Raw genomic sequence first — 144,179 nt, 5'->3', positions numbered from 1 at the left:
CTTTTACACTGTTGTGAGCTGCAGAAAAGGGTTCTCTCTCTCCCTTTGTTTAGGCCTTTTTATACTGTTGTGAGCTGCAGAATAGGGTTCTCTCTCCCTTTGTTTAGGCCGTTTTACACTGTTGTGAGCTGCAGAATAGGGTTCTCTCTCTCCCTTTGTTGCCTTTTTATACTGTTGTGAGCTGCAGCAAAGGGTTCTCTCTCCCCTTTGTTTAGGCCTTTTTATACTGTTGTGAGCTGCAGAATAGGGTTCTCTCTCTCCCTTTGTTTAGGCCTTTTATACTGTTGTGAGCTGCAGAATAGGGTTCTCTCTCCTTTGTTTAGGCCTTTTATACTGTTGTGAGCTGCAGAATAGGGTTCTCTCTCCCTTTGTTTAGGCCTTTTTATACTGTTGTGAGCTGCAGAATAGGGTTCTCTTTCCCTTTGTTTAGGCCTTTTTACACTGTTGTGAGCTGCAGAATAGGGTTCTCTCTCCCTTTGTTTAGGCCTTTTTATACTGTTGTGAGCTGCAGAATAGGGTTCTCTCTCTCCCTTTGTTTAGGCCTTTTTACACTGTTGTGAGCTGCAGAATAGGGTTCTCTCTCCCCTTTGTTTAGGCCTTTTATACTGTTGTGAGCTGCAGAATAGGGTTCTCTCCCTCCCTTTGTTTAGGCCTTTTTATACTGTTGTGAGCTGCAGAATAGGGTTCTCTCTCTCCCTTTGTTTAGGCCTTTTTACACTGTTGTGAGCTGCAGAATAGGGTTCTCTCTCTCCCTTTGTTTAGGCCTTTTTACACTGTTGTGAGCTGCAGAATAGGGTTCTCTCTTTCCCTTTGTTTAGGCCGTTTTACACTGTTGTGAGCTGCAGAATAGGGTTCTCTCTCCCTTTGTTTAGGCCGTTTTACACTGTTGTGAGCTGCAGAATAGGGTTCTCTCTCTCACTTTGTTGCCTTTTTATACTGTTGTGAGCTGCAGAAAAGGGTTCTCTCTCCCCCTTTGTTTAGGCCTTTTTATACAGTTGTGAGCTGCAGAATAGGGTTCTCTCTTTCCCTTTGTTTAGGCCTTTTTACACTGTTGTGAGCTGCAGAATAGGGTTCTCTCTCTCCCTTTGTTTAGGCATTTTTACACTGTTGTGAGCTGCAGAATAGGGTTCTCTCTCTCCCTTTGTTTAGGCCTTTTTATACTGTTGTGAGCTGCAGAATAGGGTTCTCTTTCCCTTTGTTTAGGCCTTTTTACACTGTTGTGAGCTGCAGAATAGGGTTCTCTCTCCCTTTGTTTAGGCCTTTTTATACTGTTGTGAGCTGCAGAATAGGGTTCTCTCTCTCCCTTTGTTTAGGCCTTTTTACACTGTTGTGAGCTGCAGAATAGGGTTCTCTCTCTCCCTTTGTTTAGGCCGTTTTACACTGTTGTGAGCTGCAGAATAGGGTTCTCTCTCCCTTTGTTTAGGCCTTTTTATACTGTTGTGAGCTGCAGAATAGGGTTCTCTCTCTCCCTTTGTTTAGGCCTTCTTATACTGTTGTGATCTGCAGAATAGGGTTCTCTCTCTCCATTTGTTTAGGCCTTTTTATACTGTTGTGAGCTGCAGAATAGGGTTCTCTCTCTCCCTTTGTTTAGGCCGTTTTACACTGTTGTGAGCTGCAGAATAGGGTTCTCTCTCTCTTTGTTTAGGCCTTTTTATACTGTTGTGAGCTGCAGAATAGGGTTCTCTCTCTCCTTTGTTTAGGCCTTTTTATACTATTGTGGGCTGCAGAATAGGGTTCTCTCTCCCTTTGTTTAGGCCTTTTTACACTGTTGTGTGCTGCAGAAAAGGGTTCTCTCTCTCCCTTTGTTTAGGCCTTTTTATACTGTTGTGAGCTGCAGAATAGGGTTCTCTCTCCCTTTGTTTAGGCTGTTTTACACTGTTGTGAGCTGCAGAATAGGGTTCTCTCTCTCCCTTTGTTGCCTTTTTATACTGTTGTGAGCTGCAGCAAAGGGTTCTCTCTCCCCTTTGTTTAGGCCTTTTTATACAGTTGTGAGCTGCAGAATAGGGTTCTCTCTTTCCCTTTGTTTAGGCCTTTTACACTGTTGTGAGCTGCAGAATAGGGTTCTCTCTCTCCCTTTGTTTAGGCATTTTTACACTGTTGTGAGCTGCAGAATAGGGTTCTCTCTCCCTTTGTTTAGGCCTTTTTATACTGTTGTGGGCTGCAGAATAGGGTTCTCTCTCCCTTTGTTTTGGCCTTTTTATACTGTTGTGAGCTGCAGAATAGGGTTCTCTCTCTATCCCTTTGTTTTGGCCTTTTTACACTGTTGTGAGCTGCAGAATAGGGTTCTCTCTCTCTCTCCCTTTGTTTAGGCCTTTTTACACTGTTGTGAGCTGCAGAATAGGGTTCTCTCTCCCTTTGTTTAGGCCTTTTTACACTGTTGTGAGCTGCAGAATAGGGTTCTCTCTCTATCCCTTTGTTTTGGCCTTTTTATACTGTTGTGAGCTGCAGAATAGGGTTCTCTCTCTCTCTCCCTTTGTTTAGGCCTTTTTACACTGTTGTGAGCTGCAGAATAGGGTTCTCTCTCCCTTTGTTTAGGCCTTTTTACACTGTTGTGAGCTGCAGAATAGGGTTCTCCCTCTCCCTTTGTTTAGACCTTTTTACACTGTTGTGAGCTGCAGAATAGGGTTCTCTCTCTCCCTTTGTTTAGGCCTTTTTACACTGTTGTGAGCTGCAGAAAAGGGTTCTCTCTCTCCCTTTGTTTAGGCCTTTTTATACTGTTGTGAGCTGCAGAATAGGGTTCTCTCTCCCTTTGTTTAGGCCGTTTTACACTGTTGTGAGCTGCAGAATAGGGTTCTCTCTCTCACTTTGTTGCCTTTTTATACTGTTGTGAGCTGCAGAAAAGGGTTCTCTCTCCCCCTTTGTTTAGGCCTTTTTATACAGTTGTGAGCTGCAGAATAGGGTTCTCTCTTTCCCTTTGTTTAGGCCTTTTTACACTGTTGTGAGCTGCAGAATAGGGTTCTCTCTCCCCTTTGTTTAGGCATTTTTACACTGTTGTGAGCTGCAGAATAGGGTTCTCTCTCTTTGTTTAGGCCTTTTTATACTGTTGTGAGCTGCAGAATAGGGTTCTCTCTCCTTTGTTTAGGCCGTTTTACACTGTTGTGAGCTGCAGAATAGGGTTCTCTCTCTCCCTTTGTTTAGGCCTTTTTATACTGTTGTGAGCTGCAGAATAGGGTTCTCTTTCCCTTTGTTTAGGCCTTTTACACTGTTGTGAGCTGCAAAATAGGGTTCTCTCTCCCTTTGTTTAGGCCTTTTTATACTGTTGTGAGCTGCAGAATAGGGTTCTCTCTCCCTTTGTTTAGGCCTTTTTACACTGTTGTGAGCTGCAGAATAGGGTTCTCTCTCTCCCTTTGTTTAGGCCGTTTTACACTGTTGTGAGCTGCAGAATAGGGTTCTCTCTCCCTTTGTTTAGGCCTTTTTATACTGTTGTGAGCTGCAGAATAGGGTTCTCTCTCTCCCTTTGTTTAGGCCTTTTTATACTGTTGTGATCTGCAGAATAGGGTTCTCTCTCTCCATTTGTTTAGGCCTTTTATACTGTTGTGAGCTGCAGAATAGGGTTCTCTCTCTCCCTTTGTTTAGGCCGTTTTACACTGTTGTGAGCTGCAGAATAGGGTTCTCTCTCTCTTTGTTTAGGCCTTTTTATACTGTTGTGAGCTGCAGAATAGGGTTCTCTCTCCCTTTGTTTAGGCCTTTTTATACTGTTGTGGGCTGCAGAATAGGGTTCTCTCTCCCTTTGTTTAGGCCTTTTTACACTGTTGTGAGCTGCAGAAAAGGGTTCTCTCTCTCCTTTGTTTAGGCCTTTTTATACTGTTGTGAGCTGCAGAATAGGGTTCTCTCTCCCTTTGTTTAGGCCGTTTTACACTGTTGTGAGCTGCAGAATAGGGTTCTCTCTCTCCCTTTGTTGCCTTTTATACTGTTGTGAGCTGCAGCAAAGGGTTCTCTCTCCCCTTTGTTTAGGCCTTTTTATACTGTTGTGAGCTGCAGAATAGGGTTCTCTCTCTCCCTTTGTTTAGGCCTTTTTATACTGTTGTGAGCTGCAGAATAGGGTTCTCTCCCCTTTGTTTAGGCCTTTTTATACTGTTGTGAGCTGCAGAATAGGGTTCTCTCTCCCTTTGTTTAGGCCTTTTTATACTGTTGTGAGCTGCAGAATAGGGTTCTCTCTCCCTTTGTTTAGGCCTTTTTACACTGTTGTGAGCTGCAGAATAGGGTTCTCTCTCCCTTTGTTTAGGCCTTTTTATACTGTTGTGAGCTGCAGAATAGGGTTCTCTCTCCCTTTGTTTAGGCCTTTTTACACTGTTGTGAGCTGCAGAATAGGGTTCTCTCTCTCCCTTTGTTTAGGCCTTTTTATACTGTTGTGAGCTGCAGAATAGGGTTCTCTCTCTCCCTTTGTTTAGGCCTTTTTATACTGTTGTGAGCTGCAGAATAGGGTTCTCTCTCTCCCTTTGTTTAGGCCTTTTTACACTGTTGTGAGCTGCAGAATAGGGTTCTCTCTCTCCCTTTGTTTAGGCCTTTTTACACTGTTGTGAGCTGCAGAATAGGGTTCTCTCTCTCCCTTTGTTTAGGCCTTTTTATATTGTTGTGAGCTGCAGAATAGGGTTCTCTCTCTCCTTTGTTTAGGCCTTTTTACACTGTTGTGAGCTGCAGAATAGGGTTCTCTCTCTCCCTTTGTTTAGGCCGTTTTACACTGTTGTGAGCTGCAGAATAGGGTTCTCTCTCCCTTTGTTTAGGCCGTTTTACACTGTTGTGAGCTGCAGAATAGGGTTCTCTCTCTCACTTTGTTGCCTTTTTATACTGTTGTGAGCTGCAGAAAAGGGTTCTCTCTCCCCTTTGTTTAGGCCTTTTTATACAGTTGTGAGCTGCAGAATAGGGTTCTCTCTTTCCCTTTGTTTAGGCCTTTTACACTGTTGTGAGCTGCAGAATAGGGTTCTCTCTCTCCCTTTGTTTAGGCATTTTTACACTGTTGTGAGCTGCAGAATAGGGTTCTCTCTTTTGTTTAGGCCTTTTTACACTGTTGTGAGCTGCAGAATAGGGTTCTCTCTCTCCCTTTGTTTAGGCCGTTTTACACTGTTGTGAGCTGCAGAATAGGGTTCTCTCCCTTTGTTTAGGCCGTTTTACACTGTTGTGAGCTGCAGAATAGGGTTCTCTCTCTCACTTTGTTGCCTTTTTATACTGTTGTGAGCTGCAGAAAAGGGTTCTCTCTCCCCCTTTGTTTAGGCCTTTTTATACAGTTGTGAGCTGCAGAATAGGGTTCTCTCTTTCCCTTTGTTTAGGCCTTTTTACACTGTTGTGAGCTGCAGAATAGGGTTCTCTCTCTCCCTTTGTTTAGGCATTTTTACACTGTTGTGAGCTGCAGAATAGGGTTCTCTCTCCCCTTTGTTTAGGCCTTTTTATACTGTTGTGAGCTGCAGAATAGGGTTCTCTTTCCCTTTGTTTAGGCCTTTTTACACTGTTGTGAGCTGCAGAATAGGGTTCTCTCTCCCTTTGTTTAGGCCTTTTTATACTGTTGTGAGCTGCAGAATAGGGTTCTCTCTCTCCTTTGTTTAGGCCTTTTTACACTGTTGTGAGCTGCAGAATAGGGTTCTCTCTCTCCCTTTGTTTAGGCCGTTTTACACTGTTGTGAGCTGCAGAATAGGGTTCTCTCTCCCTTTGTTTAGGCCTTTTATACTGTTGTGAGCTGCAGAATAGGGTTCTCTCTCTCCCTTTGTTTAGGCCTTTTTATACTGTTGTGATCTGCAGAATAGGGTTCTCTCTCTCCATTTGTTTAGGCCTTTTTATACTGTTGTGAGCTGCAGAATAGGGTTCTCTCTCTCCCTTTGTTTAGGCCGTTTTACACTGTTGTGAGCTGCAGAATAGGGTTCTCTCTCTCTTTGTTTAGGCCTTTTTATACTGTTGTGAGCTGCAGAATAGGGTTCTCTCTCTCCCTTTGTTTAGGCCTTTTTATACTATTGTGGGCTGCAGAATAGGGTTCTCTCTCCCTTTGTTTAGGCCTTTTTACACTGTTGTGTGCTGCAGAAAAGGGTTCTCTCTCTCCCTTTGTTTAGGCCTTTTTATACTGTTGTGAGCTGCAGAATAGGGTTCTCTCTCCCTTTGTTTAGGCTGTTTTACACTGTTGTGAGCTGCAGAATAGGGTTCTCTCTCTCCCTTTGTTGCCTTTTTATACTGTTGTGAGCTGCAGCAAAGGGTTCTCTCTCCCCTTTGTTTAGGCCTTTTTATACAGTTGTGAGCTGCAGAATAGGGTTCTCTCTTTCCCTTTGTTTAGGCCTTTTTACACTGTTGTGAGCTGAAGAATAGGGTTCTCTCTCCCCTTTGTTTAGGCATTTTTACACTGTTGTGAGCTGCAGAATAGGGTTCTCTCTCCCTTTGTTTAGGCCTTTTTATACTGTTGTGGGCTGCAGAATAGGGTTCTCTCTCCCTTTGTTTTGGCCTTTTTATACTGTTGTGAGCTGCAGAATAGGGTTCTCTCTCTCTCCCTTTGTTTTGGCCTTTTTACACTGTTGTGAGCTGCAGAATAGGGTTCTCTCTCTCTCTCCCTTTGTTTAGGCCTTTTACACTGTTGTGAGCTGCAGAATAGGGTTCTCTCTCCCTTTGTTTAGGCCTTTTTACACTGTTGTGAGCTGCAGAATAGGGTTCTCTCTCTATCCCTTTGTTTTTGCCTTTTTACACTGTTGTGAGCTGCAGAATAGGGTTCTCTCTCTCTCTCCCTTTGTTTAGGCCTTTTTACACTGTTGTGAGCTGCAGAATAGGGTTCTGTCTCCCTTTGTTTAGGCCGTTTTACACTGTTGTGAGCTGCAGAATAGGGTTCTCCCTCTCCCTTTGTTTAGACCTTTTTACACTGTTGTGAGCTGCAGAATAGGGTTCTCTCTCTCCCTTTGTTTAGGCCTTTTTACACTGTTGTGAGCTGCAGAAAAGGGTTCTCTCTCTCCCTTTGTTTAGGCCTTTTTATACTGTTGTGAGCTGCAGAATAGGGTTCTCTCTCCCTTTGTTTAGGCCGTTTTACACTGTTGTGAGCTGCAGAATAGGGTTCTCTCTCTCACTTTGTTGCCTTTTTATACTGTTGTGAGCTGCAGAAAAGGGTTCTCTCTCCCCTTTGTTTAGGCCTTTTTATACAGTTGTGAGCTGCAGAATAGGGTTCTCTCTTTCCCTTTGTTTAGGCCTTTTTACACTGTTGTGAGCTGCAGAATAGGGTTCTCTCTCTCCCTTTGTTTAGGCTTTTTTACACTGTTGTAAGCTGCAGAATAGGGTTCTCTCTCCCTTTGTTTAGGCCTTTTTACACTGTTGTGAGCTGCAGAATAGGGTTCTCTCTCCCTTTGTTTAGGCCGTTTTACACTATTGTGAGCTGCAGAATAGGGTTCTCTCTCTCCCTTTGTTTAGGCCTTTTTATACTGTTGTGAGCTGCAGAATAGGGTTCTCTTTCCCTTTGTTTAGGCCTTTTACACTGTTGTGAGCTGCAAAATAGGGTTCTCTCTCCCTTTGTTTAGGCCTTTTTATACTGTTGTGAGCTGCAGAATAGGGTTCTCTCTCCCTTTGTTTAGGCCTTTTTACACTGTTGTGAGCTGCAGAATAGGGTTCTCTCTCTCCCTTTGTTTAGGCCGTTTTACACTGTTGTGAGCTGCAGAATAGGGTTCTCTCTCCCTTTGTTTAGGCCTTTTTATACTGTTGTGAGCTGCAGAATAGGGTTCTCTCTCCCTTTGTTTAGGCCTTTTTATACTGTTGTGATCTGCAGAATAGGGTTCTCTCTCCATTTGTTTAGGCCTTTTTATACTGTTGTGAGCTGCAGAATAGGGTTCTCTCTCTCCCTTTGTTTAGGCCGTTTTACACTGTTGTGAGCTGCAGAATAGGGTTCTCTCTCTCTCTTTGTTTAGGCCTTTTATACTGTTGTGAGCTGCAGAATAGGGTTCTCTCTCTCCCTTTGTTTAGGCCTTTTATACTGTTGTGGGCTGCAGAATAGGGTTCTCTCTCCCTTTGTTTAGGCCTTTTTACACTGTTGTGAGCTGCAGAAAAGGGTTCTCTCTCTCCCTTTGTTTAGGCCTTTTTATACTGTTGTGAGCTGCAGAATAGGGTTCTCTCTCCCTTTGTTTAGGCCGTTTTACACTGTTGTGAGCTGCAGAATAGGGTTCTCTCTCTCCCTTTGTTGCCTTTTTATACTGTTGTGAGCTGCAGCAAAGGGTTCTCTCTCCCCTTTGTTTAGGCCTTTTTATACTGTTGTGAGCTGCAGAATAGGGTTCTCTCTCCCTTTGTTTAGGCCTTTTTATACTGTTGTGAGCTGCAGAATAGGGTTCTCTCTCCCTTTGTTTAGGCCTTTTATACTGTTGTGAGCTGCAGAAAAGGGTTCTCTTCCCTTTGTTTAGGCCTTTTTATACTGTTGTGAGCTGCAGAATAGGGTTCTCTCTCCCTTTGTTTAGGCCTTTTACACTGTTGTGAGCTGCAGAATAGGGTTCTCTCTCTCCCTTTGTTGCCTTTTTACACTGTTGTGAGCTGCAGAATAGGGTTCTCTCTCTCCCTTTGTTTAGGCATTTTTACACTGTTGTGAGCTGCAGAATAGGGTTCTCTCTCCCTTTGTTTAGGCCTTTTATACTGTTGTGGGCTGCAGAATAGGGTTCTCTCTCCTTTGTTTTGGCCTTTTTATACTGTTGTGAGCTGCAGAATAGGGTTCTCTCTCTATCCCTTTGTTTTGGCCTTTTTACACTGTTGTGAGCTGCAGAATAGGGTTCTCTCTCTCTCCCCTTTGTTTAGGCCTTTTTACACTGTTGTGAGCTGCAGAATAGGGTTCTCTCTCCCTTTGTTTAGGCCTTTTACACTGTTGTGAGCTGCAGAATAGGGTTCTCTCTCTCCCCTTTGTTTAGGCCTTTTTACACTGTTGTGAGCTGCAGAATAGGGTTCTGTCTCCCTTTGTTTAGGCCGTTTTACACTGTTGTGAGCTGCAGAATAGGGTTCCCTTTTTGTTTAGACCTTTTACACTGTTGTGAGCTGCAGAATAGGGTTCTCTCTCTCCCTTTGTTTAGGCCTTTTTATACTGTTGTGAGCTGCAGAATAGGGTTCTCTCTCCCTTTGTTTTGGCCTTTTTATACTGTTGTGAGCTGCAGAATAGGGTTCTCTCTCCCTTTGTTTAGGCATTTTTACACTGTTGTGAGCTGCAGAATAGGGTTCTCCCTCTCCTCTGTTTAGGCCTTTTTACACTGTTGTGAGCTGCAGAATAGGGTTCTGTCTCCCTTTGTTTAGGCCGTTTTACACTGTTGTGAGCTGCAGAATAGGGTTCACTCTCCCTTTGTTTAGGCCTTTTACACTGTTGTGATCTGCAGAATAGGGTTCTCTCTCTCCATTTGTTTAGGCCTTTTTATACTGTTGTGAGCTGCAGAATAGGGTTCTCTCTTCCCTTTGTTTAGGCCGTTTTACACTGTTGTGAGCTGCAGAATAGGGTTCTCTCTCTCCCTTTGTTTAGGCCGTTTTACACTGTTGTGAGCTGCAGAATAGGGTTCTCTCTCTCCCTTTGTTTAGGCCTTTTTACACTGTTGTGAGCTGCAGAAAAGGGTTCTCTCTCCCCTTTGTTTAGGCCTTTTTACACTGTTGTGATCTGCAGAATAGGGTTCTCTCTCCCTTTGTTTAGGCCTTTTACACTGTTGTGAGCTGCAGAATAGGGTTCTCTCTTTCCCTTTGTTTAGGCCTTTTTACACTGTTGTGATCTGCAGAATAGGGTTCTCTCTCTCCATTTGTTTAGGCCTTTTTATACTGTTGTGAGCTGCAGAATAGGGTTCTCTCTCTCCCTTTGTTTAGGCCGTTTTACACTGTTGTGAGCTGCAGAATAGGGTTCTCTCTCCCTTTGTTTAGGCCGTTTTACACTGTTGTGAGCTGCAGAATAGGGTTCTCTCTCCCTTTGTTTAGGCCTTTTTATACTGTTGTGAGCTGCAGAATAGGGTTCTCTCTCCCTTTGTTTAGGCCGTTTTACTGTTGTGAGCTGCAGAATAGGGTTCTCTCTCTCCCTTTGTTTAGGCCTTTTATACTGTTGTGAGCTGCAGAATAGGGTTCTCTTTCCCTTTGTTTAGGCCTTTTACACTGTTGTGAGCTGCAAAATAGGGTTCTCTCTCCCTTTGTTTAGGCCTTTTTATACTGTTGTGAGCTGCAGAATAGGGTTCTCTCTCTCCCTTTGTTTAGGCCTTTTACACTGTTGTGAGCTGCAGAATAGGGTTCTCTCTCTCCCTTTGTTTAGGCCGTTTTACACTGTTGTGAGCTGCAGAATAGGGTTCTCTCTCCCTTTGTTTAGGCCTTTTTATACTGTTGTGAGCTGCAGAATAGGGTTCTCTCTCTCCCTTTGTTTAGGCCTTTTTATACTGTTGTGATCTGCAGAATAGGGTTCTCTCTCTCCATTTGTTTAGGCCTTTTTATACTGTTGTGAGCTGCAGAATAGGGTTCTCTCTCTCCCTTTGTTTAGGCCGTTTTACACTGTTGTGAGCTGCAGAATAGGGTTCTCTCTCTCTCTTTGTTTAGGCCTTTTATACTGTTGTGAGCTGCAGAATAGGGTTCTCTCTCTCCCTTTGTTTAGGCCTTTTATACTGTTGTGGGCTGCAGAATAGGGTTCTCTCTCCCTTTGTGTAGGCCTTTTACACTGTTGTGAGCTGCAGAAAAGGGTTCTCTCTCTCCCTTTGTTTAGGCCTTTTTATACTGTTGTGAGCTGCAGAATAGGGTTCTCTCTCCCTTTGTTTAGGCCATTTTACACTGTTGTGAGCTGCAGAATAGGGTTCTCTCTCTCCCTTTGTTGCCTTTTTATACTGTTGTGAGCTGCAGCAAAGGGTTCTCTCTCCCCTTTGTTTAGGCCTTTTATACAGTTGTGAGCTGCAGAATAGGGTTCTCTCTTTCCCTTTGTTTAGGCCTTTTTACACTGTTGTGAGCTGCAGAATAGGGTTCTCTCTCTCCTTTGTTTAGGCATTTTTACACTGTTGTGAGCTGCAGAATAGGGTTCTCTCTCCCTTTGTTTAGGCCTTTTTATACTGTTGTGGGCTGCAGAATAGGGTTCTCTCTCCCTTTGTTTAGGCCTTTTTATACTGTTGTGAGCTGCAGAATAGGGTTCTCTCTCTATCCCTTTGTTTTGGCCTTTTTACACTGTTGTGAGCTGCAGAATAGGGTTCTCTCTCCCTTTGTTTAGGCCTTTTTATACTGTTGTGGGCTGCAGAATAGGGTTCTCTCTCCTTTGTTTTGGCCTTTTTATACTGTTGTGAGCTGCAGAATAGGGTTCTCTCTCTATCCCTTTGTTTAGGCCTTTTTACACTGTTGTGAGCTGCAGAATAGGGTTCTCTCTCCCTTTGTTTAGGCCTTTTTACACTGTTGTGAGCTGCAGAATAGGGTTCTCTCTCTATCCCTTTGTTTTGGCCTTTTTACACTGTTGTGAGCTGCAGAATAGGGTTCTCTCTCTCTCCCCTTTGTTTAGGCCTTTTTACACTGTTGTGAGCTGCAGAATAGGGTTCTGTCTCCTTTGTTTAGGCCGTTTTACACTGTTGTGAGCTGCAGAATAGGGTTCTCTCTCTTCTTTGTTTAGGCCTTTTTATACTGTTGTGAGCTGCAGAATAGGGTTCTCTCTCTCCCTTTGTTTAGGCCTTTTTATACTGTTGTGAGCTGCAGAATAGGGTTCTCTCTCCCTTTGTTTTGGCCTTTTTATACTGTTGTGAGCTGCAGAATAGGGTTCTCTCTCCCTTTGTTTAGGCATTTTTACACTGTTGTGAGCTGCAGAATAGGGTTCTCCCTCTCCCTCTGTTTAGGCCTTTTTACACTGTTGTGAGCTGCAGAATAGGGTTCACTCTCCCTTTGTTTAGGCCTTTTACACTGTTGTGATCTGCAGAATAGGGTTCTCTCTCCCTTTGTTTAGGCCTTTTTACACTGTTGTGAGCTGCAGAATAGGGTTCACTCTCCCTTTGTTTAGGCCTTTTTACACTGTTGTGATCTGCAGAATAGGGTTCTCTCACTCCATTTGTTTAGGCCTTTTTATACTGTTGTGAGCTGCAGAATAGGGTTCTCTCTCTCCCTTTGTTTAGGCCGTTTTACACTGTTGTGAGCTGCAGAATAGGGTTCTCTCTCTCCCTTTGTTTAGGCCTTTTTATACTGTTGTGGGCTGCAGAATAGGGTTCTCTCTCCCTTTGTTTTGGCCTTTTTATACTGTTGTGGGCTGCAGAATAGGGTTCTCTCTCCCTTTGTTTTGGCCTTTTTATACTGTTGTGAGCTGCAGAATAGGGTTCTCTCTCTATCCCTTTGTTTAGGCCTTTTACACTGTTGTGAGCTGCAGAATAGGGTTCTCTCTCCTTTGTTTAGGCCTTTTTACACTGTTGTGAGCTGCAGAAAAGGGTTCTCTCTCCCTTTGTTTAGGCCTTTTTATACTGTTGTGAGCTGCAGAATAGGGTTCTCTCTCTATCCCTTTGTTTTGGCCTTTTTACACTGTTGTGAGCTGCAGAATAGGGTTCTCTCTCTCTCCCTTTGTTTAGGCCTTTTTACACTGTTGTGAGCTGCAGAATAGGGTTCTGTCTCCCTTTGTTTAGGCCGTTTTACACTGTTGTGAGCTGCAGAATAGGGTTCTCCCTCTCCCTTTGTTTAGACCTTTTACACTGTTGTGAGCTGCAGAATAGGGTTCTCTCTCTCCTTTGTTTAGGCCTTTTTATACTGTTGTGAGCTGCAGAATAGGGTTCTCTCTCCCTTTGTTTTGGCATTTTTACACTGTTGTGAGCTGCAGAATAGGGTTCTCCCTCTCCCTCTGTTTAGGCCTTTTACACTGTTGTGAGCTGCAGAATAGGGTTCTCTCTCCCTTTGTTTAGGCCTTTTTACACTGTTGTGAGCTGCAGAATAAGGTTCTCTCTCCCTTTGTTTAGGCCGTTTTACACTGTTGTGAGCTGCAGAATAGGGTTCACTCTCCCTTTGTTTAGGCCTTTTTACACTGTTGTGATCTGCAGAATAGGGTTCTCTCTCTCCATTTGTTTAGGCCTTTTTATACTGTTGTGAGCTGCAGAATAGGGTTCTCTCTCTCCCTTTGTTTAGGCCGTTTTACACTGTTGTGAGCTGCAGAATAGGGTTCTCTCTCTCTCTTTGTTTAGGCCTTTTTATACTGTTGTGAGCTGCAGAATAGGGTTCTCTCTCTCTCTTTGTTTAGGCCTTTTTATACTGTTGTGAGCTGCAGAATAGGGTTCTCTCTCCCTTTGTTTAGGCCTTTTTACACTGTTGTGAGCTGCAGAAAAGGGTTCTCTCTCTCCCTTTGTTTAGGCCTTTTTATACTGTTGTGAGCTGCAGAATAGGGTTCTCTCTCCCTTTGTTTAGGCCGTTTTACACTGTTGTGAGCTGCAGAATAGGGTTCTCTCTCTCCCTTTGTTGCCTTTTTATACTGTTGTGAGCTGCAGCAAAGGGTTCTCTCTCCCCTTTGTTTAGGCCTTTTTATACAGTTGTGAGCTGCAGAATAGGGTTCTCTCTCTCCCTTTGTTTAGGCCTTTTTACACTGTTGTGAGCTGCAGAATAGGGTTCTCTCTCCCTTTGTTTAGGCCTTTTTACACTGTTGTGAGCTGCAGAATAGGGTTCTCTCTCCCTTTGTTTAGGCCTTTTTACACTGTTGTGAGCTGCAGAATAGGGTTCTCTCTCCCTTTGTTTAGGCCTTTTTACACTGTTGTGAGCTGCAGAATAGGGTTCTCTCTCCCTTTGTTTAGGCATTTTCACACTGTTGTGAGCTGCAGAATAGGGTTCTCTCTCTATTCCTTTGTTTTGGCCTTTTTATACTGTTGTGAGCTGCAGAATAGGGTTCTCTCTCCCTTTGTTTAGGCCTTTTTACACTGTTGTGAGCTGCAGAATAGGGTTCTGTCTCCCTTTGTTTAGGCCGTTTTACACTGTTGTGAGCTGCAGAATAGGGTTCTCTCTCTCTCTTTGTTTAGGCCTTTTTATACTGTTGTGGGCTGCAGAATAGGGTTCTCTCTCCCTTTGTTTTGGCCTTTTTATACTGTTGTGAGCTGCAGAATAGGGTTCTCTCTCTATTCCTTTGTTTTGGCCTTTTTACACTGTTGTGAGCTGCAGAATAGGGTTCTCTCTCTCCCTTTGTTTAGGCCTTTTTACACTGTTGTGAGCTGCAGAATAGGGTTCTCTCTCCCTTTGTTTAGGCCGTTTTACACTGTTGTGAGCTGCAGAATAGGGTTCTCTCTCTCCCTTTGTTTAGGCCTTTTTACACTGTTGTGAGCTGCAGAATAGGGTTCTCTCTCCCTTTGTTTAGGCCTTTTTACACTGTTGTGAGCTGCAGAATAGGGTTCTCTCTCCCTTTGTTTAGGCCTTTTACACTGTTGTGAGCTGCAGAATAGGGTTCTCTCTCCCCTTTGTTTAGGCCTTTTTATACTGTTGTTAGCTGCAGAATAGGGTTCTCTCTCCCTTTGTTTAGGCCTTTTTATACTGTTGTGAGCTGCAGAATAGGGTTCTCTCTCCCTTTGTTTAGGCCTTTTTATACTGTTGTGAGCTGCAGAATAGGGTTCTCTCTCCCCTTTGTTTAGGCCTTTTTACACTGTTGTGAGCTGCAGAATAGGGTTCTCTCTCTCCCTTTGTTTAGGCCTTTTTACACTGTTGTGAGCTGCAGAATAGGGTTCTCTCTCTCCCTTTGTTTAGGCCTTTTTATACTGTTGTGAGCTGCAGAATAGGGTTCTCTCTCCCTTTGTTTAGGCCTTTTTATACTGATGTGAGCTGCAGAATAGGGTTCTCTCTCCCTTTGTTTAGACCTTTTTACACTGTTGTGAGCTGCAGAATAGGGTTCTCTCTCTCCCTTTGTTTAGGCCTTTTATACTGTTGTGAGCTGCAGAATAGGGTTCTCTCTCTCCCTTTGTTTAGGCCTTTTTATACAGTTGTGAGCTGCAGAATAGGGTTCTCTCTCTCCCTTTGTTTAGGCCTTTTTATACAGTTGTGAGCTGCAGAATAGGGTTCTCTCTCCCTTTGTTTAGGCCTTTTTATACAGTTGTGAGCTGCAGAATAGGGTTCTCTCTCTCCCTTTGTTTAGGCCTTTTTACACTGTTGTGAGCTGCAGAATAGGGTTCTCTCTCTCCCTTTGTTTCGGCCTTTTTACACTGTTGTCAGCTGCAGAATAGGGTTCTCTTTCCCTTTGTTTAGGCCTTTTTATACTGTTGTGAGCTGCAGAATAGGGCTCTCTCTCTCCCTTTGTTTAGGCCTTTTTATACTGTTGTCAGCTGCAGAATAGGGTTCTCTCTCTCCCTTTGTTTAGGCCTTTTTACACTGTTGTGAGCTGCAGAATAGGGTTCTCTCTCCCTTTGTTTAGGCCTTTTTGTACTGTTGTGGGCTGCAGAATAGGGTTCTCTCTCCCTTTGTTTTGGCCTTTTTATACTGATGTGAGCTGCAGAATAGGGTTCTCTCTCTCCCTTTGTTTAGGCCTTTTTACACTGTTGTGAGCTGCAGAATAGGGTTCTCTCTCCCTTTGTTTAGGCCTTTTTACACTGTTGTGAGCTGCAGAATAGGGTTCTCTCTCTCCCTTTGTTTAGGCCTTTTTACACTGTTGTGAGCTGCAGAATAGGGTTCTCTCTCTCCCTTTGTTTAGGCCTTTTTATACTGTTGTGAGCTGCAGAATAGGGTTCTCTCTCCCTTTGTTTAGGCCTTTTTACACTGTTGTGAGCTGCAGAATAGGGTTCTCTCTCTCCCTTTGTTTAGGCCTTTTTATACTGTTGTGAGCTGCAGATTAGGGTTCTCTCTCCCTTTGTTTAGGCCTTTTTATACTGTTATCAGCTGCAGAATAGGGTTCTCTCTCTCCCTTTGTTCAGGACTTTTTTCTGCTGATGACACTATTGTTTGTTGGGGGAAATCTCCAGGCACCTCCGGGACTGAGAAGTGCTGATGGAACCTGTCGTTCTGTCAGGCAGGAGGGATGAGAGGAGAGGAGGAAGGCTCTCTTTTTCTCTCATCCCTTTTTCTTTCTCTCTCCACCTAGCTCACCCTCTCCTTTCTCTCTCTATCTTTTTCTCTATCCCCCACTCTCTCTCCCCTTTCTCTCTCTCCTCAATCTCTAGCTCTGCCTCTCTCTATCTCAACCCTTTCCTGTTTCTCCTTTCTCTATCTCAACCCCTCTCTGTTCTTTCTCTCTCTGTCTGTCTAGCTCAGCCTCTCCTTCTGTTTTCTATCCCAATTTTCTCTCTCTCTCTCTCTCTTACTTCTCGAGCTACCTCTCACTCACTCTCTCTCTCTCACTCTCTCTCTTACTTCTCTAGCTTTCCTCTCCCTCTCTCTCTTACTTCTCTTGCTACGTCTCTCTCTCTCTCTCTCTCTTACTTCTCTAGCTCTCTCCCTCTCCGCTCCTCTCTCTCTCTGTCTCTCTCTCTCTCCATTCTCTAGCTATCTCTCACTCTCTCTCTCCTTTCCTTTCTAGCTATCTCAGTCTCTCCATCTCTCTCTCTCTCTCTCTCTCTCTCTCTCTCTCTCTCTCTCTCTCTCTCTCTCTTCATTCTCTGGCAATCTCAACCTCTCTCGCTTCATTTCATCTTTGCATAAAGAGGAGCTCCTCTCTCTCTGCCTCTTTGACCTTGTGCTTCCTCCAATACATGAGGTATCACAACAGATCTACTTGAGTGGAGAGGATGGAGGCAGCAGGGGGAGGGAAGGGAGGGAACGGTCAGACACAGAGCGGTCAGTCAGATCTACTTGAGTGGAGAGGATGGAGGAAGCAGGGGGAGGGAAGGGAGGGAACGGTCAGACACAGAGAAGTCAGTCAGATTGTATTGTTAATGAGCTGTCACCTCCAGACCAGTAGATCTAGAGTTCCAGGTCATGGGCAGTCGTGACCCGTACAACCCCTATCCCCCCTCACCTCCCCTGGGGTCAACGCTGAACCTGAGCCCCCGGGAAGTCAAAGGTGAAGACCAATCACTCGTCACTGTTTGAACAATGGTTCAAGAGAGGACTCCCTGGCGCTGATGGACTCCCTGGCCTGATCATTATTATTTGTAACCGGGTCTGTGGGCCAGCAGGCTCGTAAACAGTAGTATTGAAGTGTCACAATCATAACAGGAGAGGTGTGTAATCTCTCTCTCTCTCTCTCTCTCTCTCTCTCTCTCTCTCTCTCTCTCTCTCTCTCTCTGTGTCTCTCTCTCTCTGTCTCTGTCTCTGTCTCTGTCTCTGTCTCTGTCTCTCTCTCCCTCTCCCTCTCCCTCTCCCAACTCCCTCTCTCTCTCTCTCTCTCTCTCTCTCCCTCTCTCTCTCTCTCTCTCTCTCTCTCTCTCTCTCTCTCTCTCTCTCTCTCGCTCTCTCTCTCATTGTATCTGAAGAATGGCTTGATTGCTATCTCAGTCCTTGCCGTTGTTATCTGTCGGTCCAGCCTATGGAAACTCTAATATCCTGACATGCTCAGGGAGGCAGTGCATAGATCACTGTGTGAAATAAACACACTTCTTTTATAATCTAGTCATGTCTGTTCTGTTCTTCTGGACAAATCATCCCAGAGAGGTAATGCCAGGTGAAAGGAACAAGTGCCTTCAAAGACTGAATAACTTACAAGGTGGATCCCAAACGTCATCCACATACACAAACAGATGCATGAGCACACACACACACACGCACGTAGCACACACACACACGTCCACATTTTTTATTAACGCTGAAGTGCACTTGACCTCCCAATTGTGTATGCAGTGTTCAAGATGCTGTGCTAATAGTTGACAGAAGGGTAGATCTGACAAAAATGCAGTTTCTTCTCTAGATATACAATGTGTGCAGTCCCCCCCCCCCCCCTTTCTTCTCGGTCATGCTTCAGACCCCTACCAGAGGTCTGTGGCACCTCTAGCACGCTTGGGTTGGGTGACAGCTCTGCCTGATCTTTTAGGGGAATTTCAATGATGGTACAGAGTAGGAGGATCTGCCAACTGAGCACCTGCTTCTGCTGAGACACATTTTCCACATATTTCCACACGTCAGTTAGGAAGAGACACACATGCACAACACACATACATGCGTGCATGCAATACGCACACACAACTAGAATCTATGCAAAGGTTTTATTGTCTTCTCAGGAATTCAGCTTTATCTATGTTGCTCTCCACATCCCTGGTTCTGTGACACCTCTGAGAAGCAGTAGGTTCTGTTGCCTTGACAATCCTGTAGGTCTGATGTCTGATTTGGAGGTTACCGCAACATTATCATTGGTCAACAAATCAGATTTTGAATCTAAACATGGTCAAATGGTTATAAAAGGGTGTTAGATACATTGTTTGTTTCTCTTTGTTCCTGACTTGCGCTGGTGAGATATCTCCACTCTCCCATGAGCTCTGGGCTTTGTCTCTCTCTGTCTCTCTGATCATGCCAATATACTTCATGCTTTGTTATTGCTTTGCCTTGTAACTCTAAGATATTCATGCGTAGGATAATGCCGTGTAATGCTTGGTAATGCTTCCTGGAACTCAACTATTTACTCTTGCACATTGCTGCATCATCTTCATGGAGGCAGTTAAACATTTTAATGGACTTTGTCATATTAATTGCATCGTCTTATTACAGTTCGCATGTGAACAATATCTGATATGCATATATGATAAATATTGCTTCACCTCATACATACGCACGCATGCACGCACGCAAACACGAACACACACACACACACACACACACACACACACACACACACACACACACACACACACACACACACACACACACACACACACACACACACACACATTTCACCAATTGGGAACAAGAGAGCTTCTACAGGAAGACAAACTGTAGCATCGATGATGAGCACATGGCCTATTTTCATTGAGCTTGCATGAAAAGGGTTTGAATTTATTTAATTTGAACTTAAAAGTGATAATAATATGCCTTTATGATAAGATAATGATAATGATAATTACAAATTCAGTGCTCATGACTGACCATTCTCAAGATGTGATTCCTACCTTCCTAGCCTTCCTGATTGTAATATACTTTGACTGTTCTCAAATGCAGGTAATGAAAGAGTCACTGACGACTGGCTGAAATCAGGCCATTGTGTGTTGCGCAGCGATAGATTGCCAGCAGAGATGTAAGGAGATATCCTGGAGACTATGAATGGCATTTAATGATTTCCTACTCCATTCATCGCCCTCTCTCTCTCACTCCGTCTCTCCTCATACCTCTCTCTCTCTCTCACTCCGTCTCTCCTCATACCTCTCTCTCTCTCTCACTCCGTCTCTCCTCATACCTCTCTCTCTCTCTCACTCCGTCTCTCCTCATACCTCTCTCTCTCTCACTCCGTCTCTCCTCATACCTCTCTCTCTCTCTCACTCCGTCTCTCCTCATACCTCTCTCTCTCTCTCACTCCGTCTCTCCTCATACCTCTCTCTCTCTCTCCTCCGTCTCTCCTCATACCTCTCTCTCTCTCACTCCGTCTCTCCTCATACCTCTCTCTCTCTCTCACTCCGTCTCTCCTCATACCTCTCTCTCTCTCTCACTCCGTCTCTCCTCATACCTCTCTCTCTCTCTCACTCCGTCTCTCCTCATACCTCTCTCTCTCTCTCACTCCGTCTCTCCTCATACCTCTCTCTCTCTCTCACTCCGTCTCTCCTCATACCTCTCTCTCTCTCTCACTCCGTCTCTCCTCATACCTCTCTCTTTCTGCTTGTCTCCTGTTTTTCTCTGGATTCATTAGCCTGGTGGTGTTCCACTTGTGCAAACACTCAAGAGTCCTGAACCTAAACAACCCTGAAGCACCCATTCATTCAGCCTCTCAATAGCCCAGCCGCCACAGAGTCCTGAACCTTAACAACCCTGAAGCACTCATTTATTCAGCCTCTCAATAGCCCAGCCGCCACCGAGTCCTGAACCTTAACTACCCTGAAGCACCCATTCGTTCAGCCTCTCAATAGGCCAGCCGCCACAGCAGTCCCCACCTTAAGGAGCAATATCACACACCATGCTAAAGTCACAATGAAAAACTATTTGATTCTAAATACTTTCTTCCTATTTTAAAGGAAGACAATCTGTGATCAACAAATGAATGGGTTTATTATTAGTTTGAATAGCAAATCTATTTTGTTGACTGGTGGATTTACATGGTCCTGATTGGGCCAAACGTGAATTCATGGACGGGGGACTGTGGGACAGGGGGGGCTGCAGCAGTAGTTATTCTCATCATCATCATAAGGGGTGTATTATTTTTTGGCGTGTCTATTTGGAATCTAGATTGAATTTAGTTGGGGCTGTTGCTATCAGTGGAGAACAAGCTGGCAGTGCCGGCGGTCTGACGGTCTCAGATAAGGACACTGCTCTCAGCTAAGCCTGATTAGAGCTGGCCCCTAAAAGGCTTTGTTGTGAGAGGCAAATAGACTGTGGAACGGCAGCCTGGGACTGAGCTGATATCAGGAATCACAGCCCCCCACCCACCCAGTGTACCCCACCACGACATACCCCACCGCAGCCCAAGCGCCCCCCTGGGTTTCCAACGCACTAGTCTGAGGTAGCTCATGTGTGTGTGTGTATATGTGCGTGTGTGTGTGTGCATTTATATTAACATGGATGCATTTGGGGCTCACTGATGTGTTTTGCATCTACAAGCAATTTTCTGAGAATGATCAAAAGAGTTCACATCATTTTCCTCTTTCTATTTTCGTCAACAGGGAATCCTCCAAAACAAATCCTGCAACAGGGAATCCTCCAAAACAAATCCTGCAATAGGGAATCCTCCAAAACAAATCCTCCAACAGGGAATCCTCCAAAACAAATCCTCCAACAGGGAATCCTCCAAAACAAATCCTCCAACAGGGAATCCTCCAAAACAAATCCTGCAAAAGGGAATCCTCCAAAACAAATCCTCCAACAGGGAATCCTCCAAAACAAATCCTGCAACAGGGAATCCTCCAAAACAAAGCCCGCAACAGGAAATCCTCCAAAACAAATCCTCCAACAGGGAATCCTCCAAAACAAATCCTCCAACAGGGAATCCTCCAACAGAGAATCCTCCAACAGGGAATCCCCCAACAGGGAATCCTCCAACAGGGAATCCTCCAAAACAAATCTTGCAACAGGGAATCCTCCAAAACAAATCCTCCAACAGGGAATCCTCCAAAACAAATCCTCCATCAGGGAATCCTCCAACAGGGAATCCTCCAAAACAAATCCTCCAACAGGGAATCCTCCAACAGGGAATCCTCCAAAACAAATCCTCCATCAGGGAATCCTCCAACAGGGAATCCTCCAACAGGGAATCCTCCAAAACAAATCCTCCAACAGGGAATCCTCTAACAGGGAATCCTCAAAAACAAATCCTCCAACAATAAATCCTCCAAAACAAATCCTCCGACAGGGAATCCTCCAACAGGGAATCCTCCAAAACAAATCCTCCGACAGGGAATCCTCCAACAGGGAATCCTCCAAAACAAATCCTCCTACAGGGAATCCTCCAACAGGGAATCCTCCAACAGGGAATCCCCCAACAGGGAATCCTCCAACAGGGAATCCTCCAAAACAAATCCTCCAACAGGGAATCCTCCAACAGGGAATCCTCCAACAGGGAATCCTCCAACAGGGAATCCTCCAACAGGGAATCCCCCAACAGGGAATCCTCCAATAGGGAATCCTCCAAAACAAATCCTCCAACAGGGAATCCTCCAAAACAAATCCTGCAACAGGGAATCCTCCAAAACAAAGCCCGCAACAGGAAATCCTCCAAAACAAATCCTCCAACAGGGAATCCTCCAAAACAAATCCTCCAACAGGGAATCCTCCAACAGAGAATCCTCCAACAGGGAATCCCCCAACAGGGAATCCTCCAACAGGGAATCCTCCAAAACAAATCTTGCAACAGGGAATCCTCCAAAACAAATCCTCCAACAGGGAATCCTCCAAAACAAATCCTCCATCAGGGAATCCTCCAACAGGGAATCCTCCAAAACAAATCCTCCAACAGGGAATCCTCCAACAGGGAATCCTCCAAAACAAATCCTCCATCAGGGAATCCTCCAACAGGGAATCCTCCAACAGGGAATCCTCCAAAACAAATCCTCCAACAGGGAATCCTCTAACAGGGAATCCTCAAAAACAAATCCTCCAACAATAAATCCTCCAAAACAAATCCTCCGACAGGGAATCCTCCAACAGGGAATCCTCCAAAACAAATCCTCCAACAGGGAATCCTCCAACAGGGAATCCTCCAACAGGGAATCCTCCAACAGGGAATCCTCCAACAGGGAATCCCCCAACAGGGAATCCTCCAATAGGGAATCCTCCAAAACAAATCCTCCAACAGGGAATCCTCCAACAGGGAATCCTCCAACAGGGAATCCTCCAAAACAAATCCTCCAACAGGGAATCCTCCAACGGGGAATCCTCCAAAACAAATCCTCCAACAGGGAATCCTCCAACAGGGAATCCTCCAAAACAAATCCTCCAACAGGGAATCCTCCAAAACAAATCCTCCAACAGGGAATCTTCCAACGGGGAATCCTCCAAAACAAATCCTCCAACAGGGAATCCTCCAACAGGGAATCCTCCAACAGGGAAAAATTGACTCACCTCTTAAAACGAAAGACATAAATGATTCGGGAGACAGGCACAGGAATGCGTAATATGTGTTTTTATTACACCCAAATTACGGCGTGCCGTGTCATGGCACGGGGACAAAGACCAAACAAACACGTAACAAAACACAGGGTTGAAACCCTGACAAAAGAGCGAGGAGTACCTTGAATAGATAACACACGCGCATAATGATAAACACAGGATGAGACCAGTAATCATCTGTGCAATCCACAAGGGCCCAAAACACACAGCACAGATACTCACACGCACCAACGGACATTGTAGCAAAAATCGACAAGACCATGGAAATCAAAGGGCACATTTATACAAGTACTAATCAGTGGGAATAGGGGACAGGTGTGCGTGATGAAAGTTCCCGGAGGGATCCACGCTGCACTAGCAGCGCAATGACACCAGCCTTGAGGATGATCTGAGGACAACAGTTCAGGTCGATCAGGACCCGTTGCAGCTGCCGTAGTCGCAGCATCTTCGGACAGACCAGTAGCAGCGTCGTCGGAGGGACCCGTTGTGGGGACGTCGGACGGACCCGTTGTGGTGACGTCGGACGGACCCGTTGTGGGGACGTCGGACGGACCCGTTGTGGTGACGTCGGACAGACCCGTTGTGGTGACGTCGGACAGACCCGTTGTGGGGACGTCGGATGACCCAGTTGCAGCTGCCGAAGTCGCAGCATCGTCAGACGGGCCATTCCCCATGTCTCCTTCAATGGTCGACTATTCTGTCACGTTGGCCTAAAGGATCGGGAGACAGACGCAGGAATACGTCATTGTTTTTTTATTAAACCCAAATTATGACATGCCACACGGATCCCTCCAGAACTTTCATTACGCACACCTGCCCCCTATTCCCAGTGATTAGTAATTGTATAAGTGTGCCCTTGGTTTACCAGTGTCCTGTCAATTATTGGTCCCATGTCCGTTGGTGGTGTAAGTACCTATGAGTTGGTGCAGCTGTTATGCTGCATGCTTTATATATTGTGTATTACGGGTATCGTCCCGTGTCGTTCAACAAGGTTTAGTCTCACTCTTTTGTTTGGGTACAGCCCAGTGCTTTTTGCACACGTGTTTGTTTTGGTTGTATTAAAACTTGTTATGGCTGCAATCCCACTAACGGGATAAATGTCATCAACAACCGCTGAATAGCATAGTGCTACATTCAATAAATTACTATAAATATTTATATTCATGAAATCACAAGTGTAATATAGGACAACACAGCTTATTTAGCCTTTTGTTAATCGACCTGTCGTGTCAGATTTTGAAATGATGCTTTACAGCGAAAGCAATCCAAGCTTTTGGGTAAATTTATTGATCGCACGACAAAACATTAAGTACACTTATCATCAGGTAGCTTGGTCACGAAAATCAGAAAAGCAATCAAATTAATCGTTTACCTTTGATGATCTTCGGATGTTTTCACTCACGAGACTCCCAGTTACACAACAAATGTTCCTTTTGTTCCATAAAGATGATTTTTGTATCCAAAATTCCTCTGTTTGTTTGCCACGTTATGTTCAGAAATCCACAGGAAAGAGTGGTCACGACAACGCAGACGAAAATTCCAAATAGTTTCCATAATGTCCACAGAAACATGTCAAACGTTTTTTATAATCAATCCTCACTCAGGTTGTTTTTAAAATATATCATCGATAATATATCAACCGCAAATGTCTTTCACACTAGGAGAGGGAAAAGCAATACCTATCCAAACTCTGTTGCGCGAGCAAAACTCATGTGACCATTTGACGCAATGTTATCTTTCTGGCTCATTTTTCAAAATAAAAGCCTGAAACTATGTCTGTTGACTGTTGACACCTTGAGGAAGCGATAGGAAAAGGAATCATATCCCTTTAAATGGAGCAAAGGGAGGCTATGGAACATGGAGTTTTCAAAATAGAAGCCACTTCCTGTTTTGATTTTCCTCAGGGTTTCGCCTGCAATATCAGTTGTGTTATACTCACAGACAATATTTTGACAGTTTTGGAAACTTTTAGAGTGTTTTCTATCCAATACTAATTTATGAAATACATATATTAGCAACTGAGACTGAGGAGCTGGCCATTTACAATGGGCACCTTTTCATCCAAGCTACTCATCCAAGCTACCCTACAGCCATAAAAAGCTAAAAAACCCTATTGTGTATTCCCACGCCTGTCTCCAAATCCTTTATACTAGCGTGACGAAACACATGATCTACACAGACTCACCCCTTAAAAACACGCAATCTACACAGACTCACCCCTTAAAAAAACGCAATCTACACAGACTCACCCTTTAAAAACAGGCAATCTACAGACTCACCCCTTAAAAACAGGAAATCTACAGACTCACCCCTTAAAAACATGCAATTTACACAGACTCACCCCTTAAAAACACGCAATCTACACAGACTCACCCCTTAAAAACAGGCAATCTACACAGACTCACCCCTTAAAAACATGCAATCTACACAGACTCACCCCTTAAAAACAGGCAATCTACACAGACTCACCCCTTAAAAACAGGCAATCTACACAGACTCACCCCTTAAAAACAGGCGATCTACACAGACTCACCCCTTAAAAACAGGCAATCTACAGACTCACCCCTTAAAAAACAGGCAATCTACAGACTCACCCTTTAAAAACTAAAGACGCACAATCTCTCCTTTCTCGTATCTCAGATGAAGGTCTAACATTTTGTCTTTGATGGTGGTGTCTGTATGTGTGTGTGTGTTTGTGTGTGTGTGTCTGTATGTGTGTGTGTGTGTTTGTGTGTGTGCGCGCACGTGCATTCATGTGTGTGTGTGTGTGTGCCTGTGTGTGTTAGCGTGTGTTTGTGTGTTTGTGTGTTTGTATGTGCACGTGCGTGCATTTGTGTGAGTGTGTGTTTGTGTGTGTGTGTCTGTATGTGTGGGTGTGTGTTTGTGTGTGTGCGCACACGGGCATTCATGTGTGTGTGTGTGTGTGTGTGTGTGTGTGTGTGTGTGTGTGTGTGTGTGTGTGTGTGTGTGTGTGTGTGTGTGTGTGTGTGTGTGTGTGTGTGTGCCTGTGTGTTAGCGTGTGTTCGTGTTGCGTGTGCTTGTGTGTTTGTATGTGTACGTGCGTGTATGTGTTTGTGTGTGTGTGGTGTATCTGTTTGCATGCATGTGTGTGTGTGTGTGTGTGTGTGTGTGTGTGTGTGTGTGTGTGTATGTGTGTGTGTGTGTGCACATCTAGTTTATAATATATTCCTGAAGCCCAGTGAAGGAGCCCTCCTCTTAACACTCCACAGGTTCTCTTTGTTCCTCTCGACAGTGATGAACACCCCTCCAGCCCCCAGCCTCCCCCACCGCCCTTCCCCAAATACAAGCCTAGAGTGCTGGGGGAGGTCTTTGTTCATTCTGCCCCATTACGTGGTGCTCCACCGCCACCATTCCACTGATCTCCATTAACATCCACCATGTGCATATTGATGGCAGTGGCTCCATTGTTGAAGGACAAAATTAAAACGTTAACATTGAGATAGGCCAAATAAATGTGAAGAACCAGAATATTCTCTCATACTGTAATGATCATATTCTTATTCTTTATTGCTGCAATATTTAGAATAAAAAATACATTTATTAGATGACTGTCAACAATGGGGCCTATTGAATATTTAAAATAAGATATAATTCTCCTTTCTATCTTCATCATGTACCCTGGTTGTCTGAATACGGCATCTTCCCCATTCAGAATGAAAATAAAGTGTGTCCCAAATGGCACCCTATTCCATATGTAGTGCACTACTTTTGACCAGGACCTTCACCCTATTCCCTGTATAGTGCACTACGTTGACCAGAGCCCTAAGTAATGAATAAGGTACGATTTTGGACTCAAACTATGACATAGAATCAAAAAGGCTCTAATGCCTTCTGATCACAGGCTTGCAGTATTTTATGTCGGTAGTAACTTCTATGCTCCTCTCCTCTCAGCATTGTCCTCCTCTCTTCTCCTCTCAGCACTGTCCTCCTCTCTTCTCCTCTCAGCACGGTGCTCCTCTCCTCTCAGCACTGTCCTCCTCTCAGCACTGTGCTCCTCTCCTCTCAGCACTGTCCTCCTCTCAGCACTGTGCTCCTCTCCTCTCAGCACTGTCCTCCTCTCAGCACTGTGCTCCTCTCCTCTCAGCACTGTCCTCCTCTCAGCACTGTGCTCCTCTCCTCTCAGCACTGTCCTCCTCTCAGCACTGTGCTCCTCTCCTCTCAGCACTGTCCTCCTCTCAGCACTGTGCTCCTCTCCTCTCAGCACTGTCCTCCTCTCAGCACTGTGCTCCTCTCCTCTCAGCACTGTCCTCCTCTCAGCACTGTGCTCCTCTCCTCTCAGCACTGTCCTCCTCTCCTCTCAGCACTGTGCTCCTCTCCTCTCAGCACTGTGCTCCTCTCCTCTCAGCACTGTCCTCCTCTCCACTCAGCACTGTCCTCCTCTCAGCACTGTGCTCCTCTCCTCTCAGCACTGTCCTCCTCTCTTCTCCTCTCAGCACGGTGCTCCTCTCCTCTCAGCACTGTGCTTCTCTTCTCTCAGCACTGTCCTCCTCTCCTCTCAGCACTGTCCTCCTCTCAGCACTGTGCTCCTCTCCTCTCAGCACTGTGCTCCTCTCCTCTCAGCACTGTCCTCCTCTCAGCACTGTGCTCCTCTCCTCTCAGCACTGTCCTCCTCTCAGCACTGTGCTCCTCTCCTCTCAGCACTGTCCTCCTCTCAGCACTGTGCTCCTCTCCTCTCAGCACTGTCCCCCTCTCCTCTCAGCACTGTCCTCCTCTCAGCACTGTGCTCCTCTCCTCTCAGCACTGTGCTCCTCTCCTCTCAGCACTGTCCTCCTCTCCTCTCAGCACTATGCTCCTCTCCTCTCAGCACTGTGCTCCTCTCCTCTCAGCACTGTGCTCCTCTCCTCTCAGCACTGTGCTCCTCTCCTCTCAGCACTGTGCTCCTCTCCTCTCAGCACTGTCCTCCTCTCCTCTCAGCACTGTGCTCCTCTTCTCTCAGCACTGTGCTCCTCTCCTCTCAGCACTGTGCTCCTCTCCTCTCAGCACTGTGCTCCTCTCCTCTCAGCACTGTGCTCCTCTCCTCTCAGCACTGTCCTCCTCTCCTCTCAGCACTGTCCTCCTCTCCTCTCAGCACTGTGCTCCTCTCCTCTCAGCACTGTGCTCCTCTCCTCTCAGCACTGTGCTCCTCTCCTCTCAGCACTGTGCTCCTCTCCTCTCAGCACTGTGCTCCTCTCCTCTCAGCACTGTGCTCCTCTCCTCTCAGCACTGTGCTCCTCTCCTCTCAGCACTGTCCTCCTCTCCTCTCAGCACTGTCCTCCTCTCCTCTCAGCACTGTCCTCCTCTCCTCTCAGCACTGTCCTCCTCTCCTCTCAGCACTGTGCTCCTCTCCTCTCAGCACTGTGCTCCTCTCCTCTCAGCACTGTGCTCCTCTCCTCTCAGCACTGTGCTCCTCTCCTCTCAGCACTGTGCTCCTCTTCTCTCAGCACTATGCTCCTCTCCTCTCAGCACTGTGCTCCTCTCCTCTCAGCACTGTGCTCCTCTCCTCTCAGCACTGTGCTCCTCTCCTCTCAGCACTATGCTCCTCTCCTCTCAGCACTGTGCTCCTCTCCTCTCAGCACTGTGCTCCTCTTCTCTCAACACTATGCTCCTCTCCTCTCAGCACTGTGCTCCTCTCCTCTCAGCACTGTGCTCCTCTCCTCTCAGCACTATGCTCCTCTCCTCTCAGCACTGTGCTCCTCTCCTCTCAGCACTGTGCTCCTCTCCTCTCAGCACTGTGCTCCTCTCCTCTCAGCACTGTGCTCCTCTCCTCTCAGCACTGTGCTCCTCTCCTCTCAGCACTGTGCTCCTCTCCTCTCAGCATTGTGCTCCTCTTCTCTCAGCACTGTGCTCCTCTCCTCTCAGCACTGTGCTCCTCTCCTCTCAGCACTGTGCTCCTCTCCTCTCAGCACTGTGCTCCTCTCCTCTCAGCACTGTCCTCCTCTCCTCTCAGCACTGTCCTCCTCTCCTCTCAGCACTGTGCTCCTCTCCTCTCAGCACTGTGCTCCTCTCCTCTCAGCACTGTGCTCCTCTCCTCTCAGCACTGTGCTCCTCTCCTCTCAGCACTGTGCTCCTCTCCTCTCAGCACGGTGCTCCTCTCCTCTCAGCACTGTGCTCCTCTCCTCTCAGCACTGTCCTCCTCTCTCCTCTCAGCACTGTCCTCCTCTCCTCTCAGCACTGTCCTCCTCTCCTCTCAGCACTGTGCTCCTCTCCTCTCAGCACTGTGCTCCTCTCCTCTCAGCACTGTGCTCCTCTCCTCTCAGCACTGTGCTCCTCTCCTCTCAGCACTGTGCTCCTCTTCTCTCAGCACTATGCTCCTCTCCTCTCAGCACTGTGCTCCTCTCCTCTCAGCACTGTGCTCCTCTCCTCTCAGCACTGTGCTCCTCTCCTCTCAGCACTATGCTCCTCTCCTCTCAGCACTGTGCTCCTCTCCTCTCAGCACTGTGCTCCTCTTCTCTCAGCACTATGCTCCTCTCCTCTCAGCACTGTGCTCCTCTCCTCTCAGCACTGTGCTCCTCTCCTCTCAGCACTATGCTCCTCTCCTCTCAGCACTGTGCTCCTCTCCTCTCAGCACTGTGCTCCTCTCCTCTCAGCACTGTGCTCCTCTCCTCTCAGCACTGTGCTCCTCTCCTCTTAGCACTGTGCTCCTCTCCTCTCAGCACTATGCTCCTCTCCTCTCAGCACTGTGCTCCTCTCCTCTCAGCACTGTGCTCCTCTTCTCTCAGCACTATGCTCCTCTCCTCTCAGCACTGTGCTCCTCTCCTCTCAGCACTGTGCTCCTCTCCTCTCAGCACTGTGCTCCTCTCCTCTTAGCACTGTGCTCCTCTCCTCTCAGCACTGTGCTCCTCTCCTCTCAGCACTGTGCTCCTCTCCTCTCAGCACTGTGCTCCTCTCCTCTCAGCACTGTGCTCCTCTCCTCTCAGCACTGTGCTCCTCTCCTCTCAGCACTGTCCTCCTCTCCTCTCAGCACTGTCCTCCTCTCCTCTCAGCACTGTGCTCCTCTCCTCTCAGCACTGTGCTCCTCTCCTCTCAGCACTGTGCTCCTCTCCTCTCAGCACTGTGCTCCTCTCCTCTCAGCACTGTCCTCCTCTCCTCTCAGCACTGTGCTCCTCTCCTCTCAGCACTGTGCTCCTCTCCTCTCAGCACTGTGCTCCTCTCCTCTCAGCACTGTGCTCCTCTCCTCTCAGCACTGTGCTCCTCTCCTCTCAGCACTGTCCTCCTCTCCTCTCAGCACTGTGCTCCTCTCCTCTCAGCACTGTGCTCCTCTCCTCTCAGCACTGTGCTCCTCTCCTCTCAGCACTGTGCTCCTCTCCTCTCAGCACTGTGCTCCTCTCCTCTCAGCACTGTGCTCCTCTCCTCTCAGCACTGTCCTCCTCTCCTCTCAGCACTGTCCTCCTCTCCTCTCAGCACTGTGCTCCTCTCCTCTCAGCACTGTGCTCCTCTCCTCTCAGCACTGTGCTCCTCTCCTCTCAGCACTGTGCTCCTCTCCTCTCAGCACTGTGCTCCTCTCCTCTCAGCACTGTGCTCCTCTCCTCTCAGCACTGTGCTCCTCTCCTCTCAGCACTGTCCTCCTCTCCTCTCAGCACTGTCCTCCTCTCCTCTCAGCACTGTGCTCCTCTCCTCTCAGCACTGTGCTCCTCTCCTCTCAGCACTGTGCTCCTCTCCTCTCAGCACTGTGCTCCTCTCCTCTCAGCACTGTCCTCCTCTCCTCTCAGCACTGTGCTCCTCTCCTCTCAGCACTGTGCTCCTCTCCTCTCAGCACTGTGCTCCTCTCAGCACTGTCCTCTCAGCACTGTCCTCCTCTCCTCTCAGCACTGTGCTCCTCTCCTCTCAGCACTGTGCTCCTCTCCTCTCAGCACTGTGCTCCTCTCCTCTCAGCACTGTGCTCCTCTCCTCTCAGCACTGTGCTCCTCTCCTCTCAGCACTGTCCTCCTCTCCCTCTCAGCACTATGCTCCTCTCCTCTCAGCACTGTGCTCCTCTCCTCTCAGCACTGTGCTCCTCTCCTCTCAGCACTGTGCTCCTCTCCTCTCAGCACTGTGCTCCTCTCCTCTCAGCACTGTCCTCCTCTCCTCTCAGCACTGTGCTCCTCTTCTCTCAGCACTGTGCTCCTCTCCTCTCAGCACTGTGCTCCTCTCCTCTCAGCACTGTGCTCCTCTCCTCTCAGCACTGTCCTCCTCTCCTCTCAGCACTGTCCTCCTCTCCTCTCAGCACTGTGCTCCTCTCCTCTCAGCACTGTGCTCCTCTCCTCTCAGCACTGTGCTCCTCTCCTCTCAGCACTGTGCTCCTCTCCTCTCAGCACTGTGCTCCTCTCCTCTCAGCACGGTGCTCCTCTCCTCTCAGCACTGTGCTCCTCTCCTCTCAGCACTGTCCTCCTCTCCTCTCAGCACTGTCCTCCTCTCCTCTCAGCACTGTCCTCCTCTCCTCTCAGCACTGTCCTCCTCTCCTCTCAGCACTGTCCTCTCCTCTCAGCACTGTCCTCCTCTCCTCTCAGCACTGTGCTCCTCTCCTCTCAGCACTGTGCTCCTCTCCTCTCAGCACTGTGCTCCTCTTCTCTCAGCACTATGCTCCTCTCCTCTCAGCACTGTGCTCCTCTCCTCTCAGCACTGTGCTCCTCTCCCTCTCAGCACTGTGCTCCTCTCCTCTCAGCACTATGCTCCTCTCCTCTCAGCACTGTGCTCCTCTCCTCTCAGCACTGTGCTCCTCTTCTCTCAGCACTATGCTCCTCTCCTCTCAGCACTGTGCTCCTCTCCTCTCAGCACTGTGCTCCTCTCCTCTCAGCACTATGCTCCTCTCCTCTCAGCACTGTGCTCCTCTCCTCTCAGCACTGTGCTCCTCTCCTCTCAGCACTGTGCTCCTCTCCTCTCAGCACTGTGCTCCTCTCCTCTCAGCACTGTGCTCCTCTCCTCTCAGCACTGTCCTCCTCTCCTCTCAGCACTGTGCTCCTCTTCTCTCAGCACTGTGCTCCTCTCCTCTCAGCACTGTGCTCCTCTCCTCTCAGCACTGTGCTCCTCTCCTCTCAGCACTGTGCTCCTCTCCTCTCAGCACTGTCCTCCTCTCCTCTCAGCACTGTCCTCCTCTCCCTCTCAGCACTGTGCTCCTCTCCTCTCAGCACTGTGCTCCTCTCCTCTCAGCACTGTGCTCCTCTCCTCTCAGCACTGTGCTCCTCTCCTCTCAGCACTGTGCTCCTCTCCTCTCAGCACGGTGCTCCTCTCCTCTCAGCACTGTGCTCCTCTCCTCTCAGCACTGTCCTCCTCTCCTCTCAGCACTGTCCTCCTCTCCTCTCAGCACTGTCCTCCTCTCCTCTCAGCACTGTCCTCCTCTCCTCTCAGCACTGTGCTCCTCTCCTCTCAGCACTGTGCTCCTCTCCTCTCAGCACTGTGCTCCTCTCCTCTCAGCACTGTGCTCCTCTCCTCTCAGCACTGTGCTCCTCTCCTCTCAGCACTATGCTCCTCTCCTCTCAGCACTGTGCTCCTCTCCTCTCAGCACTGTGCTCCTCTCCTCTCAGCACTGTGCTCCTCTCCTCTCAGCACTATGCTCCTCTCCTCTCAGCACTGTGCTCCTCTCCTCTCAGCACTGTGCTCCTCTTCTCTCAGCACTATGCTCCTCTCCTCTCAGCACTGTGCTCCTCTCCTCTCAGCACTGTGCTCCTCTCCTCTCAGCACTATGCTCCTCTCCTCTCAGCACTGTGCTCCTCTCCTCTCAGCACTGTGCTCCTCTCCTCTCAGCACTGTGCTCCTCTCCTCTCAGCACTGTGCTCCTCTCCTCTCAGCACTGTGCTCCTCTCCTCTCAGCACTGTGCTCCTCTCCTCTCAGCACTGTGCTCCTCTTCTCTCAGCACTGTGCTCCTCTCCTCTCAGCACTGTGCTCCTCTCCTCTCAGCACTGTGCTCCTCTCCTCTCAGCACTGTGCTCCTCTCCTCTCAGCACTGTCCTCCTCTCCTCTCAGCACTGTCCTCCTCTCCTCTCAGCACTGTGCTCCTCTCCTCTCAGCACTGTGCTCCTCTCCTCTCAGCACTGTGCTCCTCTCCTCTCAGCACTGTGCTCCTCTCCTCTCAGCACTGTGCTCCTCTCCTCTCAGCACTGTGCTCCTCTCCTCTCAGCACTGTGCTCCTCTCCTCTCAGCACTGTCCTCCTCTCCTCTCAGCACTGTCCTCCTCTCCTCTCAGCACTGTCCTCCTCTCCTCTCAGCACTGTCCTCCTCTCCTCTCAGCACTGTGCTCCTCTCCTCTCAGCACTGTGCTCCTCTCCTCTCAGCACTGTGCTCCTCTCCTCTCAGCACTGTGCTCCTCTCCTCTCAGCACTGTGCTCCTCTTCTCTCAGCACTATGCTCCTCTCCTCTCAGCACTGTGCTCCTCTCCTCTCAGCACTGTGCTCCTCTCCTCTCAGCACTGTGCTCCTCTCCTCTCAGCACTATGCTCCTCTCCTCTCAGCACTGTGCTCCTCTCCTCTCAGCACTGTGCTCCTCTTCTCTCAGCACTATGCTCCTCTCCTCTCAGCACTGTGCTCCTCTCCTCTCAGCACTGTGCTCCTCTCCTCTCAGCACTATGCTCCTCTCCTCTCAGCACTGTGCTCCTCTCCTCTCAGCACTGTGCTCCTCTCCTCTCAGCACTGTGCTCCTCTCCTCTCAGCACTGTGCTCCTCTCCTCTTAGCACTGTGCTCCTCTCCTCTCAGCACTATGCTCCTCTCCTCTCAGCACTGTGCTCCTCTCCTCTCAGCACTGTGCTCCTCTTCTCTCAGCACTATGCTCCTCTCCTCTCAGCACTGTGCTCCTCTCCTCTCAGCACTGTGCTCCTCTCCTCTCAGCACTGTGCTCCTCTCCTCTTAGCACTGTGCTCCTCTCCTCTCAGCACTGTGCTCCTCTCCTCTCAGCACTGTGCTCCTCTCCTCTCAGCACTGTGCTCCTCTCCTCTCAGCACTATGCTCCTCTCCTCTCAGCACTGTGCTCCTCTCCTCTCAGCACTGTGCTCCTCTCCTCTCAGCACTGTGCTCCTCTCCTCTCAGCACTGTGCTCCTCTCCTCTCAGCACTGTGCTCAGCTCTGACACCATATGTTGATTATTATTGCTCAAATTCACAGAAATAATGAATGTAAGTGATCTGGAGTAATTGGAGAAACTCCAGGGCATGACAACAATCACATAGAGACGAGAGTGGGCATCAACAATTTCTGCTGGCTAAGGCACAGTCTGTAGTTTAAGTTTGTATTTTAGGGATTACGGTTCATTCTGGGATGGGGATAAACATCCAGAATATACTCCAACTCTCATTATTCAGTGTTTCCTATAGAGATGTACTTGAGAGTTCATCTCATGTAAGTGTATCCTCTATTCAACTTCATCGTGTTGCCTAATTTCATCTGTAGGGTCTGTTTAGGTGACTGTCATTCCCCAGTACGAGCCAGCAGCAGCCTGCAGCACGGTCTCTGCTGTGGCTGGGAGGTCCCAGCAGTAGACCCTCTGTCCCATGGAGAGAGAGCCGTAGGGAGATTGAGACCCAGGGAGACCCAGGCACCCCAGGCATCTGCGTCTCCATCCCCAGCGCGAGTGTGGCCTGAGGGGGAACAGCAACACAGCAGAAGCATGGAGGTGTACAGAACAGAGTACAGGACTGATGGGGCCAGGGACCCAGAAGCCTCCAGCTGGCCCCCTGCAGCCCCCTCTGTCTCCCCCAGCCCCCTGGGCCCTGCCTGGGGAGTTATCTGGCCTGACAGCAGGGTGCGTGAGGAGAAGGAAGAAGGAAAGCAGTGGAATGTGCAGAGGGGGCCGATACCTCACTCCCTCTTGGCCCCTTGTTTTTTTTTGTGAAATTCTCCCAAGCCTCCTGGGGGGACCCTCACTGGGGGGAACACTGCTGACATGGTCATGGTCACATGGTCATGGTCACGACAGGAGTACCAGGATGAGGTAAGGAGGCATCGATGACCTCGTCCCCACGGTGACTGTACATGCATACCCAAACCAGAAGCCATGGATTACAGGCAACATCCGCACTGAGCTAAAGGCTAGAACTGCCGCTCTCAAGGAGCGGGACTCTACCCCGGAAGCTTATGAAAAATTCTGCTATGCCTTCGACGAACCATCAAACAGGCAAAGTGTCAATACAGGACTAAGATGGAATCGTACAACACCGGCTCTGACACTCGTAGGATGAGGTGACCAACTTACAAGTGTCTTCACTGATATTTTCAACCTTTCCCTGTCCGCGTCTGTAATTCCAACATGTTTTAAGTAGTGCATGTGCCCAAGAACACTAAGGTAACCTGACTAAATGACTACCGACCCGTAGCACTCACATCTGTAGCCATGAAGTGTTTTGAAAGGCTGGTCATGGCTCACATCAACACCATTATCCCAGAAACCCTAGACCCACTCCAATTTGCATACCGTCCCAACAGATTGACAGATTATGCAATCTCTATTGCACTCCACACTGCCGTTTCCCACCTGGACAAAAGGAATACCAATGTGAGAATGCTATTCATTGACTACAGCTCAGCTTTCAAAACCATAGTGCCCTCGAAGCTCATCAATAAGATAAGGACCCTGGGAATCAACACCTCCCTCTGCAACTGGATCCAGCACTTCCTGATGGGCTGCCCCCAGGTGGTAAGTGTAGGTAACAACACATCCACCACGCTGATCCTCAACACAGGGGCCCCTCAGGTGTGCGTGCTCAGTAACCTCCTGTACTCCCTGTTCACTCATGACTGCACAGCCAGGCACGACACCATCATTAAATTTGCCGATGACACAACCGTAGTAGGCCTGATCACCAATAACGATGAGACAGCCAATAGGGAGGAGGTCAGAAACCTGGCCATGTGGTGCCAGGACAACAACCTCTCTCTCAACGTGATCAAGACAAAGGAGATGATTGTGGACTACAGGAAAAAGAGGACCGAGCCTGCCTCCATTCTCATCGACGGGGCTGCATTGGAGCAGGTTGAGAACTTCAAGTTCCTTGGTGTCCACATCACCAACAAACTAACATGGTCCAAGCACACCAAAACATATTCCCCCACAGGAGACTGAAAAGATTTGGCATGGGTCTTCAGATCCTCAAAAGGTTCTACGGCTGCATCATCCGAGAGCATCCTGACTGGTTGCATCACTGCCTGGTATGGCAACTGCTCGGCCTCCAACCGCAAGGCACTGCAGAGGGTAATGCGAACGGCCCAGTACACCACTGGGGCCAAGCTTCCTGCCATCCAGGACCTCTACACCAGACGGTGTCAGAGGAAGGTCCTAAAAATTGTCAAAGACTTCAGCCACCAATAAAAAACAATTGGGCAGATGAAGCAGATATTAAGCTGCAGGACTGTTTTGCACTGACATATGTTATCAGCCACTGTTCTCTCTGCTAACGCATGGCAAGCTACCCCACGGCACATTGACTCTCTACTGGTGCCCCCCTCTATATAGTCTCGCTATTGTTATTTTACTGCTGCTCTTTAATTACTTGTTACTTTTATTTCTTATTCTTATCCATATTTTTTTAACTGCGTTGTTGGTTAGTGGCTCGTAAGTAAACATTTCACTGTAAGGTCTACTACACCTGTTGGTTAGTGGCTCGTAAGTAAACATTTCACTGTAAGGTCTACTACACCTGTTGGTTAGTGGCTCGTAAGTAAACATTTCACTGTAAGGTCTACTACACCTGTTGGTTAGTGGCTCGTAAGTAAACATTTCACTGTAAGGTCTACTACACCTGTTGGTTAGTGGCTCGTAAGTAAACATTTCACTGTCATATTCGACGGATGTAACTGAAACAATTTGATTTGATTTGAGAGGGAACGAGTGAGAGAGACGGAGAGGTGAAGAGAGTGAGGGAGAGGTGAAGAGAGTGAGGGAGAGGTGAAGAGAGTGAGGGAGAGGTGAAGAGAGTGAGGGAGAGGTGAAGAGAGTGAGGGAGAGGTGAAGAGTGTGAGGGAGAGGTGAAGAGGGTGAGGGAGAGAGCAATGGGATCAGAGTTCACAGGGTTCAGTATAGTACATGATACCAAACCCTCTAGTTACAAATCGCTTAGGGGAAGGGCAGATAAAGGGATTGTGGGTTCAATTCCCGGCCCACCGATACGTGAAATTTATGCACGCATGACTGTAAGTCGCTTTGGATGAAAGCCTCTGCAAATGGAATATACTCTATAATTATAATAATATTACGATCGATAATACTACGGTCTACTACTATCTAGTGATATTATATTACTATCTAGTGATATCATATTCCTAGTGATATTATATTACTATCTAGTGATATCATATTCCTATCTAGTGATATCATATTACTATCTAGTTATATCAAATCAAATCAAATCAAATTGTATTTGTCACATACACATGGTTAGCAGATGTTAATGCGAGTGTAGCGAAATGCTTGTGCTTCTAGTTCCGACAATGCAGTAATAACCAACAAGTAATCTAACTAACAATTCCAAAACTACTGTCTTATACACAGTGTAAGGGGATAAAGAATATGTACATAAGGATATATGAATGAGTGATGGTACAGAGCAGCATAGGCAAGATAAAGTAGATGGTATCGAGTACAGTATATACATATGAGATGAGTATGTAAACAAAGTGGCATAGTTAAAGTGGCTAGTGATACATGACTTACATAAGGATGCAGTCGATGATATAGAGTACAGTATATACGTATGCATATGAGATGAATAATGTAAGGTAAGTAACATTATATAAGGTAGCTTAAAGTGGCTAGTGATATATTTACATAATTTCCCATCCATTCCCATTATTAAAGTGGCTGGAGTTGAGTCAGTGTCAGTGTGTTGGCAGCAGCCACTCAATGTTAGTGGTGGCTGTTTAACAGTCTGATGGCCTTGAGATAGAAGCTGTTTTTCATCTCTCGGTCCCAGCTTTGATGCACCTGTACTGACCTCGCCTTCTGGATGATAGCGGGGTGAACAGGCAGTGGCTCGGGTGGTTGATGTCCTTGATGATCTTTATGGCCTTCCTGTAACATCGGGTGGTGTAGGTGTCCTGGAGGGCAGGTAGTTTGCCCCCGGCGATGCATTGTGCAGACCTCACTACCCTCTGGAGAGCCTTACGGTGGTGGGCGGAGCAGTTGCCGTACCAGGCGGTGATACAGCCCGCCAGGATGCTCTCGATTGTGCATCTGTAGAAGTTTGTGAGTGCTTTTGGTGACAAGCCGAATTTCTTCAGCCTCCTGAGGTTGAAGAGGCGCTGCTGCACCTTCTGCTGCACGATGCTGTCTGTGTGAGTGGACCAATTCAGTTTGTCTGTGATGTGTATGCCGAGGAACTTAAAACATGCTACCCTCTCCACTACTGTTCCATCGATGTGGATAGGAGGGTGGATAGGGGGGTGTTCCCTCTGCTGTTTCCTGAAGTCCACAATCATCATTATATTATTTTACTATCTAGTTATATTATATTACTATCTAGTTATATTATATTACTATCTTGTTATATTATATTACTATCTTGTTATATTATATTACTATCTTGTTATATTATATTACTATCTTGTTATATTATATTACTATATTATATTATATTACTATCTTGTTATATTATATTACTATCTAGTTATATTATATTACTATCTAGTTATATTTTTATATCTACTATCTAGTGATATTATATTACTATCTAGTTATATTATATTACTATCTAGTGATATTATATTACTATCTAGTTATATTATATTACTATCTAGTTATATTATATTACTATCTAGTGATATTATATTACTATCTAGTGATATTATATTACTATCTAGTGATATTATATTACTATCTAGTGATATTATATTACTATCTAGTTATATTATATTACTATCTAGTGATATTATATTACTATCTAGTGATATTATATTACTATCTAGTGATATTATATTACTATCTAGTGATATTATATTACTATCTAGTTATATTATATTACATCTTGTTATATTACTATCTTGTTATATTATATTACTATCTTGTTATATTTTATAACTAGTGATATATTCTGAATAATGAATGTACTGAAATGAATGAATGATTATTTTTTTTGTTTTGTTGTCACACCCAACAATACATTGGATGTGACAGGAGTTTGAATATGTGTGAGGGATTTATAATCTGTTGTTTGTCTTTGACAGACTGAAGGAACTACAAGACAAGACAAACATACATCAACACCACAGACTGGACTCTCAGGCGTTGTTCTAACCACTCAGAGCTGTATACTGGAAACACAATCCAGCCCTCCTTCCCTGTTGATGACAGAAGTGTTGACAGAAGTGTTGAAACTTGTGGCAGCGTTCTTCGGGGAGCTGACAGGTCCTAATAGCAGTGTGAACACACACACACACACACACACACACACACACACACACACACACACACACACACACACACACACACACACACACACACACACACACACACACACACACACACACACACACACACACACACACACACACACACACACACACACACACACACACACACTCTCTCTCTCTCTCTCTCTCTGTGAGTGTGTGTTCTCTCACTTCATGTCTCAGAGGGGCCATTTCATACTCTTCACATCTACAAATCTCCCCGTTATCCTAGTGCCTCCAAAACACTATCCTAGTGGCTCCAAAACGATATACTAGTGCCTCCAAAACGTTATACTAGTACCTCCAAAACGTTATACTAGTACCTCCAAAACGTTATCCTAGTGCCTACAAAACGTTATCCTAGTGCCTCCAAAACGTTATCCTAGTACCTCCAAAACGTTATCATAGTGCCTCCAAAACGTTATCCTAATACCTCCAAAACGTTATCATAGTGCCTCCAAAACTATATACTAGTGCCTCCAAAACGATATACTAGTGCCTCCAAAATGTTATACTAGTGCTGCCAAAACTATATACTAGTACCTCCAAAACGTTATCCTAGTGCCTACAAAACGTTATCCTAGTGCCTACAAAACATTATCCTAGTACCTCCAAAACGTTATCACAGTGCCTCCGAAACGTTATCCTAGTGCCTCCAAAACTATATACTAGTGCCTCCAAAACGATATACTAGTGCCTCCAAAATGTTATACTAGTGCTTCCAAAACAATATACTAGTACCTCCAAAACGTTATCCTAGTGCCTACAAAACGTTATCCTAGTGCCTACAAAACGTTATCCTAGTACCTCCAAAACGTTATCATAGTGCCTCCGAAACGTTATCCTAGTGCCTCCAAAACTATATACTAGTGCCTCCAAAACGATATATTAGTGCCTCCAAAACGATATACTAGTGCCTCCAAAACTATATACTAGTGCCTCCAAAACGTTATCCTAGTACCTCCAAAACAATATACTAGTGCCTCCGCAACGTTATCCTAGTGCCTCCAAAACTATATACTAGTGCCTCTAAAACTATATACCAGTGCCTCCAAAACGATATCATAATGCCTCCAAAACGATATACTAGTGCCTCCAAAACGTTCTCATAGTGCCTCCAAAACTATATACTAGTGCCTCCGAAACGTTATCATAGTGCCTCCAAAACGATATACTAGTGCCTCCAAAACTATATACTAGTGCCTCCAAAACGTTATACTAGTGCCTCCAAAACATTATCCTAGTGCCTCCAAAACATTATCCTAGTGCCTCCAAAACATTATCCTAGTGCCTCCAAAAATTATCCTAGTGCCTCCAAAACATTATCCTAGTGCCTCCAAAACATTATCCTAGTGCCTCCAAAACAGAGCATGTTTGCATTTTCAGCTCCAGGCTCAAAGGATCAACAGGGTTGCCTTTATAGCATAAACAAGGCTTTGTAGTTGTACTTTCAGGTTATTAGGTCACACTTTATTTGGATGGTTCAGGATCGTCCATCTGTAGATGCGCTACAGATGATCATACTATCAATATGTTGATAAGCAACTGCTGTTACATTTAGAATAAGGGTTAAGGTTAGGGTTAGAATAAGGGTTAAGGTTAGGGTTAGAATAAGGGTTAAGGTTAGGGTTAGAATAAGTGTTAGGGTTAAGATTAGGGTAAGGGTTAGGGTAAGGGTAAGGGTTAAGGTTAGGGTAAGGGTAAGGGTTAGGGTTAGGGTTATGGTAAGGGTAAGGGTTAGGGTTAGAATAAGGGTTAGGGTAAGGGTTAGGGTTAGAATAAGGGTTAGGGTTAGAATAAGGGTAAGGGTTAGGGTTAGGGTTAGGGTTAGAATAAGGGTTAGGGTTAGGGTTAGGGTTAGGGTTAGGGTAAGGGTTAGGGTTAGGGTTAGGGTTAGGGTTAGAATAAGGGTTAGGGTTAGAATAAGGTTTAGGGTAAGGGTTAAGGTTAGGGTAAGGGTTAAGGTTAGGGTAAGGGTTAAGGTTAGGGTTAGAATAAGGGTTAGGGTTAGAATAAGGGTTAGGGTTAAGGTTAGGGTAAGGGTTAAGGTTAGGGTAAGGGTTAAGGTTAGGGTAAGGGTTAAGGTTAGGGTAAGGGTTAAGGTTAGGGTAAGGGTTAAGGTTAGGGTTAGGGTTAAGGTTGGGGTAAGGGTTAAGGTTAGGGTAAGGGTTAGGGTAAGGGTTAAGGTTAGGGTAAGGGTTAGGGTTAGAATAAGGGTTAGGGTTAGGGTAAGGGTTAAGGTTAAGGTTAGGGTTAAGGTTAGGGTAAGGGTTAAGGTTAGGGTTAGGGTTAGGGTTAGGGTAAGGGTTAAGGTTAGGGTAAGGGTTAAGGTTAGGGTAAGGGTTAAGGTTAGGGTTAGGGTTAAGGTTAGGGTTAGGGTTAAGGTTAGGGTAAGGGTTAAGGTTAGGGTTAGGGTTAAGGTTAGGGTAAGGGTTAAGGTTAGGGTTAGGGTTAAGGTTAGGGTAAGGGTTAAGGTTAGGGTTAGGGTTAAGGTTAGGGTAAGGGTTAAGGTTAGGGTAAGGGTTAAGGTTAGGGTTAGGGTTAAGGTTAGGGTTAGGGTTAAGGTTAGGGTTAGGGTTAAGGTTAGGGTTAGGGTTAAGGTTAGGGTTAGGGTTAGGGTTAGGTTAAGGGTTAGGGTTAGGTTAGGGTAGGGTTAATAAGGGTTAGGTTAGTTAGGGTTATTAGGGTTAGGGTTAAGGTTAGGGTAAGGGTTAAGGTTAGGGTTAGGGTTAAGGTTAGGGTTAGGGTTAAGGTTAGGGTAAGGGTTAAGGTTAGGGTAAGGGTTAAGGTTAGGGTTAGGGTTAAGGTTAGGGTTTAAGGTTAGGGTAAGTTAAGATTAAGGTTAGTTAGGGTTAAGGTTAGGGTTAGGGTCTGTTAGAGGGTGTTAAAGGTTAGGGTAAGGGTTAAGGTAAGGTTTATTAGGGTTAGGGGGTTAGGGTAGAGATTAGGGTTAGGACTAAGGGTTAAATTAAAGGGTTAAGGTTAGCCTAGGTTAAGAATAAGGGTTAGGGTTAGGGTATGGGTTAATTTAGGGTGGGTTAATGTTAGGGTAAGGGTTAAGGTTAGGTGGGTTAAGGTTAGGGTATTAAGGTTAGGGTTAGGGTTAAGGTTAGGGTCCAGGGTAAGGGTTAAGGTTAGGGTAAGGGTTAGAGGGTATTAAGGTTAGGGTAAGGGTTAAGGTTAGGGTTTAAGGTTACGGTTAGACAAGGGTTAGGTTATGGATTACATTTTAGGGTTAGGGTTAGGGTTAAGGTTAGGGTTAGGGTTAAGGTTAGGGTATGGGTTAATTTCTTAGGGTTAAGGTTAGGGTAATTAGACATTAGGAGGGTTAACATTTCTGATTCACAGGACAATTAGGGTACATGGTTACATTAGGGTTAGGGTTGAGGTTAGGGTTAGGGTTAAGGTTACAATTAGACAGGGTAAGGGTTCAGGTTGACAGGGTTAGACATTAGGGTTAGGGTTAAGTTAGGGTAGGGTTAAGAATCAGGGTTAGGTTAGGGTTAGGGTTAACAGGATAAATTAAGATTAGTTAGAATAAGGGTTAGGGTTAGGGTACTTTTATACTTAAGGTTAGGGTTAGGGTTAAGGTTAGGGTTCTTTTTAGGGTAGACTTATACTGTTGGCAGTTGCATTTTAGTCTTTCTTGGACTATCTAAAGTGTTGGGTTAGGGTTAGTCACTTGGGGCCCAGAGAGGGGAGAGGTCAGGCTTGTTTTTTACATGTCTGGTAATATGCAGAATATCAGAAAGGGAGAAGTCAGGTTTGAACGCTGTCTTCATATTTGAATGTTTCTGTAACTATTCCTAAACTATGTGAAGGGCTCCACCATGTCTGTACTCTAGTCACTCCCTCATTTTCCCATTGGGGGGAGGAGTATGGCAGTGTCTGGAACCATTGTATTACCCCACTGATGTTGCCCTTCTCTTGACCTAGTATATGACCTAGAGGCTTACTCCCCTCAGTGAGCTTGTCCAGGAGGAGGTGTATTTGAGATGGGTGAATCTAGAATTGACAATTGATATATGCCATTGGATGAGGTAATGTTTTGGTACTATGAAGTACCAAGAACGAGAAGTAGAAACTCGTCTAAGAGACCAAACTGAATCATAATTTATAGCTAATGCTATCTGGCTATGGGATACTCCTCTCTCAAGTAAAAGGCCCTTTGTGAAGTTCCTAAGATCTGTGGTTCGCCATGTGAGTTGAGAGGGGTGTATATTGGCTATAAAAGAGACTAAGTATTATTCTGTAAAGACTCTCAGAGAATTAATTTATAGACACTGAATTGATCTGAGAGTCAAAGGGCTATGGTGAAGCTCATATAATTAAAGATGGACTTCAAAATGTAGCTCTGACTTGTGTGTGGTTTGTAAACTCTCCTCATTTAGTAATACAGGAAATCACCACGACAATGCACATTTCTGTTTCACATGACAATAGACATGGATCCACATTTCTGATCCACATGACAATAGACATGGATCCACATTTCTGATCCACATGACAATAGACATGGATCCACATTTCTGTAAGTGTGCCAGATTTTGCCAGACAGTTAATTCTCTACATAGAGTATCCCTGAGATCATTCTGAAAGAAATGAACACACACATTAAATACCATAGGTTTCACCTGTTCTTTGTTTCACTTTAGAGTATTGGCTCAAGGCTAGTCCTCAATATGAGTAGAGGAGGACCTGTTTTCTTCCCATTACAAAGGAAGACAATTAACAATTTAGGATATCCAAGACTCTTGAAAAAAATATTATTTCCCACTCCACCTCTTGAAAATAACATTATTCCCCCATTCCACACCTCCAACCCCCCTAAGCCTAGTCTTCTCTGTCAAAGCAGTGAGCAAGAAATCATATCAGTCACAACACACAGTACTGTGGCTTTATCTATTATAAACATTGCATTGTGACACGACACGGCACTCATTATTGTAATTTGTCGTGGCCTTCACAAAGGGCTCCCCGTGATTCAGCTAAAATCTTCAAAGCTACAAAGAAGAGAATAAAGAGCTCAGAGAAACGGAGCGCAGCGCGAGGATATAATTCTTCTTGAACCCGGTGACTTTCGCGAAGCTGCGAAGCCAAGCACGTTTTTGATGTACACATTTGTTTAATTGAACAAGCGGCACGAACAAAGAGGAGATCAATTGTTGATTTTAATAAGACATTGTTCACGGGTCTCCTCATATTTAATTTGATGGCGGAATAGAGTGTAAAAAAGGAACGTGATAATTCCGTATTGCGCCATTACACCCGGCCCTCCTGGGCTCAAACTAATTGGCACAGGATTAGTGTTGGAGAATCAGAAGACCTTGAGCGCTTCTTCTCTCTCTCTCTCTCTCTCTCTCTCTCTCTCTCTCTCTCTCTCTCTCTCTCTCTCTCTCTCTCTCTCTCTCCCCGCTGTCTCTCTCTCTCTCTCTCTCTCTCTCTCTCTCTCTCTCTCTCTCATCTTTCTCTCTCTTGCTCCTATCTTTCTCTCTCTCTCTCTCTCTCTCTCTCTCTCTCTCTCTCTCTCTCTCTCTCTCTCTCTCTCTCTCTCTCTCTTTTCTGTAGTTTTTCTCTTCCACTCTCTCTGTATGTCTCTTCACTTGTGTTGTAGCCCACCACATATGACCAGCTGAGGGATGAACAAACCATTTGTCCAACTTCCACCACATGCTCACAATTATTTATAAAAAATTCCTTCTGTTGTGACTCACAGGCCAACGCACAAAAACAATATTCAATGTATTCTACATGAATAATTGTTTAACAAATAGTGTTAATATACTCTTGGAATTAAACAATGAGATTGATCTTCTACAATGTAGGCTACCCAGAGTTTCATTTATGGAAATATCGAATATGCACAGCATGAAAGAGAGATGTTGGGTTGGCGCCCACCCTTGGGTTGTGCCGTGGAGGAGATCTTTGTGGGCTATACTCGGCCTTGCCTCAGGATGGTAAGTTGGTGGTTGAAGATATCCCTCTAGTGGTGTGGGGGCTGTGCTTTGGCAAAGTGGGTCGGGTTATATCCTTCCTGTTTGGCCCTGTCCGGGGGTGTCATCGGATGGGGCCACAGTGTCTCCTGACCCCTCCTGTCTCAGCCTCCAGTATTTATGCTGCAGTAGTTTATGTGTCGGTGGGCGAGGGTCAGTTTGTTATATCTGGAGTACTTCTCCTGTCCTATCCGGTGTCCTATGTGAATTTAAGTATGCTCTCTCTAATTCTCTCTTTCTTTCTCTCTCTCGGAGGACCTGAGCCCTAGGACCATGCCTCAGGACTACCTGACATGATGACTCCTTGCTGTTCCCAGTCCACCTGGCCGTGCTGCTGCTCCAGTTTCAACTGTTCTGCCTGTGATTATTATTATTTGACCATGCTGGTCATTTATGAACATTTGAACATCTTTGACATGTTCTGTTATAATCTCCACCCGGCACAGCCAGAAGAGGACTGACCACCCCACATAGCCTGGTTCCTCTCTAGGTTTCTTCCTAGGTTTTGGGCTTTCTAGGGAGTTTTTCCTAGCCACCGTGCTTCTACACCTGCATTGCTTGCTGTTTGGGGTTTTAGGCTGGGTTTCTGTACAGCACTTTGAGATATCAACTGATGTACGAAGGGCTATATAAATACATTTGATTGGATTTGATTTGATTTAGATGTTAATTTCCGTCCTGACGAAAAGATGTTAACAGTGTTCTGACATCACCACTGTGGAAGGCTTTACAGACCAAAGGGGTTCTTCTCTTCCTGCTTCTTCACAGAACTAAATACATCTTGTTGGTGCATATACTGTCAATATCAATCTCACATACTGAATTTAAGAGAACTGGATAACATTTTATTTGGATAGTCCCCTATGGAGGGTTTAAAAATATTAAACGACGAGACAGCATATAGGGAGGAGGTCAGAGACCTGGCGGTGGTGGCAGAATAACAACCTCTCCCTCAACGTAACCAAGACTATGGAGATGATTGTGGACTACAGGAAAAGGAGCACCGAGCACGTCCCCATTCTCATCGATGGGGCTGTAGTGGAGCAGGTTGAGAGCTTCAAATTCCTTGGTGTCCACATCAACAACAAACTAGATTGGTCCAAACACACCAAGACGGTAGTGAAGAGAGCACGACAAAGCCTATTCCCCCTCAGGAAACTAAAAAGATTTGGCATGGGTCCTGAGATCCTCAAATGGTTCTACAGCTGCAACATTGAGAGCATCCTGACCGGTTGCATCACTGCCTGGTATGGCAATTGCTCGGCCTCCGACCGCAAGGCACTACAGAGGGTAGTGCGTACGGCCCAGTACATCACTGGGGCAAAGCTGCCTGCCATCCAGGACCTCTACACCAGGCGGTGTCAGAGGAAGGCCCTAAAAATTGTCAAAGACCCAAGCCACCCCAGTCATAGACTGTTCTCTCTACTATCGCATGGCAAGTGGTACTGGAGTGCCAAGTCTAGGACAAAAAGGCTTCTCAAAAGCCCCATCCCCATCCCTAACCCTAGGCCTAACCCTAACCCCAGCCCCATCCCTAACCCTAACCCTAACCCTAACCCTAATCCTAAACCCATCCCTAACCCTAACCCTAACCCTAACCCCAGCCCCATCCCCACCCCTAACCCCAACCCCAGCCCCATCCCTAACCCCAGCCCCGTCCCTAAACTTAACCCTAACCCTAACCCCAGCCCCATCCCCAACCCCATCCCCAGCCCCATCCCTAACCCTAACCCTAACCCTAACCCTAACCCCAGCCCCATTCCTAACCCCAGCCCCAACCCTAACCCCAGCCCCATCCCTAACCCTAACCCTAACCCCAGCCCCATCCCTAACCCTAACCCCAGCCCCATCCCTAACCCCAGCCCCATCCCTAACCCCAACCCCATCCCTAACCCTAACCCTAACCCTAACCCTAACCCCAGCCCCATCCCTAACCCCAACCCCAGCCCCATCCCTAACCCTAACCCTAACCCTAACCCCAGCCCCATCCCTAACCCCAGCCCCATCCCTAACCCCAGCCCCATCCCTAACCCTAACCCCAACCCTAACCCCAGCCCCATCCCTAACCCTAACCCTAACCCCAGCCCCATCCCTAACCCCAGCCCCATCCCTAACCCCAGCCCCATCCCTAACCCCAGCCCCATCCCTAACCCTAACCCCAACCCCATCCCCATCCCCATCCCTAACCCTAACCCTAACCCTAACCCCAGCCCCATCCCTAACCCTAACCCTAACCCCAGCCCCATCCCTAACCCTAACCCTAACCCCAGCCCCATCCCTAACCCTAACCCTAACCCTAACCCTAACCCTAACCCCAGCCCCAGCCCCACCCCTAACCCTAACCCTAACCCTAACCCCAACCCCAGCCCCAACCCTAACCCTAACCCCAGCCCCATCCCTAACCCCAGCCCCATCCCTAACCCTAACCCTAATCCCAGCCCCATCCCTAACCCCAGCCCCATCCCTAACCCCAGCCCCATCCCTAACCCTAACCCTAACCCTAACCCTAACCCCAGCCCCATCCCCAACCCTAACCCTGACCTTAACCCTAACCCCAGCCCCATCCCTAACCCCAGCCCCATCCCTAACCCTAACCCTAACCCTAACCCCAGCCCCATCCCTAACCCCAGCCCCAGCCCTAACCCCAGCCCCGTCCCTAACCCTAACCCTAACCCTAACCCCAGCCCCGTCCCTAACCCTAACCCTAACCCTAACCCCAGCCCCAACCCCAACCCCAGGCCCAGCCCCAGCCCTAACCCTAACCCCAGCCCCAGCCCCAGCCCCAGCCCCAGCCCCATCCCTAACCCCAGCCCCAGCCCCAGCCCCATCCCTAACCCTAACCCTAACCCCTTACCCAGCCCCATCCCTAAATCCCAGCCCCATCCCTAACCCTAACCCTAACCCTAACACTAACCCCAGCCCCATCCCTAACCCTAACCCTAACCCTGATACCTTTGCATTTACTCCATTACAGCCATTACAGCTGATGTGTGGGGTACAGAGATGTACGTAGACATTGAATCACTGGTCACTTTAATAATGTTTACATACTGCTTTACTCATCAAGTATATACTGTATTCTATTGATTTGATGGTGTATCAATGCAACCAGTCACTACAAAGATACAGGTGTCCTTCCTAACTCAGAAGCCGTAGAGGAGGCAACCCGCTCAGGGATTTCACCATTTGCATTTGTATTTATAAAGGATCCCCATTAGTTCCTGCCAAGGCAGCAGCTACTCTTCCTGTGGTTTATTATGGATCCCCATTAGTTCCTGCCAAGGCAGCAGCTACTCTTCCTGGGGATTATTATGGATTCTCATTAGTTCCTGCCAAGGCAGCAGCTACTCTTCCTTGGGATTATTATGGATTCCCATTAGTTCCTGCCAAGGCAGCAGCTACTCTTCCTGGGGATTATTATGGATTCCCATTAGTTCCTGCCAAGGCAGCAGCTACTCTTCCTGGGGTTTATTATGGATCCCCATTAGTTCCTGCCAAGGCAGAAGCTACTCTTCTGGGGGTTTATTATGGATCCCCATTAGTTCCTGCCAAGGCATCAGCTACTCTTCCTGGGGATTATTATGGATTCCCATTAGTTCCTGCCAAGGCAGCAGCTACTCTTCCTGGCATTTATTATGGATTCTCATTAGTTCCTGCCAAGGCAGACGCTACTCTTCCTGGGGTTTATTAGGGATCCCCATTAGTTCCTGCCAAGGCAGAAGCTACTCTTCCTGGGGTTTATTATGGATCCCCATTAGTTCCTGCCAAGGCAGAAGCTACTCTTCTGGGGGTTTATTATGGATCCCCATTAGTTCCTGCCAAGGCAGCAGATACTCTTCCTGGCATTTATTATGGATTCTCATTAGTTCCTGCCAAGGCAGAAGCTACTCTTCCTGGGGTTTATTATGGATCCCCATTAGTTCCTGCCAAGGCAGCAGCTACTCTTCCTGGGGTTTATTATGGATCCCCATTAGTTCCTGCCAAGGCAGCAGCTACTCTTCCTGGGGTTTATTATGGATCCCCCATTAGTTCCTGCCAAGGCAGCAGCTACTCTTCCTGGGGTCCAGCAAAATGAAGGCAATTATACAATTTAAAAAACATTACAATAGATTCACAACAGATTTTAAAACACATTAAGTGTTTGCCCTCAGGCCACTACTCCACTACCACATATCTACAACACTAAATCCATGTCTGTGTGTGTGTCTCTTCACACTCTCCGCTGTTCCATAAGGTGTATTTGTATTCGTTTTTTAAATCATATTTTACTGCTTGCATCAGTTACTTGTGGAATGGAGTTTCATGTAGTCATAGCTCTATTTAATACTGTGCACCTACCATAGTATGTTCTGGACTTGGGGATTGAGAAGAGACCTCTGGTGGCATGTCTTGTGGGGTATGGATGGGTGTCCGAGCTGTGTGCTAGTAGTTTAAACAGACAGCTCGGTGCATTCAACATGTCAATACAATATGAGGCCAATGGTGACTTTAAAACAGTTACAGAGTTTAATGGCTGTGATAGGAGAAAACTGAGGATGTATTGATGACATTGTAATTACTCCACAATACTAACCTAATCGACAGAGTGAAAATAATTCATACAAATATATAATAAAAGGAATACAAAATACAGAATACAAATATTCTAAAACATACATTCTGTTTCCAACAAGGCACATAAAGTAATACTGCAAAGAATGTGGCAAAGCAATATACTTTATGTCATGAATACAAAGTGTTGTGTTCAGGGCAAATCCAATACAACACAATATTGCTTACCACTCTCCTTATTTTCAAGCATATTGGTGGCTGCATCATGTTATGGGTATGCTTGTAATGGTTAAGGGGAGTTCTTCAGGATAAAAAAATAAACTGAATGGAGCTAAGCACAGGCAAAAACCTGGTTCTGTTTGCTTTCTACCAGTCACTGGGAGATAAATTCACATTTCAGCAGGACAATAACATAAAACACAAGGCCAAATCTACACTGGAGTTGCTTACCAAGAAGACAGTGAATGTTCCTGACTGGCTGAGTTACATTTTTTGACTTAAATCTACTTGAAAATATGTGGTAAGACCTGAAAATCGTTGTCTAGCAACGATCAACAACCAATTTGAAATCATTTTAAAATAATAATGGGCAAATGTATGGGCTGTAACACAACAAAATGTGGAATAGGTCTGGAGGTATGAATACTTTCTGAAGGCACTGTGTATAATGAGAGAAAAGTCCATTTCCAAAAGACCCACCTTCAGTCTGCAGAGCACACACTCTTAAAGACATGTCCTGTTTCTCGAAACAGCTGTTCGCTGAGGGTCTGTAAGTATGAAGAAATATGCTTTTAATTATGTGACCACCTGGGGTGCCATGGATCTTACAAGCTCCTCTTGAAAACAGATGCAGTCATTTTCCGTAATTACATCGGACAAATTGAGACAGTGTGTTCCCACATTACCCTGTCAAGAACTTGTGTTGTTGTCCGGAAATATTGTTGTTTATTATTCAGTCAACGTCACATTTGTCATCACTGTCATGATTAATCAGTAAGTAGAGGAAGCTACCAGTGGATGAAAACAGAACACAATTGTACCATGTAAAAGGCATCAAACCTTTCAGCTGTTTATGATACAGCTGATTGTTGTAGGGGGTGAGCACTACATAGAAGAAGCGCCAGTGTGGCAGCCATTATCATGGTAAATCAACATGAGGGTGACATAATAGTGTCTTTTACACTTTTAGATATTGAATGACAAATGCAATATTTCCTTCATAAGGCTGTTGGATATTAGAATTTTATATGATTTCCTGTGTCACTCACTCACTCACACCATCTGACAGACCCCTAAGATTCCATCTGAATGCAGAGAGATGAAAGTACATGAAAAGCTCAAGAGCAATAAAATAAATCACCCCCAACCGTAACATGAACTTACATTTCATGCCTCAAGTGGGGAAACGGAGCTTTAAATCATAAAATAATTTCCTCTATGGAGGGGCCTCTGAAAACCATGCAGCACTGCAGAGACTAACACTTTGTACTGTCTCTCCTAGTCCTATCCTCCAGACAGAACCATAGTCTCTCCTATCCTATCCTCCAGACAGAACCATTGTCTCTCCTATCATATCCTACAGACAGAACCATAATCTCTATCCTCCAGACAGAGCCATAGTCCTCCAGACAGAACCAGTCTCTCCCTATCCTCCAGACAGACCCATTGTCTCTATCCTCAGACAGAACCATAATCCTATCCTCCAGACAGACCCATTGTCTCTCCTATATCCTCCAGACAGAACCATAGTCTCTCCTTGTCCTATCCTCCAGACAGAGCCATAGTCTCTCCTAATCCTATCCTCCAGACAGAACCATAGTCTCTCCTATCCTATCCTCCAGACAGAGCCATAGTCTCTCCTTGTCCTATCCTCCAGACAGAACCATAGTCTCTCCCTATCCTCCAGACAGAACCATAGTCTCTCCTTGTCCTATCCTCCAAACAAACCATAGTCTCTCCTATCCTCCAGACAGAACCATAGTCTCTCCTAATCCTATCCTCCAGACAGAACCACAGTCTCTCCTATCCTATCCTCCAGACAGAACCATAGTCTCTCCTAGTCCTATCCTCCAGACAGAACCATAGTCTCTCCTATCCTATCCTCCAGACAGAACCATAGTCTCTCCTATCCTATCCTCCAGACAGAACCATAGTCTCTCCTATCCTATCCTCCAGACAGAACCATAGTCTCTCCCTATCCTCCAGACAGAACCATAGTCTCTCCTATCCTATCCTCCAGACAGAACCATAGTCTCTCCTAGACAGAACCATAGTCCTATCCTCCAGACAGAACCATAGTCTCTCCTATCCTATCCTCCAGACAGAACCATATTCTCTCCTATCCTATCCTCCAGACAGACCCATAGTCTCTCCTATCCTATCCTCCAGACAGAACCATAGTCTCTCCTATCCTATCCTCCAGACAGAACCATAGTCTCTCCTATCCTATCCTCCAGACAGAACCATAGTCTCTCCTAGTCCTATCCTCCAGACAGAACCATAGTCTCTCCTAGTCCTATCCTCCAGACAGAACCATAGTCTCTCCTATCCTATCCTCCAGACAGACCCATAGTCTCTCCTATCCTATCCTCCAGACAGAACCATAGTCTCTCCTATCCTATCCTCCAGACAGAACCATAGTCTCTCCTATCCTATCCTCCAGACAGAACCATAGTCTCTCCTATCCTATCCTCCAGACAGAACCATAGTCTCTCCTATCCTATCCTCCAGACAGAACCATAGTCTCTCCTATCCTATCCTCCAGACAGACCCATAGTCTCTCCTATCCTATCCTCCAGACAGAACCATAGTCTCTCCTATCCTATCCTCCAGACAGAACCATAGTCTCTCCTATCCTATCCTCCAGACAGAACCATAGTCTCTCCTTGTCCTATCCTCCAGACAGAACCATAGTCTCTCCTAATCCTATCCTCCAGACAGAACCACAGTCTCTCCTATCCTATCCTCCAGACAGAACCATAATCTCTCCTAGTCCTATCCTCCAGACAGAACCATAGTCTCTCCTATCCTATCCTCCAGACAGAACCATAGTCTCTCCTTGAACCATAGTCCTATCCTCCAGACAGAACCATAGTCTCTCCTATCCTCCAGACAGAACCATAGTCTCTCCTAGACAGAACCATAGTCTCTCTATCCTCCAGACAGAACCATAATCTCTCCTAGTCCTATCCTCCAGACAGAACCATAGTCTCTCCAGTCAGAACCATAGTCTCTCCTTGTCCTATCCTCCAGACAGAACCATAGTCTCTCCTATCCTATCCTCCAGACAGAACCATAGTCTCTCTCAGTCCAATCCTCCAGACAGAGCCATAGTCTCTCCCAGTCCTATCCTCCAGACAGAACCATAGTCTCTCCTATCCTATCCTCCAGACAGACCCATAGTCTCTCCTAGTCCTATCCTCCAGACAGAACCATAATCTCTCCTATCCTATCCTCCAGACAGAACCATAGTCTCTCCTATCCTATCCTCCAGACAGAACCATAGTCTCTCCTATCCTATCCTCCAGACAGAACCATAGTCTCTCCTATCTTATCCTCCAGACAGAACCAGTCTCTCCCAGTCCTATCCTCCAGACAGAACCATAGTCTCTCTCAGTCCAATCCTCCAGAAAGAACATAGTCTCTCCCAGTCCTATCCTCCAGACAGAACCATCTGTCATCTTATCCTCCAGACAGACCCATAGTCTCTCCCAGTCCTATCCTCCAGACAGAACCATAGTCTCTCCTAGTCCTATCCTCCAGACAGAACCATAGTCCCTCCCAGGATCCAGAGTATTAACTGCTATTTCTACACAGCAAACAAACTCTGCTGTGTGTGTGTGTGTGTGTGTGTGTGTGTGTGTGTGTGTGTGTGTGTGTGTGTGTGTGTGTGTGTGTGTGTGTGTGTGTGTGTGTGTGTGTGTGTGTGTGTGTGTGTGTGTCTTTGCAACCATACTGCCATCGAATCCTTGTAGATTCCCAGTTATTATGTTAACAGTAACCACTCAATTAATTATTGTTTACCCAAGTAATGATTTCCCTCCAGTCAGAGGAAACCCGCTGGTTCTTAGGGTTGAAGGTGTCTGATATGATAGATAGTTCTGCTCTGAAGAGAGAATAAACATGGTAGTAAATACTGCACTGTCTGGCTGGCTTCCTTCCTGCTCCTGATTTAAATCTTCTCCTTTCTAGCTTTTCTATATCCAGCCAGTCATATCACAGGGTAAAATAGAACATGGTTGCTAGCACATGGACACAGGAGACAGAGAACAAGCTGTGACCCAAATAGCAAACTCGATAATCTCCTGAAACAGATTCAGCAAGTGGAGGAAGAGAAACTTCACTCAATAAGAATACTACAGGGATTGGTGCTGCTGCTGAGGATTGCGGCAACCACCAGCCAGCAGAACAACAGAACAGACACGACCAGGGAGAAGGAGAACACAAAAGTGAAAGAAATCACCCAAGAATTTGAACAGATCAGAGTGTGTTATGGGAATTAGTTAGGTACTGGTGGTCTAAACCACAGAGGATGCTCTCTGTAAACAGGTCAATTCTTGACCCTAGCATCCCCAATTTCACTACTCAATAGAAACATTTAAGTTGAGACTGAACTGAGAAACAAAACTCAGGAGACAAGGACTATGCATCTATTCATGGGATGACAACAGTATCTCATAAAACTTTTGTGCGTCAACAACACCCCCTATAAATCACATGATTATGACAAGGGTAGGGGAGGAGCCTAAACCTCCCACACACCCCAACCCAGCACAGAGTCAGACTCTATCATAACACGTACAGAACTAGATAAGCCAATGGGAACACCCCAATGAGGCCAAAAGCATCTGCTGGGGCTAAGGAGGTCCTGTCTGGCTGGTATGTGTAGCCCTCCATGCTGGTTCCCCAGGCAGACACACACGGAGCTGGATGGTGGTCTGGAGGAGAGAGAGACTAACAAAGCCATCATCTCAACAGGAGTAAATATTTCTACACAGTCCCAACACTAACCATAATATACTGGGGTACTTATAGATGTATATACTGGGGTACTTATAGATGTATATACTGGGGTACTTATAGATGTATATACCGGGGTACTTATAGATGTATATACTGGGGTACTTATAGATGTATATACTGGGGTACTTATAGATGTATATACTGGGGTACTTATAGATGTCTATACTGGGGTACTTATAGATGTATATACCGGGGTACTTATAGATGTATATACTGGGGTACTTATAGATGTATATACTGGGGTACTTATAGATGTATATACTGGGGTACTTATAGATGTATTATATATTTTCTCTCTCCAATGATGGGAAGAAGCCAGTAGATGTGTGCAAGAAGCCATGAAACTTAAATTATTTTATAAAGCAGAATTATTACTGTTTACTGCTTGTGGTTTTGATTACATACATAATATTGTACCAGCACATGCAATATCTCAACCTAGAACCACATTCAAAGACATACACCACCTCTTCAGATACGCATAAATGTTTATTACACATGAATATTTATTACACATTGTTTGTTCTTACACATGACACATTGTGATTACATATTCATGTTTGTTATTACATATTCATGTTTGTTATTACATATTCATGTTTGTTATTACATATTCATGTTTGTTATTACATATTCATGTTTTGTTATTCCATATTCATGTTTGTTATTACACATTAATGTTAGTTATTACACGTTAATGCTGTGACATTTAGCTCCAACAACCAAGGGCATTCCTTGGAGACAAGTTCACCTTTGGAACAGAAAACAAAAGTATTTTTCCAAATGGACTTTTCCGGATGAATCAAGGGACATTTACTCTGGATGAACGTGTACCCAGTCATCTGTGGAATCTGATGTAAGCTCAACCGCTTTTCAACACTGAACGCCATGTCCCTAAGGAGCGTGGGTTTTCCACTTCCCCACCGCCACTCTAAAACAATTTGAGGACATTCGTGATTAAGTGGTTCAAGTAGCGTTTAATTACATATAGGAAGGAGGGCTGATTTCTTCTTAATCAAAGCTCTATTAACGGCCAGTGAATCCCAATTCATGTCCAATACATCTTTAATAACAGATAAGGAGTTCTGGCTGCAAACCACTCTCAGGTTCTTCCCCCTCTCTTTTCCCTCCCATGTAATAATTGTGAAGGGGTGCATATTATCTACCATAACAGTGAACAATGAACTCTCTGACATAACCCTGATTCATGTAGGACAAAATGACACCTGCTGCTCCAGCTCTCCACTCAATGTCTCTGAAGAGCTCTAGCAGTCAATTTGGCCTCATGATATTCAACACAGAGACAGTCACTTTGAATTCATGATATTCAACACAGAGACAGTCACTTTGGCCTCATGTTAATCAACACAGAGACAGTCACTTTGGCCTCATGTTAATCAACACAGAGACAGTCACTTTGGCCTCATGTTAATCAACACAGAGACAGTCACTTTGGCCTCATGTTAATCAACACAGAGACAATCACTTTGGCCTCATGTTATTCAACACAGAGACTCATGTTAATCAACACAGAGACAACTTTGGCCTCATGTTAATCAACACAGAGGCAGTCACTTTGGCCTCATGTTAATCAACACAGAGACAATCACTTTGGCCTCATGTTAATCAACACCGAGGCAGTCACTATGTTAATCAACACAGAGGCAGTCACTTTGGCCTCATGTTAATCAACACAGAGTCAGTCACTTTGGCCTCATGTTAATCAACACAGGGGCAGAGGCATGTCACACAGGGGCAGTTTGGCCTCATGTTAATCAACACAGAGGCAGTCACTTTGGCCTCATGTTAATCAACACAGAGGCAGTCACTTTGGCCTCATGTTAATCAAAACAGGGGCAGTCACTTTGGCCTCATGTTAATCAACACAGAGGCAGTCACTTTGGCCTCATGTTAATCAAAACACAGTCACTTTGGCCTCATGTTAATCAACACAGAGGCAGTCACTTTGGCCTCATGTTAATCAACACAGAGGCAGTCACTTTGGCCTCATGTTAATCAAAACAGGGGCAGTCACTTTGGCCTCATGTTAATCAACTCATGTTAATCAACACAGAGAGTCACTTTGGCCTCATGTTAATCAACACAGGGGCAGTCACTTTGGCCTCATGTTAATCAACACAGGGGCAGTCACTTTGGCCTCATGTTAATCAACACAGAGGCAGTCACTTTGGCCTCATGTTAATCAACACAGAGGCAGTCACTTTGGCCTCATGTTAATCAAAACAGGGGCAGTCACTTTGGCCTCATGTTAATCAACACAGAGGCAGTCACTTTGGCATGTTAATCAACACAGAGGCAGTCACTTTGGCCTCATGTTAATCAACACAGAGGCAGTCACTTTGGCCTCATGTTAATCAACACAGAGGCAGTCACTTTGGCCTCATGTTAATCAACACAGAGGCAGTCACTTTGGCCTCATGTTAATCAACACAGAGGCAGTCACTGGCCTCATGTTAATCAACACAGGGGCAGTCACTTTGGCCTCATGTTAATCAACACAGAGGCAGTCACTTTGGCATGTTAATCAACACAGAGGCAGTCACTTTGGCCTCATGTTAATCAACACAGAGGCAGTCACTTTGGCCTCATGTTAATCAACACAGAGGCAGTCACTTTGGCCTCATGTTAATCAACACAGAGGCAGTCACTTTGGCCTCATGTTAATCAACACAGAGTCAGTCACTTTGGCCTCATGTTAATCAACACAGAGGCAGTCACTTTGGCCTCATGTTAATCAACACAGAGGCAGTCACTTTGGCCTCATGTTAATCAACACAGAGGCAGTCACTTTGGCCTCATGTTAATCAACACAGAGACAGTCACTTTGGCCTCATGTTAATCAACACAGAGTCAGTCACTTTGGCCTCATGTTAATCAACACAGAGGCAGTCACTTTGGCCTCATGTTAATCAACACAGAGACAGTCACTTTGGCCTCATGTTAATCAACACAGAGGCAGTCACTTTGGCCTCATGTTAATCAACACAGAGTCAGTCATGTTAATCAACACAGAGACAGTCACTTTGGCCTAATGTTAATCAACACAGAGGCAGTCACTTTGGCCTCATGTTAATCAACACCGAGGCAGTCACTTTGGCCTCATGTTAATCAACACAGGGGCCGTGTTTCTTCTTTGATCAGCTGATGTGTTGATTTAGACCTGGATGAATTAAAACAATAGACACAGTAGGAAATACTATTTCTTTAAACAGGCAAAGGAACATGCACCTTTTTTACATCTATAGAGATACAGAGTTTCTTTAGAGTTGTATTAGTTGTATGTACAGGACATGCATGGTATGTACAGGACATGCATGGTATGTACAGGACATGCATGGTATGTACAGGACATGCATGGTATGTACAGGACATGCATGGTATGTACAGGACATGCATGGTATGTACAGGACATGCATGGTATGTACAGGACATGCATGGTATGTACAGGACATGCATGGTATGTACAGGACATGCATGGTATGTACAGGATATGCATGGTATGTACAGGATATGCATGGTATGTACAGGACATGCATGGTATGTACAGGACATGCATGGTATGTACAGGACATGCATGGTATGTACAGGACATGCATGGTATGTACAGGATATGCATGGTATGTACAGGATATGCATGGTATGTACAGGACATGCATGGTATGTACAGGACATGCATGGTATGTACAGGACATGCATGGTATGTACAGGACATGCATGGTATGTACAGGACATGCATGGTATGTACAGGACATGCATGGTATGTACAGGACATGCATGGTATGTACAGGACATGCATGGTCCAACGAAATGCTTACTTGCAGGTTCTTTCTGGACAATGGAACAATGATGGAACATGATAAATGTTTCAATAGAAGTATAATACAGGAAGACACCATTTATAGTCCAATATTTACACATTTTGGGGAAGGTGGTATAGTGTTTTAAATTGTGCCGTTTTTTGCAACAATAAGAGTTTGCTGGTAGCAGTTGTAATGTGTGTGTGTGTGTGTGTTTAACTATACTTGTGAGGACCAGAAGTCCCCACAATGTAACGGCGTTCGTCTGTTGAAAGAGAGTCAGACCAAAATGCAGTGTGGTGGTTACTCATGTTCTTTAATGAAAATTTGAACGATACATGAAATAACGAAATATACAAAAACAACAAACGGAATGTGGAAACCTATACAGCCTATCTTGTGACAACAAACACAAAGACAGGAACAATCACCCACAAAACACACAGTGAAACACAGGCTACCTAAATATGGTTCCCAATCACAGACAATGAGAATCACCTGACTCTGATTGAGAACCGCCTCAGGCAGCCATAGCCTATGCTAGACACCCCTACTCAGCCGCAATCCCAATGCCTACTAAAACCCAATACGAAAACACAACAAAATAAACCCATGTCACACCCTGGCCTGACCAAATAAATATATAAACACAAAATACTAAGACCAGGACGTGACAGAACCCCCAAGGTGCGGACTCCCGGCCACACACCAAAACCCATAGGGTAGGGTCCGGGTGGGCGTCTGTCCACGGTGGCGGCTCCATCTCCCCCTGTAACGCATCCTTTGATTGGCGACCCTCGTCGCCGACCTAGGCCTAATAACCCTCACCAAGGACCCCACTGGACTGAGGGGCCTCTCGGGACTGAGGTAGAAGCTCGGGACTGAGGGGAAGCTCGGGACTGAGGGGAAGCTCGGGACTGAGAGGAAGCTCGGGACTGAGAGGAAGCTCGGGACTGAGAGGAAGCTCGGGACTGAGAGGAAGCTCGGGACTGAGAGGAAGCTCGGGACTGAGAGGAAGCTCAGCACTGAGAGGAAGCTCAGCACAGAGGAAGCTCAGCACAGAGGAAGCTCAGGCAGGTAGTTGGCTCCGGCAGATCTTGGCTGGCTGGCGGATCTGCAAGAGTCTGGCTGACTGGCAGATCTGGAAGAGTCTGGCTGACTGGCAGATCTGGCTGTTCCATGTAAACTGACAGCTCTGGCTGCTCCATGCAGACTGACATCTCTGGCTGCTCCATGCAGACTGACAGCTCTGGCTGCTCCATGCAGACTGACAGCTCTGGCTGCTCCATGCAGACTGACAGCTCTGGCTGCTCCATGCAGACTGACAGCTCTGGCTGCTCCATGCAGACTGACAGCTCTGGCTGCTCCATGCAGGCTGGCAGCTCAGGCTGCTCCATGCAGGCTGGCAGCTCAGGCTGCTCCATGCAGGCTGGCAGCTCAGGCTGCTCCATGCAGGCTGGCAGCTCAGGCTGCTCCATGCAGGCTGGCAGCTCAGGCTGCTCCATGCAGGCTGGCAGCTCAGGCTGCTCCATGCAGGCTGGCAGCTCTGGCAACGCTGAACATGCGGAAGACTCCGGCAGCGCGAGAGAGAAGGAAGGCTCTGGCTGCGCTAAACAGGCGGGAGACTCCGGCGGCACAGGAGAGGAGGAAAGCACTGGCTGCACTGTACAGGCGGGAGGCTCTGGCAGCGCTAAACAGGTGGGAGACTCCGACAGCACTGGAGAGAAGAAAGGCTCTGGCTGCGCTGAACAGGCGAGGCGCACTGAAGGCCTGGTGCGTGGTGCTGGAACTGGTGGTACTGGACTGAGGACACGCACAGGAAGCCTGGTGCGGGGAGCTGCCACCGGAGGACTGGTGTGTGAAGGTGGCACAGGATGGACCGGACCGTGAAGGTGTACTGGAGAGCCTGAGAGCAGGGCTGGCACAGGACGTGCAAAGCTAGGTAAGTACACAGGAGGCCTAGTGCGTGAGGCTGGCACAATTTTCACCAGCCGACTAACACGCACCTCAGGACGAGTATGGAGTGCTGACCCAGGTGCCATCAAATCCCGACACGCTCCGTCGGACGAATATCGTACTTAAAGCACCAAACTAGCAACTCCCTCATTACTCTCTCCTCCACTTTCCCCATTAACTCCTTCACAGTCTCTGTTTCGCTCACCTCTAACACCGGCTCTGGTTCTGGTCTCCTCCTTGGCTCCTCACGATAAACAGGGAGAGTTGGCTCAGGTCTGACTCCTGACTCTGCCACACTCTCCCTGAGGCCCCCCCCCCCAAGACATTTTTGGGGCTGACTCTCGGGCTTCCTTCCACGCCCCCGTGCTGGTCTCTCCAACTCCATTCTCCTATAACCCTCTTCGCACTGCTCCAGCGAATCCCAGGCGGGCTCCGGCACTCTCCCTGGGTCGACCGCCCACCTGTCTATTTCCTCCCAAGTAGTGTAGTCCCTATATTGTTGCTCCTGCTGCCGCTGTTGCTTCTCCTCATACCAGCGCCTCTCAGCTCTCTCCGCCTCCAGTTCTTCTTTGGGGCGGCGATATTCTCCAGGCTGATCCCAGGGTCCTTCTCCGAACAATTCATCCTCCCATGTCCGTTCCTCCTTTCGCTGCTTCTGCTATCGCTGCCTGTTGACACGCCGCTTTGTCCAGTTGGGGTGGGTGATTCTGTAACGGCGTTCGTCTGTTGAAAGAGAGTCGGACCAAAATGCAGCGTGGTGGTTACTCATGTTCTTTAATGAAAATTTGAACGATACATGAAATAACTAAATATACAAAAACAACAAACGGAACGTGGAAACCTATACAGCCTATCTTGTGACAACAAACACAAAGACAGGAACAATCACCCACAAAACACACGCTACCTAAATATGGTTCCCAATCAGAGACAACGAGAATCAACTGACTCTGATTGAGAACCGCCTCAGGCAGCCATAGCCTATGATAGACACCCCTACTCAGCCGCAATCCCAATGCCTACTAAAACCCCAATACGAAAACACAACAAAATAAACCCATGTCACACCCTGGCCTGACCAAATAAATATATAAACACAAAATACTAAGACCAGGGCGTGACACACAAGAATAGTTAACAAACAACAATTTGACCACACAACTCTGTGTGTGTGTGTGTGTGTGTGTCTGTGTGTGTGTGTGTGTGTGTGTGTGTGTGTGTGTGTGTGTGTGTGTGTGTGTGTGTGTGTGTGTGTGTGTGTGTGTCTGTGTGTGTGTGTGTGTGTGTGTGTGTGTGTGTGTGTGTGTGTGTGTGTGTGTGTGTGTGTGTGTGTGTGTGTGTGTGTGTGTGTGTGTGTGTGTGTGTGTGTGTGTGTGTGTGTGTGTGTGTGTGTGTGTGTGTGTGTGTGTGTGTGTGTGTGTGTGTGTGTGAGAGAGAGAGGGACACAGAAAAGTGAATATGTGTGGAGAATCAGTGCAGGTGGTCAGTCCAGTTCAAGGGTTCAGCAGTCTGATGGCTTGTAGATAGAAACTGTCTCTGTTGGTATCAGAATCAGACCTCATGGTTGGATACATATCAGTCAGGAAGGGAATAGTTCATGGGGTGTGTGGGGTCCTTGATGATGCTGTGGGCCTTCCTCAGGCACTGTTTCAAGTAGATGTACTGGGCCATCTTCACCGCCCGCTGGAGGGCCTTGCGGTCATGGACGGAGCAAGGCCGTGATGTAACCGGTCAGGATGCTCTCGATGGTGCAGCAGTAGTATTTGGAGAGGACCTGGGATGGAATGCCAGATTTCTTCAGCTGCATTGACAAGAGTGGTGGTGTTGTTGGTCCATGTCAAGTCCTCTTGATGTGGGTGCCAAGGAATTGAAAACCTCTGACTCCCTCTACTGCAGTCCCATTGATGTGGATTCACATGACAATGGACCTCATGGGAGCTTCCTCTTTAGCAAACAAGATCATGGGCAAATTAGCTTGGCAGAGCGATGGTCTACCCACACACATCCTATCATCCATCCATCCATCCAATCCCACCCCTCCACACATAACCCCCTCCACCTCTCATCAATCTATCCTTCCACCCCTCCATCCCTCATCTCATCAGCCCATGTCCATCACCTCCCATCTCTCTGATGAGGCTGGCTACATGTGTCCATTAAGGGGGTTCGGTGTCAGAACTGGGTGGGTGGCAGGCAGAGAGGACCATCTAAACCATTGGTCACTTAGCTGTGGCTGGGGAGAAAGGTCTCACACTGGTCAAATCAGTGACATTATCTGTGTTAGAGAGAGAGAGAGGGGTGAGTAAGGGAGAAAGATGTGTTAGAGAGCGAGAGACAGAGAGCAAGATAATTTTTTTACAGTAGAAAGCACAGCCTTTCTACTGTGCTTCCCTCACTCTTTCCTTATCTCCGCTCTTTCTCCTTCCCTCAAACACACACACAGTGGTCTTTGCAGCCAACAGCTGAACCAGCTCCCAAATAACATAGAGAAGTGGAGCACAGCGTTGGTGTGGGGGCAACAAAAAAAGAGAGAGACCGAGAGACAGAGACCGAGACAGAGAGAGACCGAGAGAGACCGAGAGAGAAAGACCGAGAGAGAGAGACCGAGAGAGAGAGAAAGACAGAGAGAGAGAGAGAAAGACACAGAGAGAGAGAGAGAAAGACACACAGAGAAAGACCGAGAGAGAGAGAGAAAGAGAGAGAGAGAGAAGACCAAGAGAGAGAGAGAGAGAGAGAGAGAGAGAGAGACCAAGAGAGAGAAAGAGAGAGAGAAAGACCGAGAGAGAGAGAGAAAGACCGAGAGAGAGAGAGAGAGAGAGAGAGAGAGAGAGAGAGAAAAGACCGAGAGAGAGAGAAGAAAGACCGAGAGAGAGAGAGAAAGACAGAGAGAGAGAAAAGACAGAGAGAGACACAGAGAGAGAGACACAGAAAGAGAGACACAGAGAGAGAGAGAGAGAGATGAGGCTACAGGCGGACCTGATCTGAGGAAAGCATCCACTCCTCCTCCCTAGTACCCATCTTTAGGAAGTGTGTTGAGAACAGTCTTTAGAGATTACCCGTGTTTTTATTTATTTCCAGAGGTAGAACAGCGGGAGGCCCAGCTTCAATCAGCCCAACTAGTGCTGGGAGACAAGGACCCTGCTTTTATACTTGGCCATCCTCTTTAAAAGTAGAAAGAGAAAAAAAAACTCTATATACAACTAAATGGATTAGCCGTCATACGTTATTTTGGTTATGGAAACATCAGCAGAAGAAATATAAGTGAGTACACGCAGGGCCGCCCAGTGCAAATACATCCAGGGGGGCAGTGTCATCTGAGCATTCTCCCGGTTGGATGAAGTATCTACCACTAATACCACTAGTGTGACAGGCTTTCCTTAAACATACCCAATCTGAGGACACCAGAAGACTGTCTGAATCTGGACGGTTTTAACACTTCATGTATATAAAATGGGCTTTGGTTTATATGCGAGTGAGTCTGAGCGAGTCTGAGCGAGTGTGCTGTGTGTGTGTGAGTGTGTTGTGTGTTGTGTGTTGTGTGCTGTGTGCTGTGTGCTGTGTGTTGTGTGTTGTGTGTTGTGTGTTGTGTGTGTGTGTGTGTGTAGTGAGGAACTTGATGAATCTCTTGAGTGAAGTTACAGGTTCATTTGAAAGCTGAAAGATCAGAGTGATTGGATAGATAAAGGGAGGGAATGATGGAGGGAGTGATGGAGGGAGGGAGGGGAGGGAGGGAGTATGGAGGGAGAGAGGGGAGGGAGTGAGTATGGAGGGAGAGAGGGGAGGGAGGGAGTATGGAGGGAGAGAGGGGAGGGAGGGGAGGGAGTGAGTATGGAGGGAGAGAGGGAGGGAGAGATGGAGGTCGGAAGGGAGAGAAATCAGGTCAATGGGCACCCAGGACAGCATGGGTGGATTGGGGGATGGGGGGATTGGGGGGTGGGTGGATTGGGGGTGGGGGATTGGGGATGGGGAGCAGTGTTTGGATGCTGTAGGAGTGTGTAGAGAGTGTGTGTGTGTGTGTGTGCGGGATTAAGGACGCCACGTTGACTACGGGAGGAATGAGGCGGGGACGGGCAGATGTCCAGCCAACATGCTCTACCCACTGCCACCCTGCTCTACCCACTGCCACCCTACTCTACCCACTGCCACCCTGCTCTACCCACTGCCACCCTGCTCTACCCACTGCCACCCTGCTCTACCCACTGCCACCCTGCTCTACCCACTGCCACCCTGCTCTACCCACTGCCACCCTGCTCTACCCACTGCCACCCTGCTCTTCCCACTGCCACCCTGCTCTTCCCACTGCCACCATGCTCTACCCACTGCCACCCTGCTCTTCCCACTGCCACCCTGCTCTACCCACTGCCACCCTGCTCTTGCCACCCTGCTCTTCCCACTGCCACCCTGCTCTTCCCACTGCCACCCTGCTCTTCCCACTGCCACCCTGCTCTTCCCACTGCCACCCTGCTCTTCCCACTGCCACCCTGCTCTTCCCACTGCCACCCTGCTCTACCCACTGCCACCCTGCTCTTCCCACTGCCACCCTGCTCTTCCCACTGCCACCCTGCTCTTCCCACTGCCACCCTGCTCTACCCGCTGTCACCCTGCTCTACCCACTGCCACCCTGCTCTACCCACTGCCACCCTGCTCTTCCCACTGCCACCCTGCTCTTCCCACTGCCACCCTGCTCTTCCCACTGCCACCCTGCTCTTCCCACTGCCACCCTGCTCTTCCCACTGCCACCCTGCTCTTCCCACCCTGCTCTTCCCACCCACCCTGCTCTTCCCACTGCCACCCTGCTCTTCCCACTGCCACCCTGTTCTACCCACCCACCCTGCTCTTCCCACTGCTCTTCCCACCGCCACCCTGCTCTACCCACTGCCACCCTGCTCTTCCCACTGCCACCCTGCTCTTCCCACTGCCACCATGCTCTACCCACTGCCACCCTGCCTTCCCACTGCTCTTCCCACCGCCACCCTGCTCTACCCGCTGTCACCCTGCTCTTCCCACTACCACCCTGCTCTACCCACTTGCTCTACCCACTGCCACCCTGCTCTTCCCACTGCCACCCTGCTCTTCCCACTGCCACCCTGCTCTTCCCACTGCCACCCTGCTCTTCCCACTGCCACCCCACTGCTCTTTCCCACTGCCACCCTGCTCTTCCCACTGCCACCCTGCTCTTCCCACTGCCACCCTGTTCTACCCACTGCCACCCTGCTCTTCCCACTGCTCTTCCCACTGCCACCCTGCTCTTCCCACTGCCACCCTGCTCTTCCCACTGCCACCCTGTTCTACCCACTGACACCCTGCTCTTCCCACTGCTCTTCCCACCCCACCCTGCTCTACCCGCTGTCACCCTGCTGCCACCCTCACCCACTGCCACCCTCTTCCCACTGCCACCCTGCTCTTCCCACTGCCACCCTGCTCTTCCCGCTGTCACCCTGCTCTTCCCACTGCCACCCTGCTCTTCCCACTGCCACCCTGCTCTTCCCACTGCCACCCTGCTCTACCCACTTGTGGCTTCCACTGTTAGTGATCAGAGCGAGGCTGATACAACCTTAAAATACTGTAAGGCTTCAGCACTGTCCAGGCCCATTGTCCAGGCCCCCATCTTCATGTGTTAGCAGCCTCAACACACACACACACACACACACACACACACACACACACACACACAGTCTCTACCCAGTATCAAAGCACTGTCCCTCATCGCCACATATTCATCATCCACTCAACTGATTAGGACCACAATACCTGCTCCAGCTATAAAACTGATCAACGCAACGCTACCAGGCATAAATCTTTTGCTAAGGAGACAGGCTACGGTGAGGAATGAGGAGGCAGTGTTTTGGCTTTATGGGGATTAGATTGATGATTTAGATGTGCACATACTTCCCGGCAGTGTAGGTTATAATATAATGCTGTGGAACAAGGAGCAGGTACATGGTTTTTGAAGTTCGTTCGAGTGAGAAATAAATTGGATGGAGAGAGTGGGTTTTGCTTGTCTAGGCAAACATGAAACATCACATCGAAGTCCAAATCAGTATATTTTACACAACTTGGAACAAGTAGGATTTAGTAGTCTCTGTTGGTGCTTTCACTTGATCATCAAATAACCAAACGTTGAGGTTGTTTAGCATCAGACAGAGGAAAGCCATTTGGCCAATTCAGAGTGACAAGTCTACCAACACTAACAGCCAATCACACATTGACACATGCTTTCCTCTGACTGTCACTAGGTCTCAGAGGTGGGCACACACACACACCTACCCAGCATTACACACACACCTAACCAGCATCACACAAACACATCCCTACCTAGCATCACACACACACACACACACAACCAGCTTCACACAAACACATCCCTACCTAGCATCACACACACACACACACACACACACACACACACACACACACACACACACATCTCTACCCAGCTTCACACACATCTCTAACCAGGATCAAATCAAATCAAATGTATTTATATAGCCCTTCGTACATCAGCTGATATCTCAAAGTGCTGTACAGAAACCCAGCCTAAAACCCCAAACAGCAAGCAATGCAGGTGTAGAAGCACTTTATCAGAACGCTGAGCAGATCCGGATTCAGGTTCGTCCCATGAAGATGGCTGTCCATCTCTCAATGACTGTCTACTCACAGGACCGAACCTGAATCCGGATCTGCTCAGCGTTCTGATAAAGTTCAGACTACATGAGATCGCATTCATGGCAGACATCAAGAAAGCTTTCCTGCAGATATCCCTAGCAGAGAGAGACGGAGACGCCGTGAGATTTCTATGGCTCACTGGCCCACCAAGGGGAGAAAATGAAGAGGAGCTGCATGTGCTGAGGATGAAAAGAGTGGTATTTGGAGCTTCCCCAAGTCCATTTTTGCTGGCAGCTACAATCAGGAAGCACCTGAAACAATATGAAACAGAACAACCAGAAGTTGTAGAGATACTGAGAGAGTCACTCTACGTAGATGACTTCATTGCAAGTTCACGCAATGTTGAAGAGGCTTACCTTGTGACAACAACTGCAAAGCGAATGCTGTCGATTGCAGGCATGGACCTCTGCAAATGGATGACCAATTCTCCTGAATTGAAAACAAAATGGGAGGAAAGTACGACAACTGACCACTCGTTGACGTTACAAACACAAGGATTAGTGCTGAAGGTTTTAGGTTTAGTATGGAGGCCGGAAACGGATGACTTTGTGTTTGACCTCAGGCCGCTACTGAGCATTTTAAAGCAAAAGCAAAACACAAAGAGAAGTGTTCTGCAGTCGTCTGCACATATATTCGACCCTCTTGGTTTCTTAACTCCCTTCACCATCAGCATCAAGTGCATGTTCCAGGAAATGTTGGAGCTGGGACGAAGAATTACCATCTGATCTGACACGAGAATGGCAACAGTGGTGTTCAGAACTACCCCAGTTACACCAGCTCACCATACCAAGGTGGTACAGAACAGACATGCGGCCACAGAATAACCACACCCTGAAACTACACGTGTTCTGTGATGCAAGTGAAAGGGCTTACAGTGCAGTAGCTTACTTGCAAGGTGAGTCACAAGATAGGGAAACAACAAGTCTAGTCGCATCCAAGTCCAGGGTAGCCCCACTTAAGAAAATGACGCTGCCACGCCTGGAGCTCATGGGAGCTGTGATTGGAGCGAGACTAGCAAACAACTTGATGACCACACTGAAAATGGAAGAAAAACAGATCAAAATGTGGCCAGACTCGATGATCGTGCTGCATTGGATTTGCAGCTCAGCTCAGAAATGGAAACAGTTTGTTGCGAACAGAGTGACGGAGATCCAGTCCTTGACCAATCCAGAGTCATGGTCACATATTGAAGGGAAAACTAATCCAGCTGACCTCCCAACCAGAGGACAAACTGTTCGAAACTTGACACAGAGCGAGCTATGGTGGAATGGACCCAGAATTCTGACATCACCCAATCAGTCCGAAGAGACTGATGATAACAAGGTTCCGGATGAGGTGAATATAGAACTCAAGTCCAGTTGCCAGGTTACTGTACAACTTGCAGCAAGCAGCACAGACAGCACTGAACCTGTGTTGGAGCTTGAAAGGTACAGCAAACTGAAAAGAGTGTTCAGAGTCACCGCCTGGATAAAGAGATTCATAGCCAATGCTCGTACAACCATAAAGATGCAAGGTGAACTGACTGCTGACAAACTGTTCGATGCAGAAAAGTACTGGATTAAGGTAACACAACAACAGAGTTTCGGACAGGAGATCAAACTACTGAAGGCAGGAAAAAGCCTAAACAATGACTGTAAAATCAGAGAACTGAAACCTTTCCTGGACAAACACAAACTACTCAGTGTAGGAGGAACACTGCAACAGTCCAACTTCACATTCAGAGAGCAGCACCCATGGGTTCTGCCCAACAAGCACAGATACTCAGAAATGCTGATACAGTACCACCATGAGAAGGTGATGCATTCTGGAGCAAGAGACACTCTAGTTCAAATCAGAGAGCGATACTGGATCTTGAGTGCTAGGCAGCTAGTCAAGAGCACAGTGGCAAGATGTATAGTGTGCAAGAGATTCAAGGCAAGGGCTGGGCAGCAGGTGACTGCGCCTTTACCAAAAGACAGAATAACTGAATCCCCACCATTCGAAGTCACAGGTGTGGATTTTGCAGGACCGCTCTATGTGAAAGAAAATGGTTCTGTGAAGAAGTCATACATTGCACTGTTCACTTGTGCTGTAACCAGAGCAGTGCATTTGGAACTGGTCTCAGATTAGTCAACAGAGACATTCCTGTTAGCTGTAAAAAGATTCATCTCAAGGAGAGGATTATGCAAGGTAATCTACTCAGACAATGCAAATACGTTCAAGAGAGCTGATCAGGACTTGAAAGAGCTGTGGAAAGCAATCGAAGAGACCCAACTCTTGGCGGTCTTCTCAGAAAGGGGCATCACCTGGAGGTTCATCGCAGAGCGAGCAGCCTGGTGGGGCGGATTCTGGGAAAGACTCGTCAGGTCGGTAAAAACATGCCTGCGAAAGGTTCTTGGGAGAGCTTCACTTAATTTTGAAGAGATGTGCACAGTCCTGACAGAGGTTGAAGCTATCCTAAATTCTAGGCCTCTGACCTTCGTGCACAATGAGGTGGATGAACCACAACCCCTGACCCCAGCACACTTCCTGGTGGGTAAAAGACTGACCTCTTTGCCAAAGCCATTTCCAGCTGACACACAACGTTAAACAAGGGGGAAATGACACGCAGATGGAAGTACAGGCAGAGACTTGTGACCAGTTTCTGGAACAGTTGGCGAAGAGACTACTTGCTGGATCTAAAGTCAGCACACCGCTGTGACACACCACAGCCCACCCCACTGAAGGCGGGTGACGTTGTACTCATTGGAGAAGATAACAAACCCAGACAAATCTGGAAACTAGGAAAGATTGAGGAACTGTTTCCAGGCCGAGATGGCTTAGTTAGATCATGTTCAGTTCGTACTGCTTCAGGGACTTTGTTGAGGAGACCTATTCAGTTGATATACTGCCTAGAGATCTAGATGAACACAATTGTTCATCGGGGGGGGGATGTTGTAACTTTAATGTGTTAGAGTTAATGTTTAAGTTTATTCTTTGAGCTGTATCTGTAAAGATAGTTCTTTAGATTTATTTGCATATGTAATTGTATTGGGTTTTGTTGAATTACGCTTTTTGACTGCAAGTCCCAGAATGCCTTGCGAGAGGAATGAGTGATAACGCGCCAATTATGTGCAGGTGCTAGTGATTGTGGCTGACTTTTCCGACAGCATCTTACCTGCATTGCTCTGTACCAAAACAATTGTTGTTAAATGTAACGTAAACAAGTATTCTTACTAAAAGAAGTGTTCGTATCAAACCCGACGTCCCGAGTCATTACTAAGAAGTTAGCAAATCTAAAATTTGGTGCCGAAACCACACACAGAAACACACCCCAACCCAGCATCACCCAGCATGTGTGTGTGTGAGTGTGAGTGAGTGTTCCTGCGTGCCACTGTGTGCATTGGGGAGGGGGGGTAGGCAGGGGATGGTGCTAATACCATCAGTCTGTGTCTTCTACCCAGACACAAAGGGTGTCCCAATGTGAGAGAAGCAGGAGCAGCACCAGTCCACCACGACTCTCCCCAGTCCACCACGACTCTAACCAGTCCACCACGACTCTCCCCAGCCCACTACGGGCTCTCCCCAGCCCACTACGACTCTCCCCAGTACACCACGGGCTCTCCCCAGTTCACCACAGGCCCTCCTCAGCCCACTACGACTTTCCCCAGTCCACCACGACTCTCCCCAGTCCACCACGACTCTCCCCAGTCCACGACGACTCTCCCCAGCCCACTACGGGCTCTCCCCAGCCCACTACGGGCCCTCCCCAGTCCACCACGGGCCCTCCCCAGCCCACCACGGGCCCTCCCCAGCCCACCACGGGCCCTCCCCAGTCCACCACGGGCCCTCCCCAGTCCACCACGGGCCCTCCCCAGTCCACCACGGGCCCTCCCCAGTCCACCACGGGCCCTCCCCAGTCCACCACGGGCCCTCCCCAGTCCACCACGGGCCCTTCCCAGTCCACCACGGGCCCTCCCCAGTCCACCACGGGCCCTCCCCAGTCCACCACGGGCCCTCCCCAGTCCACCACGGGCCCTCCCCAGTCCACCACGGGCCCTTCCCAACCCACCACAGGCCCTCCCCAGCCCAACTAATGGGAACATCATAAACCACATAGACAGCTAGAATTGAATGAGAATGAGGGGAGAACAGGCCATGGATTAGATTTTAAAAAATGCCATATCTGTCACTCGCATACTTCAACAGTGAATGACAGTAGTGTTCCAGGTCAACACATAGTGTCAGCGTCAAATGTAAAAATGTTATCTAAAGCAGTTTTTTATTTTTTATACAAGGCAGTCACAATGCACAACTCACCAAGGTACAGTGCAAATGAAAAAATATTTTTCAAAGAAAAGTACAAATAAAACAATCTTCAGAGCAACAGAAATGAGCTATTTACCTGTTGACATCAAAGACATCAGAGTATAAAAACATCGGAGACATGTGGAATAACAACACATTTGCATAACCTATAAATAGATTGTTCACATGAGAGTTCAGCTCTTTCTCTCTGTATCTGAGGAACCTCATGGAATGTCATAGCTTCTGTCACATGCCTACCACATTCCTCTGTATCTAGCACCTGAAACACAGTTACCGGATCTTTATAGGGGCCATCTTTTCCACATTCTATCCTACACAGCTGAGCATACGTCTGTGTCTATCAATAGATTCTATCCTACACAGCTGAGCATGCGTCTGTGTCTATCAATAGATTCTATCCTACACAGCTGAGCATACGTCTGTGTCTATCAATAGATTCTATCCTACACAGCTGAGCATGCGTCTGTGTCTATCAATAGATTCTATCCTACACAGCTGAGCATGCGTCTGTGTCTATCAATAGATTCTATCCTACACAGCTGAGCATACGTCTGTGTCTATCAATAGATTCTATCCTACACAGCTGAGCATGCGTCTGTGTCTATCAATAGATTCTATCCTACACAGCTGAGCATGCGTCTGGGTCTATCAATAGATTCTATCCTGCACAGCTGAGCATGCGTCTGTGTCTATCAATAGATTCTATCCTGTACAGCTGAGCAAAACAATACGTCTGTGTCTATCAATAGATTCTATCCTGCCCACAGCTGAGCATGCGTCTGGGTTTATCAATGTCCCAGATTCTATCCTACACAGCTGAGCTATCAGCGTCTGTGTCTATCAATAGATTCTATCCTACACAGCTGAGCATACGTCTGTGTCTATCAATAGATTCTATCCTACACAGCTGAGCATGCATCAATAGATTCTAACACAGCTGAGCATACGTCTGTGTCTATCAATAGATTCTATCCTACACAGCTGAGCATGCCTATTACAGCTGAGCATGCGTCTGTGTCTATCAACAGATTCTAGCCTACACAGCTGAGCATGCGTCTGGGTCTATCAATAGATTCTATCCTACACAGCTGAGCATGCGTCTGTGTCTATCAATAGATTCTATCCTACACAGCTGAGCATACGTCTGTGTCTATCAACAGATTCTATCCTACAAAAGCTGAGCATACGTATCAATAGACATCCTACACAGCTGGATAAGCATGCGTCTGTGTTATCAATAAATCCTAACAGCTGGGCATACGTCTGTGTCTATCAATAGATTATCCTACACAGCTGAGCATGCGTCTGTGTCTATCAATAGATTCTTTGATCCTGCACACAGCTGAGCATTCTGAACAATAGATTCCATCCTACACAGCTGAGCATGCGTCTGTTTCTATCCTGTACAGCATGCGTCTGAAATCCTGCACAGCTGAGCATACGTCTGTGTCTATCAATAGATTCTATCCTGCACAGCTGAGCATGCCTGGGTTTATCAATAGATTCATCCTACACAGCTGAGCATGATTAGATTCATCCTAAAGCATACGTCTGTGTCTATCAATAGATTCTATCCTACACAGCTGAGCATGCGTCTGGGTCTATCAATAGATTCTATCCTACACAGCTGAGCATACGTCTGTGTCTATCAATAGATTCTATCCTACACAGCTGAGCATGCGTCTGTGTCTATCAATAGATTCTATCCTACACAGCTGAGCATGCGTCTGTGTCTATCAATAGATTCTATCCTACACAGCTGAGCATGCGTCTGGGTCTATCAATAGATTCTATCCTACACAGCTGAGCATGCGTCTGTGTCTATCAATAGATTCTATCCTGTGCTGAGCATGTCTGTGTCTATCAATAGATTCTATCCTACACAGCTGAGCATGCATCTGTGTCTATCAATAGATTCTATCCTACACAGTCATGCATCTGTGTCTATCAATAGATTCTATCCTACACAGCTGAGCATGCGTCTGTGTCTATCAATAGATTCTATCTGCAGAGCTGAGCATGCATCTGTGTCTATCAAGTGGCGATTTTAGCATGTAAATCTTGGTGAGGAAATCAAAACAATTATAATTGTGTGATGCATGCCAGCAAAACCACTACACAACACATTAATTACACTATAATGGTGACAAACAGTGCCCAAACTGTTAGGGCCTTAAAGCTTTCCCAACATCAGTGTCCCAACAGCAGTCCCAAAATCTTACCACTGCCACCTGGCTATCAGCGGAGCCTTGTCTGGCAGTGAAAGTTAATTCCTTCTCATTTACTGCCTTTAAAAAACATAGCTGATATGGCTGACTTGCTTAAACAAATGTGGTTTCTACTAACAATTGAGGTGTACAAAACTATGGCATAAGGGGACAACAAGCGGATAAGAGGCAATCTGTCATTTCGATAAAGACATCAATGGGCGAATGTTGAATGTTTATAACTATTTGTTAAGCACTTTGAAATGCACAGCGACATAATTCAGAACATGGGCCATTCTTACAGTGTTCTCCTGTACAGCAAGTCAGAAACGTAGGATAAATAAAGAGGGCATATAAAGAGACAATGAAAGCTCTTACAATATTCAATGATTACATTTCTCTAAAACAGGCTATAGGTTCCATACGCACCACCAAGTCGGAACAGTTGGCAAAATTAAGAGGGAAAAATAGACCAAATTTTTGGGGTGAGGCACTTGGGCTACTAAGAGTTTACTACACAACATCAACTTAGTATTACTTTCTTAGCTACAGTATACACACCTCCCTGGAATATTACATAATTTATGCAGAAGGGTAAAATGCCTTTTTTGGACTCGTTGTGCTGTGTTCACTTGAACAAGAAGATGGCATGGCGGTCCTTCATCAGCAAATTTTGTCATCAAAGTCTGGCATTCTCTGGACTTATGGTGCTTCCAAGACAACTGGGAACTTGGAGGGGGAAAAAACAGGTCGAATCATGATGACGTCAGTGATCTTCAAGTAGCTCTAGAGAAAGGCCCGACTTACCGATTTACAATTCCGAGTTGGATGACCATCCAAAATGTTTTTTTTCCCCCCAGTCGGAGCTTGTTTTTTCCCCGAGATCCTAGTTGTCTTGAACTCACTAAAGGCAGAATTCCCAGTTCCGAGTAACAGTTGTTTTGAGCGCGGCAGAAATTATGCTGGATTGACAGCATGGCCAATGTTGAATGTTTATCATTTTAAACTTGGAAAAGAGATCCTTAAACCCATACTTGGGACCAGACAGCCACTCCAGTGAATAGCAGGCTCGTGATTGTTTTGCAATGCTTGCAATTAGCCACTGATTCCTTCCAAACAACTCATTGTTGAATTTGCAATTTCCAACTTGTTGTGTAATGTTCATGTCCAATGGCCGATGAGCACCGATCGTTTCCCTTCATTATTTATCTTAATTTGACAAGGATTAAAAAGGATTTGCTAGTTGATTGTCGACTTCATGATGATGACTGCTAGCTAAGATTTTGAAAGTATGATGTTGACATGATCAGTCCAATCAAAGCTACTGTACATATAACGTGATTTGACTTAATTTTATCTGTGGCCAATGACCTGGAGTCTTCTTGGATGGGTACTTCTAATTTACCTCTATGGCAGCACCCAAGGGGTACATTATTCATCTCATATGCATACGTATATACTGTACTCTACATCATCGACTGCATCCTTATGTAATACATGTATCACTAGCCACTTTAACTATGCCACTTTATTTACTTTGTCTACATACTCATCTCATATGTATATACTGTACTCGATACCATCTACTGTATGCTGCTCTGTACCATCACTCATTCATATATCCTTATGTACATATTCCTTATCCCCTTACACTGTGTATAAGACAGTAGTTTGGAATTGTTAGTTAGATTACTTGTTGGTTATCACTGCATTGTAGGAACTAGAAGCACAAGCATTTCGCTACACTCGCATTAACATCTGCTAACCATGTGTATGTGACAAACAAATAAAATTTGATTTGATTTGAATCCCACATGAGGCTTTATTAACCCAATTATTTTTTAATATATTTTTACGTTATTTGCAAACTGATATGTGCCTCGTATCAATGCCAAAATAACATGCTTATTTTTTACTCTGCCCCACCTGCCCTGAATGACAGGTCGTCACTGGCGTCTATAAATAAATGAATTGGTGCTTTCTAAAGAAGACTGGCAGGTGTACCTCATGAAGCTGGTAGAGAATAAAAGCTGTCATCAAGACAAAGGGTGGCTACTTTGAAGAATCTAAAATATATTTAGATTTGTTTAACCCTTTTTGATTACTACACGATTCCATGTGTTATTTCATAGTTTTGATGTCTTCACTATTATTCTACATGCAATTGCATCAAAATGGTTTTGTCGAGTATTGTCACATGATTGTCATATTGTAATGCTTGTTTCAGAAAGTTACATGGAGAATATTTGACAGGGAGGAGTTTATGAATAGCCTGACAATGAAAAAGTGCAGGATTTCTTTGCCCATGTTATCTACAGTTGGAAAACAGTCAAATTATAATAGGTGGACCATGATAAATGTTCTAACAACTGTCAAATTGCTGTAACTGCAGTGGACTGAAATGTGAGATGTGAATGCAATATAAAAAGAACATTCATCTCTTTAAATATTGTAGGGATTTGTGAAGAATATCAATTTACCTCACTATTTACAACACCATGTTCTCATAATCAAGCATTGACAACCCTCATCTATCATTTCTGTGGAAAGAAAACATCCTACAGTGATAATGTATGTCTGTCTCTCTGTGGCCATGTGTCTGGGGTGAATTTCAGGGCAAAAGGAAAGACATGACATTATTATGCCCAGAGCTCCCTCTAGTGGTCAATATGAACAAATCCCTACTTATAAGAAACCATTTTTCCTCACTTATGTTGGAGACAAAATCCTCAATTCATTATAAAGTTCAAATGTAATGTGTATCATCAACTCCCTATGAGTAGCTTGGCATAACTTCACCACTTTCAAGTATTTGTTTATTGTATTATTCTTTGGAAAGTTGTTTGTAAAAACAAAACAAAAAAATCTGGACCTTTTTCAAACAAAACAGAAACGAATAGAAAACAGGACAGAACCTAGGAGAAAAGAGGACAGGAGCTAAGAGAAAAGAGGACAGGAGCTAAGAGAACAGGAGCTAAGAGAACAGGAGCTAAGACAACAGGACAGAACCTAGGAGAAAACAGGACAGAACCTAGGAGAAAACAGGACAGAACCTAGGAGAAAACAGGACAGAACCTAGGAGAAAACAGGACAGAACCTAGGAGAAAACAGGACAGAACCTAGGAGAAAACAGGACAGAACCTAGGAGAAAACAGGACAGAACCTAGGAGAAAACAGGACAGGAACTAAGAAAAACAGGAAAGGAACTAAGAGAAAACAGGAAAGGAACTAAGAGAAAACAGGACTATGAGAAAACAGGACAGGAACTAAGAGAAAACAGGACAGAAATCTAAGAGAAAACAGGACAGGAACTAAGAGAAAACAGTACAGGAACTAAGAGAAAACAGGACATGAACTAAGAGAAAACAGGACAGGAACTAAGAGAAAACAGGAAAGGAACTAAGAGAAATCTAAGAGAAAACAGGACAGGAACTAAGAGAAAACAGGACAAAGAGAAAACAGGACAGGAGCTAAGAGAAAACAGGACATGAACTAAGAGAAAACAGGCGAAAGAGAAAACAGGACAGGAACTAAGAGGAAAACAGGAGAAAACAGGAACTAAGAGAAAGGAACAGGACAGGAACTAAGAGAAATCAGGACAGGAACTAAGAGAAAAACAGGACTAACCTGAGAAAACAGGACAGAACCTAGGAGAAAACAGGACAGGAACTAAGAGAAAACAGGACAGAAATCTAAGAGAAAACAGGACAGGAACTAAGAGAAAACAGGACATGAACTAAGAGAAAACAGGCGAAAGAGAAAACAGGACAGGAGCTAAGAGAAAACAGGACATGAACTAAGAGAAAACAGGACATGAACTAAGAGAAAACAGGCGAAAGAGAAAACAGGACAGGAGCTAAGAGAAAACAGGACATGAACTAAGAGAAAACAGGCGAAAGAGAAAACAGGACAGGAACTAAGAGAAAACAGGCGAAAGAGAAAACAGGACAGAAATCTAAGAGAAAACAGGCGAAAGAGAAAACAGGACAGAAATCTAAGAGAAAACAGGCGAAAGAGAAAACAGGAAAGGAACTAAGAGAAAACAGGACAGGAACTAAGAGAAAAGAGGACAGGAACTAAGAGAAAACAGGACAGGAACTAAGAGAAAACAGGACAAAACCTAGGAGAAAACAGGACAGGAACTAAGAGAAAACAGGACAGAAACTAAGAGAAAACAGGACAGAAATCTAAGAGAAAACAGGACATGAACTAAGAGAAAACAGGACAGGAACTAAGAGAAAACAGGACAGGAACTAAGAGAAAACAGGAAAGGAACTAAGAGAAAACAGGACAGAACCTAGGAGAAAACAGGACAGGAACTAAGAGAAAACAGGACAGAAATCTAAGAGAAAACAGGACAGGAACTAAGAGAAAACAGGACATGAACTAAGAGAAAACAGGACAGGAACTAAGAGAAAACAGGACAGGAACTAAGAGAAAACAGGACAGGAACTAAGAGAAAACAGGACAGGAACTAAGAGAAAACAGGACAGAAATCTAAGAGAAAACAGGACAGGAACTAAGAGAAAACAGTACAGGAACTAAGAGAAAACAGGACATGAACTAAGAGAAAACAGGACAGGAACTAAGAGAAAACAGGACAGGAACTAAGAGACAACAGGACCGAAGCTGAGACAGTCAAACCATAAGGGATCATTAAGATTGATGAAGAAACCTAAACAGCTGGGATCTCTCTCTCTCTCTCTCTCGTCTTTTTTATTAACTTAACCATTTTATTTAAAAACAAAGATGAGCGAAATAAACCTCTAATCTTATCTGTAGCTCTGGTGTGCATAGAGATGATTCTAAATATTTATCGTAAGGCTGCTAAATCAGTCTTATCCACTTAACTCCCTTGGACTTACGGTCATACCTGTGTGGAGCGTTCTGTATGCGGGGCCACGCCCCTATTGCCCTTGCTCTTTACTGTTGGTCATACTGTATGGACCAGAAACTCTATGGTGCCTCCCAAATGGCACCCTATTCCCTATATAGTGCACCACTTTTGACCAGGACTCTGGTTAAAAGTAGTGCACCAATTAGGCAATAGGGTGCCATTTGGGAGGCATACAGCCTTGACATATAGCTCCTCCACTCCCTTAGTCTGACTGTTACTATGACCATTTTATCAAATGGAATCCACAATGCCTGTCATCTCTGCTGATATACTTTGCTGTATCAACCCTTCTTTATAACCCCTCTCGTGGTAATCAGACAAACAACAGTAAATCACCATGCTGACTGGTGATCTACTGTAAAAGATTAAAAAATGAGGGTCCACCTCTGATTTATCTTAAGTTGCGATCCATGGATCTGAGTGGTCTTGTCTTCGTAAGTGTGGACTCTGAACAGTGAAACTGCCGACGTACCTAATCATGTCAGATAACCAAGTATCTAGAGGACGTTATTTCCTGTATCCATTTAAAGGGAATTCTTCTTGAGTGGTAGACTGGACAGAATGGAAAAAATACTGCAGCTGGAAAGCATCATATGGCTTTGTGCTCAATGTATGTGCTAAACAAGGAAAGCTATAAAGAATCAACATTTTTCAGAATTATTATTTTCTTTGCGTATTTTATTACTTTTTGGGGTTTTTGTGGGATTGGTGGCACATACTGTAAGTAAAAATACACATGTGACAAAGTTAGACAGATCTAAACATGTCACATTCTCACATGTATACATACACTGTCAACCTCCGCATTACCGCTTAACTACACACGATCACAAATTAAAACAATCTACCTACTTCCCTGCACAGTCACACTGTTATGGTATGTGGTTATACAAAAGATGTGGCAATTACAGAGGCAGTAGGCTGAGGAACTGCGAGTCCCATTATAAATATCGGTGGTATAAATTACAGTTTGAACTAAATCGCATACAGATGAAATCCTCTCCAACAGTAACATTAGCACCAACAGCAGGTTCAGACTGAACACCAGCAGACTACACTTCTATGTGGTAGATACAACAGAACTAGACTATAAATCGCATAGATCATCGAGAAAATCATTTTGAGGAAATCTTCCATCATATAGAATGATCAAGCGTGTTCAATTAAATATATCAAAACAGGTCAAATATAGCATAGTTTACATACAGTGTCATTTGTAATTGTATACAAATCCATTGCATTGTACTGTACAGTGTGAGGACTAGGAGGCTCTAGAAGCCAATCTTTTCTTCATACAGAGAGAGGAGCAGCAGGATGCCCCAGCCAGACAGCAGTCCTAAGTTCTGGAGCAGGAACATGAGCCAGGGCCTACGGTTGTCCGCATGGATCATGGTGGGGAGCTGGGAGGAGAAAGAAGCAAGACAATCCACTGCATTTAACTCCTTGCCCAAATATAGCATATTTACAGAGAAAGATGGGCATTAGGGCATTGATGAAAGTCATAGGAGCAACCGTGCCATAACTAGGGGTCAGAGCTCTTCCTGGTCAGGTGACATAGCCAGGAGGCACTTAAGGCCCAAGTCATAATTGGGCTTCCAGGGGAAAATGTTGTCCGAAGTTGCAACAGTAACCAAGACGGCAGGGCTTAGAGAAGGGTCATTTGAACAATTTGTGCGATAGACTCTCATTTGAAGAGAAACCCAAAGAAGTGATTCCTCACAGCCTGTTTGAGAATGTGGTAAACCTAGTGTACTAACCATATCAGCCAGACCCACATACAGGAAGAGACCAGAGGTGATGGCCGCGATCCACTGCTTGGTGGCCAGGTCAGTAGAGACGGTGAGGGCGATGTAGAGACCGATGAAGGATGTGAGGGCACTGGCCACGTTCAGCATCAAGGCCTTCTTCACTGACAACCCGCTGTGCAGCAGGATTGCAAAATCACCTGGGAGATGTAGGACGAAGAGGTTTAAAAGGGACGTCAGTGATAAAATGTAGGTCTTAGGTTGATGCCATTGGAGGGATTGTGTGAATAGGAATCTGTATGGAGAGAGAAGACGTGGCTAATCATCTACCACTACTACTCATCCAGCCTAACACTTGACTGTTTTGAAATGAAAAAATATTGTCCAGAAATCAAACACCATTTTACACACACACACACACACATACATACATATATAAAATAAACATCTGAAGTACTAATGTGGCTGGGTCTCATTCCCTAAAAACCTCTTTCAACATGACCAACTAGAGGCATCAGTCTACACTCACCTAGTTCATGAGGCAACTCATGACAGAACACAGCCAAAGACGTGGCAAGGCCGGAATTCCAGGAAACAGAAAAGGCCGCTCCGATAGCCAGGCCATCGGCAAAGTTATGTATCCCGTCCCCTATGGTAACCATGTAGGGTAGCAGACGCTGTTCTAGTGGAGGGGAGAGACAGAAGGGAAACTCAGAGAAAAGTTCAGTCGTCTAAAGAACTAAAGTCAAATTTGGCTATTTTTAATCATGTGTCTAAATTCATATATCACAATGACAGCATTATTGATTAGCCAATGTCATTAGGCTGGAATACAGAATACAGATTTAGGATCTTAATTTGACCAGTTTCTCACAGCAGGAAAAGTATCCCGTAGCAACAGGAAATATGAATTATTGTGTGGATTATAATTCATGGACATTTTTGTAGGGGTTGATACATTGTTAGTTAGGACAAATCAAGTCTGACATTTTAAAGGGGAAATTACTATCTTTAGAAGTCTTTTAAAACCTTAAATTTACTTAATGTTTGCATTTCCTGCAAGAACAGGGTGATCAAATTAAGATCCTACATCTGTAGGAACCAGTGGTGGAAAAAGTACACAATTGTCATACTCTTCTATGAAGATACCTTCATAGAAAATGACTCAAGTCAAAGTCACCCAGTAAAATACTACTTGAGTAAAAGTCAAAGTATTTGGTTTTAAATATACTTCAGCATCAAAAGTAAATGTAATTGCTAAAATATACTTAAGTATGAAAAGTATAAATCATTTCAAATTCTTCATATTAAGCAAACCGGATGGCATAATTAATGTTTTTTATATGTACTTATAGCCACAGGCACACTCCAACACTCACATATTATTTACAAACAAAACATTTGTGTTTAGTGAGTCCACCAGATCAGAGGCAGTAGGGATGACCATGGATGTTCTCTTACTAAGTGCATCAAATGGACCATTTTTTTGTCAAAATGTAATGAGCACTTTTAGGTGTCAGGGGGGAAAACAAGTCAAAAGTACATTATTTTCTTTAGGAATGTAGTGAAGTAAAAGTTGGCAAAAATATATATAGTAAAGTAAAGTAGAGATACCCCAAAAAACTACTTAAGTACTACTTTAAAGTATTTTTACACTGGTAGGAACTGGCAAGCTAGCAGTTATACTGTAGAGTGACTACAACTAAACCATTGAATATTGTGCTTGAATTGTTTATAAAGATTACATAAAGGATGATGTCTCATTTTAATCATGTCAGATAAATAAATTGTCACTGTTGATATTATCATTTACAGTGATATGACAGTGTTTTTGGGTGCATCTGCAGCTAAAATGTTGTACACCCCTGCAGTAATGAATCCCTGTATTGCTGTTCCTCATGTAAGTGAACAAAGCTCTTTGGTGCACATTACTCTTTGTCACGCTAAATGTGTGTAATCATTGACTAGACTTGACTCACACAGTAAGTTCACAGTATATCAGCTTTCCAGTGAATGTCCTGACTGTCAGACCCTGACCTATATTTAATCTCTTCCTTACAGGTTGTATGATGACCTGGGTTGTCTATCTTACCTCTTGAGCGCTGGTTTGGTTCTGGGAAGGCTTTCTCTGTGTCCTCACTGTGCTCACTTTCAACCTTTTAGGATCAAAGTTTTACAGAAGTATAACATCGGAATTACAGCAGGCGTGAACAAGTTAGTGGAGGACAAGGTGTTCAGAGACACGGGTAGTAAAGACTTGAGACGACATACTGTGTCAGGTAAAAACACAGCCTTTACTAGGATACTGGCTGTTCAGTCATGGACCTCTGACTCAGATCTCCAAGAGAGCAGATAGAGGGTTTAGAACGTCACAGGTCAGTCTGTGAATAAGTGCTACAGAACCTAGCAGGTCACTCTGTGAATAGGTGCTACAGAACCTAGCAGGTCAGTCTGTGAATAGGTGGTACAGAACCTAGCAGGTCAGTCTGTGAATAGGTGGTACAGAACCTAGCAGGTCAGTCTGTGAATAGGTGGTAGAACCTACCAGTCAGTCTGTGAATAGGTGGTACAGAACCTAGCAGGTCAGTCTGTGAATAGGTGGTACAGAACCTAGCAGGTCAGTCTGTGAATAGGTGGTACAGAACCTAGCAGGTCAGTCTGTGAATAGGTGGTACAGAACCTAGCAGGTCAGTCTGTGAATAGGTGGTACAGAACCTACCAGGTCAGTCTGTGAATAGGTGGTACAGAACCTACCAGGTCAGTCTGTGAATAGGTGGTACAGAACCTACCAGGTCAGTCTGTGAATAGGTGGTACAGAACTTACCAGGTCAGTCTGTGAATAAGTGGTACAGAACCTACCAGGTCAGTCTGTGAATAGGTGGTACAGAACCTACCAGGTCAGTCTGTGAATAGATGGTACAGAACCTACCAGGTCAGTCTGTGAATAGGTGGTACAGAACCTACCAGGTCAGTCTGTGAATAAGTGGTACAGAACCTACCAGGTCAGTCTGGGAGATGGACTGCTTGTTATTTTTCTCCTGCAGGTACATCTCCAGGACTTTACCATGGTCACAGTGATGGGGCTCAGACTCCTCCTGGAAACACAATGGCACAATCTATCTGTCTGGGCCCGGAACATGACAACAAAGAACATGTATAGTTGAAGTCGGAAGTTCACATACTCTTAGGTTGGGGTCATTAAAACTCGTTTTTCAAACACTCCACAAATGTCTTGTTAACAAACTATAGTTTTGGTAAGTTGTTTAGGACATCTACTTTGTGCATGACAAGTAATTTTTCAACAAATGTTTACTGTTTATGATTTCACATATAATTAATTGTATCACAATTCCAGTGGGTCAGAAGTTTACATACACTAAGTTGACTGTGCCTTTAAACAGCTTGGAAAATTCCAGAAAATTATGTCATGGTTTTAGAAGCTTCTGATATGCTAATTGACATCATTTTAGTCAATTGGAGGTGTACCTGTGGATGTATTTCAAGGCCTACCTTCAAACTCAGTGCCTCTTTGCTTGACATCATCAAATCAAAAGAAATCAGCCAAGACCTCAGAAAAAAAAATTTGGAGACCTCCACAAGTCTGGTTCATCCTTGGGAGCAATTTCCAAGCGCCTGAAGGTACCACGCTCATCTGTACAAACAATAGTACACAAGTATAAACACCACGGGACCACGCAGCCGTCATACCACTCAGGAAGGAAACACGTTCTGTCTCCTAGTGATGAACGTACTTTGGTGCGAAAAGTGCAAATCAATCCCAGAACAACAGCAAAGGACCTTGTGAAGATGCTGGGGGAAACAGGTACAAAAGTATCTATATCCACAGTAAAACAAGTCCTATATAAACATAACCTGAAAGGCCGTTCAGCAAGGAAGAAGCCACTACTCCAAAACCGCCACAAGAAAGCCAGACTACGGTTTGCAACTGCACATGTGGACAAAGATCGTACTTTTTGGAGAAATGTACAGTGGTCTGATGAAACAAGAATAGAACTGTATGACCATAATGACCATCGCTTTGTTTGGAGAAAAAAGGGGGACGCTTGCAAGCCGAAGAACACCATCCCAACCGTGAAGCACGGGGGTGGCAGCATCATGTTGTGGGGGTGCTTTGCAGCAGGAGGGACTGGTGCACTTCACAAAATAGATGACATCATTAACAAGGAAAATTATGTGGATATATTGAAGCAACATCTCAAGACATCAGTCAGGAAGTTAAAGCTTGGTCGCAAATTGGTCTTCCAAATGGACAATGACCCCAAGCATACTTCCAAAGTTGTGGCAAAATGGCTTAAGGACAACAAAGTCAAGGTATTGGAGTGGCCATAACAAAGCCCTGACCTCAATACTATTGGGCAGAACTGAAAAAGCATGTGTGAGCAAGGAGGCCTACAAACCTGACTGGCCTACAAACCTGAGTTCCACCAGCTCTGTCAGGAAAATTCACCCAACTTATTGTGGGAAGCTTGTGGGAGGCTACCCGAAACATTTGACCCAAGTTGAACAATTTAAAGGCAATGCTACCAAATACTAATTGAGTGCATGTAAACTTCTGACCCACTGGGAATGTGATGAATGCGATAAATCATTCTCTCTACTATTATTCGGACATTTCACATTCTTAAAATAAAGTGGTGATCCTAACTGACATAAGACAGGGAATTTTTACCAGGATAAAATGTCAGAAATTGTGAAAAACTGAGCTTAAATGTATTTGGCTAAGGTGTATGTAGACTTCAGACTTCAAATGCATCTACGGGTGATAGCTAACAATTCTCATATTTTGGAACCAGAAAGACCTGAAATATCTTTGACCGAAACATTGCACTTTATTAAAAGGTATATTGCAAGTGTGCGTGTGTGGGAGTTCTTTTCACCATGGATCCACCGAACCAGTAAGCTGACAGAACGGAGGTGTTCAGTAAGGAGATAAGGTTTAGAAACCGTCTGAAATGGGGAGGTACCACCTGGTCGTGTCCAATAAGAACCCATATTTTTGTTTCCTGTTGCAATACATTTTGCTACATCGTGCCCTACTGAACATAGCCCAGATGATAGACACTACTTACCCCATGGTGATGCAGGGAATGGTGATGGCTGTCCTTATGAGTGGTGATGATGGAGAAGATAGTCTCCATGAGATAGAAGCAGTAGATGCCAGCCATCATCACCAGTATCTTACAGATGTAGTCTGGAACCTCCTCTGAGGGGCTGTGATCTGTTCCTTCACTGTGAACATGGAGGCCTAGGAACTGAACCAACAGAGGAAACACAGTCACAAACCAGTCTGACAGTCAGCGCAATGACGGCGCAATGACGGCGCAATGACGGCGCAATGACGGCGCAATGACAGTGTTGCGTAGCTCTTATGAAGGCAGGTTCAAGTGAAGTGTAATACACTACACAAGACCAAATACTGGCGATGCAATCAACCTGTGCAGGGTCCATTAGTCTGAAATGACCTTCACTCACTACTGACAGATGAAAGTCTAGAGTGGAGACCAGTACCTATCCACCATATTGCTTTAACCAATCAAGTCCTCTAAATAAGTGGTTGTGAAGGAGAGGAAGATAAGAAGTCACGTCGGACCATTGGGACACATTGTTATGTTGCTCTTATCATTGGCTTTGTAATAACCTAAAGTTCCCTGAAGGAACAAGGGGCCATTTCTCCGTTTGCCCGATCTGAAGGTGTCGTTCTTGTTCCTCACATCGTTATTATTTGACACTGTAGGGGATGACACAGTGTGACAGCCTGCTAATACTTCGCCCTGCGATGTTGACATGATGGATCTAAATGGACTGAGCTGCAGCAGCAGGAAGTATCCCCTTCAGACTTCTGCCCTGGGGGAAATAAGGCTAGGAAGCATCAGATGGGACGACTGTATGTGTTGCTCTGACTTATCATGCTCTCTCAGACAGCTGGCTGATCATTGGGTCGCACTGACATTAACCACAACACTTTAATGAAGTGTTGAAGAGGAAGAGGTCTGGCTGGCTAAATAAGTGGTTTTCTTTTCACATTGGACATTCCAGCAACTATGATGGATGCATAACCAGGCCAGTACAGTGCAGCTCAGCTTGAATCAGCTGGGCTCAGTGATGTGGATATGGTACTGTGGTGCTCACCATAGGCAGGAGGTGCAACAGGGCGTCCCCAGTGAGGGAGCCAACGGCCAGGCTGACGCAGAACTGGATGACGAGCTGGAAGACACTGCTGCAGGAGGTACACAGCAGCACCATAACGCCAACCAGGGCGGCCAGACAGATCAGCAGATTGGCTATGGAGGCATACACAAACTCTGTGGGGAGAGAGAATTAACATTAAGGTGTTACAAATATAATAACAGTGCCAGACTCAAGCCAATCAGTCAGTCAAGCCACAAAAGGTATTTTAGATAATACAGTAAACATTGTGTGATTATGCTTGAAATAGGCCCTCGTCCGACCGAATGCAACAGGGCCTCGTCCGACAGAATGCAACAGGGCCTCGTCCGACAGAATGCAACAGGCCCTCGTCCTACCGAATGCAACAGGCCCTCGTCCTACCGAATGCAACAGGCCCTCGTCCTACCGAATGCAACAGGCCCTCGTCCTACCGAATGCAACAGGCCCTCGTCCTACCGAATGCAACAGGCCCTCGTCCTACCGAATGCAACAGGCCCTCGTCCTACCGAATGCAACAGGCCCTCGTCCTACCGAATGCAACAGGCCCTCGTCCTACCGAATGCAACAGGCCCTCGTCCTACCGAATGCAACAGGCCCTCGTCCTACCGAATGCAACAGGCCCTCGTCCTACCGAATGCAACAGGCCCTCGTCCTACCGAATGCAATAGGCCCTCGTCCTACCGAATGCAATAGGCCCTCGTCCTACCGAATGCAATAGGCCCTCGTCCTACCGAATGCAATAGGCCCTCGTCCTACCGAATGCAATAGGCCCTCGTCCTACCGAATGCAATAGGCCCTCGTCCTACCGAATGCAATAGGCTCTCGTCCTAACGAATGCAATAGGCTCTCGTCCTACCGAATGCAATAGGCTCTAGTCTTTTTGGACTAGAGCCTCAACTTTTGTGATTTTGAATTTTGGAGCATTCATATTTACAAACAGAGGAAATGTATTTCTGTATAGTCTCTCTATAATTCCTTTATAATTAAAAAAATTTACAGGCAGGAATGGGACTTTTTGTATCAAAAGGAAAGGAATGAGTGTTGAATATAGAGTGTACTGTAGCAATCAATAGATCAATCACGAGCACACAATGCAGAATCACAGTGGCTAGGACTGTAGCAGTTCACTCACTCTCTGTGGTGCTGAGCTGGTCTAATGGTCCAGTGGGGGGAGAGATGCTGTTGCAGGCACCACTGAGGAGCTGCTGGACCAGGGCTGGGCTGAGCCGGGCCACGTCAGACCTGGACAGGCTAGATCCATTCAGCCCATGGATCTTTATCAGCTCCTCCGGGCTGAAACACGTCTACGTGGAGGAAACAGGGCTGAAACACGTCCACGTGGAGGAAACAGGGCTGAAACACATCCACGTGGAGGAAACAGGGCTGAAACACATCCACGTGGAGGAAACAGGGCTGAAACACATCCACGTGGAGGAAACAGGGCTGAAACACGTCCACGTGGAGGAAACAGGGCTGAAACACATGAATCACTATTCCCTTTGCAGTGCACAACTTTTGACCAAAGCCCATTGGTATATTATTTGAATTGACACTCCTTGTGTCACAACTGACAGTAAGATGTCATTGGGCATTCACAAAGTGGGGACCAATATATTACAAGTAACATATTATCCCTCAGCAGTGTTCCTTCTCATTCAGATTCCTCTAATATAGACATTACCATGGGGAGAATCCTACAGCTGCCAATATCTCAGGCCATCTACTGCACATCTGAGGCTCATTGGAGATGCAACGGACACCAGGGGTTTAGCAGTCTGATAATGAGTCAGAGTGAAGGAGCCTGTGTGTGTGTGTGTGTGTGTGTGTGTGTGTGTGTGTGTGTGTGTGTGTGTGTGTGTGTGTGGGTGTGTGGGTGTGTGGGTGTGCGTCGTTAAGCCCCTGAAGGTCTCTTCAGGAGATTGGAGCAATGGCCTTGACCTAATTACAGACAAAGCACCATGGTGGTTGAGAATAACAATTACCAGTTCCCAGCTGCTGATGTTCCTATGCTGGTACTCCTCCTCATGACTCGTCCTGAAGGCATCACCGCCACTTCGACCCCCCCGACCCCTGCTAACAGTACTGTGGTCACTATGGTCATGGTCAACGTGGTCATCGTGACCATGGTCATCGTTGTGTCCCTCTTGATCTCTATGATCGTGATCCTCTTCATGGATTCCACCCAGTTGCAGGCTCTTCATAAGACCTTCCAGCTCTACAGAGATTAATCACAATGATGTGGTTAGTTGGTGGTAGAGTATATTAGCAGGCCATTGAGGAACAGTAATATTCTGGTAGAGTATATTAGCAGACCATTTAGGAACAGTAATATGCTGGTAGAGTATATTAGGCCATTGAGGAACAGTAATATGCTGGTAGAGTATATTAGGCCATTGAGGAACAGTAATATACTGGTAGAGTATATTAGCAGACCATTGAGGAACAGTAATTTACTGGTAGAGTATATTAGCAGACCATTGAGGAACAGTAATATGCTGGTAGAGTATATTAGGCCATTGAGGAACAGTAATATGCTGGTAGAGTATATTAGGCCATTGAGGAACAGTAATATGCTGGTAGAGTATATTATCAGGCCATTGAGGAACAGTAATATGCTGGTAGAGTATATTAGCAGGCCATTGAGGAACAGTAATATGCTGGTAGAGTATATTAGGCCATTGAGGAACAGTAATATGCTGGTAGAGTATATTATCAGGCCATTGAGGAACAGTAATATGCTGGTAGAGTATATTAGCAGACCATTGAGGAACAGTAATATGCTGGTAGAGTATATTATCAGGCCATTGAGGAACAGTAACATGCTGGTAGAGTATATTAGGCCATTGAGGAACAGTAATATGCTGGTAGAGTATATTAGCAGACCATTGAGGAACAGTAATATGCTGGTAGAGTATATTAGCAGACCATTGAGGAACAGTAATATGCTGGTAGAGTATATTAGCAGACCATTGAGGAACAGTAATATGCTGGTAGAGTATATTAGCAGACCATTGAGGAACAGTAATATGCTGGTAGAGTATATTAGCAGACCATTGAGGAACAGTAATATGCTGGTAGAGTATATTAGCAGACCATTGAGGAACAGTAATATGCTGGTAGAGTATATTATCAGACCATTGAGGAACAGTAATATGCTGGTAGAGTATATTATCAGACCATTGAGGAACAGTAATATGCTGGTAGAGTATATTATCAGACCATTGAGGAACAGTAATATGCTGGTAGAGTATATTAGCAGACCATTGAGGAACAGTAATATGCTGGTAGAGTATATTAGCAGACCATTGAGGAACAGTCATATTCTAGTAGAGTATATTAGGCCATTGGGGAACAGCAATATAAACTCATTATCCAGGCTTCATGGGGTTATAGCATAGGGTTTGAGGGTAACATTAACATAGGGTTTGAGGATAAGATTAACAGCATCATGGTAAATGAATGATGAACTATGTATTGCACAAGATGGATTAATGAGTGGGTTGATGTTGCAGTCCAGCCAGGAGCATGACATTACAGTGTAATAAAACTAAACAGTGCGAGGAAAATGATTCATACTAAATAGCGATAGTAGTTTGTCATGAGGCAATATTACAGCACGGACATTTCGTACCAATAGGAATAGTTGTTTCTTACTTTACCATGTATGGTAATGTTGTCAGAACCGAAGGAGTTGAATATGAAATCCAGAAAGTAGTCCTCTTCAGGCAGTGCTCTGGCAGTCATGCAGTCACCTTGCAAAGCATGGTAAACTATGGAACCAAACATCACATCCATGTTGTGTGGGACACCATCATTCATCTCCTCCAGGATGTCTTGACCAGTATGACACTGCTAAATGACCACCATAACGAGGGACAGACATACACCGTTGAATAGAATATAAAGATTTTGTTGGAACAAATCTACTCAAATGAGTTTGTTAGAAAACGGGTTACTGTTGCTAACGGTAGTTCATTGGGTTTCTATTGCACAACCTTAGAAGGTACAGTATATAAAATGTGTTGCCATTCTTATTAACACAGCAGCACCAACCTGGTCGTACTGTTGATCGGGCTTGTAGTGCTTCTTCAAGTTATGGAGCAGTGTCTCTATCCCACTGCTCTCCATGTCTCCGTGTCCATCCCCATGGTCATAGCCTGTGATCTCATGGATGAAGTTGTCCGTCTCGTCCCCCCACCTCCCTGCCCTCATGGCAGAGCAGGCCTCTGAGGGAGAGCTGAGGTACAGACAGCATCCTGCCGCTACTCTGAAGAAACCCTCCTTGTGAAGGAGACCTCCAGCGCTGGTGAAGTTACCCACCAGCTGGTCTACTGACTGCACAGAGAGGCACTAGAAAGAAGCAGGGTGGCTTCAGTGTTTCATGTAGATTATTTATCTACCCAGTACAAATATATGCCTAATTTATGAGAGAAAACCAACGTAGGTAGGGTCTTGTAAAGTCAGTAATTATGACCACAAAGCTAAAGGAGTTTAGGTTGGGTGAATGCGAGACATAAAAATGAAATGTTCTGATCTTTAACAGCTATGCTCGGGCTTTTTGAGGCAGGACATACAGTGACTTGGCCTATTATCCAACAGATTCTTCTGTAGTCTACCAGAAGTCCAGAACTGATTAGTGGTGCTGGAGGCTAAATGCTCAACTGGAGAAACAGAAGAAAAAAAAGAAAAAGTCTTGACACACTTCAAGTCAGATGCACATTTCTTTTAAAAAGAGGCTGAGCTCGATGAAGGTCGACTGACCGAAAGCTCCGTATCTATTAAAATAAATGTGCATCTCACTGGAAGTGTGCAGAGATTTCTTCCCGATTCTCCAGCATCAAGGCCACGTATGAGTATGATCTCAAGCCATTGTTGCATTAGCAGAACATGCTGTTTAACTACAGATTAGTGATAGTCCCAAACATGTTTGGCCAATCTAGAACACATCTCTCACATAGCATGTGACAGAACACTTCCTCTACATGGTCACAAGGGCAGATTACACCTGCCACGGTAAAGTCCAAGGCCTTCATGTCTGAACAACAGAAAAAATGTATTAAAAAAAAAATGGATGTGTACATGTTTTTCTACTGTAGTCAAATTAAACCAAAATGAACACTTATTGGAGTACTTGTGGTGCAATGGCATGATGGACAGAGTCATTTATTATTATTGTTTTTAAATTGAATGTATTAAATGACGTAAAACAGAATGCCCAATCATTTAGACGTTTAAACAAGCTGCACAGTAAAAGGGTAATACAATCACGATATATATAAATATTTGTTTTACACATAAGCCATTTAAGTCAAAGCCATGGCTATAATCTATGATAATACCCTAACACATGGAATTAGTTAAATATTGATCAGGGTGTTTTACATCATTGGTAGAACTTAATGATTTTAATACATAGTTTTGTAGCAGATTTGTGTAACTATCTGCAATGCTGACGTCGTGTATTCTCTCTATATAATACCTACATAATAATAGCCAGAATCATTACTGTTATCATTATCATATCATTATTATTATTATTGCTCAGTGCTCACGATATATGTATCAATACAATTAAAATAAAGACGTGGTTCGAGACTGGTCAATAAAAATATAATACAGATTTAGGCTTAACAAGCTAGGTCTGAAAAAGCACTATGACAAATGTACAGCGCTGTATTCCATTGTGTGTAGCGCACGGCACAGTAACAGGTGCAAATTGGACCTCGACCTTTCCTAAAACCAAGTTGAAGCGAGTGTAAGAAAAAAGTTACCTTTTCACACGACACACCAGGGCACTGCACACGCTTCTCCAACAGTTTGAAAAAGGAGCGAACTGACATTTCATCCAGGTATTCCTCTCCTGGCGACACGAGCTCCACCACTTTCCCATATACATCCACAGGTGAACCCCACGCATAGCTGAATAGGTTCAAACTCAGACACAGGAGAATAACGGGAAAATACATATATATAGTTTCCATTGTTCTATTAAAATATAAATCCTCTTTAAAAAAATTAAATAAAAGTGCAAAAACAGTGAGTTTATAGAAAGAGATGATTCCGAGTGGCGCATATGCAGTCCACACACGGTTTTAAGTTCACCAAACAGCTATCTATAATCAGCTAAATTACAGATTTCCTTGACCTGTTAGCTCGCCTTTGATTGGTCCAGAGGCGAGTTGCGCTTCGCTACCAGTCCATAAATAGGAAACCATTGCAGTTCACCTGAATATGGGGTACAGGTCCAAAATCAGCTGTCTTCAATGTACACTCAGCATCAGCTGACATAATGGCAAGAGTTATGTCAATAAGACATGTTGCTAAGAATACAGGCAAAATATTTGTGCCAACTGCAAAGTGATTCACTGACATCCTCAATGGTGACCAATACCCTGATGACCCTTTATGGGAATGCTTTTTCTGCCTGCTATCTCTCCAGTGGTGAAGAAAGCTGATCTATTAGCTAGCATTCCCATTTACTAAAAGTTTGTGTATATTGGAAAATGAATAAACACAAACCATTACCGACAGCGTAAAAACAAATACACATTTCTACAGAACCGTTTTGTAAAAAATGTACACTGATACATTAATTGATTGATATATTTTTTGAAACAGCCAACAAAGTCGAGGACGTTGACTGATTAATTAATTCAGAGGCCCCATTCTCCATGTATAATCATTCTGTGGACTAAACGTACTTTCCATGGACATCACTCAACATATACACTGACCGTGTGACTGGATGATTGGGTTTCATATTTAGGGCCAATACTTTTTCCTGACCATGGCTAAGAGAAACTCCTGGCCCTACTCACAATGATTCAGGCACCGATGACTTCGCTCTACACCACATCAGTGACTGGCCCAGGTGAGGCTGGTCTGGCAGAACTACCAAACACATCCTTGTGTAAATGGTCAGTGGGAAATGAGGTCAAACATGAGGCTGTTTGAAGGGTCTTTAGGTGTAAGTATGAACACCCAAAAGGTGGAAATCATTTAAAGCAATGTTTTTTAAAATACATTTTGCAGGATGAAATCTCTTGAGATGCACCATGTTGTTTTCAAGAGTGTCTCCCCAAAGTTTAAAAAAAAGACAGGTCTGAGAAACAGTAGCTTGCTCATACAGGTCAAAGAGAACTGGGTAAGTTTATTATAAAGGTCATCCTCTCGCCCAGCTGTTGAAAAAGTACATCTAAACCTCTTCCTTAAGCCTGTAAAAAGAAACAGCCAAACATATCTTGTTATCTAGGCCAACACAGTTTAATCAGACATACAATACCTGGAACAAAATCTCCCAGGAGGCAGTAGTCTCTCTCACTGCTCTTATACTCTGAACATCAGGCACGTGCACAGATAGGGTCCTAAGGGTGCTGGAGCACTGGCTTTTTGCCTTCCTATGAAAATAGTGCCATTTTTTGGTACTAATGACTTTTTATTTAAATGTTGTCGCTTTTCTCTATTGTAACTTTAAAAATGCAACAAATTGCCCCAAAAACATTTAGCGCTATCAGGATGTGGCCGGTGACGCCGTTTCTTGAAAGGCCAATAACTTGAAAGCTGATATGCAAGACATCTTGGAACTCTATCAAGTGGACTAATGAAAACAATTCCAAAAGATAGTTTGAGTGGAGTTCCCCTTTAAGTGTTAAAAAAAAAAAAACTTTTGCAGCAACGACTATATTTAACGTTTGTATAAAATGTGGATAAGTGTCCAATTCTGCAGTGAGAGAGCTTATTGAGATGAGAGCATTGCTCCCTAATGAATTCTCTGTTATGCAATTGGATCTGAAGTTGTAGTTTTTTTTGTAGTTGGGAGAAACAAAGAAATATGCTAATTGCACCAAAAAAAGATTACATTTGGAAATATACTTCTGTAGCAACAGCTTGAAAATATGGAGTATGGTATGTTATGCTAACAAAAACAATAGAGTTACAAAATGTCTGTATTGTAAGTTCAAATCAACTTAAAAAGACATGCTCCGGTTCTTTGGAAACTACTTAGTATTTTTTTTTTTTTAAACCTCCTGCTTTGTGCTGGGTGTGTCAATGTGTGTAGTTCATACATTCATAATCTATGAGCAGAATTACTGTTTTAACCCAAAGAGCCACAAAATCCCTATTTTGAAAGAGACTGTTTTCTGGTGTGCTGCACCATTGTCTTGCATGTCAACATTTCCCCCCACGTGGGCCAACCCCCTACACAGGGGTGGGCAACTCCAGTCCTCTGGGGCCTGATTGGTGTCACACTTTTTCTCCATCCCTAGCAAACACAGCTGATTATTCACATTGCAATCTAAACTGAATATCATGACTGGGTGATTATTGGAGTCAGGTGTGTTAGCTGGGACAAAACTGACACCAATCAGGCCCATGAGGACTGGAATTACCCACCCCTGGTCTAGAGGATCACCGCTGACCTGTATCAGCAAGATATTATATAGTGAATCTGTGACCTGTCAGCCTTAAAATTATAGCGTGACATTATCAAAGAACAGTCATCTGATAATGGTTTTTATAACATCTTAAAAAAATGACATTATAATACACATTGATTCACATTTTGCCACGACAATTCCCCATAGACAAAATTATAATTTCCTATTTCTAATGTATTTTTTCACAGATGACACTCTCCCATACAACAAGGTTGCCAGGGACTGCAAGCATATGAACATAGCTCTCCATACAGTGAATGCATGCTACCTGACAAAGTTCACAGTCGACAAAGAGATAATAAACCTTATCTTGAGTTATAAAAGAAATACAGCTGTACAACTTCTCAAATGGTTATTATTTTCAGATAATAAAATAAAACACACATTGAGAAACAGACACCTCACAAGTCCTCAACTGGCAGCTTCATTAAATATTACCCACAAAACACCAGTCTCAACGTCAACAGTGAAGAGGCGACTCCGGGATGCTGGCCTTCTAGGCAGAGTTGCAAAGAAAAAGCCATATCTCAGACTGGCCAATAAAAAGAAAAGATTAAGATGGGCAAAAGAACACAGGCACTGGACAGAGGAACTCTGCCTACAACTCTGTGACCCCAAACTTTTGAACAGTAGTGTAGCTACTATAATAATGCAATGCACTTGACCCATACTGTAAAACTCAGTCAACCATTGACCCAGAGCATTTTTCAACCTTCAAAGTGTTCTGAGCATACACAAGTTTCAATAACATCAAGCACTTACCCTTACAAAATACATTTTATTAAATTGGCATACAAAGAACATTACATGAAATGTACAGTACACCAAACAAACATAACAAAAATACAGAAACCACACCATAAAACAGCCATTTATAAATAAAAAAAAATGTTAATGGTTGCAGCATTTTTATATATATTTTTTTAAAACATTTTTTTATTTTTTATTTTTTTAGATAGAGTAGGTATTTCATCACTTGAATCGAATGATCTCCTGAATAGCAAAGCGGATGATTTCATTAAAATCAAATTGGATGTATTTTCTCCAGTATCTCTTGTCCCTGCCGAAGGTCTGAGCTGGGTAACATGGACTCCCTGAAAACAAAAGACAGAGGGCGTTCCAGTTGACTTACTGCCACTATAGAGGGCGTTCCAGTTGACTTACTGCCACTATAGAGGGCGCGTTCCAGAGGGCGTTCCAGTGACTTACTGGCACTATAGTGGGCACTACTTAGGCACTATAGAGGGCGTTCCAGTTGACTTACTGGCACTATAGTGACTTACTGCCACTATAGAGGGCGTTGACTTACTGCCACTATAGAGGGCGTGACTTACTGGCACTATAGTTGACTTACTGGCACTATAGTGACTTACTGGCACTTAGTGGGCCCAGTTGACTTACTAAAGCAGCTTTCCAAAAACAAGTCTTATTTCAACTTGGCAGTGTCAATATAGCAGCCATTGTTTATAGGTTTCAGTGACCAGCTGGGGGAAGATACGGCAGCTACACAGTGTAAAGCCAATTAGTACACGCCTGGGCCCACTGATTGGTTTGGTGTCTCCCTCTATATAGGTGTGCCAGGAGATGAGCCACCTGTGAGGACGTCAGACTTTGCTACCTCAGAGAAAGATTCTTCATCTGACGCACCTTGGCTCTATGTTAAACAAGGCAGGCTATAGATAGAGGGAAGCGTTCGCCCTGTAAATATGACGTGTTTACGATAGTCTAAAGACCAGGGGAGGCGTTTGTTGTTTTTTGGCCATGGCCGTTTAAGTTTGTGTACCTTTCTATTTTTTTGAATGCCGTTTCAGCGATGGACGCTACCTTGTACTGGAATTATATTGTTTAGGTCGAAAGAAAATCAGTTGAGAGACAATCCGAAAGAAAAGGAACCACAACCACTGCCTCCGGTCTGTTCATTTCTCTCACCTTTGTTAAGGTGTTTCAGACTAGCTGATCCGTCACACAAAATAAACTTTTATCTACCCCAACTCTGTATCACACCCTCACACTGAAAACACATGTCTACAATCAATAGGTTAGAGAGAGAAATTAAATATCACACTCTATACTCTTAGGCCTACACTATTGTAGTGTAGCTATGAGTCAAGGCCACAAAGTTGGTTCCAGTTTCAGTCATATCTTTGGCCACGTTTGAGTGGGTCAAGCAAAAACACTAAAGAATGAACCTCCTGCAATGGCTTCAGGGTGCAGTTGGTGCAGTGGACTGCATAAAAAAAACTGCATGACCTTAGATCATGTAGGCTCAAGTTGGACAAGTTAATCCCCATAATGTAACACAAATTGAAAATCAATGATTATCACTGACTGCATAAAACTGACTGGCACGACTGAGCCCATACAGTTCAGACATGGCAGTAAACAAGCCACCACCCCCCCTAGTGACAAGGAACCAGCATACTGTACCATTAGACACTGAAGTATTTCTGGATGTTTGAAAAAAAAAAAAAAAAAAAAAGAGAAACTCACCAATTCCAAAGAATATTCTAGCGACGGCTCTGCCAGAGAACTTCTCATCACTGCGGTTGCCCAGGAAACTCTGAATGTCTGCTCTGATCTGACCCTCGAAGTCCTTCATCTGAAGACCAACAAAAGCCATCAGAATCACCTTTATTGGCATAGTACATTTACATGTACCAGGCAGGAGTCTGACCTGGTGAAATGGTGCTGACAACAATAAACAGAATTTAGACAAAATCATTTACACAATCCACATGCAGTATAGATACAGTAAAAACAGAACAATTACACATAAAAAAGTATTGTTTAAACTTCAAGGACATACAATATAAAGTAGAAATATTGTAAACTCACTACGTTACTCTAAATGGGAAAGTCCTGCTCTTACCAGATTATTAGGTCATTGATTATACAGGTACTTTATTACATTTAGAATTCACTAAAGGCATTAGCTTCACTTACACTTGGTAAAAGCCATCGGGGAATTTTAGGACAGACGAACCTTGCATTTCAACAACAGCTCCTCCTCGTCCTCGCCATCCTTCTCCTCCTGGAACTTCCTGCTCAGGTCCAGTTCTCTCCTCTTATCAAAGTAATCCCCCAGAAGCCCTTTCAGCTTCAGGCTTCTGCTCTCGTCCAGCTTGTCCGCACAGACACTGCAGCTCTTGAATGCAACGCTGCAGAGAGACATACAGAGTGGCAGAACTCAATGCAGGCAGAGACCTTTCCAAGTAAAGGCTAATACACAATGTGTATAAATATCAATGTCTTAAACATACTTCAAGCACCATTGTGTTAACAGCTCCAATAACAGCCCTACAAAGCCATGAAAATCAGGTAACCAGGATGAGTCTACGGTCACATTTGTTGCTATAATACTGGTGTAGTGCAACCTAGTGTTGGTACGAGTTCTGAATACTGGTGTAGTGCAACCTAGTGTTGGTACGAGTTCTGAATACTGGTGTAGTGCAACCTAGTGTTGGTACGAGTTCTGAATACTGGTGTAGTGCAACCTAGTGTTGGTGCGAGTTCTGAATACTGGTGTAGTGCAACCTAGTGTTGGTACGAGTTCTGAATACTGGTGTAGTGCAACCTAGTGTTGGTGCGAGTTCTGAATACTGGTGTAGTGCAACCTAGTGTTGGTGCGAGTTCTGAATACTGGTGTAGTGCAACCTAGTGTTGGTGCGAGTTCTGAATACTGGTGTAGTGCAACCTAGTGTTGGTGCGAGTTCTGAATACTGGTGTAGTGCAACCTAGTGTTGGTGCGAGTTCTGAATACTGGTGTAGTGCAACCTAGTGTTGGTGCGAGTTCTGAATACTGGTGTAGTGCAACCTAGTGTTGGTGCGAGTTCTGAATACTGGTGTAGTGCAACCTAGTGTTGGTGCGAGTTCTGAATACTGGTGTAGTGCAACCTAGTGTTGGTGTTCTGAATACTGGTGTAGTTCTGAATACTGGTGTAGTGCAACCTAGTGTTGGTGCGAGTTCTGAATACTGGTGTAGTGCAACCTAGTGTTGGTGCGAGTTCTGAATACTGGTGTAGTGCAACCTAGAGTTGGTACGAGTTCTGAATACTGGTGTAGTGCAACCTAGTGTTGGTGCGAGTTCTGAATACTGGTGTAGTGCAACCTAGAGTTGAATACTGGTAACCTAGAGTTCTGAATACTGGTGTAGTGCAACCTAGTGTTGGTGCGAGTTCTGAATACTGGTGTAGTGCAACCTAGAGTTGGTACGAGTTCTGAATACTGGTGTAGTGCAACCTAGTGTTGGTGCGAGTTCTGAATACTGGTGTAGTGCAACCTAGTGTTGGTGCGAGTTCTGAATACTGGTGTAGTGCAACCTAGTGTTGGTGCGAGTTCTGAATACTGGTGTAGTGCAACCTAGAGTTGGTACGAGTTCTGAATACTGGTGTAGTGCAACCTAGAGTTGGTACGAGTTCTGAATACTGGTGTAGTGCAACCTAGTGTTGGTGCGAGTTCTGAATACTGGTGTAGTGCAACCTAGTGTTGGTGCGAGTTCTGAATACTGGTGTAGTGCAACCTAGTGTTGGTGCGAGTTCTGAATACTGGTGTAGTGCAACCTAGAGTTGGTACGAGTTCTGAATACTGGTGTAGTGCAACCTAGTGTTGGTACGAGTTCTGAATACTGGTGTAGTGCAACCTAGTGTTGGTGCGAGTTCTGAATACTGGTGTAGTGCAACCTAGAGTTGGTACGAGTTCTGAATACTGGTGTAGTGCAACCTAGTGTTGGTACGAGTTCTGAATACTGGTGTAGTGCAACCTAGAGTTGGTACGAGTTCTGAATACTGGTGTAGTGCAACCTAGTGTTGGTACGAGTTCTGAATACTGGTGTAGTGTAGGTTGGTGCTGACCTGCGGAAGGCCTTGAAGCAGGCTTTGAGCTGGTACAGTTTGGTCCTCTCCTGGGCCACCACCCTGCCATGCAGGAACTCACACACCCGGTCCATCTCATCCGGGGTCAAATCACCGTAGGAACGGAAGTAGAAGGACAGGTTGGAGAACTCCACCAAGACTCCTGGAGAAGACAGGAGATGTATGATATGGAGATTGGAAATGTATCATTATTTCTCACTTTTATCCAAATGTAACACTCACACAGGCACACTTTAAATTCTGTAGGAAATAATATTATATTTGTAATCATACCCATCTTTGACTATGCTCCACTGTAGTTTGCATTTTTTTACTTTAAAAACACACCTCTGTTTGTGGCCCACTGTAGTTGTCTGAGGCCTCTCTTCACCAGACCCAGCTGCCAGCCCATAGTGTCTGCCACCTCCACCACATCAAAGTCGACCGAATCACAGGTGTCCACTCGCTCCCCTGCCAGCCGTTTTCGGGCTAACACTACGGCAACAGGTGGGCAGCTGCCAATCAGACGGCACATATCCATCATCACCATGCAGATTCCACCCCTCAACATACAGTACCAGTCAAAAGTTTGGACACACCTACTCATTCAAGGGTTTTTCTTTATTTGGACTTTTCTACATTATAGAATAAAGACATGAAAACTATGAAATAACACATATGGAATCATGTAGTAACCCCCCCAAAAAAAGAGTTAGATTTTAGATTCTTCACAGTAGCCACCCTTTGTCTTGATAAAAGCTTTGCACACTCTTGGCATTCTCTCAACCATCTTCATGAGGTAGTCACCTGGAATCCATTTCAATTAACAGGTGGGGGGGTATACAGAAGATAGCCCTATTTGGTAAAATACCAAGTCCATATTATGGCAAGAAGAGCTCAAATACGCAAAGAGAAACGACAGTCCATCATTACTTTAAGACATGAAGGTTAGTCAATCCAGAACATTTCAAGAACTTTGAAAGTTTCTTCAAGTGCTGTCGTAAAAACCATCAGGCGCTATGATGAAACTGGCTCTTACAAGGACCGCCACAGGAAAGGAAGACCCAGAGTTCTCTGCTGCAGAGGAGAAGTTAATTAGAGTTACCAGCCTCAAATTGCAGCCCAAATAAATGCTTCACAGTTCAAGTAACAGACACATCAACTGTTCAGAGGAGACTGGGTGAATCAGGCCTTCATGGCCGAAATGCTGCAAAGAAAGCACTACTAAAGGAGACTTGGTTGGGCCAAGAAACACGAACAATGGACAAAATTTGAGTTGGTTCCAACCGCCGTCTTTGTCAGACGCTGAGTAGGAGAATGGATGATCTCCGCATGAGTGGTTCCCACCATGAAGCATGGAGGTGGTGGTGTGATGGTGCTTTGCTGGTGAGGTTGTTAGTGATTTATTTAGAATTCAAGGCACACTTAACCAGCATGGCTACCACAGCATTCTGCAGCGATACACCATCCCATCTGGTTTGAGTTTAGTATCATTTGTTTTTCCAACAGGACAATGACCCAAAACACCTCCAGGATGTATAAGGGTTATTTGACCAAGAAGCAGAGTGATGAGTGCTGCATCAGATGACCTGGCCTCCACAATCACCTGACCTCAACCCAATTGAGATGGTTTGGGATGAGTTGGACCGCAGAGTGAAGGAAAAGCAGCCAACAACTGCTCAGCATATGTGGGAACTCCTTTAAAACGGTTGGAAAATAATTCCAGGTGAAGCTGGTTGAGGGAATGCCAAGAGTGTGCAAAGCTGTCATCTCGGCAAAGGGTGGCTACTTTGAAGAATATAAAATCTAAAACATACATTTTGTTTTGTTTAACACTTTTTTGGTTACTACATGATTTCATACGTGTTATTTCATAGTTTTGATGTCTTCACTATGATTCTACAATGTAGAAAATAGTCAAAATAAACAAAAACTCTTGAATGAGTCGGTGTCCAAACTTTTGACTGGTACTGTAAACATGACTTACCTACACAAAAACAGTTTAAGCACATTGTAAACATTAGTCATCTATTGCTTATACATGAAAACACCAAACCGCTCACATGTCCCTCTGCCTTTACTGGAACAAAATAACATCACGAGTATGAAATACACACCTACATATAAAAACACAACCCAGCAAACAGGACTTTGTATGGTACAGCTAAACGGTCTACTGTAACAGACTGGCCAAGTGTTGAGTGACTGTGCAGAACTTGTCAAATAAGAAACTCAAACTCCAAAACACGTTTTTCTATGACCCTGGTTTTGTGATGTCCTACATTTTGGTGAGTTTGCGGAGTTGATGCGGGCCGTTGTAACAGACCATCTTACAGGTGGAGAGGGTGGGGTGGAGCAGCTCTACCCACTGCTGAGGGTGCAGCTCCAGATAGCACAGCAGAGTCTCCAAACCTGACAGACACAGTGATTGAAGTTATCATTTTAAGTCTATTGTATAATACAGTCTGATATCTGAAGAAAAGGCGGGAGACTCACTTGACAAAAAAAAGGCTGAATAAAAAGTCAGATATCATTCTAATTATATAGTTACGGTTTTCTGATCCTTGAGTCAACTATACAAGCGAAAATATTTCACCTGTCTTGTGTTCAGTATAGTGAGGTACCTACCTTCCTCAGTGATGTCCAGGGCTTCCACAGTGTCCTGCATAGGTATGGCCCTCTCATGGGTTTGACACACCCTAGTCGTGGGCCAATCATCACCTCCCCCTGTCTGCTCCTCCTCTTCATGTTCGCCATCCCCTCTCTGGGGAAATGGAACACTTGACTCTGGTGGGTGTTTCTGCTCTCCGTCCAGTGGTTGAAAAGTTGATACATCCTCAGTAGGAACTTTGGCCTGTTCCAACTTCTCGACGGGGGTGTTCTGACCAGTCTCTGTTGTGTGTTCCGGTGTTTCAACTGGGTTCTCATCACAGGTGTCCATCAGTTCCATCATCTCGGAGTCATCAACCTCCTCCTGAGTCTAAGACATGGTTAGAATAAATAAAATGTAAATACTGTTTGGTTTGTGCCTGATACAGCTTGTTTTAAAAAAACTGTTAATCCTAAACATTAAATTGGGGTTCACATAATGGTCATGGGCTGTTAATGTGTGATGATTGTAGACCTGAGAGAAGGGAAGGAAAAAGGTGAATATGTAAGTATACCAACATTACCCTGGTTAGGTCCTGCTGGTTCTGGTGGATCTGTCTGCACCTGCAGGGAGGAAACACCTTCTGCACTATCTTCTTCACAGTATAGTAATCCACCGTATTGGCATAGATGTGCCTCCGCAACTCATGCAGGTCCCCTCCCTACAACACCACCAGGCAAGAACGTAGGATGAATCAACATAATGAGCATACACATATGTATTGGCACGCTATTGAATAATAGATTTATTTGTGAATAACCTAATAATTTGAAGAAAATTATTGTAGCACAGCCCCTGTACACTACTCACCAAATATCAATTCATCACTTAACTATTACTTACTAGACGTTGTCATCGAAACACATTTGAATTTGGATGAAAAGTAAATAAACACTATGAAATAAATAACGACTGAAAAAGGTAAGAGGAGACAGAACCTCAGGATCCAGGAAGAGATGACAGTGGGCCGGTTCCCCATCTCTCCCTGCCCTCCCGATCTCCTGCACGTAGCTCTCAAAGCTCTTGGGCATGTTGTAGTGCACGATTCCACGCACGTCCGACTTGTCCAGGCCCATGCCGAAGGCTACCGTGGCGACCACCACTCGCAGCTCACCACACATGAAGTTGTTCTGGACACGACGACGCTCGGAGGACGACATGCCGGCATGGTAGGACTCAGCCATCCACTTCAGAGGCTTACGGATCTTCTTCCTGGCTGAGGGCAGACAGCAGAGAGAGGTGTCAGGGCCCATAGTCACAGAGCATCTCAGAGTAGGAATGCTGATCTAGCATATCTATATAATCTGATTCAATATGATCTAAAAGGGAAAACTGATCCTAGCACTTTGATGAGACTTTTTGACAACGGCATCAGAGCAATGCAAATTGTCCAGTTTCCAAAATTCCTAGTCTCTCATTGTCATCAATGTATGATTCAAGACAGGATTCAGCCCTTTACCTAGACTTCTGTGAATATCAACATCCCAATCAAATATGTAAGCAATAAGGCACAAGGGGGTGGTAGCCTAGTGGTTAGAGTGTTGGGCCAGTAACCAAAAGGTTGCTAGATCAAATCCCGAGCTGACAAGGTCGTTCTGTCGTTCTGCTCCTGAACAAGGCAGTTCCTAGGCTGTCATTGTAAATAAGAATTTGTTCTTAACTGCCTTGCCTAGTTGAATAAAGGTTAAATATAAGGGCTGTTCTTAGGCACAACGCATCAGAGTATATTGACCATGAACCCCCCGAGGTGCCTTATTGCTATTATAAACTCGTTATCAACGGAATTAGAGCAGTAAAAATAAATGTTTTGTCATACCCGTGATATACTGTCTGATAAACCACGGCTTTCAGGCAATCAGGGCTCTAACCACCCAGTTGATAAATATAACATCCCGATCAACCCAGCTCCAGCCAAACCCAGACAGACAGGTACCCAAAGCTTTCTTCTTCTTCCCTACAGGGTTGTCATCTGCCTCCTGACTAGCTGTACGGTTAGACTCCTTCAACAGCACCCCCTGCAGGCAGGTCCTGAGCAGGGCAGATATACGGGTCGTCTCCTCTCTCCTGGTGCAGTAGATGATGACGGACTCCAGAGACCCAAACCGCTCACCCTTCAGCAGACACACCAGGGCCTGGACAGGAGACACAGCATCAGACCTGGGTTCAAATTCAATTTGTTTGCTTTCAAATACTTTAGCTGTGCTTGATTGGGCTTTCCTGAAACAATGGAACCAATGAAATTGGATTAAATTGCAAACTCCATTGTTTGTGTGCGTCGTTGGCATGTACCCTACCTGGTCTAGTGGTTGGCATGTACCCTACCTGGTCTAGAGGTTGGCATGTACCCTACCTGGTCTAGTGGGTGGCATGTACCCTACCTGGTCTAGTGGTTGGCATGTACCCTACCTGGTCTAGTGGGTGGCATGTATCCTACCTGGTCTAGTGGGTGGCATGTACCCTACCTGGTCTAGTGGGTGGCATGTACCCTACCTGGTCTAGTGGTTGGCATGTACCCTACCTGGTCTAGTGGTTGGCATGTACCCTACCTGGTCTAGTGGGTGGCATGTACCCTACCTGGTCCTTGTCTCGGTCCATGGAGACAGACAGCTGCAGGTTGTTAGGCACTGCGGCTGAGCGGACAGCAACACCGTCCTGGTCAGTGATGCCCAGGTTTTGAGCGATGTCCAGGGATGTGGACAGGGTGGCGGTGGCAGTCAGACCCAACAGGCAACGCACGCCCAGACGGTCCCTCAACACCTAGGAGATGGAATGGAGGTGGTTTGATGAACCATGCTCGTGTGTTCAGTCATCTGGCCTAAGACCTGAGGATCTAGGTCTTTAGCTTGGCAAGCTAAAATTCTCGTGGTGCACTGACAACCTAGATTAAAACCCAGTCAGTCAAAGAGACGTACAGGGCTCTTCCACTCTGAGGGGTAGAACGGCACACATGGGCTAGCCATCTACAGCTATGGTGAGAGACAGGCTCATTCTAAAGAAGCAAGTGTTTTGGGAAAAAAAAACCTCCCCTTGCCTTCAGTACAAGTGTCCCCCAAATGGTGGGTTAGGATAGAGGTAAATATGAATGAAGTGGTCATCAGAGCTCACCTTGCAGAGACGCAGGTAGCAGGGCCTAAAGTTGTGTGACCACTCTGAGACACAGTGGGCCTCGTCGATACAGGCGAAGGCCACCGGGGGGAGCTGGTCAGCTGGGGGAAGACAGCCAGAGCCAGAGTGACCTCCACCTACCAACGCCTCAGGGGACAGGAGCAGGACATGGACCTTACCTGCCTTAACCTGGAGGACACACACACACACACACACACACACACACACACACACACACAGAAAACTGTCATCATGTAGATCACAATAGATAAGACATCAACAGCAATGGAAATATGAATGACATCCTTGTAGTGGTATCTTCATGGTATCACACAACACATACAAATGTGCACCTGAAGGTACACAAACACACACACTATGAATAACAAAAATATCACTGACAGCTATAGAAGTCTAATGCAGGAAACAAAAATAATCAATGCAGTTAAACATTACGCAAAAACAGAAAACGCTAAGGTTTAGGCCTAGATAGAGCATAGTTTAACTAAGCGGATTGAAGGAAGATAACAGTACCTTCTCAATGGCAACCTCTCTCTGTTTTTTAGACATATTGGAGTGAATGGCAGCCGCTTTCAGCTTGGATGGGAGTCCAGAAAGCTAAGGAGACAAAATCATTTGCTTTCAGTATTTCATTCATATCACTTATTTGAGACATTCACAAGACAATGTCTGTATCAAAACTGTTCGCTGCTCTGGCCCCCCAATGGTGGAACAAACTCCCTCACGACGCCAGGACAGCGGAGTCAATCACCACCTTCCGGAGACACCTGAAACCCCACCTCTTTAAGGAATACCTAGGATAGGATAAAGTAATCCTTCTCACCCCCCCCCCCCTTAAAAGATTTAGATGCACTATTGTAAAGTGACTGTTCCACTGGATGTCATAAGGTGAATGCACCAATTTGTAAGTCGCTCTGGATAAGAGCGTCTGCTAAATGACTTAAATGTAAATGTAAATAAGGTGTTGTATAACTAGGGGCTACAGATATGGGGCGTCACCTGATCATCCATAAGAGACACAAGTGGTGACACCACCAGAGTGATACTGTTAGACCTCTGGGCATAGAGGTAGGCAGGCAGCTGGTAGCACAGAGACTTGCCCATGCCCGTAGAAAGCACCACTAGCGTGGACAGACCTGGAGAGAATAGAAAAACCATGGACAAAGTTATATTCTATCCTGCAAAGTAAGTGTCATTTGTTCAGCTCCCCCCAAGACACCACACACACAGGGAGTGAAAGTGGGTGGGGGCCCTGCTTGTAACAAACAAGAAACATGCATATGGGAAAGCAACTACTTACATTTAGTCATTACATTTATTGGAGAAATTACAGGATGTGTACATCTTCTCATGTAAATCCCTTAACTGAGGTACGGTAAAGGAAACTGTTTGATCCTCTTCCTGCATACCTGATAGAATTCTCATGATGGCCTGTTCCTGCCCTGGTCTGAAAGACTTGTACCCAAAGTCTTTAAGTGCTTCATTAACTTCAGAGGGCACCGCTGCAGAAACAACATTTAGTTGGAAGTCAAAAGGAGGATAAATTATACTGTACTGGTTGATTGATTAGTTTAGATTCATTCATTAATAATTTTTAAAACGGGGTACCTTGTACTTTGCCGTCCTCCCCTAGGGGGTAGAGGGGCTGCATGGGGGGCGGAGGGAGCAGGCGCTCGTAATCCGGCCTGATCACATTCAACAAGACCTCGTCACCACCATCCTCCTGCTTGTCCCCCAGACCCTCATTCTCCTCTTTAACAATGGGGGGCGCCACTGTAATAATGAGATAGTATGCATCCGTAATGGCACCCTATTACTGTACACTACTTCTGACCAGAGCCCTATAGGCCCTGGTCAAAAGTAATGCATCATAAAAAGGGAATAGGGTGTCATTTGGGACCCACACATAGACAGGGGGACCTCATGTACACAGATGTCATTAATTAGTTCCTCCTCCACTGGTCTGGAGTAAGCTTTGGCGTGGAGTTTGTTATGACCGAGGTTTGAATTGGAGTCGGGAGAAACTGAATCTAAATCAGTTGTTATGGGCAGGGAACTGGGAGGAAATAAACGGTGTGAGAGAATTGCAGGGGTGTAAGAATGAGCGCTTTGACCTTTTGGCATGCAGGTTAGTTTAGTAGCATGACATCATTGCCTTGCCAGACATTGTAGGAGCTGTTATGCACATCTACTGCTTTAGATGGCATCTACCTTTTTAGGCTTATTTTAGGCTTGATTTCTGTCTGCGCAAAGGCTTCGACTTTCGCTGGACATTGTCTGTTTGTGGAGTTGTATTTCACTCCAAGTACGCCCCAAATGGCACCCTATACCCTACATAGGGCTCTGGTTGAGAGTAGTGCACTATGGGCCAGGGGAGAAGAAAAAAAAATCTGGGCATTCTATAGGCAATAGGGTGCCATTTGGGACGTATCCCGATCTATGAAAATGAACGTTGATTGTTTCCGTGGAGACCATCCCTGAGTGGTCATAGCAGTAACATTTTACCCACTGAAGTCTCGGCTTGACATATACTTGCTCTCGTAAGTTTTCTAATCACAAACAATTAGTTATTCTTCAAAATGTTCTGGTGCAATGAGTAAGATGACTAAGAAAACGACCGAGACGACACTGTACTGCGGCAATCTCCCCGAAAAGAGGGGTAGTATTCTTGAGGAAGCTTGTAATTACCGATGGGGACTTTCCTTTCCCGGATGCCAGTACCTCAGCTGGGACCGAGGTGCAGAAAGCCAAGATGGATTAGGTGGTCGCCTGGGCGTGGGGTGTGGTGTGTGTGGGCTGCCGGCGGCCAACCCGGCTGCTGTGCGCTCTGCCGCCGGTTATGGGAGGCTACTCAAAGAGACCTTGAATAGACCCGGGATATCTGGTTGTGAGACAAACTTGTTGTCTGTTTTGCTAGGGGGAAAAGGTTACCTAGTGGTGATTGTGCCCACTCCACCAGGGGTCTGGCAGCGTCTTGGGCGTTGTTTAAAGGGTTGAGTTGGACATCACGGTTGTGAGGTTCTCTTTTGGATGTCACTGGCCTCAGTGTAGCCCACAGGGTGCTTATGGTTGGGACAGGGGAAAATCACTAGGCAGCGCGCCGTGTGGAAATACCCAGACTGTCGCATCTGGCTGGGTCAGGTCTGGGTGGTCTGCCATGGGCAGTTTCATTTAGTATCCGTTGGGGTCGGCTTGGGGCGAAACTCTACAGTACGTTGTACCAAAAGACTAACTGAAAGGGAATGTAACGTTATAACTATAACTACTGTTCCCTGGAGGAGGGAAACAAGGTACAACATCTGTTTGGCCCCACACCGCCCGTTCCTGGGCTCGGGGAAGAGCGGTATTAAATTGAAAGAATGAATCCGAGCCTCACGCTTATCACCTGTGGTAGGCGGGGCTTCCAGCGAGGTGTGCATTTCATTGGCCTTGTCAGGAGTGATTGTAGATCCTTCAACTGAAGTCACAAGTGCAACTCCCCATAGTATGTTGTAACTCATTTCCCTCCTTCAGGGAATAGTAGTTACAGTCATAACGAGAAATAGTCACTGCTGACAGATACACTGGAAAAATGACCCTTATCAACAAAGTGAGTGAGTGTATGGTGAAGATTCTGATTGGTCCAACTTCTAAGTTGTCTATTTAGCTTATTGTGATGCTTCAAAATACAGTGCATTTGGAAAGTATTAAGACCCCTTCACTTTCTCCACATTGTTACATTAGAGCCTTATTATAAAATGTATTCAATTGTCCCCCCCCCCCCCATCTACACACAATACCCCATAATGACAAAGCAAAAACAGGTTTTTGGAATTGTTTGCAAATGTTTAAAAAAAGAAAAGAAAAACTGAAATATCACATCTACACAGGTATTCAGACCCTTTCACTGAGTACCTTCTTGAAGCACCTTTTGGCAGCGATTACATGCTCGAGTCTTCGGTATGACGCTAGAATCTTGTCACACCAGTATTTGGAGAGTTTCTCCCATTCTTCTCTGCAGATCCTCTCAAGCTCTGTCAGGTAGGATGGGGAGCGTCACTGCACAGCTATTTTCAGGTCTCTCCAGAAATGTTTGATCGGATTCAAGTCCGGGCTGTGGTTGGGCCACTCAAGGACATTCAGAGACTTGTCCCGAAGCCATTCCTGCGTTGGACATCAGAGTGACAGAGTGACCATCAGGTTCTTGGTCACCTCCCTAACCAAGACCCTTCTCCCCCAATTGCTATGTTTGGCCGGGGGTCAAGCTCTAGGAAGAGTCTTTGTGGTTCCAAACTTCTTCCATTTAAGAATGATGGAGGCCACTGTGTTCTTGGAGACCTTCAATGCTGTAGAAATGTTTTGGTATCCTTCCCCAAATCTCTGCCTCGACACAATCCTTTCTCGTAGCACTAGGGACATTTCATTCGACCTCATGGCTTGGTTTTTGCTCTGACATGTACTGTCAACTATGGGACCTTATATAGACAGGTGTGTGCCTAAATTCAATCAATTGAATTTACCACATGTAGACTCCAATCAAGTTGTAGAAACATCAAGTTCAAGTCTTATAGCAAAGGGTGGTCTGAATACTTATATAAATAAGGTATCTGTTTTACATTTTTAATAAATATGCAACATTTTCTAAAAACCTGTTTTCGCTTTGTCATTATGGGGTATCGTGGTAGCTGGACGAGGAAAATTTATTATTTAATGCATTTTAGAATGAGGCTGTAATGTAGCAAAAAGGTGGAAAAGGTCTAGGGGTCTGAAAACTGTTATATGTCCCAAATAGCACCCTTTTCCCATTAATAGTGCCCTACTCTTGACCATTGCACATAGGGCTAAGGACAAAGGTAGTGCACTATATAAGGAATAGGGTGCCATTTGGGGTGCACACTTGCAGAAGTTTTGATTGGGGGGAGAATCTGCCTGCCTCAACATTTTCACTGATGTAGATCTCGTCGCCAGAAGGGGTGACAATAGCATACCCCGAGGCTCGGAACGTAGAGTTCCCGTTGCCCGGGCAACTTCTTCCAAGGTTGGCAGTTCGAAGGGCTCCTCAACCGCAGACGCCTCATCAGCAGCAGCACTGTCTACTGGAGCTCCAACTAGAAACAGGAAGGACAAAACAGGTTCAATAGGGGTTATTTATTAGAATCAATATATAACATTCACAGGATACAGGGATGTATTCAGTAAGGAGAAGCGTTCAAAAGTTGAAAATGCCTCTTGCACATGTAAAGGACAGCTAATCAGATCTGTTGAGCAAAATACATTTCCAACTGAATGTTCTGGAATGTTGCACATTCCTCAACAGAACCCAGGTGCATCAAATATATATATTTTTTAGCACAGTATTTCTTATGCATCAACGTAGTAAAGACAAGCGTGATGTGGTCAATGAAATTAGTTTCTAAAGAACCACTCATCGAAACAAGCCAATTTAGCTAACCCAGCTTCACACCATGTTCTGTCTGTGCTGTGACCGCTCACCTCTGCCCTTGCAGTTCATAGCCCAGTGCCCTGTGCCTCCACACTTGAAGCAGCTGTCCCCTGGATGATTGAACCCTCCTCTGCCTCTTCCCCCTCTAAACCCTCCTCTGCTTCTTCCCCCTCTAAACCGCGAGTCTGGTCCTCCAAACCTCTCCCCCTTTAGCTGGAACTTCTCCATGGTCAACTGAAACAGAGAAAAACAGGATAAAATGTTCTGATATCATATATACACGTACTGTCTTCCTAGGCAGGGACTGTATGCTGTAAAGTATTCAGACCCCTAGACTTTTTCCACATTGTTACGTTACAGCCTTATTCTAAAATGGATTCAATTGTACACACAATAACCCATAACGACAAAGCGAAAACGGGTTTTTAGACCCATAACAACAAAGCAAAAGCAGGTATTAGAAACCCGATGGTCACTCTGACAGAGCTCCAGAGTTCCTCTGTGGAAATGGGAAAACCTTCCGAAAGGACAACCATCTCTGCAGCACTCCACCAATCAGGCCTTTATTGTAGGTGGCCAGACGGAAGACACTCCTCAGTAAGAAGGCACGACAGCCCGATTGGAGTTTGCCGAAAGGCACCCAAAGATCTCTCAAACCATGAGAAACAAGATTCTCTGATCTGATGTAACCAAGATTGAACTTTGGCCTGAATGCAAAGCGTCACATCTGGAGGAAACCTGGCACCATCCCTACGGTGAAGCATGGTGGTGGCAGCGTCATGCTGTGGGGATGTTTTTCAGCAGCAGGGATTGGGAGACTAGTCAGGATCAAGGCAAAGATGAACGGAGCAAAGTACAGAGAGATCCTTGATGAAAACCTGCTCCAGAGCGCTCAAGACCTCAGACTGGGGCAAAGGTTCACCTTCCAACAGGACAACGATCCTCAGCACACAGCCAAGACAACGCAGGAATGGCTTCGGGACAAGTCTCTGAATGTCCTTGAGTCGCCCAGCGAGAGCCCGGACTTGAACCCGATCAAACATCTCTGGAGAGACCTGAAGATAGCTGTGCAGCGATGCTCCCCATCCTACCTGACAGAGCTTGAGAGGATCTGCAGAGAAGAATGGGAGAAACTCCCCAAATACTGGTGTACCATGCTTGTAGCATCATACCCAAGAAGACTCAAGCATGTAATTGCTGCCAAAGGTGTTTCAACAAAGTACGGAGTAAAGGGTCTGAATACTTATGTAAATGTGACTTCAATTTTTTATACATTGGGGTATTGTATGTAGATTGATGAAGGTAAAAAAAAAATCACGATTTAATACATTTTAGAATAAGGCTGTAACGTAACAAAATGTGGAAAAAGTCAAGGGGTCTGAATAGTTTCTGAATACACATTATGTACCAACCGTACTCGTTTCCTTACCTGCTTCCGTAGGCCAGCGCCCCTACATGCGTATCCTTTGACATGAGACTTATTTTTCAGGTTGATCCTTACAAAGTTACAGTCCGAGTTCTTGGTAGGTCTGGACAGATGGTGCGAAAGAAAAATCGCATAAATACAAAACAATTAGATTATTAAAAATAAGATAGTTATGACAATTACAGTCAATGAGGAATATGTATTTAAAAAGGGGCTCTCAAGAGCGCATAGATCAATTTGTAAATCTAAATAACATTGTTTGTTGAAATATTTAGTAGTCCAAGGGTAATAGATTATAACCCACTTAGGTCTCATAGTGTTGCTCCCTCTGTTCCTGGCAGCTTTGACATCTTCCTCATCCACCTCTCCTAGGAGGTTCTCCTGTGGAACCCTTGGTTTCTGCTTCACTGCTTCCTTCTCTGTGACATCACCACTCCCCTGCTCGCTAGCATTTCCATCACCCGTCTGAGCCTTCTTCTTCCTCACTCTGGGGACTTTTTTGGGACTCCTGCCATCAACTGTAGCCTCTGTAACCTTTTTGGTTCTCCTCTTTTTCACCGCCCCCTCTTTCTCTGTGTCGTCAGGGTTCTCTCCATCTGTGTCAAGGTCCCTTTGCCTCTTTTTGGCCTTTTTCTTCGTACCTTTCTTCTCCGGCCCGAGCTCGTCACCCTCAGCTTTCTGTGGTGGCTGCGTCGACACCTCTGCCTCCTCTTCAACCCTTCCTACCCGGCCCTTTCTGGCCCTTGCTCGAGATTTCTTGGCGGTGGAGGCGCCGATGGCTGTCTCTTCTGACGTTCCGCCCTCGGCCTGTCCTCTGAGACCTGGTCTGGTTTCTCCATCCTTTCCCTCTCCGGAGCCAGACCCCAATGAGGAGTGTTGTCCAGTGGACCGCAGACTGGCTGGGACTGCTGCAGACGTTACGCCACAACCAATTTTGGGCTGTTGCTCGTCTGAAAAAGGCAGAGCCTGTGGCATGGTACTCTTGGAAGCCCTCTCCCCCAGGAGAGTTGTCCCTTCTTTCTGCATGGAAGGTATGACAAAGGAACTGGCGGCACGTCCTGGGTTCTCTCCCTCGCCAACACCTCCCCCTTTGGCCGGTGGTGAATCTACCTCCGACACCACGGCGAGAGACAAATTACCCACAACCGGCTTCTCCGCGACACCCACCTCGTCAAACACCTGACATCTCTCGAGCCAGCTGCTGTCTACAGAGGATAACCTCTTGGTGAAGGTCTGTCTGAGCTGCTGGGCCCTACTTCCTGCCGGTCTGTCTGATGAGGATGCCCCCGCTGCAGGAGACCACAGCTTGGAGGGCGTGAAGGCTGGTATTGGCTCAAAGGGCTGCTGTGGGTGTTCTGTCCCTGTCTGCACTGGACAGGCCAGGAGGTGTGGACGTGTGTTGGCTGGCATTAGCAGAGGGGATAACAGTGTATCGCTGCCTGCAGCACCAGCTGCAGGGTTTGGGCTCTGGCCGTCTTTCCAGGACTTCAGAGGTGTTCGACGTGGCGTGAACGACTTCTTCAGAGAAACCGGTCTTTCCTAGAAACAGTTTATAGCGCAGGAAAAATGTATATATTCAAAATGGCAGAGGTCCAAATTCCCCACATCTCCATCATCACATTAACTAGCAATTGCAGTTTTCAATTTATACTAACAGGATGCAAAATCAAATATATGCAACAGAGTTTGCAAAAAACAACATGTGGAACTAGACACAGCCAAACTACACACTGACTGTACCTTTGTTAGAGCACCCAGGTTTGATTTGAGCTTCATGCCAAAGTACTGGGCCGAGGCTTGGAGGGACTCCTTGTCCTTGGGCGTCAGCGTCAGTTTGGGGGCAGCCACCGGCATGCTCTTACGGTTCAGGTGAGTGCCCCAGCAATCAGATTCCTTCAAAGAGAAAACATTTAAAAAATGGGTATTCTTCAACAACAACAAAAAATAATAATAATAATGTATTGAACTATGCAAGTCAGTCAAGAACAAATTCTTATTTTCAATGACGGCCTACTGGGGAACGGTGGGTTAACTGCCTTGTTCAGAGGCAGAACAACAGATTTTTACCTTGTCAGCTCTGGGATTCGACCCAGCAACCTTTCGGTTAACAAAGCAGTAAATGGGTATTATCATTCATTTAAAAGTCAAAAAATGTATAAAAGAAAAAAACACAGTTAACTAATAACTGTGGATGACAAGTTTTATAACAATATAATTACACTGAACATAACCTACCTTCTCAGATGACTGAGTCTGTGCAGTAGGTGTTGGGTCTGTATGCCCATTGTTGCCGTTTTCTTTTGCTTGCTTGAGTGTTCGATATTCTTTGTAGAGCTCTGTGAAACACATGCAGAAACACAAAACTCAAAGCAAAGCATTTTAGTAACTGAAATGAATTATAGAAGAATACCCGAGTCCTATTCAGTAGGCAGCAAACGGAAGCAAATCGGCCAAAACAGGGAGGGACCTACCTGAATTTGTCCCATAAGAAACTTTTTTATTATTATTTTAAATCGGTTACAAAAATGTTTTGCTATGGTGATAACCAATGAACACGAGCCTGAGAGCAGCAACATTTCTCCCCCGTGTTTCAGATCTGATTTTTCAGCCAGTTAAAGTATTGGCATGCACTTACTTTTAGCCTCTTCTGGGGCTGCGTCAATATCACCCTGAATAATAGGACACAACAGTGAGAAAGACTATACGAGTTAGTTACTGTAGGTCTCTGGTTAGTAATACATGGTAATTGAATAGTTAATTACCTATAGATAGCTAGCTAGATATAGTACCTTGTTGGGCTTTCTTTGATGTTCTTGAACAAATGACTGCTCCCAGGTTTTCAGAAGAATCTTCACATCATTGTATCGATCCATCACTCTGTAGGCATCAACGTTTGCTGAAATGAAAAGTTCCCTCGCTCGTCAGTCAGGGATTTCAACTGTATCTAAACATCAGGCTCTCATGACAGTAAAACTGCAAGTCAGACAATGCTATAATTCATTATAAACGTAAAGTAGCGAACTATTATTTTAGACAAGAGAGCCACATATGAGACTTGAAGTGAAAATTTAGTAGGTTTGGGCGATATGGCCAAAATACCATATCACAGTATATGTATATATATACACTTTTTTTAAATGGCGGTATGATGGTATTTTATGTTTTTTAATAATAAAATAAGTTCTCCATGTTCTTTATGAGTAGTGAGTGATCCTAGGGTGGCAACACATACATGCTAAGTGACTTCAATGGGTCTTTCTCCATTCTGATTGTTTTATACTGTTCTATTCAACCAAAACAAATTATTTATCCATTTCTGTATTTCCTGCACTCATTTCAGATCATTTCCACAATTATAGGCCTCATTTTTTACCAAATGTTGCAATTGCGATTTAGAGCAAAACAATTGGTGGGTGAACTGTTGGCATCATGGAAATATGATTATTCTAATTAGTAGGAACCAAAGAAGTGTTTCGTAGGGGACCCAATTATCTTTGGTTACATTAAAATGTTTTCTGTTAGCTACTTCATTTTGCTAACATATTCATGCTTCGCGTATTCCTTTTTGATTTAGAAGATACTGTTGAACAAACGTTCACTGGTGTTATCAGGCTGTATAGCTAATTACGTTTGTTGTGATTCAGTACTGTACATAGCGAGCTAGTGATTAGCAGGTAACAAGATTTAGAGCCAACTTGCTCAGAAACGGTCATCACTACTGCTGAATTGACCATGTTGACTGAACGCAAATCAAAACAAAGGCAAAGTCTTCTCATGCTTTGTTGATTTTTAAGCTGTGAAAGATCTGAGAGACAAGGCAAGAAGGGCCTTCTACGCCATGGAAAAGGAACATAAAATTTAACATGCCAATTAGGATCTGGCTAAAAAAAACTTGAAATCAGTTATAGAACCCATTGCTTTTACAGTTGTGAGGTCTGGGGTCCTTCACCAACCAATAATTCACAAAATGGGAAAAACACCAAATTGAGACTCTGCATGCAGAATTAGGCCAGACACCCGCAAATGATCAAGATCCAGAAAAGAGAGGTTCAATTCTATAACCACCTAAAAGGAAGCGAATCCCCAAACCTTCCATAAAGCCATCATCTACAGAGAGATGAACCTAGAGACAAGTCCCCTAAGTAAGCTGGTCCTGGGGCTCTGCTCACAAACAGACCCCTCAGAGCCCCAGGACAGCAACACAATTAGAATAAACCAAATCATGAGAAAACACAAAAATAATTACTTGACACAATGGAAAGAATTTAACAAAAAAACAGAGCAAACTGGAATTCTATTTGGCCCTAAACAGAGAGTACACAGTGGCAGAATACCTGACCACTGTGACTGACCCAAAATGAAGGAAAGCTTTGACTATGTACAGACTCAGTGAGCATAGCCTTGATAGAGAGATGCCGCTTAGGCAGACCTGGCTCTCAAGAGAAAACACTGCCCACAAAATTATGTGGAAATGGAGCTGCACTTCCTAACCTCCTGCCACATTTAAGACCATATCAGAGACATGCATTTCCCTCTAGATCATACAGACCCACAAAGAATCCAATTTTGATAAACTCTCATATCTATTAGGTGAAATACCACGGTCTCATCACAGCATCAAGATTTGTGACCTGTTGCCACAAAAAAAGGGCAACCAGTGAAGAAACATTGTAAATACAAACCATGTGTTTACTTATTTTCCCTTTTGTACTCTTGCATATAATTATAACACTGTACATAGACATAATATCTCATTTGAAATGTGTCTATTCCTTTGAAACGGAGTGTAATGCTATTGTTCATTTTTAATTGATTACTTAGCTTTTGCAGAACTGCCAATATGCACGCATTTTGCGTTAACAACTACGCAATTATCTGTCCATGTACGCAGGTACGAAATCCGGGTTAAAAGTACGCAGAAATTAATAGGGCCTGTTTTTTTAGTTTTTAAAAAACATTTTAATGAAAAATAAATCCACTGAGTAAATCTAACATCCCGATTCTCGAGCTGCAACACACAGAAATGTACGGAGTTGTGTCAATGGACATGTATTAATCTCCATCATTATTCGACGTAGCTACCCGGTGTCTGCCCCTCCTCCTGTTTGTTGTGATGCTGGGTTTGCCGACCGTCAACTGTACATACACGCATGGACAAATCCCTTTTCGACCCAATGTTGTGATAAGGTAAACACGAATTGTTTCAAGCTAACGTTAGCAAACATAATATGGACATTCAGTGAGCTCTAAAGTGTCAGCAGTTCACTCGCATTTGCTAGTGAAAGAAATTAAATGCAATTACGAAAAATAACTGGTCGCATTTGTGCGAGTGTGAAATACATTTAATTATGCGTAACATTACGAGGATCACGCAACCTGATAGACTAACTACGATCCACGTCACAAAAAAAGCATTACAAAAGTATAATAAATAAATAAACATATTGTCATTAAATGGAGTCGGGAGTTTAGAAGACTGCGCAATGAAGAATGACTGAGTGTCAGGTATTAGCTATAGAGGCAATGCTTCTAAAATGCCTTTGCACTAGATTTGAGATCCATCGTGCAGTGGTCACTGACATTGACTGCCAAATTCTCATCCCACAACTTTTTTTTCATGGCACGCTTTCCCTGGATTATTCCTGAAGGAACCTCTGTTGATCTGGTGGAATATGAGTTTAGACTCTTAGGCAACAACCTTTGAGCAGAGTCTGGTCAACATGCGCACGGATCAGGCCTGGAGATAAATCCGCACAATGAAAGAGGGGGACAGAGAGACTCCCATCTTTCGGCCGTGATGCTGGGGATATTGGTCATATGCAATGAAGACTGCGAACGAATATTCAGTCTCGTTTCCAAGAACAAAACCCAGTACAGAGCCTCCCTCTGTACAGACATGCTGAGTGCCCTCTACCAAGAAGGTTTCAATGATTGCCACAGAGAAATCTACCCTAATCCCCAGCTACATAAGGCTAAATCTGCTAGCTACCAGGCAAATCTGTCTAGGAAATGATTTCCTGAACATTTGAAGGTCGCCAGAATATTTGTTCTCACCCACTGTTTCATATCATAGCTTTTTCGTTATTATGGATAGAATATATATTTCATACTGATGCTCTGCTTCAAACATTTGTTATTCTTATCATAGAGTTACAAAAGTATAATTGGATAAGACATTTGTACCTAAACAAACATGTTATTTGTATAATAAAATAAAAACAACTCCAAGAATAAAGGCCCTTTGTGTGTTCTTTCTAATTATAGTTTGTTAGTGAATTTGACCATATGTATAAATGGAATGCTGTCAAGAAAGAAAAGTATTCCAACCTTTTATAGACTTGATCCAATTCTAGAATTGCGATCAGACTCAAACAGCGCGTGCACGAGCGTGTGGGGGAAAGAAACACCCAAATTCCAATTTACCGCGCGCGTCTACTACTCTAAAAAGTTGGACAGGTTTGGCAGGTCTGCTTTTGTTTATTATCTATTTAACTTGGTTTGGCAATGTAAACATATTGTAATGAACTAGCTAGATCATAAAGGAACAATTGTCCAGACAGAAAATTGAGTTTACGAATGTCCTGTTTATTAACCCAACTCCACATAGGCTACTGTTTGGCCGTAGCCCACGCCAAATTAATGAAAGATACCCTATAAAAAAAATCAAATTAAACCACACCACTCCACCAGGATGCCCGGCATCAGAACATTCCAGACATTCCCGTGATTGACAGATAGCAAGTTGATTGGCATGTCGGACCCCGCGAACACTGGGTACTGGTAAGTACAACACAACCAACTAATAAAATAACACACATCTGTCTGTGCAAGTCGCTACAATACGTGTCCCATGCCAACAAAGCCCTTTGAATTGATTTCAATTGAGTTGAGTGAGAGAGGACTCAAGTAGCGAAGTAAGCTATACAAATGGACGTTACACACGGCGTATCACATGAAAAACAACAACATTCCAAATACCTTTATAGAAGGTAAAGTAAAAACACAATCCCGTCCGTGCATCAATCCCGGTAGATCGTAAAATACTGTATAGTATACCGCCCAGCCCTAAAATGAAGGCAAGCTACAACCACAGAGAGACAAAACAATGGGTTAGTTTAAAAACATATTTGCTACAACAGTGGGTTCAAAAAGTCCCAATATACCGTAATCTCAAGCAAAATAAATCAGCCGTTTCTTACCTGACTGCTGGCAATAAGAATCCTAAACGCTGCTTTGAAAGAGCCTAAATCAGCTTCTTACACCAGGAGAATTTTATGTCGTGCTGAGTATATGTTGTTTCCACTATTTTAGCGCGCTTTAAAATGACATGCAGTAATCTACCAATCGAAAGGCTGCTGAGAAAATGAAACCAATCAGAACTAAGGATTACTTTTGGAAGCGGATATATCTATATTATCTGTAATCCTATTGGAGACGCAAAATTTCGAATGCGGAAGTACTTAGTTATCAGCATGGAACGATCCATGTGGATGAGGTGAGTGTGCGTCATAATAAACGTTTGATCAATGTTACAGAACCGCACGATTGGTTTTAAATCCAGAAATATGTATCAAGCCAGCTAGCTACGATGTTTTCTAAACTTTTAACAGTCAAGGAATTCGGATGGTTTTATATCGCCTGAGATATAGAAACTACCGTGAACCCATGTTCGACTGGCTAGCTAGCACGATCGAAAGGACTCGGATATGATCATGCTATTTGACAGCATGAGTTTAATGTAACTATTACTGACTTTGTCATTTATATTCACCATGTATGTTTATGTTGTGTTCTAGCTACATTGTATCTAACCAGTTATCATTGGTCTAATTGTCCTCTCTGTCTTTGTAGCAAGCTTTCTTTACACTTGTGGAATTGTAACCCTGTATCTTGTGACGGTCAACTTTTGGATTAGTGAAGATTTGGATTGACCATCACACGTTGCCTATCCACCATCATGCTGAGTGACGTGGAGGCAAAAGAGCTGCTGTCCTTCCTCACCCTGAACACCAGGCCGGACGTCAAGGGCCAGGCCACAGAGTACATCCTGGGCCTATCTGGCAACAGGGATGGCTGTCGCTACCTACAGTCAAAACCTGACTTCCTTAAAGCCCTGGTGACCCTCACCACCGACCCCTCTATCGCTATCGTCAAAGACTGTTACCACTCTCTCATCAACCTCTCGGCTGACGAGACCATGCACCAACCGCTGGTGAAAGACGCTGACTTCCTCCCTATGTTGTTTAAAAACCTCCTGGATCCAGAGTTTATGTTTGCAGACCGTATCTGTACGATCCTCACTAACCTGTCGCGGCACGTGAAGACGTGTAAAGAGGTGTTTAAGGCTATGCAGAAGCAGGAGATAGGTCTGACGCAGATAGTGGAAATCTTCTGCACCGAGGGCTACAACAAGCAGGTGTCACTCCATTACCTGGGCCCCCTCCTCTCCAACTTGACTCAGCTGCCCGAGACCAGACACTTTATCCTGGATAGGGAGAGGTCAGTGGCTGGGTGCTTAGCTCATGAGATCCAGGTTTAGCCTAGGCTAGGTTATGTCTTTTGACTTTTCTCATCATCTGGTAATACATGCCTAAAGAGATGTTAACCTTCCTGCCCAATAAGTGTTACCTGTCTGTTCCCTGTCCAATGATGATGCCTGTTCTTTGTGTGTATGTTTGATGGTCCACAGGTGTGTAGTGCAGAGACTCCTTCCCTACATACAATACGAGGCCTCCACAATCAGACGAGGGGGAGTCATTGGCACTCTGAGAAATTGTTGCTTTGACCATGGTAAGTGATGAAAAGACACACACACACATACATGTTAATGGCTGTAGGACAGTCAGTTTTAACCTTCCTAGTTCATGCCCGTTTTGTGTTGAATTGAAGAGGATTAATTTTCGGTAAACGTTCTAGCTATGTTGACCTTTGACCTTGTAACATATGTTTCCAAGAAAGGGTAAGAGAAAAAAAGTTATTGATTTGGATATCTTACGATTTCCCCCCAGCTCATCATGAGTGGTTGCTGAGTGATGCAGTGGACATTCTGCCTTTCCTGTTGCTGCCTCTCGCTGGGCCTGAGGAACTGTCTGACGAGGAGAATGAAGGTAAGGAGGACACCACGGCAAAGTGTTTCTCATCTCGCTGCAGAACAGATGGGATCCATATGCAGCAGACAGCGTATCATGTACTGTACCAGGCACTGTGATTTCAGATGATTTAACAGTCCTTAAATACATCCTTGGCCCTAAGGAATGGGGTGAAGTTGCCCCTAGACCAGTAGTATTCAAAAACAAATTCTAGTTAGTACGCACTACTAACAATTTAATAATGATAACAATGGGGCGGCAGGTAGCCTAGTGGTTAGAGCGTTGGACTAGTAACTGCAAGATCAAATCCCCGAGCTGACAAGGTAAAAATCTGTCGTTCTGCCCCTGAACAGGCAGTTAACCCACTGTTCCCAGGCCGTCATTGAAAATAAGAACTTGTTCTTAACTGACTTGCCTAGTTAAATAAAGATAAAATTAAAAAATAGCAGGTTAGTTCGTAACACACTGATATAACAGGTTAGTTAGTAGACACTGATATAACAGGTTAGGTAGTTACACACTGATATAACAGGTTAGGTAGTTACACACTGATATAACAGGTTAGGTAGTTACACACTGATATAACAGGTTAGGTAGTTACACACTGATATAACAGGTTAGTTAGTTACACACTGATATAACAGGTTAGTGAGTTACACACTGATATAACAGGTTAGGTAGTTACACACTGATATAACAGGTTAGTTAGTTACACACTGATATAACAGGTTAGTGAGTTGCACACTGATATAACAGGTTAGTTAGTAGACACTGATATAACAGGTTAGTGAGTTGCACACTGATATAACAGGTTAGTGAGTTGCACACTGATATAACAGGTTAGTGAGTTGCACACTGATATAACAGGTTAGTGAGTTGCACACTGATATAACAGGTTAGTGAGTTGCACACTGATATAACAGGTTAGTGAGTTGCACACTGATATAACAGGTTAGTGAGTTGCACACTGATATAACAGGTTAGTGAGTTGCACACTGATATAACAGGTTAGTGAGTTGCACACTGATATAACAGGTTAGTTAGTAGACACTGATATAACAGGTTAGTGAGTTGCACACTGATATAACAGGTTAGTGAGTTGCACACTGATATAACAGGTTAGTGAGTTGCACACTGATATAACAGGTTAGTGAGTTGCACACTGATATAACAGGTTAGTTAGTAGACACTGATATAACAGGTTAGTTAGTTACACACTGATATAACAGGTGAGTGAGTTACACACTGATATAACAGGTTAGTGAGTTGCACACTGATATAACAGGTGAGTGAGTTACACACTGATATAACAGGTTAGTTAGTAGACACTGATATAACAGGTTAGTGAGTTGCACACTGATATAACAGGTTAGTTAGTAGACACTGATATAACAGGTGAGTGAGTTGCACACTGATATAACAGGTTAGTGAGTTGCACACTGATATAACAGGTTAGTGAGTTGCACACTGATATAACAGGTGAGTGAGTTGCACACTGATATAACAGGTTAGTTAGTAGACACTGATATAACAGGTTAGTGAGTTGCACACTGATATAACAGGTTAGTTAGTAGACACTGATATAACAGGTTAGTGAGTTGCACACTGATATAACAGGTTAGTGAGTTGCACACTGATATAACAGGTTAGTGAGTTGCACACTGATATAACAGGTTAGTGAGTTGCACACTGATATAACAGGTTAGTGAGTTGCACACTGATATAACAGGTTAGTTAGTAGACACTGATATAACAGGTTAGTGAGTTGCACACTGATATAACAGGTTAGTGAGTTGCACACTGATATAACAGGTTAGTGAGTTGCACACTGATATAACAGGTTAGTGAGTTGCACACTGATATAACAGGTTAGTTAGTAGACACTGATATAACAGGTTAGTGAGTTGCACACTGATATAACAGGTTAGTGAGTTGCACACTGATATAACAGGTTAGTGAGTTGCACACTGATATAACAGGTTAGTGAGTTGACACTGATATAACAGGTTAGTGAGTTGCACACTGATATAACAGGTTAGTTAGTTACACACTGATATATAACAGGTGAGTGAGTTACACACTGATATAACAGGTTAGTTAGTATACACTGATATAACAGGTTAGTTAGTAGACACTGATATAACAGGTTAGAGTTGCACACTGATATAACAGGTTAGTTAGTTACACTGATATAACAGGTTAGTTAGTTGACACTGATATAACAGGTTAGTGAGTTGCACACTGATATATAACAGGTTGAGTTACACACTGATATAACAGGTTAGTTAGTATACACTGATATAACAGGTTAGTTAGTAGACACTGATATAACAGGTTAGTGAGTTGCACACTGATATAACAGGTTAGTTAGTTACACTGATATAACAGGTTAGTTAGTTACACTGATATAACAGGTTAGTTAGTTGACACTGATATAACAGGTTAGTTAGTTACACACTGATATAACAGGTTAGTGAGTTGCACACTGATATAACAGGTGAGTGAGTTGCACACTGATATAACAGGTTAGTTAGTTGCACACTGATATAACAGGTTAGTTAGTAGACACTGATATAACAGGTTAGTGAGTTGCACACTGATATAACAGGTGAGTGAGTTACACACTGATACAACAGGTTAGTTAGTAGACACTGATATAACAGGTTAGTGAGTTGCACACTGATATAACAGGTTAGTTAGTTACACACTGATATAACAGGTGAGTGAGTTGCACACTGATATAACAGGTTAGTTAGTTGCACACTGATATAACAGGTGAGTGAGTTGCACACTGATATAACAGGTTAGTTAGTTGCACACTGATATAACAGGTGAGTGAGTTACACACTGATATAACAGGTTAGTTAGTAGACACTGATATAACAGGTTAGTGAGTTGCACACTGATATAACAGGTTAGTGAGTTGCACACTGATATAACAGGTTAGTTAGTTGCACACTGATATAACAGGTTAGTTAGTTGACACTGATATAACAGGTTAGTGAGTTGCACACTGATATAACAGGTGAGTGAGTTGCACACTGATATAACAGGTGAGTGAGTTGCACACTGATATAACAGGTTAGTTAGTATACACTGATATAACAGGTTAGTGAGTTGCACACTGATATAACAGGTGAGTGAGTTGCACACTGATATAACAGGTGAGTGAGTTACACACTGATATAACAGGTTAGTTAGTAGACACTGATATAACAGGTTAGTGAGTTGCACACTGATATAACAGGTGAGTGAGTTGCACACTGATATAACAGGTTAGTTAGTAGACACTGATATAACAGGTTAGTGAGTTGCACACTGATATAACAGGTTAGTGAGTTGCACACTGATATAACAGGTGAGTGAGTTGCACACTGATATAACAGGTTAGTGAGTTGCACACTGATATAACAGGTTAGTTAGTAGACACTGATATAACAGGTTAGTGAGTTGCACACTGATATAACAGGTTAGTGAGTTGCACACTGATATAACAGGTGAGTGAGTTGCACACTGATATAACAGGTTAGTGAGTTGCACACTGATATAACAGGTTAGTGAGTTGCACACTGATATAACAGGTTAGTGAGTTGCACACTGATATAACAGGTTAGTGAGTTGCACACTGATATAACAGGTTAGTGAGTTGCACACTGATATAACAGGTTAGTGAGTTGCACACTGATATAACAGGTTAGTGAGTTGCACACTGATATAACAGGTTAGTGAGTTGCACACTGATATAACAGGTTAGTGAGTTGCACACTGATATAACAGGTTAGTGAGTTGCACACTGATATAACAGGTTAGTGAGTTGCACACTGATATAACAGGTTAGTGAGTTGCACACTGATATAACAGGTTAGTGAGTTGCACACTGATATAACAGGTTAGTGAGTTGCACACTGATATAACAGGTTAGTGAGTTGCACACTGATATAACAGGTGAGTGAGTTGCACACTGATATAACAGGTTAGTGAGTTGCACACTGATATAACAGGTTAGTTAGTAGACACTGATATAACAGGTTAGTGAGTTGCACACTGATATAACAGGTTAGTGAGTTGCACACTGATATAACAGGTTAGTGAGTTGCACACTGATATAACAGGTTAGTGAGTTGCACACTGATATAACAGGTTAGTGAGTTGCACACTGATATAACAGGTTAGTGAGTTGCACACTGATATAACAGGTGAGTGAGTTGCACACTGATATAACAGGTTAGTGAGTTGCACACTGATATAACAGGTTAGTGAGTTGCACACTGATATAACAGGTGAGTGAGTTGCACACTGATATAACAGGTTAGTGAGTTGCACACTGATATAACAGGTTAGTGAGTTGCACACTGATATAACAGGTGAGTGAGTTGCACACTGATATAACAGGTTAGTGAGTTGCACACTGATATAACAGGTTAGTGAGTTGCACACTGATATAACAGGTTAGTGAGTTGCACACTGATATAACAGGTGAGTGAGTTGCACACTGATATAACAGGTTAGTGAGTTGCACACTGATATAACAGGTTAGTTAGTTGCACACTGATATAACAGGTTACACACTGATATAACAGGTTAGTTAGTTGACACTGATATAACAGGTTAGTGAGTTGCACACTGATATAACAGGTTAGTTAGTATACACTGATATAACAGGTTAGTTAGTAGACACTGATATAACAGGTGAGTGAGTTGCACACTGATATAACAGGTTAGTTAGTAGACACTGATATAACAGGTGAGTGAGTTGCACACTGATATAACAGGTTAGTGAGTTGCACACTGATATAACAGGTTAGTTAGTAGACACTGATATAACAGGTTAGTTAGTAGACACTGATATAACAGGTTAGTGAGTTGCACACTGATATAACAGGTTAGTGAGTTGCACACTGATATAACAGGTTAGTTAGTTGACACTGATATAACAGGTTAGTGAGTTGCACACTGATATAACAGGTTAGTGAGTTGCACACTGATATAACAGGTTAGTGAGTTGCACACTGATATAACAGGTTAGTTAGTAGACACTGATATAACAGGTTAGTGAGTTGCACACTGATATAACAGGTGAGTGAGTTGCACACTGATATAACAGGTTAGTTAGTAGACACTGATATAACAGGTTAGTTAGTAGACACTGATATAACAGGTTAGTTAGTATACACTGATATAACAGGTTAGTTAGTAGACACTGATATAACAGGTTAGTGAGTTGCACACTGATATAACAGGTTAGTTAGTTGATATAACAGGTGAGTGAGTTGCACTGATATAACAGGTGAGTGAGTTGCACACTGATATAACAGGTTAGTTAGTAGACACTGATATAACAGGTTAGTTAGTAGACACTGATATAACAGGTTAGTTAGTAGACACTGATATAACAGGTTAGTGAGTTGCACACTGATATAACAGGTTAGTGAGTTGCACACTGATATAACAGGTTAGTTAGTAGACACTGATATAACAGGTTAGTGAGTTGCACACTGATATAACAGGTTAGTTAGTTGCACACTGATATAACAGGTTAGTGAGTTGCACACTGATATAACAGGTTAGTTAGTTGACACTGATATAACAGGTTAGTGAGTTGCACACTGATATAACAGGTTAGTTAGTTAGACACTGATATAACAGGTGAGTGAGTTGCACACTGATATAACAGGTTAGTGAGTTGCACACTGATATAACAGGTTAGTTAGTAGACACTGATATAACAGGTTAGTGAGTTGCACACTGATATAACAGGTTAGTTAGTAGACACTGATATAACAGGTTAGTGAGTTGCACACTGATATAACAGGTTAGTTAGTAGACACTGATATAACAGGTTAGTGAGTTGCACACTGATATAACAGGTTAGTTAGTTGCACACTGATATAACAGGTTAGTGAGTTGCACACTGATATAACAGGTTAGTTAGTAGACACTGATATAACAGGTTAGTGAGTTACACTGATATAACAGGTTAGTTAGTTACACTGATATAACAGGTTAGTTAGTATACACTGATATAACAGGTTAGTGAGTTGCACACTGATATAACAGGTTAGTTAGTAGACACTGATATAACAGGTTAGTGAGTTGCACACTGATATAACAGGTGAGTGAGTTGCACACTGATATAACAGGTTAGTTAGTAGACACTGATATAACAGGTGAGTGAGTTGCACACTGATATAACAGGTTAGTTAGTTGACACTGATATAACAGGTTAGTGAGTTGCACACTGATATAACAGGTTAGTGAGTTGCACACTGATATAACAACGGTTAGTGGGTTCATTTCACACTGATATAACTGTAAGTTATAAAAGTGCTAGTTATTATTATTATTACTGATATAACAGGTTAGTTAGTATACACTGATATAACAGGTGAGTGAGTTGCACACTGATATAACAGGTTAGTGAGTTGCACACTGATATAACAGGTTAGTGAGTTGCACACTGATATAACAGGTTAGTGAGTTGCACACTGATATAACAGGTTAGTGAGTTGCACACTGATATAACAGGTTAGTGAGTTGCACACTGATATAACAGGTTAGTGAGTTGCACACTGATATAACAGGTTAGTGAGTTGCACACTGATATAACAGGTTAGTGAGTTGCACACTGATATAACAGGTTAGTGAGTTGCACACTGATATAACAGGTTAGTGAGTTGCACACTGATATAACAGGTTAGTGAGTTGCACACTGATATAACAGGTTAGTGAGTTGCACACTGATATAACAGGTTAGTGAGTTGCACACTGATATAACAGGTTAGTGAGTTGCACACTGATATAACAGGTTAGTGAGTTGCACACTGATATAACAGGTTAGTGAGTTGCACACTGATATAACAGGTTAGTGAGTTGCACACTGATATAACAGGTTAGTGAGTTGCACACTGATATAACAGGTTAGTGAGTTGCACACTGATATAACAGGTTAGTGAGTTGCACACTGATATAACAGGTTAGTTAGTTGACACTGATATAACAGGTTAGTGAGTTGCACACTGATATAACAGGTTAGTTAGTTGACACTGATATAACAGGTTAGTGAGTTGCACACTGATATAACAGGTTAGTTAGTATACACTGATATAACAGGTTAGTTAGTTGCACACTGATATAACAGGTTAGTGAGTTGCACACTGATATAACAGGTGAGTGAGTTGCACACTGATATAACAGGTTAGTTAGTAGACACTGATATAACAGGTTAGTTAGTAGACACTGATATAACAGGTGAGTGAGTTGCACACTGATATAACAGGTGAGTGAGTTACACACTGATATAACAGGTTAGTGAGTTGCACACTGATATAACAGGTGAGTGAGTTGCACACTGATATAACAGGTTAGTTAGTTGCACACTGATATAACAGGTGAGTGAGTTGCACACTGATATAACAGGTTAGTGAGTTGCACACTGATATAACAGGTTAGTGAGTTGCACACTGATATAACAGGTGAGTGAGTTGCACACTGATATAACAGGTTAGTTAGTAGACACTGATATAACAGGTTAGTGAGTTGCACACTGATATAACAGGTTAGTTAGTAGACACTGATATAACAGGTGAGTGAGTTGCACACTGATATAACAGGTTAGTGAGTTGCACACTGATATAACAGGTTAGTTAGTAGACACTGATATAACAGGTTAGTGAGTTGCACACTGATATAACAGGTTAGTGAGTTGCACACTGATATAACAGGTTAGTGAGTTGCACACTGATATAACAGGTTAGTTAGTAGACACTGATATAACAGGTTAGTGAGTTGCACACTGATATAACAGGTTAGTGAGTTGCACACTGATATAACAGGTTAGTTAGTTGACACTGATATAACAGGTTAGTGAGTTGCACACTGATATAACAGGTTAGTGAGTTGCACACTGATATAACAGGTTAGTTAGTAGACACTGATATAACAGGTTAGTTAGTAGACACTGATATAACAGGTTAGTGAGTTGCACACTGATATAACAGGTTAGTGAGTTGCACACTGATATAACAGGTTAGTTAGTAGACACTGATATAACAGGTTAGTGAGTTGCACACTGATATAACAGGTTAGTTAGTAGACACTGATATAACAGGTTAGTGAGTTGCACACTGATATAACAGGTTAGTGAGTTGCACACTGATATAACAGGTTAGTGAGTTGCACACTGATATAACAGGTTAGTGAGTTGCACACTGATATAACAGGTTAGTTAGTTGCACACTGATATAACAGGTTAGTTAGTTGCACACTGATATAACAGGTTAGTTAGTTGACACTGATATAACAGGTTAGTTAGTAGACACTGATATAACAGGTTAGTGAGTTGCACACTGATATAACAGGTTAGTTAGTTGCACACTGATATAACAGGTTAGTGAGTTGCACACTGATATAACAGGTTAGTGAGTTGCACACTGATATAACAGGTTAGTTAGTAGACACTGATATAACAGGTTAGTTAGTAGACACTGATATAACAGGTTAGTTAGTAGACACTGATATAACAGGTTAGTGAGTTGCACACTGATATAACAGGTTAGTGAGTTGCACACTGATATAACAGGTTAGTTAGTTGACACTGATATAACAGGTTAGTGAGTTGCACACTGATATAACAGGTTAGTTAGTAGACACTGATATAACAGGTTAGTGAGTTGCACACTGATATAACAGGTTAGTTAGTAGACACTGATATAACAGGTTAGTGAGTTGCACACTGATATAACAGGTGAGTGAGTTGCACACTGATATAACAGGTTAGTTAGTAGACACTGATATAACAGGTTAGTGAGTTGCACACTGATATAACAGGTTAGTGAGTTGCACACTGATATAACAGGTTAGTGAGTTGCACACTGATATAACAGGTTAGTTAGTAGACACTGATATAACAGGTTAGTGAGTTGCACACTGATATAACAGGTTAGTTAGTAGACACTGATATAACAGGTTAGTGAGTTGCACACTGATATAACAGGTTAGTGAGTTGCACACTGATATAACAGGTTAGTTAGTAGACACTGATATAACAGGTTAGTGAGTTGCACACTGATATAACAGGTTAGTTAGTAGACACTGATATAACAGGTTAGTGAGTTGCACACTGATATAACAGGTTAGTTAGTAGACACTGATATAACAGGTTAGTGAGTTGCACACTGATATAACAGGTTAGTTAGTAGACACTGATATAACAGGTTAGTGAGTTGCACACTGATATAACAGGTTAGTTAGTAGACACTGATATAACAGGTGAGTGAGTTGCACACTGATATAACAGGTTAGTTAGTAGACACTGATATAACAGGTTAGTTAGTAGACACTGATATAACAGGTTAGTGAGTTGCACACTGATATAACAGGTTAGTGAGTTGCACACTGATATAACAGGTTAGTTAGTAGACACTGATATAACAGGTTAGTGAGTTGCACACTGATATAACAGGTTAGTTAGTAGACACTGATATAACAGGTTAGTGAGTTGCACACTGATATAACAGGTGAGTGAGTTGCACACTGATATAACAGGTTAGTTAGTAGACACTGATATAACAGGTTAGTGAGTTGCACACTGATATAACAGGTTAGTGAGTTGCACACTGATATAACAGGTTAGTTAGTAGACACTGATATAACAGGTTAGTGAGTTGCACACTGATATAACAGGTTAGTTAGTAGACACTGATATAACAGGTTAGTGAGTTGCACACTGATATAACAGGTTAGTGAGTTGCACACTGATATAACAGGTTAGTGAGTTGCACACTGATATAACAGGTTAGTGAGTTGCACACTGATATAACAGGTTAGGTAGTTGCACACTGATATAACAGGTTAGTGAGTTGCACACTGATATAACAGGTGAGTGAGTTGCACACTGATATAACAGGTTAGTTAGTTACACACTGATATAACAGGTTAGTGAGTTGCACACTGATATAACAGGTTAGTGAGTTGCACACTGATATAACAGGTTAGTTAGTAGACACTGATATAACAGGTTAGTGAGTTGCACACTGATATAACAGGTTAGTTAGTAGACACTGATATAACAGGTTAGTGAGTTGCACACTGATATAACAGGTGAGTGAGTTGCACACTGATATAACAGGTTAGTGAGTTGCACACTGATATAACAGGTTAGTTAGTAGACACTGATATAACAGGTGAGTGAGTTGCACACTGATATAACAGGTTAGTGAGTTGCACACTGATATAACAGGTTAGTTAGTAGACACTGATATAACAGGTTAGTTAGTAGACACTGATATAACAGGTTAGTGAGTTGCACACTGATATAACAGGTTAGTGAGTTGCACACTGATATAACAGGTTAGTGAGTTGCACACTGATATAACAGGTGAGTGAGTTGCACACTGATACAACAGGTTAGTTAGTAGACACTGATATAACAGGTTAGTTAGTATACACTGATATAACAGGTTAGTGAGTTACACACTGATATAACAGGTGAGTGAGTTGCACACTGATATAACAGGTTAGTGAGTTGCACACTGATATAACAGGTTAGTGAGTTGCACACTGATATAACAGGTGAGTGAGTTGCACACTGATATAACAGGTTAGTGAGTTGCACACTGATATAACAGGTTAGTTAGTATACACTGATATAACAGGTTAGTGAGTTGCACACTGATATAACAGGTTAGTGAGTTGCACACTGATATAACAGGTTAGTTAGTATACACTGATATAACAGGTGAGTGAGTTGCACACTGATATAACAGGTTAGTGAGTTGCACACTGATATAACAGGTTAGTTAGTATACACTGATATAACAGGTTAGTTAGTAGACACTGATATAACAGGTTGAGTGAGTAGACACTGATATAACAGGTTAGTTAGTATACACTGATATAACAGGTTAGTTAGTATACACTGATATAACAGGTTAGTTAGTATACACTGATATAACAGGTGAGTGAGTTGCACACTGATATAACAGGTGAGTGAGTTGCACACTGATATAACAGGTGAGTGAGTTGCACACTGATATAACAGGTTAGTGAGTTGCACACTGATATAACAGGTGAGTGAGTTGCACACTGATATAACAGGTTAGTGAGTTGCACACTGATATAACAGGTGAGTGAGTTGCACACTGATATAACAGGTTAGTTAGTATACACTGATATAACAGGTGAGTGAGTTGCACACTGATATAACAGGTTAGTTAGTAGACACTGATATAACAGGTTAGTGAGTTGCACACTGATATAACAGGTGAGTGAGTTGCACACTGATATAACAGGTTAGTTAGTAGACACTGATATAACAGGTGAGTGAGTTGCACACTGATATAACAGGTGAGTGAGTTACACACTGATATAACAGGTGAGTGAGTTACACACTGATATAACAGGTTAGTGAGTTGCACACTGATATAACAGGTGAGTGAGTTGCACACTGATATAACAGGTTAGTTAGTATACACTGATATAACAGGTGAGTGAGTATACACTGATATAACAGGTTAGTGAGTTGCACACTGATATAACAGGTTAGTGAGTTGCACACTGATATAACAGGTTAGTTAGTAGACACTGATATAACAGGTTAGTGAGTTGCACACTGATATAACAGGTGAGTGAGTTGCACACTGATATAACAGGTGAGTGAGTTGCACACTGATATAACAGGTGAGTGAGTATACACTGATATAACAGGTGAGTGAGTTGCACACTGATATAACAGGTTAGTTAGTATACACTGATATAACAGGTTAGTTAGTAGACACTGATATAACAGGTTAGTGAGTTGCACACTGATATAACAGGTTAGTGAGTTGCACACTGATATAACAGGTGAGTGAGTTGCACACTGATATAACAGGTGAGTGAGTTGCACACTGATATAACAGGTTAGTGAGTTGCACACTGATATAACAGGTTAGTGAGTTGCACACTGATATAACAGGTTAGTGAGTTGCACACTGATATAACAGGTGAGTGAGTTGCACACTGATATAACAGGTTAGTGAGTTGCACACTGATATAACAGGTTAGTTAGTAGACACTGATATAACAGGTGAGTGAGTTGCACACTGATATAACAGGTTAGTTAGTAGACACTGATATAACAGGTTAGTGAGTTGCACACTGATATAACAGGTTAGTGAGTTGCACACTGATATAACAGGTGAGTGAGTTGCACACTGATATAACAGGTTAGTTAGTAGACACTGATATAACAGGTTAGTGAGTTGCACACTGATATAACAGGTTAGTGAGTTGCACACTGATATAACAGGTTAGTGAGTTGCACACTGATATAACAGGTGAGTGAGTTGCACACTGATATAACAGGTTAGTGAGTTGCACACTGATATAACAGGTTAGTTAGTAGACACTGATATAACAGGTGAGTGAGTTGCACACTGATATAACAGGTTAGTTAGTAGACACTGATATAACAGGTTAGTGAGTTGCACACTGATATAACAGGTTAGTGAGTTGCACACTGATATAACAGGTGAGTGAGTTGCACACTGATATAACAGGTTAGTTAGTATACACTGATATAACAGGTGAGTGAGTATACACTGATATAACAGGTGAGTGAGTTGCACACTGATATAACAGGTTAGTTAGTATACACTGATATAACAGGTTAGGTAGTTACACACTGATATAACAGGTGAGTGAGTTGCACACTGATATAACAGGTTAGTTAGTAAACACTGATATAACAGGTGAGTGAGTATACACTGATATAACAGGTGAGTGAGTTGCACACTGATATAACAGGTTAGTTAGTATACACTGATATAACAGGTGAGTGAGTATACACTGATATAACAGGTGAGTGAGTTGCACACTGATATAACAGGTTAGTTAGTAAACACTGATATAACAGGTGAGTGAGTATACACTGATATAACAGGTGAGTGAGTTGCACACTGATATAACAGGTGAGTGAGTTGCACACTGATATAACAGGTTAGTGAGTTGCACACTGATATAACAGGTTAGTTAGTAAACACTGATATAACAGGTGAGTGAGTATACACTGATATAACAGGTGAGTGAGTTATACACTGATATAACAGGTGAGTTAGTAGACACTGATATAACAGGTGAGTGAGTATACACTGATATAACAGGTGAGTGAGTATACACTGATATAACAGGTTAGTTAGTAGACACTGATATAACAGGTGAGTGAGTTGCACACTGATATAACAGGTGAGTTAGTAAACACTGATATAACAGGTGAGTTAGTAAACACTGATATAACAGGTGAGTTAGTAAACACTGATATAACAGGTGAGTGAGTATACACTGATATAACAGGTGAGTTAGTAAACACTGATATAACTGGTGAGTTAGTAAACACTGATATAACAGGTGAGTTAGTAAACACTGATATAACAGGTGAGTTAGTATACACTGATATAACAGGTTAGTTAGTAAACACTGATATAACAGGTGAGTTAGTAAACACTGATATAACAGGTGAGTTAGTAAACACTGATATAACAGGTGAGTTAGTAAACACTGATATAACAGGTGAGTTAGTAAACACTGATATAACAGGTGAGTTAGTAACACTGATATAACAGGTGAGTTAGTAAACACTGATATAACAGGTGAGTTAGTATACACTGATATAACAGGTTAGTTAGTAAACACTGATATAACAGGTGAGTTAGTAAACACTGATATAACAGGTGAGTTAGTAAACACTGATATAACAGGTGAGTGAGTATACACTGATATAACAGGTGAGTTAGTAAACACTGATATAACAGGTGAGTTAGTAAACACTGATATAACAGGTGAGTTAGTAAACACTGATATAACAGGTGAGTTAGTAAACACTGATATAACAGGTGAGTTAGTATACACTGATATAACAGGTTAGTTAGTAAACACTGATATAACAGGTGAGTTAGTAAACACTGATATAACAGGTGAGTGAGTAAACACTGATATAACAGGTGAGTTAGTAAACACTGATATAACAGGTGAGTTAGTAGACACTGATATAACAGGTTAGTTAGTAGACACTGATATAACAGGTTAGTTAGTATACACTGATATAACAGGTGAGTTAGTAAACACTGATATAACAGGTGAGTTAGTAAACACTGATATAACAGGTGAGTTAGTAAACACTGATATAACAGGTGAGTTAGTAAACACTGATATAACAGGTGAGTGAGTATACACTGATATAACAGGTGAGTTAGTAAACACTGATATAACAGGTGAGTTAGTAAACACTGATATAACAGGTGAGTTAGTAAACACTGATATAACAGGTGAGTTAGTAAACACTGATATAACAGGTGAGTTAGTATACACTGATATAACAGGTGAGTTAGTAAACACTGATATAACAGGTGAGTTAGTAAACACTGATATAACAGGTGAGTGAGTATACACTGATATAACAGGTGAGTTAGTAAACACTGATATAACAGGTGAGTTAGTAAACACTGATATAACAGGTGAGTTAGTAAACACTGATATAACAGGTGAGTTAGTAAACACTGATATAACAGGTGAGTTAGTATACACTGATATAACAGGTTAGTTAGTAAACACTGATATAACAGGTGAGTTAGTAAACACTGATATAACAGGTGAGTGAGTAAACACTGATATAACAGGTGAGTTAGTAAACACTGATATAACAGGTGAGTTAGTAGACACTGATATAACAGGTTAGTTAGTAGACACTGATATAACAGGTTAGTTAGTATACACTGATATAACAGGTGAGTGAGTTGCACACTGATATAACAGGTGAGTGAGTATACACTGATATAACAGGTGAGTGAGTTGCACACTGATATAACAGGTTAGTTAGTATACACTGATATAACAGGTTAGTTAGTATACACTGATATAACAGGTGAGTGAGTTGCACACTGATATAACAGGTTAGTTAGTATACACTGATATAACAGGTTAGTTAGTATACACTGATATAACAGGTGAGTGAGTTGCACACTGATATAACAGGTGAGTGAGTTGCACACTGATATAACAGGTTAGTGAGTTGCACACTGATATAACAGGTTAGTGAGTTGCACACTGATATAACAGGTTAGTTAGTATACACTGATATAACAGGTTAGTTAGTAGACACTGATATAACAGGTGAGTGAGTTGCACACTGATATAACAGGTTAGTTAGTAGACACTGATATAACAGGTTAGTTAGTAGACACTGATATAACAGGTGAGTGAGTTGCACACTGATATAACAGGTGAGTGAGTTGCACACTGATATAACAGGTTAGTGAGTTGCACACTGATATAACAGGTGAGTGAGTTGCACACTGATATAACAGGTTAGTGAGTTGCACACTGATATAACAGGTTAGTGAGTTGCACACTGATATAACAGGTTAGTGAGTTGCACACTGATATAACAGGTTAGTGAGTTGCACACTGATATAACAGGTTAGTTAGTAGACACTGATATAACAGGTTAGTGAGTTGCACACTGATATAACAGGTTAGTTAGTAGACACTGATATAACAGGTGAGTGAGTTGCACACTGATATAACAGGTTAGTTAGTAGACACTGATATAACAGGTGAGTGAGTTGCACACTGATATAACAGGTGAGTGAGTTGCACACTGATATAACAGGTTAGTGAGTTGCACACTGATATAACAGGTTAGTGAGTTGCACACTGATATAACAGGTTAGTGAGTTGCACACTGATATAACAGGTGAGTGAGTTGCACACTGATATAACAGGTTAGTGAGTTGCACACTGATATAACAGGTTAGTGAGTTGCACACTGATATAACAGGTGAGTGAGTTGCACACTGATATAACAGGTGAGTGAGTTGCACACTGATATAACAGGTTAGTGAGTTGCACACTGATATAACAGGTTAGTGAGTTGCACACTGATATAACAGGTTAGTGAGTTGCACACTGATATAACAGGTGAGTGAGTTGCACACTGATATAACAGGTTAGTGAGTTGCACACTGATATAACAGGTTAGTGAGTTGCACACTGATATAACAGGTTAGTGAGTTGCACACTGATATAACAGGTTAGTGAGTTGCACACTGATATAACAGGTTAGTGAGTTGCACACTGATATAACCGGTTAGTGAGTTGCACACTGATATAACCGGTTAGTGAGTTGCACACTGATATAACCGGTTAGTGAGTTGCACACTGATATAACCGGTTAGTTAGTATACACTGATATAACAGTTTAGCTTAATGTGAGTCTGGAAGGAGAGTTTACAGTCTAACCAGACACCTAGAATATGTGGACAACTACAAATACCTAAGTCAGAACCGTCCAGAGTAGTGATGCTAGGCGTGCGGGTAGGTGCGGACAGCGATCGGTTGAAGAGCATGCATTTAGTTGCAATTAACAGCAGTTGGAGGCCACGGAAGGAGAGTTGTATGGCATTGAAGCTCGTCTGGAGGTTAGTTAACACAGTGTCTAAAGAAGGGCCAGAAGTATACAGGATGGTGTCGTCTGCATAGAGGTGGATCAAAGAATCACCAGCTGCAAGAGCGACATCATTGATGTATACAGAGAACAGAGTTGGCCTGAGAATTGAACCCTGTGGCACTCCCATAGAGACTATCAGAGGTCTGGAGAACAGGCCCTCTGATTTGACACACTGAACTCTTTCTGAGAAGTAGTTGGTGAACCAGGCGAGGCAGTCATTTGAGAAACCAAGGCTGTCTGCCGATAAGAATGTGGTAATTGACAGTCGGAAGCCTTGGTCAGGTCGGTGAATACGGCTGCACAGTATAGTCTTTTGTCAATGGCAATTATGATATTGTTTAGGACCTTGAGCGTGGCTAAGGTGCACCCATGACCAGCTTGGAAACCAGATTGCATAGCGGAGAAGGTACGGTGGGATTCTAAATGGTTGGTGATCTGTTTGTTAACTCGGCTTTCGAAGACCTTAGAAAGACAGGGTAGGACAGATATAGGTCTAGAACGAAAGAGAGGTTGAACAGGCTAGTAATAGGGGTTGCAACAATTGCGGCGGATAATTTTAGAGAGGGTCCAGATTGTCTAGCCCAGTTGATTTGTAGGGGTCCAGATTTTGCAGCTCTTTTAGAACATCAGCTGTCTGGATTTGGGTGAAGGAGAAATGGGGAGGCTTGGGCAAGTTACCGCGAGCAGAGCTGTTGACCGGGGTATGGGTAGCCAGGTGGAAAGCATGTCCAGCCGTAGAAAAATGCTTACTGAAATTCTCAATGATCGTAGATTTATCAGTGGTGACAGTGTTTCCTAGCGTCACTGCAGTGGGCAGCTGGTAAAATAACAGGTTAGTTAGTAGACACTGACATAACGGGTTAGTTAGTAGACACTGACATAACGGGTTAGTTAGTAGACACTGACATAACGGGTTAGTTAGTAGACACTGACATAACGGGTTAGTTAGTAGACACTGACATAACGGGTTAGTTAGTAGACACTGACATAACGGGTTAGTTAGTAGACACTGACATAACGGGTTAGTTGGTAGACACTGACATAACGGGTTAGTTGGTAGACACTGACATAACGGGTTAGTTGGTAGACACTGACATAACGGGTTAGTTGGTAGACACTGACATAACGGGTTAGTTGGTAGACGCTGACATAACGGGTTAGTTGGTAGACGCTGACATAACGGGTTAGTTGGTAGACGCTGACATAACGGGTTAGTTGGTAGACGCTGACATAACGGGTTAGTTGGTAGACGCTGACATAACGGGTTAGTTGGTAGACGCTGACATAACGGGTTAGTTGGTAGACGCTGACATAACGGGTTAGTTGGTAGACGCTGACATAACGGGTTAGTTGGTAGACGCTGACATAACGGGTTAGTTGGTAGACGCTGACATAACGGGTTAGTTGGTAGACGCTGACATAACGGGTTAGTTGGTAGACGCTGACATAACGGGTTAGAGCAGTGATATTCAAACTTTTTCAGCGAGGATCCCATTTTTTGGGGGGGACAGAAAATCTGTGTCCCCATTTTTTTCCCACAAATAAGTTTTGCGATCCCACCCCAAATCTAATGACGACCTTAAAATAATGAAATTTACGTCAACAAATAACCTTCAATTTATTGAATTTTTAGCTCTTATCAAAATGAATAAAAACAAAATAAATATGTTTACTCAATACTATTTTATTTAAAATTGTCCTTCTCAAGAGTAGCTGCTGCTTTCGCAACAGCTAATGGGGATCCTAACAGAAAGTATTGTGTCCCCCAAAAAAAAAAAAAAAAAAAAAAAAAAACATTTTGGCGACCCCACTGCAGTTCCCTCAATTTTGAGTCAGTTTGACATTTTACCCACTAATGGTTAGGATTAGGGGAAGGGACAATTATCCTAGATCTATACCTAGGATAACTTCACAGCTCACTCCTACTGCCAGCTGCAACAGGAAATCATTGTGGCGTGAGCATGTCTGCTGCAGTAACCCTCTCCTCCATAGGACACAATGTGTTTGTTCTATGCAGATGGCAGGTGGAATTTCAAGGCACTGTGTATTTGTCCCCACCTTGTGCATGGAGAGTTGATAAAACAAATGTACATCACAATAACGGGACCCAAATAGAAAATGTTGAAGATCCTTCCAAGGAAGTTGTGAATCTGTGCTGTACTCAGCCCGGGGTTCAACTTTAAAGGCGGTGGTCACGTAAAAATAGTTCAACATTTTTCATTTGTTTTGATGTTTTACAGTCTTGTGGCACATGGCCACGTTAACCAGTCTTTATAGAAGGCTACACAGCCTGAGATGCTAGAGAAGAATTCATAAAGAGATGGTTTGCTTCACAAGGCCCTCTGTTTGTACTGTGAACAACATGCATTGATTAAAACACTTCAACTCCTTGATATAGACTACTGCTAATGTAATACAATAAGATATCTGCACTCAAATGTAGCCTAATACTGATGGTACATTATTCCTATTCAATGAAGGGTTACCCGTCGACCTCCAGTACTTGCCCGAGGACAAGAAAAGAGAGGAGGATCCTGACATTCGCAAGATGCTCATTGAGACCATGATACTGGTTGGTGTACCCAAGAGTTAATAACCATGCCATGCTTCTACCAACACTTCAAATCAAAGCTTATTTGTCACGTTTACAGATTTGCAGATGTTGCCGCAGGTGCAACGAAATGCTTTGTTTCTGGCTCCAACACTTAACCATCTTTGTCACTAAACCAGAAAAGCTCTTTCTGTATAACCCAAATTGATTTTAATACTCCTAACTTGACGTTTTTCTCTTGATGCACCCAGCTGACTGCTACCAAAGTGGGCCGGCAGTTTCTGAAAGCCAAGAACACCTATGTCATCATGAGGGAGTTCCACAACTGGGAAAAGGAACCTCACGTGGCCGCTGCTTGCGAGAAGTTTATACAGGTAAACTACGAATATACACTGAGTATACTAAACATTAGGAACACCTTCCTAATACTGAGTTGCACTGCCTTTTGCCCTCAGATTAGCCTCAATTCGTTGGGACATGGACTCTACACGGTGTCAAGCGTTCCACAGGGATGCTGGCCCATGTTGACTCCAATGCTTCTCACAGTTGTCATGTTGGGTGGTGGACCATTCTTGATACACATGGGAAATGGTTGACCATGAAAAACCCAGCAGCGTTGCAGTTCCTGACACAAACCAGTGTGCCTGGGACCAACTACCATACCCCGTTCAAATGCACTTAAATGTTGTTTCTTGTCCATTCACCCTCTGAATGGCACACATACACAATGCATGTCTCAGTTGTCTCAAAGGTTAAAGAAGGATCTTTAAGCCGTCTCCTCCCCTTCATCTATGCTGATTGAGGTGGATTTAACTGATGACAATAAGGGATCATAGCTTTTGCTTGTCATGGGAAAGAGCAGGTGTCCTTAATGTTTTGTGTACTCTGTGTATAATTTACAGTAATTTAATCTGTGTTAGGTTTGTACTAAGATCAACAAACGGTTGCTGTAATTCTGAGGCAGACCTCTGCAGTTAGGGTTTAGGTTTACCCTATTAAATCAACCCAGAGCAACCTCACGGTGAGCTGCTGCTGCTGCTGCGTTATTCACAAGCAAGTCCAGATTTTCCAGCTGTCGTCATGGCACCTTGGTAACCAGTACGTTTGGGAATTTCATGGCTTCTTGTTGTGCTTGGTAAGACACCCCATTCTACAATGCCAATTAATGTCATGACATGTCAGTACTCTGAGTGCTGAAATTTACAGCAGCGGCTGACTGAGAAAATGGAATCTATGTCCCAAATGGCACCCTAGTCCCTACATAGTGCACTACTTTTAACCAGGGTCCTGTGGGGCCCTATCAGCCCTCGGTAAAAGTAGTGTACTATAGGGATCCATTTAGGACACAGACAGGATGTTCTGATTGCCTGGAAAAAGCTTCCACTGTTCCTTCCCTGCATAGTGCCTGCTCTGCAGTGGCATTCTGGTAGTGGGGAAGGACTGAGTGGAAAAGATGTCACTCGGTCTTGGGTGAAACCCCCTGATACACTCCATACAGCTAGGAGATCCCTTTTGAGTTCTGGTCCAGAGGTACGAGTTCAGTCTTTAGCTACCCAGACAGTTTAACCACAGTCATAAAGCATATAAATCTAGCGAGTTGAAATCCAAGCATGATATTTATCTAAGATTAATGGTCTTTTTATGCTGAATCTTGCGCTTAACAAGGTTGTAACATTTTATCATATTACTTAAAAATACATATTTTTTTCAAAAATTGGGAACACGTCCTGATGCCGTTTTGACGTTTCTTGCGCTAATTTGTCAACTCCAGTCTGTAGTAATGTTGAGGATGTCATTGGAATATTTTGCTCTCTACAGTTTTTTCACTTAAAGTAAGTCTTTGTTCATGTGTTTGCCACCAGCATTGATGTATCCTTTTTTAAATGGGCATGTCTCCTGTCTGTCTCTGCCAGGTGCTGATCGGGGACGAACCGGAGCCAGGCATGGAGAACCTGTTGGAGGTGGAGATTCCTGAGGACGTGGAGGTGAAGCTCAAAGACGTGGATGCCAAGGAGCAGGAGCAGTTGGAGAAGGACCAGGAAGATCTGTTAAATCCAGACAAGCCCCAGCAGTGTGCTGGCATAGTGAGGATGATGTAGCAGAGAGGTCTTTTCTACATTTCATCTGAGCCACCATCTGATGAACAATGGAACCAAACCAACTGCTGACTGGAACGAACAGAAGATAATTCTCGCCATCACAACAACAAACTTGCATGTAAACAGGAGTCGGGGAGGACTGTGTTGTATTTTCACATAATGTAAATTCAGACAACAAAAGTCAAGTAACCATTAAAATAATATCATTTTGTTTTTAATGAAAAGAGTCTGCCCTTGATTTATTTTCTGTAGGAACCCCAACATGTTTGAGTCCCAAATGGAATCACGTTTGAGCCCATAGTAGTCCATGGTAACATAATCCATGGTTAGCAGCCACTAGGTACCATGGTTAGCAGCCACTAGGTACCATGGTTAGCAGCCACTAGGTACCATGGTTAGCAGCCACTAGGTACCATGGTTAGCAGCCACTAGGTACCATGGTTAGCAGCCACTAGGCTCGTAGCCAGGAGTAGGAGTCCTCAGGCTGCCTTCAGACAGTTTACCTGAGTAGCTGTGCAGCTGCCTGTTGGGCTGCTGGTCCTTATGGGCTGAGCTGGGATTCCTGCTGTTAGGTAGGTTGTGGAAGGGCTTGGGGGTGGAGGGCTGCCACTGTAACAGCTTCTAAATCAGGTCCTGGCAGCCTGGAGGGGCACACACAGCCAGGGGACATTAGGACTGCAGCTCTTTATGGCAAAGTAGTTTTATTGACTTTAAAGTAACATCAACAAGTAAAGACAGACTCACATCCAACAAAAGTAATCTTTTTTTTCTTCAATTTACATCACCACTGTTCTATAATAATCATTGAAATGTATAATTGAAGGCATTCGTATTTAGGTTTCTTTCGAGCTGTGCTTAATGCTTATTTGGGTATGCTTTCTTTCCAAGACATGTACAGTCGTGGCCAAAAGTTTTGAATGACATAAATATTAATTTCCACAGTTTTCTGCTTCAGTGTCTTTAGATAATTTTGTTAGATGTTACTATGGAATACTGAAGCATAATTACAAGCATTTCATAAGTGTTATTGACAATTACATGAAGTTGATGCAGAGTGAATATTTGCAGTGTTGACCTTTTTCAAGAACTCTGCAATCCGCCCTGTCATGCTGTCAATTAACTTCTGGGCCACATCCTGACTGATGGCAGCCCATTCTTGCATAGTCAATGCTTGGAGTTTGTCAGAATTTGTGGGTTTTTGTTTGTCAACCTGCCTCTTTAGGATTGACCACATGTTCTCAATGGGATTTAGGTCTGGGGAGTTTCCTGGCCATGGACCCAAAATATCAATGTTTTGTTCCCCGAGCCATTTAGGTATCACTTTTGCCTTATGGAAAGGTGCTCCATCATGCTGGAAAGGCATTGTTCATCACCAAACTGTTCCTAGATGGTTGGGAGAAGTTGCTCTCCGAGGATGTGTTGGTACCATTCTTTATTAATGGCTGTGTTCTTAGGCAAATCTGTGAGTCTGTTGGCATGACACAGGACTGATGGTAGTGCTCACCTTGTCTTTTCCGGACAAGCTTTTTTCCGGATGCCCTTTTTCATCAGAGAAAACAACTTTACCCCAGTCCTCAGCAGTCCAATCCCTGTACCTTTTGCAGAATATCAGTCTGTCCCTGATGTTTTTCCTGGAGAGAAGTGGCTTCTTTGCTGCCCTTCTTGACAGCAGGCCATCCTCCAAAAGTTTTCGCCTCACTGTGCGTGCAGATACACCCACACCTGCCTGCTGCCATTCCTGAGCAAGCTCCGTACTGGTGGTGCCACGATCCCGCAGCTGAATCAACTTTAGGAGACGGTCCTGGCGCTTGTTGGACTTTCTTGGGCGCCCTGAAGTCTTCTTCACAACAACTG

General features: G+C 44.3%; 3 protein-coding genes and 2 long non-coding RNA genes across 8 annotated transcripts; 2 read left to right on the top strand and 3 right to left on the bottom strand.

Annotated features, from left to right (window-relative positions):
- Positions 1 to 78,923: 78,923 nt before the first annotated feature.
- LOC118399005 (zinc transporter ZIP4-like) lies at positions 78,924 to 92,383 on the bottom strand. Of its 2 annotated transcripts, none has more exons than XM_052472713.1 (12): positions 91,966 to 92,383; positions 90,248 to 90,544; positions 89,854 to 90,043; positions 88,177 to 88,409; positions 87,327 to 87,498; positions 86,156 to 86,328; positions 85,096 to 85,278; positions 83,005 to 83,100; positions 82,098 to 82,161; positions 80,535 to 80,687; positions 80,018 to 80,205; positions 78,924 to 79,660 (listed from the first exon to the last, which is right to left on the bottom strand). In XM_052472713.1, exons 1-12 carry the CDS (start codon positions 92,173 to 92,175, stop codon positions 79,532 to 79,534), a joined length of 2,088 nt encoding a protein of 695 aa, XP_052328673.1. In that variant the 5' UTR covers positions 92,176 to 92,383; the 3' UTR covers positions 78,924 to 79,531. The 2 variants fall into 2 exon arrangements, with proteins under 2 accessions (XP_052328673.1, XP_052328672.1); XM_052472712.1 differs by having other exon boundaries at positions 89,854 to 90,046; positions 91,966 to 92,381.
- A 3,007-nt stretch (positions 92,384 to 95,390) lies between these two features.
- On the bottom strand, positions 95,391 to 119,448 carry LOC118399650 (ATP-dependent DNA helicase Q4-like). Its single transcript, XM_035795910.2, has 26 exons — positions 119,306 to 119,448; positions 119,085 to 119,187; positions 114,896 to 115,002; positions 114,742 to 114,775; positions 114,342 to 114,442; positions 113,847 to 113,999; positions 112,411 to 113,645; positions 112,110 to 112,209; positions 110,731 to 110,914; positions 110,226 to 110,345; positions 106,867 to 107,031; positions 106,668 to 106,760; positions 106,258 to 106,394; positions 105,772 to 105,855; positions 105,238 to 105,426; positions 104,707 to 104,889; positions 104,066 to 104,264; positions 103,071 to 103,348; positions 102,656 to 102,793; positions 102,111 to 102,462; positions 101,765 to 101,894; positions 99,831 to 99,997; positions 99,483 to 99,645; positions 97,616 to 97,790; positions 97,123 to 97,231; positions 95,391 to 95,726 (listed from the first exon to the last, which is right to left on the bottom strand). Exons 3-26 carry the CDS (start codon positions 114,977 to 114,979, stop codon positions 95,605 to 95,607), a joined length of 4,695 nt encoding a protein of 1,564 aa, XP_035651803.1. The 5' UTR covers positions 114,980 to 115,002; positions 119,085 to 119,187; positions 119,306 to 119,448; the 3' UTR covers positions 95,391 to 95,604.
- On the bottom strand, positions 98,158 to 99,176 carry LOC127909965 (uncharacterized). 2 transcript variants are annotated; one of them, XR_008073170.1, is made up of 3 exons: positions 99,072 to 99,176; positions 98,872 to 98,991; positions 98,158 to 98,526 (listed from the first exon to the last, which is right to left on the bottom strand). It is a non-coding gene; the product is annotated as an uncharacterized LOC127909965 (long non-coding RNA). The 2 variants fall into 2 exon arrangements; XR_008073171.1 differs by lacking the exon at positions 98,158 to 98,526 and adding an exon at positions 98,556 to 98,660.
- Positions 119,449 to 119,544: 96 nt separating the features above from the next.
- LOC118399649 (protein HGH1 homolog) lies at positions 119,545 to 142,549 on the top strand. 2 transcript variants are annotated; one of them, XM_035795908.2, is made up of 7 exons: positions 119,545 to 119,601; positions 119,958 to 120,605; positions 120,796 to 120,896; positions 121,115 to 121,213; positions 140,156 to 140,247; positions 140,478 to 140,600; positions 142,140 to 142,549. In XM_035795908.2, exons 2-7 carry the CDS (start codon positions 120,064 to 120,066, stop codon positions 142,323 to 142,325), a joined length of 1,143 nt encoding a protein of 380 aa, XP_035651801.1. In that variant the 5' UTR covers positions 119,545 to 119,601; positions 119,958 to 120,063; the 3' UTR covers positions 142,326 to 142,549. The 2 variants fall into 2 exon arrangements, with proteins under 2 accessions (XP_035651801.1, XP_035651802.1); XM_035795909.2 differs by lacking the exon at positions 119,545 to 119,601 and adding an exon at positions 119,621 to 119,844.
- Positions 121,691 to 131,536, top strand: LOC127909964 (uncharacterized). Its single transcript, XR_008073169.1, has 3 exons — positions 121,691 to 121,895; positions 130,988 to 131,071; positions 131,266 to 131,536. It is a non-coding gene; the product is annotated as an uncharacterized LOC127909964 (long non-coding RNA).
- Positions 142,550 to 144,179: the final 1,630 nt, after the last annotated feature.

This window comes from Oncorhynchus keta, chromosome 20, assembly GCF_023373465.1.
Source record: "Oncorhynchus keta strain PuntledgeMale-10-30-2019 chromosome 20, Oket_V2, whole genome shotgun sequence".
Classification (NCBI taxonomy): Eukaryota; Metazoa; Chordata; class Actinopteri; order Salmoniformes; family Salmonidae; genus Oncorhynchus; species Oncorhynchus keta.
Note: the sequence above shows the minus strand (reverse complement) of the source record. Positions and strands in the feature narration are given on the sequence as shown.

Bases quoted from the DNA above. Each gene is read 5' to 3' on its own strand.
- LOC118399650 (XM_035795910.2), bottom strand. From the start codon at position 114,979: ATGGATCGATACAATGATGTGAAGATTCTTCTGAAAACCTGGGAGCAG. The intron at 110,915-112,109 runs GTAAGGAAACGA...TCTCTGTTTCAG, and splicing joins GCGCTGGCCTACGGAAGCAG to TTGACCATGGAGAAGTTCCA. The intron at 102,463-102,655 runs GTAATGTTGGTA...ACCATGTCTTAG, and splicing joins ACCAGCAGGACCTAACCAGG to ACTCAGGAGGAGGTTGATGA.
- LOC118399649 (XM_035795908.2), top strand. From the start codon at position 120,064: ATGCTGAGTGACGTGGAGGCAAAAGAGCTGCTGTCCTTCCTCACCCTG. The intron at 121,214-140,155 runs GTAAGGAGGACA...TATTCAATGAAG, and splicing joins GTCTGACGAGGAGAATGAAG to GGTTACCCGTCGACCTCCAG. The intron at 140,601-142,139 runs GTAAACTACGAA...TGTCTCTGCCAG, and splicing joins CTTGCGAGAAGTTTATACAG to GTGCTGATCGGGGACGAACC.
- LOC118399005 (XM_052472712.1), bottom strand. From the start codon at position 92,175: ATGGAAACTATATATATGTATTTTCCCGTTATTCTCCTGTGTCTGAGT. The intron at 88,410-89,853 runs GTAAAGTAAGAA...TAATCTCTGTAG, and splicing joins TGACAACATTACCATACATG to AGCTGGAAGGTCTTATGAAG. The intron at 80,688-82,097 runs GTAAGATAGACA...CCCCTCCACTAG, and splicing joins ACCAAACCAGCGCTCAAGAG to AACAGCGTCTGCTACCCTAC.